This window comes from Diplotaxodon limnothrissa, linkage group LG1, assembly GCF_057381915.1.
Source record: "Diplotaxodon limnothrissa isolate DT_005_m linkage group LG1, D_limnothrissa_male_GT1.1, whole genome shotgun sequence".
In the NCBI taxonomy this organism is placed as follows: Eukaryota; Metazoa; Chordata; class Actinopteri; order Cichliformes; family Cichlidae; genus Diplotaxodon; species Diplotaxodon limnothrissa.
The window spans coordinates 2992124-3110897 of record NC_140596.1 but is presented as its reverse complement, the minus strand read 5'-3'; the positions used below and the strand labels follow the sequence as shown (position 1 = coordinate 3110897).

The 118774-nt window shown below is 44.3% G+C and overlaps 11 protein-coding genes and 1 long non-coding RNA gene across 15 annotated transcripts in view; 8 read left to right on the top strand and 4 right to left on the bottom strand.

The window, feature by feature from the left end:
* The first annotated feature begins 10875 nt into the window (after positions 1–10875).
* On the top strand, positions 10876–16033 carry LOC146639251 (uncharacterized). The gene is made up of 5 exons (XM_085351102.1): positions 10876–10928; positions 13045–13154; positions 14868–15259; positions 15721–15865; positions 15999–16033. The coding sequence occupies exons 1-5, from the start codon at positions 10876–10878 to the stop codon at positions 16031–16033; spliced, it is 735 nt and encodes a 244-aa protein (XP_085207228.1).
* A 927-nt stretch (positions 16034–16960) lies between these two features.
* LOC146639250 (uncharacterized) lies at positions 16961–19345 on the bottom strand. The gene has a single exon (XM_085351091.1). It carries the CDS (start codon positions 19343–19345, stop codon positions 16961–16963), a length of 2385 nt encoding a protein of 794 aa, XP_085207217.1.
* Positions 19346–22166: 2821 nt separating this feature from the next.
* LOC146639249 (WD repeat-containing protein 88-like) lies at positions 22167–28596 on the top strand. Its single transcript, XM_085351258.1, has 11 exons — positions 22167–22256; positions 23411–23521; positions 24535–24623; positions 25430–25493; positions 25669–25807; positions 25885–26014; positions 26221–26408; positions 26907–26989; positions 27082–27150; positions 28266–28364; positions 28471–28596. Exons 1-11 carry the CDS (start codon positions 22167–22169, stop codon positions 28594–28596), a joined length of 1188 nt encoding a protein of 395 aa, XP_085207384.1.
* Positions 28597–29581: 985 nt separating this feature from the next.
* Positions 29582–46133, bottom strand: wdr59 (WD repeat domain 59). 2 transcript variants are annotated; one of them, XM_085358021.1, is made up of 27 exons: positions 46071–46133; positions 45344–45393; positions 43460–43595; positions 43246–43331; positions 43088–43168; positions 42730–42767; positions 40923–41011; positions 40714–40830; positions 40261–40338; positions 39513–39669; positions 39338–39417; positions 39129–39258; positions 38773–38894; positions 38493–38657; positions 38237–38332; positions 37503–37607; positions 37253–37374; positions 36581–36734; positions 34954–35007; positions 32696–32829; positions 32163–32244; positions 31783–31895; positions 31520–31670; positions 31182–31263; positions 30984–31104; positions 30761–30903; positions 29582–30325 (listed from the first exon to the last, which is right to left on the bottom strand). In XM_085358021.1, exons 1-27 carry the CDS (start codon positions 46122–46124, stop codon positions 30090–30092), a joined length of 2976 nt encoding a protein of 991 aa, XP_085214147.1. In that variant the 5' UTR covers positions 46125–46133; the 3' UTR covers positions 29582–30089. The 2 variants fall into 2 exon arrangements, with proteins under 2 accessions (XP_085214147.1, XP_085214219.1); XM_085358093.1 differs by lacking the exon at positions 34954–35007.
* A 308-nt stretch (positions 46134–46441) lies between these two features.
* Positions 46442–52169, top strand: LOC146639247 (RNA-binding protein NOB1-like). Of its 2 annotated transcripts, XM_085357726.1 has the most exons (10): positions 46442–46510; positions 47022–47154; positions 47223–47356; positions 47600–47671; positions 47752–47892; positions 49170–49310; positions 49918–50157; positions 50300–50397; positions 51206–51350; positions 51490–52169. In XM_085357726.1, exons 1-10 carry the CDS (start codon positions 46442–46444, stop codon positions 51757–51759), a joined length of 1443 nt encoding a protein of 480 aa, XP_085213852.1. In that variant the 3' UTR covers positions 51760–52169. The 2 variants fall into 2 exon arrangements, with proteins under 2 accessions (XP_085213852.1, XP_085213926.1); XM_085357800.1 differs by lacking the exon at positions 49170–49310.
* Positions 52170–53232: 1063 nt separating this feature from the next.
* Positions 53233–57326, bottom strand: LOC146639246 (conserved oligomeric Golgi complex subunit 8-like). The gene is made up of 5 exons (XM_085357617.1): positions 56897–57326; positions 56235–56442; positions 54874–55698; positions 54619–54787; positions 53233–54085 (listed from the first exon to the last, which is right to left on the bottom strand). The coding sequence occupies exons 1-5, from the start codon at positions 57223–57225 to the stop codon at positions 53826–53828; spliced, it is 1791 nt and encodes a 596-aa protein (XP_085213743.1). The 5' UTR covers positions 57226–57326; the 3' UTR covers positions 53233–53825.
* Positions 57327–59412: 2086 nt separating this feature from the next.
* On the top strand, positions 59413–76932 carry LOC146639245 (katanin p80 WD40 repeat-containing subunit B1-like). Its single transcript, XM_085351080.1, has 20 exons — positions 59413–59961; positions 64882–64998; positions 65091–65221; positions 67350–67467; positions 68044–68144; positions 68225–68266; positions 68967–69050; positions 69778–69893; positions 70969–71040; positions 71111–71261; positions 71346–71539; positions 71858–72006; positions 72435–72485; positions 72688–72882; positions 72981–73117; positions 73199–73348; positions 73530–73606; positions 74825–74899; positions 75348–75464; positions 76224–76932. The coding sequence occupies exons 2-20, from the start codon at positions 64950–64952 to the stop codon at positions 76363–76365; spliced, it is 2151 nt and encodes a 716-aa protein (XP_085207206.1). The 5' UTR covers positions 59413–59961; positions 64882–64949; the 3' UTR covers positions 76366–76932.
* Positions 76933–81947: 5015 nt separating this feature from the next.
* On the top strand, positions 81948–85633 carry LOC146639244 (RNA-binding protein NOB1-like). The gene is made up of 5 exons (XM_085357911.1): positions 81948–82984; positions 83592–83831; positions 83974–84071; positions 84880–85024; positions 85164–85633. Exons 1-5 carry the CDS (start codon positions 82751–82753, stop codon positions 85431–85433), a joined length of 987 nt encoding a protein of 328 aa, XP_085214037.1. The 5' UTR covers positions 81948–82750; the 3' UTR covers positions 85434–85633.
* A 1270-nt stretch (positions 85634–86903) lies between these two features.
* LOC146639243 (conserved oligomeric Golgi complex subunit 8-like) lies at positions 86904–90277 on the bottom strand. The gene is made up of 4 exons (XM_085351071.1): positions 90272–90277; positions 88566–89390; positions 88311–88479; positions 86904–87777 (listed from the first exon to the last, which is right to left on the bottom strand). Exons 1-4 carry the CDS (start codon positions 90275–90277, stop codon positions 87518–87520), a joined length of 1260 nt encoding a protein of 419 aa, XP_085207197.1. The 3' UTR covers positions 86904–87517.
* On the top strand, positions 89924–97274 carry LOC146639242 (uncharacterized). 2 transcript variants are annotated; one of them, XM_085357506.1, is made up of 4 exons: positions 89924–93807; positions 95725–95873; positions 96302–96352; positions 96555–97274. In XM_085357506.1, exons 1-4 carry the CDS (start codon positions 90689–90691, stop codon positions 96716–96718), a joined length of 3483 nt encoding a protein of 1160 aa, XP_085213632.1. In that variant the 5' UTR covers positions 89924–90688; the 3' UTR covers positions 96719–97274. The 2 variants fall into 2 exon arrangements, with proteins under 2 accessions (XP_085213632.1, XP_085213555.1); XM_085357429.1 differs by lacking the exon at positions 96555–97274 and having other exon boundaries at positions 96302–96543.
* A 14099-nt stretch (positions 97275–111373) lies between these two features.
* On the top strand, positions 111374–112818 carry LOC146639241 (uncharacterized). The gene is made up of 3 exons (XR_014906133.1): positions 111374–111520; positions 111949–111999; positions 112202–112818. It is a non-coding gene; the product is annotated as an uncharacterized LOC146639241 (long non-coding RNA).
* Positions 112819–117067: 4249 nt separating this feature from the next.
* LOC146639240 (RNA-binding protein NOB1-like) overlaps positions 117068–118774 on the top strand; it is a 3087-nt gene continuing 1380 nt past the window's right edge. The window contains exons 1-3 of the mRNA XM_085351240.1: positions 117068–117301; positions 117906–118145; positions 118288–118385. Of these exons, the coding sequence (XP_085207366.1) occupies positions 117068–117301; positions 117906–118145; positions 118288–118385 (572 nt within the window). The remainder of the gene's footprint in view (positions 117302–117905; positions 118146–118287; positions 118386–118774) is intronic.

Below are 118774 nucleotides of genomic sequence, written 5' to 3'. Positions count from 1 at the left end.
ACTGAAATTGGATAAGATTAAGGAGTATGCTAGAAGAGAGAATAAAGCGATCAGCAAAGAAGGCACCCACAGCTGTGGCCAAACAGACTGCAACAGATCGGTCTCAGAAGGAGCACCCAACAAACTCCAATGCCACCTTCCTCCCACTATCTGTTAAACTGTTTAAATGGAGTGTGAGGCAGACATGCTAAAACAGTGACCTAAAAGCATTACCAATAAACAATGGGATCAATACATAAATGAAAGAAATGCAGCTGATAAAAAAGCCATAAACTACTTTCATTTGTTTAGTGGTGATTGCCAGTTTAGTTGGGTTTTTTTGAGACACAGAGAGTGAGAGATCCTGTCCTACATTACTTTAAAAAAGAAGATATTTTCAGAGCTGTTGATATATGAAGCTCTGAGCATTGAGTGTTGCATTGTGAGAGTTTCAGTAAAAAGCCTGCAAATTATTGCATTTATACTGGAGAGCAAAGAAAAATTAAATTCTACTTGTACTATGGAAAATCAGTTTCATAAAAGCTACATAAACAGAGCTGAAGAAGACTGCGTTTGTAAAACTAGCGGTAACGTGTGAGAATTATAAGTTATAAGACTGTTTCTGCTATCGATACAATTTGTGTTGTTAATCCTAAATGATTCACGGTGACAACATCATAAGAACAAGGTCATTTTACTCCACACACACACACATTTGGAAAATCACATAGTTTGACCATAAAAATTCCCAGAATAATTAGTATTTGAGATTGCTGAAGCAACATCACTAAAGAAAAATATCCTTGCATGTCACTTTCGTTTAAAAATATAAAAAATGTGAAGTTTTTTTTTTGTAAAACATAAAAACATAAAAACAACAAAACTTAAGACCTTAAGAAAGAGATAAAGGATTGAGAAAGTTTATTCATGCAGGTCCATATGACAGAGAATATGCATGTTCTTTTAGTTTTCATATTATTATAATTTATATTTAATTGTGTTGTGGTTTGCAGTGTTTTGTGTTCTTTTCACTTTAAATTTGTGAAAGGAAAAAGCTGAAATTTAAATAGTTAAAACTTGAAATGTGAATAGTTGATTTTTGTATTATATGATTTATTTATTACATTTTATGTGGAGTGAATAAATAAAAGTATATTTACGGTGGCCCCTAGAGACAAAGCACATACAAACTTCAAATCACGTACGAACTCTGAAGCATGTACAAACTCCAAAACACGTAAAAACACGTACAAACTCCAAAACACGTAAAAACACGTACAAACTCCGAAGCACGTAAAAACTCAGAAGCATATAAAAACTCAGAAGCATATAAAAACTCAAAACACGTACAAAAGACAACAGAAGTGCTCCAGGATGCTGGGCGCAGTGTTGAGCCTTTGTTATCTTGTGGCTACACAAGCCAGCAAGTACCAACGACCGGATTTGGTGTGTGGTAATAACAGGTAAATGAACTTTTTTTTAAATTATTTGAATATATATATGAGTGCCTGTGTATAAATACACAAACAATACACACATGCTTTCAATTGTGTAATTTAAGTGATCTAGTAGCTCTGCTTTGGAAGTTCAGTTCATGCTAGAAATGTGTTTTGGAGTTTGTACGTGTTTTGTCTCTAGGGGCCACCGCATATATTTATATATAAACATATATAAATAAAACCACTTGTTTTTATGTTAGTAATTCCTTTTGTGCATAATTTTATATTATTGTTAATAATAAATTAATTAAAGCAACAAAACAACCTGAAGAGCCGGTTCGGAGCCGAAAGAGCCGGCTCTTTTTAGTGAGCCGAACCGAAAGAGCCGGCTCTCTAAAAAGAGCCGGAAATCCCATCACTACACTACACCCATAAAATCGGCTAGTCTGACAGATAAGGAGAAGACGACGGTGGTATGTAAACTGTGTTTTTGTGCTGCGTATTGTTTGTTTGAACGCAGTTTGGATTCTGACCATAGAAGATGTTTTTGTGACACGCCCACCGCTACGTTTGCTATTCGGTTTGGTGTGTGTGTGTGCTGTGGCTCTGCAGGCGTTCACCTGAGTTTGAAGGAATTGCTGTTGCCTTTGTTTTGGATTTTGGCATGCTGCTTATGTTGAATGCTTAAAATGAGTGGATCACAGGCTGCATCTGTTGTTGGATAAACTGAAATTGGATAAGATTAAGGAGTATGCTAGAAGAGAGAATAAAGCGATCAGCAAAGAAGGCACCCACAGCTGTGGCCAAACAGACTGCAACAGATCGGTCTCAGAAGGAGCACCCAACAAACTCCAATGCCACCTTCCTCCCACTATCTGTTAAACTGTTTAAATGGAGTGCGAGGCAGACATGCTAAAACAGTGACCTAAAAGCATTACCAATAAACAATGGGATCAATACATAAATGAAAGAAATGCAGCTGATAAAAAAGCCATAAACTACTTTCATTTGTTTAGTGGTGATTGCCAGTTTAGTTGGGTTTTTTTTGAGACACAGAGAGTGAGAGATCCTGTCCTACATTACTTTAAAAAAGAAGATATTTTCAGAGCTGTTGATATATGAAGCTCTGAGCATTGAGTGTTGCATTGTGAGAGTTTCAGTAAAAAGCCTGCAAATTATTGCATTTATACTGGAGAGCAAAGAAAAATTAAATTCTACTTGTACTATGGAAAATCAGTTTCATAAAAGCTACATAAACAGAGCTGAAGAAGACTGCGTTTGTAAAACTAGCGGTAACGTGTGAGAATTATAAGTTATAAGACTGTTTCTGCTATCGATACAATTTGTGTTGTTAATCCTAAATGATTCACGGTGACAACATCATAAGAACAAGGTCATTTTACTCCACACACACACACATTTGGAAAATCACATAGTTTGACCATAAAAATTCCCAGAATAATTAGTATTTGAGATTGCTGAAGCAACATCACTAAAGAAAAATATCCTTGCATGTCACTTTCGTTTAAAAATATAAAAAATGTGAAGTTTTTTTTTTGTAAAACATAAAAACAACAAAACTTAAGACCTTAAGAATCTCCTTATGAATGTTGTGAATATCTAGATCATTGGTGTTTGGATTTGAGGGTCAACAGGGCGAACACTGAGGCTGGGTATTAGAAATACAACATGGCAACATGAGACATGTTAACTCTGAGAACACTAACATCTAGATTAAGGTGTGAGAGGTAAATACATAACAGAAGCTAAAAAGGAGTTGCTTGTCTCTAGTTAAAATAAATTGAAAATAAACTGATTTGAACACGTTTGATGCATTATACAAAAAAAGGTTCATGATATAGTTCACATGATCTAAGCAAGAGTGACTCGGAATCTCAAATGTTAAAGTACACTTACTGATTGTACTTTTACTACATGAGCTAATGTAGATGCTCTAAAAGCACGCTGGCTGAAAAAGAACCACACGTTTGGAGAAACTGTGCTGTAACTTCTCATACTGTGAAGTTTTCTGACAAAAGTGAATTGAAAACTTATGCTGTACAGTTTACTAAGGGGTCCTTTGCTGGGCCATGTGCAATTACACAAAAGAACAAGTTAAATTTCACCATAACACTGACTGGAGAAAAGCCAAATTGGGATTCTAATTGACATTACAACTGAAATCAGTGCTGTGATAGTTAGTTTAAGATCACAACCTGATTTAAAACACAGTCTAACATCAACATTCTTGCCCCTGAAAATAGGTCAGGATGGCCGAAAAATGTACTTTAAAAATGAGATTTTCTTTTTGTTTCATTGGAACAGTAAAGTACCATTACAAAGAAATGAGTACACCTTTGTAGTTAAACCGGGTTTGGAGTTTTTCATGTTTTACATACAGACTTTCTCATTTAAACCATGGTGACTTAAAAGTTTAGCAGCAAGACACTTGTTTCCTTTGTTCCATCAAACATTTCTTTCAGCCATCTGTGTTTATCAGAGCGATATGTGACTAATTTTTTATTGAATCACCAGAAAGTACACAAATACAAGATTAAATATTTTATTTATTTATCAAAGATACATAATTACACATTGATACAATGAATAAGGTGTCTATAAAAATTACACATGGTGTAAGAAAAACATTATAACATACAAATAAGTGTTTTAAGATAATCTGACATACTTTAAAAGCATAAGAATAAAAGTTGTTTTTTTTTAAAAAATCATGTTCTTTGATGATCACATTACATGTATCACATTTTTTAAAGCATAACGTAGGGTGTTCACAAAAACAGTTTTATGATTACTTTTTCCACAGTGCTTGTATGCCTCTTGCAAAACTATGTACTTATCACCATATGACATAATAACTCACGATTATGCAAGACCAGCCATGAAATGTCCGTCGCTTCATTACAATCATTTGTCCCCGCTGCTGCCCTCAGACCCAGTCTGTGGGGTAAAATTGCTTTTTTGGTGGTTCATAAAAAATATCTCAAAAAGCGATGTTAGTGAGGGGACCAGAAACACTGGGTTGCAGAGCAGTTGGTAAGGACTTGTATATTTCTGGAGAGTCTGCAAAAGCTGTCTTGCTCATGCTCCTGATTGGATATGTGGAGCCCGGCTCTGATATCTCACTGGTGGCAGCTAAAGGTAGGCATGCCTTGGAGGCGGAGTTGGTCTCGGGCGCAATCTTTCAAACGAGCCTCACGGCATTTCAGGCAACCTCAGGCCGGAAACAACATCCGGTCACTCGCGGTCAAAATCCACGCAGAGCTGGTGTTTCGCAGGGATCAGGTTAACACATCTGGGTCTAAAAATATAAAGAAAAACAAAAAGAGTTTTAAAACACGCAAACTAGCAAAATATCAAAGGAGCATAACATAACAATAACAAGATGATATGAGATACCCGATGAGGCCATGATAGGTGATGTAGACATGTAATGTATAAACTTTTACGGGAGTTAAAAGTGGAGCTTATATATATTTTAAAGTGTATTGTACGTGGGATAGGCTCCAGCGCACCGCGCGAGCCTGAGAAAAGGATAAGTGGAGGCGAATGGATGGATGGATGGTGTATTGTACCTGTTACAAACCATTGTGATATTTATTTATTTTTTTAAATGAAAGGATTGACAGAATGGTAAAAAGGAAAATGCAAAAATGTAGTTAGAGAGGAAGATTAACACTTACCGAATGATATGCGGATAAGGAAAGAGACGCAAGTTGCTGTTGAAATCGGCCGCTCCCTATGCGAACTCGCAAGCAGTCTGAGCGGCGCCAGTTGTTGATACGTCTGAAGTCAGATCTCTTCTGGGGTTCGAAGATAGTCTTAACATCAGCGGGAGATCGTAAAATCAGAGCTGGAGCGGATTGGCTAACCGGGGTGCGAAGGGAGCGGTGCAAGGGTTATGTGATTGGCAGCGGGGCGCAGTGAGGCGGAGTTGGTCTAAGGGGGGAATTTTCAAACGAGGTAAGCAGCGCATTCGGGACCAGAGCGGGGAGCGAACAAGCAGGAAAAAATTGTGCTCTGGAAGCTGTTGCGGGTCGGTGCGATTAAGAGCGAGGTAGAACTTAGACTCTGCGTAGAATTTTAGGTCAAGGTCAAGGTCAGATTTATTTATATAGCACATTTCCAACAGCCGATGCTGCACAAAGTGCTTAACAATAACAATAAAATTAAAAACTACAGTGTAATACAATAATAACAATAGAAACAATAGAATAGAAGAATTGAAACAATACTAACTAATTCAGTACAATAATAACAATAGAAACAATAGAATAGAAGAATTGAAACAATACTAACTAATTCAGATAAATCCAAAATGCTTGGGTCATAATGTGTTAAAAGCCAGAGCGTAAAAGTGTGTCTTTAGTAAAGATTTAAATTGCTCAAGAGTTTGAGCAGATCTAATATTAAAGGGGAGACTATTCCAAAGTCTGGGACCTGCCACAGAGAAGGATCTATCACCACGAGATTTGAGGTTAGAGGTAGCTAGCAAGAGGCAAGTTTTTGAAGAAAAAAGAGTAAGGAGCTTTCCCAATGTTTTTGGATTATAGCGCTTTTTTTTGGGGAATAGAGGGGTAGCTAACAAGTTATTCTAGGGGTTTTGGAGAAATCGCGGAGAAATTTTTAAAAGGAGTTTTGGCTTTGTTTGGCTGAGCATGAAGGGAGCCGCGGGGCGCTGAATTTGAGAAAAAAGACTAAGGATTTTTTCAGGATTTTCCCTGTTATCGAATATAAGGTTTTGGGAATAGAGGGGGTACCCTAACAAGTTATTGTAGGGTTTTGGAGAAATAGCGGAGGGTTTTTTAAGGAGTTTTCCCTGCTTATGTATCTAAGGAGGGTTAGGGGATCGCGAATTTTTTCTGAGTATGAGTTTTATTCTTAATCTACAAATGCATATAAATCTAAATAAAGTTTTCCCCCAAGGCATGCAGCATGTGTTTGTGGCCATACTGAACGTTACAAAAGCACAAGTTTAACTAAACAATTTTAATATGGGTTAATACATTTTTAAACACATGAGCACGGAGCCCGAGAGAGCACGGTCCGGAGACACGGGCGCGCCCCCGCGCGCCCAGACACACAGCCTCGGGCGCGCGCACACACACACACTGACCCGCCACCAGATGGCGTTTTTTGAGCATAAAAAAAAAATAAAAATAAAAATTTAATTGCTTAAAGAAATAAAAGAATGCTATTTTGATATATAAGAAACTTTCTAAATAATCAATTATATTTTTATGAATATCATATTTTTATGAATATCATATTTTTATGAATATCATATTTTTATTATTTAATTACTTCCTACTTCCGGAGCTCATGAATAATTTAATTAGGGGATAATTTAATTAGGGGTCATAAATCAATTAAGGGGGTCATAAATCACTGCGTTTGACGAAAGGGGTATAATATCACTCTCTTTTGACACCTAACTCTTTCTCAGTCAATTAGCATCAATATTATAGAGCCTAATTACTGTGTAGCTGTGCTTGCTTTCTTTTAGGTGTGACTGATGGTACTACTGTCAGTAAAATTATTGTCCTTGCGTGTCCTAAGGTTTCTGTTGTGGCAGAGATCAGAGGGAGCACTGTTGATGAAGCCACAAGAAGAATGATGGCCTTCATTATGGACAATGCTCTTTCCAGGCAATATAACTTCGTTGGGTGCCATGGAAAGCGGGAATTTCGAGGGCTTAAAGTTTTTGAAGTGCTATATGGTAAGTTCATTAGTTGTAAGATATTTTGTTGATGTTTGAATAACGGATGCTCACTACAGCTGCAGTCATTCAGAATCAACTTTTCTCTCCACCATTGTGAGCGGCTAGCTTCGCAATAACAGAAGTTTGACTTGATTGACGCGGGAATGTTCCCAGTTAGCCTAGCAGTCAGCAAGGAGGCTTCAGCGGTGCATTATGGGATCTGTAGTTTGTATATTATTAGCGCCTCATATCGCCGGGCCATGCATAACAATAATAGTACATCTATATAAAATGATCTTGCGGGCCGGATATAAATGTATGCCGGGCCGGATGTGGCCCGCAGGCCTTGACTTTGACACGTGGTTTAGATAGACTGTACAAATTGTGGAGATGAAACCATCAGCTCATGTTGTTCTGGAGGTTGGTGGCTGCTGGCAGGATTGACCACGTTTCTTTCTGGCTTGTAGCATACTTGAAGAAGTCTCTCACTAAACAGTTTTTTGGTTGCTCACAGAATGTGAATAAGCTCCAGGAACTCCAGAGCCAGCCTCTATTTTTTCCAGTGTAATTAGTAACACACTGATTTATCTGATGGCCCTATTTTTGATTTACATGAAAATTATTGGCGCCCGCCTGGCACACACCTCAAGAAGTGGAATCTGTTTTCTCCTTGGTAGATGTAGCCCTTGTTACATTTTACTATTTTGTTTTGTGTTCATTATGAGGTGCTGTACCATGCAAAAAACTGGTTAACCACTTGCCTGTTCTAAGCTCTGTGCCAATCACTGAGACAGCCCACAACACCAGTTATCATTGTAACTATGTAGACATCTTTTAAACATTTGTCTTAAATGTTTTAAGGTAAAATATTTCACATTAATTTAATTTTTGAGTGCCTACTTGGTAAATCATTTTGTAAATAGCTTTTCTGTTTCCATGAATACTCATGGTCTTCAAAGAGTTCAATGTAGGAGGTCAAACAACTTGAACAGCACAACCTCCAAAACAACTTCAGTACTATCGCAAATCTGATTTTGTTTGTGAAAATGCACTAATTTCTTTTTTTTTTTTTATTTCTTTCAGGACCAATGGATTGGTGAATGAGTGAGAAGCTGTGGTTTGCTGCATTTGTTTTTCCTTTAAACTGTATAACATTTATTTGTTATTGTTTTGTGTATACTGTGGACATTTTTGTCAACATGTTCTCCACACAAAAAATGTATTATATAAAAAAGCATACTGTTTTAAAATTTCATAGTAATCAGTATTAATAAAAAAGATAAACTGGCTTTGTTGTACAGGTGATTTAAATTATAGCTTACTTACATTATCCAAAATTCCATCTGGGCAAACACACTTGGGGCCACCATGGAAACTGAGGACAAAAGTAGCTGGGTGCCAGGTGGGTAACCCAAGTGGGCCCCAACCATCAGACCCGCTTCTACCCATCTGGGCCCCATACTCATTTGTTGGCTGGGCCTGATTTGGGGCCCATCCGGGTCCCATCAATAATCCATCTGGGCAAACACATTTGGGGCCACCATGGAAACTGAGGACAAAATTAGCTGGGTCCTAGGTGGGTACCCCAAGTGGGCCCCAAATATCAGATCTGCTTCTACCCATCTGGGCCCCACATATTTTTTTCAACTGGGCCTGATTTGGGGCTTATCTGGGACCCAGCATAAACCCATCTAGGAAAACACATTTGGGGCCACCATGGAAACTGAGGACAAAATTAGCTGGACCCCAGTTGGGTTTCCCAAGTGGGCCCCAAATATTAGCCCTGCTGCTCCCTATTTGGGCCCCACATATGTGTGTTGACTGGGCTTCGGCTAAGTTACGTGACGTTAGTGATATCGCCACTTAACGCGGCTCTTTGGTCGGTTAGTTAGTTTAGGTTTGTGCCGAAGCTGGGTCTGTTTGTCAGTGTGAAGCCAAACGTACTTTAACGTTTTAGGAAACACCGAGCAGACGGCTCATACTTGCCAACATTCAAAGGGCTGTTGGGGGGGGCAAATATATTTTACAGTGTTTATTTATTCGACAAAATACGTTAAATGTCACCGTTATTATTGGCTGGCCGGAAACAGCGGGGGTGTCCAAATTCAGAGGCTGCTTCCACCTGAGGACCCGCCTTCGCGGTCTAAAGAAAGCCGCGTAGTACGTCACGAGCTCCCTCGGTGGAGTGAAACTGCGTCTGCTCCTTGCTGTCTAAAATATAACCGGGCGCTGGCGTCAATTCTCCACCGTCTCACACTTTGTTTAATCAGTTTTCTGTTTGACGTTTATTCAGCTTTGTGAAAACCCCAGAGGACCCCTCCCGAGGGATTAATAAAGTTACATTTAATCAAATCGAATAACTTTAATCTCAGCCAAAACGATTTACTCACGAACAAGTAAAACACTGGAAAAGCCAAACAAGAACATTTTGAAGTTATCGAAGTGACTTATATATCCTGTTTAACCCGAGTAGCGAAAGACCGCGGGGGGTTGAAGACGATGTGCCGGGAGTCCGGTGTTCTCGCCGTCTCAGATATTTGAAGTTTACACAGCTACATTCTCGCCTGAAAATAGTTTAAAAGTTTATTTTGTGACCCAGAAAGAGAAATAAGAGTAATATTAAAACTACAAGCTGCCGCCATTGTTGGAAACTGGAATTGGCTGGGCCGCGCTATGAATTCTGCCATATGTTTTTTCAATTTTGTTGTCCGGGTTGAAATTCGGGAGAAATTCGGGAGAATGGTGGCTCCGGGAGGTTTTCAGGAGGGGCTCTGAAATGCGGGATTCTCCCGGAAAAGTCGGGAGGGTTGGCATGTATGAGACGGTTCACCAAATATGTGGCCCGCGAACTGTGGTGAGGACACAGACTCAACCATGCAGTGCTGAAGTTTGTCCTTAAAAGAGCTCTCACCCTGTTTAAACCACTAATGAGAGAGACAGTAGATGGAGAAGTCCTCGGACAACTTTGATAATGCTTTGATTTATCCACAGTACATTTAGTTCAAATATTGTTTTCATCACAGAGGGATTGTGCTGGTTTCAGTGGGGAAAGTATGCAGCTCATTTAAATGTTCAAAGAGCTGTGAAAAGTTGTCCGTTCATAAAGTGTGTCAGTATTTTATAAGGATGCCATGTTTCTGTATCATCTCTCTCCTGTCAGAGCCTCTTCCAAACATCAGCCTGTTTAATGCTCTCATATCTTCAACATCTCAAGTAAATTATACTGCACAGTTTTCTGTCCAATAAAAGAATATTTACTGCATGAGTCTGTTTTCCATTTTATCTGAAACATTCAAGGAGATCTTTTACTGTATTTTGGTGATATTGCCCTTAAATATGACTAAAGCTTTCATACAGTGGTGATCACGGACATAACTCTGACATCAGTCTGACTGAACTCTGAAAATCACTGAGTGTTATTTCACAGAACCATAATTAGATTAACTCAAACTGAAACACGCGGTGTTAAACAGTAGTATAATTATCATTAACTGTCAAAGTAAGTGCGTATTTTGCTTGTTTCCGTTTCCATCAAAAATCGAATTAATTAATAATTGTTTGATTTGTGTTGATGAAGGCCTGCCTCCTTCTCCTCACAGTCACTTTTTACGAGACCATGAGTGTGTTTCATTTTTTGTTCTGTCAGTCTTGGATGTGACTCCTGAAAAGAGATTCACCATGATTCTGGTTCTCCTTTCACAGTCAGTACTGCTGGTTTCTCTCTCAGACTGACTGAAGATGAGTGATCTGGAGTCTCCAGGATCCAGCCGTCTGTCTGTGACCGACACAAAGTAAGATACTGTCTCTAATGTACACGAAGGAAATAGAGAACATAGGTGAAATCAGTATGTAGAAACAATTACAAGTTTAAAAGGACAAGTAAGATTGAGTGGGAGAGGACTGGTTTAACAGGAAGAAGAGAAAATTCCACAGTATCCGTGCAAAAAGTTTCACTTTGAAATCTTTAAAAGAATGTGGACAAACAGGTGGACTTGGTGTCAGTGGAGTTTACTCCTGGAAGTTTGAGATTATGATGATTATTACTTCAAAAACACCTGTACAGACGTTTATCAGTCATTCCATACCAGCGCAGTGCCCAGTAACACTTTGAGGTGACTGGAGCTTTATATATAAAATGAATGCAGTCCGATCAGTTTATGAGAATAGTCAAAGTGACTTTGGTAATATTAGTTGCCAATTTTTAGTTGGTATTGGTTTGTAAGATTAGTTTAAAATGAAGACTTCATTTTAACTGAATTTTGTTACGTCTCAAGAATTTGGACTTTTAGCCTTAAGGACAAACCTAAGGAGGAGGTTGGACTTTAGAGTTGAGCCCAGAGATGTACGGCTGATTGAGGGGCTACTTTTTGTCATCAAACTAAAAAGAAATAAAATGTAGGCTTAGAAGACACGGTTGGTTGTTTGGTTCAGCATCTCTGAATATCTTCAGAGCTGTAGAGGCTTCAGAATGTAGAAGTTTGGATGGAAACTCTAAATACTTGAAGCCCACAAGATGCATCTTTAAAAAGTCAAAAAGAAGCGAAGAATTGCTGTCGCTAAAACCAAAATAACATTTATAACAACAACAAAAGTGTATGATTTGGTAATATGATTGGAATGGAACAAATGGATTCTGAAAATCAGAGATTGAGTTTCCAAGTGAATAATGCAGCTGAAAAACTTTCCTGTTATATGAAGACTTTTAACCTGTAGTTCAGTATTGATCTGCCACAGTCAGCGAACAAAACTGCCAAAAAGGAAAAAGACATTAAGATCCTCAAAAGCTTGGCATAATATAGTCATACATTTTCACCTGAATACATCTGCCCTGTGCAAATCCGTTTCAAAGGCCTTTGCAGCTAATAATGGTCAATATATTAATTTAAAGAACACAGAAAAACAGCTGGTTCTTTTTCAGGGTTTCATAGCTTTTTTGTGTAGAATGCCAAGCTTTAATATTATAGAGATTTGCAAGTATCTACAAAGCATGATATGATGTGAAGTTCAACATCTGGGACATGTGTCCCGCTATGCATTGCAGAAAATGACTCAATCTCATAGTACAGCAAACAAACAATGCAGGAGGGCGGGAAAATAATGGTCTCCTCTGCCGTGGCATCAGAAGTTGAGAATTGACGGGACAAAGTGTTGGGTTTCTCGTTTTGGGTTGCCGGGTCTATAGATCATAACACAGTTGAACCAAGCAAAGGAGAGGGCCCACCTGGTTTGTCTTGAGTGGCTGCTGTGAGATATGCAAGATGCTTGTGGTCAGTCAAACGATGAACAATGAGCAGGTGTTCTGCTCCCTCCCGCCAGCTAGCAGTTCCACTTCTCCCACGTCATAGTTTTGCTCAGTTCGAGAAAGACAGCAGAAGGGAAAAAGCTGCATTTTCCCTTCCTTGTTCTGGAACAAGATGAACTCCATCAACGATAAATTGTTGGGTGGTCACACACAGCTGACTGCAGCTTTCCAGTCTTATAAACAGTACATTTGTACAATGACTGAAACCAGCCCACTGGCTGTGACGTCAGTTCCTTGATCATGAATATGCAAATTGTCATGACCATTGATCAACAATCATTGATCAAAGACCATTGATCGTGGAATAATCTTCCACACTGCACCTAACGTGACAAACTGAAAGCAGTCATTGGGTGGGAAACCTTGAGGAGAACACTTTTGACCTTAGAGAAGAGCTCTGCATAGAAAAGGATCAGGTTTGAACTTAGTTTGTGCAGCTGTACCTTTAACTAAGGCAAGTTCCTGCATCAACTCGTCCTGTTGTCTTTTTGAACTGTGCTTCACTATTCACTACAGATGAATGCACTGTAAACACCTGCGTGTGAGTCACTTTGGTCACTTTGACAGTTGCACTGGTAATAATAATTTTCCCTTTGTGTCCTCAGAGAGAACAGTGATGTTGGTGTGGAGGAGGAGGAGCAGTTGTCCTGCTGTGCTTTGGGTCAAGATGTCTCAGAGGATTCAGTCGCTACCAGTTGTGGCGTCTCTGTCCAAAGTAAGAGTCGGTATCCGTGTGCTGATGAACACATTTTTGAAAACTTGACTTCTTGTTTTGTAGGTGCATGAAAAAGATTTCATTCGATTTTTTATGGTATAGGTTTTTTTCCTGTTTTACTTTGAATGTTGTTTCCTTTCATGTCTCACGTTAGTTTTACTTCCTGTCTTAATTATTTTTCACCTGGTTTGCTAAAGTTCAGCTGTCATGTTCCCCACCTGCTCACAATATCAGGCAATCCTCAATATATACTACTCAAAACAATCAGAGGAACACACTGAAAGCATAATGGCTCTCACGCGGAGAAAAACATGCTGGAGATCAATACTGATGCAAACTGGGTATTGTGTTGGAAACTAAAGGATTCAATTGTTTGTTGGAAATAAATGATCAAAATACTGGATACTGGCTGAATCCAAATACAAACAGAAAATCAGAGTGAAAAACGCTGCAGCAGGCTTTTCCATTTGGCTCTGATTTCATAGCAGCAGCTCAAAATGAAATAGTTTGTATGGCTGCGTGTGCTGCTGGGCCAAAAGTTTAGCTGGTCATTTGTAGATTTTTAGATGAAATAAAAAACAAAAAAAAACACTCAACAAAAGATCATCTAAAGAAGAGCAGAGTTCATGTACACACTTTATTAAGCAGCTACTGTACAACAAGAACAGAATCATGTAAATGGCCAAACAACAGCAACAGTAATCCCAGGGTGTAGCACAGCAGGCAAAGAGACGCAGTAGCACAGAGAGAGTAAAGGATCACATGGAGAACAAATGGAGCGCGCTCACGAGCCCTCTCTTCGTACAGAGCCAGAAACGTCTGACCCACAGAGCTCACTAAGACGACAATAACTCGTTTTTCCCACACAGATTACATATAACATCACACTGAATGAAATTACATGTAGCAGATTACATGAACTATATAAGATGAGGATTCGCGTATTAAGCATATTCAGAACTATTTCCTTCCATTATTTTCTTGGGTTAACAGTTTTTGTTGCTTTTCTGCTATCGCTTAAATTTTATTCATATAGCACCAAGTCACAACAGCCACCTTAAGGCACTTTATAGTGTTAGGTAAAGCCTCAGTAATAAAGCCTCAGACAACTCCCTACGAGCAACGACTTGGAGACATTAAGAAAGAAGAACTCTCTCTTTGTACAGTCGAAAACTGAGACGGAACCAGGTTCAGTGACGGGCCGCCATCCACCACGACTGGTTGGAATGAGGGGAGGAGGGCAGGATAAAACCTGCAGGCTGAGAGCAAAGTGCTCCATCTATCTGATATGATACTGTGAGGCCTCTCAGATAAGATGGGGCTGTTTTATTATGGCCCTTTTTATGTGAGAAGCATTTTGAATTCAGCTCTGGATTTAACAGGGAGCCAATGATGTGAAGCCAGTATGAGGGGGATTTTCCCTCCTCTTAAAATGTCTCATTAGGAACATTTTTAACAGTTGCTTCTTGTCTCTGCTGTGACAAAAAAAAGGTTCTGATTATGAATCAAAATGTTTTAAATAAGTCACACACTGGTTATAACTTAATGCCGAAAATGTCATGTTACACGATTTACTATTTTCTGAAGCTTATTTACAATTTACAATGCTTAACACCATTCCCATCCCTCCCGTCAAAAGATAAAAGTCTGTTTTTCATGCAGTTTCACACACTAAAGACATTTCATTCTTTTTGGTTTCTTGTTGTCAATCAGCAGATGCGAGTCTGGAAGAGGTTTTAGAAGAATATAAGACCAGTCTGAGGAGGAGGTTTGAAAGTGTGACTGAAGAAACTGATAATACAGGAAGTGGAACCCTCCCGAACAGGATCTACACTGAGCTCTACATCACAGAGGGACAGAATGAAGACGTTCATAACCAACATGAGGTGATGCAGCTGGAGACAGCTTCCAAGATGGAGGCTCTTGATGACATTACAGTCAGGTGTCACGACACCTTTAAAGCCTTACCTGACCAACAGAGACCCATCAGAGTGGTTCTGACCAACAGCGTCGCTGATCAGAGACGAGCAGTACAGTCTTCTGGAGCTGCTCCATGTTTTCCATTCCAACATTACAGAAGGTCACAGCAGAGAAGCTGGCTGTCTGTAAACTTTTGTTCATCTTTGACGGCCTGGATGAAAGCAGACTTGGATCATTGGATTTCACCAACGGGAAGCTGCTGTCTGATGTCACAGAGAAGTCATCAGTCAGCCAGCTGCTGACAAACCTCATCCAGGGGAATCTGCTTCCCTCGGCTCTCGTCTGGATAACTCCCCGACCTGCAGCAGCCAATCAGATCCCTCCTAGACGTGTTGACAGGGTAACAGAAGTACGAGGCTTCACTGATGCCCAGAAGGAGGAGTACTTCAGGAGGAGATTCAGTGATGAAGAGCTGTCCAGAATCATCTCCCACATGAAGACATCCAGGAGCCTCCACATCATGTGTAGAATCCCAGTCTTCTGCTGGATCACTGCTACAGTTCTGGAGCACATGTTGACTACAGAGCAGAGAGGAGAGCTGCCCAAGACCCTGACTGACATGTACTCACACTTCTTGTTGGTTCAGATGAAGAAGGGGAACAAACATGTGGGGGGACATGAAACAAGTGAGATGGCTGAAAGGAAATTTCTTCTGAATCTGGGGAGGCTGGCATTTAAACATCTGGAAAAAGGAAACACCTTCTTCTACCAAGAAGACCTAGATCAGTGTGGTCTGGATGCTACAGAGGCCTTGTTGCACACAGAAGTTTATACGGAGCTCTTTAAACAGTGTTTGTTAATCTTGAAGGTGGCTTTTATTTGTGATTCAGGTCTCAATGTCTCTTTGTGTATACTTATATGCAGAAGTAACACAAAAGAAGAAGTGGGAGCTGGCCTGACACCAGTAACTGACTTCCAGTGAAAGCTTTGGCTAATAATATTTTTAGCGAACATTTTTCTTGTAAAACAAAGGGGGGCCTAGCAAAAAAGGTTTGGGAACCACTGCTCTACAAGGTTGGCGAAATAAAAAAAAATGTATTAACATTTTTTTATTTGGACTAAAAAAAATGTTCGAAGTGGGCTAGGTGCTAATTTTCAGATGTCAGGTCTACATCTAGAATCAAAATGAGCACATACATAAACAACCAAAGTGAAGCATTAAGACAAAACATAGCAACGTCAAACAGCGTCCACACATTTTGCCACAAATACATGCAAAACAACTAAATTGGGCCACAAAAGTGATGCAAATTGACCAAACTAAGACACGAATCAGACAAAAACAGATGCAGGATGATCACAAACAGACACGTCGGCTACAAACTGATGCAAAATGACTAAAATCACACGTGTAACACTTTCTACATATTTGACAACAGAAGAAAAACACAAACAAACTTGGAATGCATTTTTAATTTGGATTTTTTTTTTATTTCATGCCGAATTAGATATTTTAAAAATCAAGCCAAAGTCTCCTCCCTGTTTGTACTGTAAGGTCAAAGCCCTACTGTACTACAGAGAACCCCAACAATCAAATGATCCCCCTCTGAGCAAGCACGAGGCGACTGTGGGGAAGAAAAACTCCCTTTAACAGGAAGAAACTTCCAACGGAACCGGGCTCAGAAGGGACGGCCATCCGCTGCGACCGGTTGGGGGGATGGAAATCAAAAGGAGACGAGATGGCGTGAACTACAGTTCTAAAATTTGGATTTGAGGGCTGATCCCAAAATTTTATGGTGATGTTTTTAAAAAAAGGATTTGGTGCTAAAAGTCTGCTTCAAGATTTTAAAAGAAGCAGGGCAGTGGGAAAAGCCAAAATGGTCATTTTAATGATCTCTGGCTTTAGTGAACCACCTGAAGGGTTTTAGCAATGTTTTTCCCACCGCAGAAAAAAACCTGGATATTTTGGACGTCTTTGGGGGACCCGGGATGACTCCGAGAGTGATTTTTAGATGTCTAATCAGAGCCTCATCAAAAGATGAATCATTTGCCATCGAAGCCTTTAAGACATTGTCTGGGGAGCCAAACTCCTTGATGAGGCGTTTGGCTATTTTCTTGATGAACTTTGTCTTGTCATTTGTCAGACTTGTGGCAGACGCTGTGCTGCTGAGTTCAGGCTGCATTAGATTGCTCAGACGATTGATGACCGTGTCTATTTCTTTTGTAGTAGTTGCGATCCGAGCAGCAAACTTTTGGGTCTCAGGTTTAGATTTATGGATGACTCTCATGATAAGGAGCAACGCAAGGTCATTGGAAATTTTCTCAACATCAGAAGATGAACCTGACACAGAATCCATCTCTGATATTTTGGAGGAATCTTTGAGAGAGTGTTTCAGGCTCAAGGCTCCAGATGATTTTTCTGGAGAAATGCTCCCAGTTTTTGGCATTTGAGGTGGTTTTTCAGATGCCACAGAGCATCTACCTGGAGAAATGCTCCCAGTTTTTGGCGTTCGAGGTGGTTTTTCAGATGCCACAGAGCATTTTTCTGGAGAAATGCTCCCAGGTTTTGGTGTTGGAAGTGATGCATCAGATTCTTTTCCTCTGCCATCTGAAGCAGGGCTTTTCTCCTGTGTTGTGGTCTGTGTTCTTTTAATAAAGTTGTGGATGTCTTCCAGGGCCCCAGAAATCTTGTCCATTTGAACAATTTGATCTTTCTCTTCATTCTCCACCCAGAGTAAAAGCTTCTGCAAAAACCTTTCTACTGTGTCATCTATGAGGACATAGAGGACTTCAGCAGAAATGGGACGCTTTGAGCCCTCTACTGATTGTGGCGTCCTGGAGATGACCGTGTCTGAGAGGGACCTACCCATTAGAGGTATGGGGATTTGATAGCCTCGATCCACCGTAAGTAGATCAAACAGGTTTGCCACTAAGTCCTCCGTAAAATTCCTGATATGCCCACTATTTTTAAAGTCCCCCAAGGTCTTATCGATGAGGAAGAGTTCTTCTTTCTTTGTTAATTTGTCAAATAACTGATTAACGTCTGATCTAATGACGTTAAAGTCGACTGAAGAAGAACGTTTAATTGCGGTTCCCAGGCTTGCCGTATGTCGAGAAGGGGAGCGATGAGCCTCTGTACTCTGGGGAGCAGCCGTTTCAGGTACTGACCCTGGGAGAATGAAAACTATACTTTCATTGGAGGGCGCAGTTTCCTTCTTGGGGTGGCTGCAAATGTTTTGTAGACAAACAAAATGTTTCCTGTTTGCCTTTATTCTTTTTTTCAGCTCTGTTTTCATTTTTTCAAATTGTTTTTTTGCAAACATGGAAAAGTTGTGTTTGCGTGCTTTGAGCCTGGCGTGTGAGGTGGATGGCACACATTTGGAGAAGAAGTGTCTCACCTTGTGGATAATTAAGCCTGCATTAAAGGCAGGTTTGGGTAAGTTACATTTCTCACAGAGCTCTTCACTGCTTGAATCCATGTTAGCAAGTATCTCACCTACGATGTCAGCTGCAACCATTTCTACTGGGGTTGGAGCCTGGATACTTTGTGTTTCTGCAGTGGGTTTTATATGGCTTTGTGATTCTTCTGGGAGCTCATCTTTATCTTTTCCTGTCATCTCTCCATCTGAGCTCCTTGTTGACAGAATAACAGAAATCTCTGCGATTGCTGATTGCACTGATATTTTTGAACCAGTACGTTCTGTACTGGAATGAGACCCATTTGTCCCACACTGGCAGCGCAGCTTACATGCTGCATACCTTTTCAGGCATGAGGCAGCGCAACAAACCATGCGGTGTAGTTTCTTAATACTACTAAATTTGCCGCTAACATAAACGGCGGGGTCTACTGGGAAATCGGGGCTTTTTTCAATCAGTGCAATGGTTGAGCTGACCTTTTCTGAGATCTCTTCCTCAACCATCAGCGTCAGCTTGTCAGCGCTCTTATCTTGCTGTTTTGAGACATTAAGAGCGCCGGCGATGGCAGCTGAGATCGAGTCTCCGAGGGACACCCTTATTTTCCCCTCATCCATAAGCTCTTCCCTTATCATGGGTTCCTGAATAACAGGAAGGGCTATTTCCAGGATGCTGGCAGAGGCGATCTGAATGATTTCAGAAATCATTTCAGCGAGCACGGCATGGATGCTGGAGTCGCATTTTCCATTTTCTATAATGCTCCACTGAACTTCAGAGAGCCTTTCAAAGCACCTGTTGATTGGCGGGATAATCTGGTCTGGTGTGACCACGATTGAATTTTCATTTAATGTTTCCATTGTTGTGTCACAAATTTGATTTTCTTCGTCTGAGCGTGTGAGAATTTTCTTGTATTACAGAGCGCCGACTGCTGAACGTTTTGCAAACAGATGAGCATCAGTTCTGATTTTTCTGTCTGAGAGCCGTTATTTATAGGCTCGGTTGTCTGTGACGTTACTGACAGGTCACAGCAAGCGCGAACGCCTTTGATCTGCCACTGACGTCACAAGAAACGCACGCGGAGAGGCGGCATTCCTTGCCCGCGCTCACAGATTTGAATGACGCTTTGGAGTTGACGGCACGCCGCAATGCATTGTGGGAGCCCGGCACCATTTTCGGGGTCTACGAATCAAAACAAACACGCTCTGTTGGAACGACGATGACAAGATGCTTAAAAGCAGTTCGTGACCCACCAGGATTCATTGGAATCATAGGTTGGAGGACGTTTTGGGGGGAAATGGCCGACGGTCGAAGCGGAGAAGAAATAAACTCTTAAAAGTTAGTTCTGGGTTTTTAATCTCACTTCATATATACACCAGGACACATGTTAGCATAATGAAAGAATTGTAGAATTAGGTGGAGTCAACAACAGCAGCATAGTGCAGTCATATCACAAATGTTAGCATAATGAAAAAGTCTTACAAAGTCAAATTTAGCTAACCTTCGGCTAAGTTACGTGACGTTAGTGATATCGCCACTTAACGCGGCTCTTTGGTCGGTTAGTTAGTTTAGGTTTGTGCCGAAGCTGGGTCTGTTTGTCAGTGTGAAGCCAAACGTGCTTTAACGTTTTAGGAAACACCGAGCATACGGCTCATACTTGCCAACATTCAAAGGGCTGTTGGGGGGGGGGCAAATATATTTTACAGTGTTTATTTATTCGACAAAATACGTTAAATGTCACCGTTATTATTGGCTGGCCGGAAACAGCGGGGGTGTCCAAATTCAGAGGCTGCTTCCACCTGAGGACCCGCCTTCGCGGTCTAAAGAAAGCCGCGTAGTACGTCACGAGCTCCCTCGGTGGAGTGAAACTGCGTCTGCTCCTTGCTGTCTAAAATATAACCGGGCGCTGGCGTCAATTCTCCACCGTCTCACACTTTGTTTAATCAGTTTTCTGTTTGACGTTTATTCAGCTTTGTGAAAACCCCAGAGGACCCCTCCCGAGGGATTAATAAAGTTACATTTAATCGAATCGAGTAACTTTAATCTCAGCCAAAACGATTTACTCACGAACAAGTAAAACACTGGAAAAGCCAAACAAGAACATTTTGAAGTTATCGAAGTGACTTATATATCCTGTTTAACCCGAGTAGCGAAAGACCGCGGGGGGTTGAAAACGATGTGCCGGGAGTCCGGTGTTCTCGCCGTCTCAGAGATTTGAAGTTTACACAGCTACATTCTCGCCTGAAAATAGTTTCAAAGTTTATTTTGTGACCCAGAAAGAGAAATAAGAGTAATATTAAAACTACAAGCTGCCGCCATTGTTGGAAACTGGAATTGGCTGGGCCGCGCTATGAATTCTGCCATATGTTTTTTCAATTTTGTTGTCCGGGTTGAAATTCGGGAGAAATTCGGGAGAATGGTGGCTCCGGGAGGTTTTCAGGAGGGGCTCTGAAATGCGGGATTCTCCCGGAAAAGTCGGGAGGGTTGGCATGTATGAGACGGTTCACCAAATATGTGGCCCGCGAACTGTGGTGAGGACACAGACTCAACCATGCAGTGCTGAAGTTTGTCCGTAAAAGAGCTCTCACCCTGTTTAAACCACTAATGAGAGAGACAGTAGATGGAGAAGTCCTCCTCCTGTTTCTCTGCTGTTTTTGTCAGGCTTATATCAAACAACCTGAGTTGTCACCTTTGTTATAAAGACCAATGTTCTGCAGGATCCTGTGTCCTGTTTTAGTTGTGCTGCTTTAGTTGCTAACTGCCATGGTTGATTTCCTTCTGCAAGTGTCCAGAGTCAGAATTGAGAAGGTGAGACGTGACAGAGGCTCTCCACCCCTGATGAGACACCAGGACAGTGTGTGAGGAAGAGGAGGAGAAAAAGGAGCCAGCATCAACTGAGAGATATAGAGGAGAACAGGGGGACAACAGACAGCTCTCTGTAGTCTGTAAAAATAAGGGAACCACGGACAACTTTGATAATGCTTTGATTTATCCACAGTACATTTAGTTCAAATATTGTTTTCATCACAGAGGGATTGTGCTGGTTTCAGTGGGGAAAGTATGCAGCTCATTTAAATGTTCAAAGAGCTGTGAAAAGTTGTCCGTTCATAAAGTGTGTCAGTATTTTATAAGGATGCCATGTTTCTGTATCATCTCTCTCCTGTCAGAGCCTCTTCCAAACATCAGCCTGTTTAATGCTCTCATATCTTCAACATCTCAAGTAAATTATACTGCACAGTTTTCTGTCCAATAAAAGAATATTTACTGCATGAGTCTATTTTCCATTTTATCTGAAACATTCAAGGAGATCTTTTACTGTATTTTGGTGATATTGCCCTTAAATGTGACTAAAGCTTTCATACAGTGGTGATCACGGACATAACTCTGACATCAGTCTGACTGAACTCTGAAAATCACTGAGTGTTATTTCACAGAACCATAATTAGATTAACTCAAACTGAAACACGCGGTGTTAAACAGTAGTATAATTATCATTAACTGTCAAAGTGCGTGCGCATTTTGCTTGTTTCCGTTTCCATCAAAAATCGAATTATCAACTAATTATCTTATCTCCCACCGCCCCCGAATGCACCAAATTTCGCTTGTGAGGCTGTTGCCACGGTAACTGTCATCAGCTAATGTGGCTTTTGGCTAAACGACAAGTTTTATTTGTACCGAAAAATGGCGTCAAGGAACATCGACCCTTTGTCAGCGGAGGAGCCTTCAGAAGGCGGAGAAGAGGAGAGAGGAGCGTGGAGCTGGGAGTCTCAGGTAAACCGAAACGGTTAGCTCGGTGGCTAACGTTAGCGTGATGCGTTCACTTGCATGTGAGGTTTGTGCAAAGTTAGAATCCTGCATCCTGTCTCTTGGTCTGAAGCGCTTCACGAGAACAAAGTTATTTTAGAGCGTCTGATCCCGACAGTCTGACTGAGATGGAGCAGGCATATTTATTCTGTAACTTCCAGTAATTCTGTAACAGTTATTATAAAGTTCAGGTAATAGTAAAGCACTATTACAATTCCTAGAGTCTAAGTACAGTGCAATACTGAGGTCGCTACTTTTATCTTTGATGTATTGACGTTTTATCGAGCTTAAGATTTCATTTACAAAACATAAGAAGAGCTCATAGAAACATGGGCAGATTAGTGAACGGCCTCAAGGCGCCACTGGATCAACCAAATGAACGTTTCAAAATTAGGATTCACCAGCGTGAGCGTCATAATAAAGGATCTGTAAATCATTTTTAAAAATCTGTGCTGTCAGTGTGGACTGTTATACGCAGATTAATGTTGTAAGATGAGTCTGAAAACTATTTGTAAAAGTGACACTGATGGGCAGAGTTGCATGTGTATTGCAAAACCAGGTAAAATGGCTTATCTTGCACTAGCCTGCCTTTATTTCATGTTTGACATTGATGGCTCTAAGCTGGTTAGGAAAGTTTCCCTTAAAAATCATCTGGGGACATAAGAAAGACCTTCACGGGACAGTAAGACCCAGAAACCCCAACCTAAAAGGCTTTTAGGTGGTAGGGCAGCCACGGGTCATTGAGTGAGTCAGAGGGGAGGGCCAAACATGCAAACTGGCTTTAAGCCATTCCGCCCTCATTTTAAAGTAGGGAAATGCACATCATCAACTCTATATTTTTATCCGCAGCACCAAATCTTACCTCTATTTCTCTGTCTGGGTTCTATGTGCGGTAAGATCCCACTTTCTCCTGTTCTCTCAGCTATTGCAAAACAAGCATTCATTTAAAACCAAAGCTTAGAATTTGAGCTCCAATAGCCCAAAATATATTGCTATCCGAAGCTGGTCCATAATTATACTGGGCAACCACTGCATGGATGTTCTTTGTACAGTAGATGTCAGTCTTCTGTCTTGCTCCTCAATGGTCTTCTGCTAGTTTGCTGTATAATCTGTGTCTGCAGGTCCCAGTGAAGGTGTTGCAAGCTCACAACGATGCTGTGACCACAGCTCGAGTCTGCTGCGACAATCGCTGCATCCTGAGCTGCTCCTCAGACTGCACCGCTGTCCTCTGGGTAAGCTGCTGTCATGGTCGGCAGTTTTTATGAGTTGATGTGCCTGTTTTGATTTTAGGGTTGGTTTACACTCGAGTTTCTAATGTCAGTTCAATTCAGTTTTATTTACACAGCGCCAAATCACAACAACAGTCGCCTCAAGGCACTTTATATTGTAAGATAGATCCTAGCCAACAATCATATGACCCCCTATGAGCAAGCACTTTGGTGACAGTGGGAAAGAAAAACTTCCTTTTAACAGGAAGAAACCTCCGACAGAACCAGGCTCAGGGAGGGGCGGCCATCTGCTGCGACCAGGAGATACTTTGTACTTTGAATCTCCTGTTCCACCACATCCCCAAAGTTCTGTGGAGGCTGTTGGAGTACAGTTAACTCATCGTCATGTTCAAGAAACCAGTGTGAGACGATTTGAGCTTTGTGGCTGGAAGGAGCCATCAGAAGATGGTACACTGTGGTCAAATAGGCATGGAAATAGTCAGCAACAACACTCGGGTATGCTGTGGAGTTTAAATGATGTTTAAATGTTGCTAAGTTGACACCAAAGTGTGCCAAAGTGAACGTAACTCTACACTCTTAAGCTACCAGCAGCCTGAAATCAGGACACAAGGCAGGATGGATCAATCCCACCGTCTCAATGTCCCAACTAGAAATACAGAAGATCAGACAGTTCCAGTTTTTTTTATCGTCTTATTTTGGTGAGCATGTGTAAACTGTAGCTTCAGCTTCTTGTTCTTAGCGGACAGGCGTGGCTCCCCGTGTGGTCTGCTACTTTAACCCATCTTCTTCAAGGTTGTGTGCTGAGAGATGCTCTTCTGCAAACCCTGAGAGAAAAGCCTCGTATTTGTGTTTTTGTGTGTCCACATCAGTCTGTAGAATCTCAGAATCTGTGTTTGACTGAACAGCCTCTCTGTAGATCAGTTTTCTGATGAATTCATTCCACAGAAAGTTTAGGAATAAATCATCAGAAGGTTGTTCCATATTCACTCTTCCTGGTTGACCTCTGACCTGTGTAGGATGTGGGGAGCTGTCAGCCTCTGAGGACGTTTGATGGAGTTCACAGTAAAGCCATCACTGAGTGTGCTCTGATCCCAAACAGCAACAGGTGGGTTCCACATTAGCTTTAAATTCAGCTAGGTTATGATCCTGCAGCTGAGAGCAGATGATTTCTCTTTTGAATTTTGCAAACATTATGCCCTGGAAGCCAAAATCTTTCCACCTGTATTCCTTTTGTCTTGGTCAAAGCTGAGCTGTCGGGTCTTTTCAAGTGAGGCAGAAGTGATTTGGTGTAAAAGAAAGGGTGAGATGAACTTCTGCCAACATTTACAGAAGTAGCGTTAGAAGGTGGCGGTGTACAGGCCAACATTAAAACATTTTTTCAGTTATTTGTGCAGCTGGCCTTGTAGTCGATTACTGCAATGTCTGAATATTTGGAAAAATGAGTTCCCGTGAGCTCCCCGTCACTGTCACTGGAACTGTAAGCTCCACCAGCTGGTGAAGAGTCGCTGTTACCAAGACTGTAAAGTCAAGTAGACTTGTAAAAGTTGACTTTCTGAGATTTGTAAAACAAACAGTAGCAATTTTTGCACCTTTATCTGATGATAAAGTTGTTCAAATAAAATAAAAACCCAGTCAACTATGGACCTGCTGGAACAGCACGCCACCAAGCAGAGCACCAGGAAAAGATTGTTGTTAGGAAAAGTTTTTCTTCATTTCTTTGAGGAAAAAACATCTTTGTGAATTAATCGATGACTTATTCATCGTCCATGGACCCGTAAGGCTTCATGTAATCTCTCACGCTGATGAAAAAAACATGAAAAAAACAGAGTTCACAAAAAACAACAATGCAGAAACGTCCATGTAGTAGCCTGAGTGCAGCTGTGAATGAAACGTTTGCTCTGTGTGTGTCAGGATGGTCACAGTGTCCTGGGATAAGAAGATGGTGGCCTGGGACCTGGAGACCGGACTCACTCTGGTAACGTCTGCCGTCACGCTCCTGGAGTTTCAAACCAGCAACCTTCCTGTGATTGGCTGCACACATTTCTCTGCGCTGGGTTCAGAGCACGTGTTTCTGCTCTTTCACACACATGGAATAAATTTGGTCTTTTTGCTTTTCTGAGCTTGACTCATTTTTATGATCTTTGTCGCAGTGGAAATCGAGGCAGCTCGGCCTGCTGACCTCCTGCAGCTCCTCGTCCGACGGCCGGCTGGTCGTTTGTGCTGTAAATCCTCAGAATGGCGTTTCCGTCTGCGACGCCGCCAGCGGACAGATGTTGCACCACGTCAGCGGTAGGACAGGTCACATGTTGCCCGGTCGGCAATAATACTCCTGTGAGCGTCAGTGAGCGTGTGTTTGCTTTGATCAGATCTTCACCGCTCCTGCATCACTCGATGTCGGTTCGACCCTCAGAGCCAGCGAGTGGCCACCGTCTCTGCAGACCGCAGCATCAAACTGTGGGACCTGCGGGCGCAGAAAACCACCGTGTCCATCGACAGGTGAAGCATTTCAGTGACCTGTAGATGCTCTGAGCTCCTCTCCCGCTGTGTGGCTTTTGTCTTCAGTGTGAGACGGTACAAAATGATTCATCCAAAACACTCTGAAGTCTCAGATATTTATCAGATTCACAAAAGTTTGATGACAATTTTCAGACCCTCAGACCAGCCCCCTGTGCACTTGTTCTTGTTTACATTCTCGCAATCAGTAACCATGGAAACGTCGTCTCAGCCTGCTGCTTCACCAGCAACGGGCACTTCCTGTGCACGGCGTCGTGGGACAAGACGCTGAAGCTGTGGGACCTGCAGGCGGGGGGGTTCCGATCTCACGGCGGGACGCCGCTGCAGGGAGGCCACGCAGGCAGCGTGAGTGCCTGCTGCCTCGCCGCTGCTGACGGTGAGACCTCTGAGCAAGGCACATTCCTGTTCAGGTGTCCTCAGCTGACGTCCTCAGATTCTCCAGTAACATTTGTGCTGAACTACGAGCAAGAGGCGGAGTTTGATTCGATGAACACTTTCTAAATCCACGTATGGACAAAAGAGTTCTTTTAATGTGTATTTTTAACTATTTAATTATTTATGCATTAGGATGTTAGCTAATAATGAAAATGAACAAAGCTCATCGTGTCGTGTGCTGTAAGCATGTTTTCTGCCCTCATTAAGAAGCAGACCTCTAAAGGATCAGAGGTCAGGTGGTTTAGACCTCTGGTGGTTGCACAGCTTAAGATTTGTAAGAAATGTCAGCACCTTAGAGTCCGTCATGCTGTTTACTATGTTTAGAAAGCAAGCACTGCTCACTGATGAGCTGATGTGTTTTTCTGCAGGTACTGGAACATGCTCAGTTCTTCCTCATAATGTTTGCCTAATAAAATCACTTCCTGTTGTGTTTCCTCAGCGAACCTCCTGGTGTCCGCCTCCTACGACAGGACTGTTGCTCTCTGGGATTTGTCGTCTCTCTCTCAGACTCTCGTGCTGAAGGTGATTAAACTCGGCTGTGTGAAGACATCCTGATGTTTCTGGTCGTGTTCTTTTAGACACTTAACTCCTGATTTTGCTTTTTCCCCCATCAGGGCCACAGTGATTGGGTGACAGATGTGTCAGTGAGTGCTGACGGGAAGTTGGTGGCTTCTTCCTCCAAGGTTCACAAGTATTTTCCCTCACAGTCCCGGCCAGAAGTTTTTGCTCCTTGAGCTTTTCTTTCTTTCTTTTTTTGTCCTGTCTTTCTCCCCTCACCCTCACCGTGCTCACCATCTCTGAGCCTGGGTCTGCTGGAGGTTTCTTCCTGTGAAAATGTAGTTTTTCCTTCCCACTGTCACCAAAGTGCTTGTTCACAGGGGGGTTTCTCTGTTTTATTGCAGGGTCTGGATGTTACAATATCATTGGTACCCTGGATGTTTAATCTGTTTTCTGATAATTCACCAGAGAAATGTTAAAAAACATTTTATGGAAATTTGGAAAGCAAACAGTGTTTAGTCTCCTGCATCTCACCTAAGACATCCTGTAACCAGGTACAGGACAAACAGACGTAGCCAGGATGCCAAGGCTGATGGTCTCAACATCAGTACTAAGAAAAGGCAGCAAATCAACATAACGCCACACAGGTCTGACTAATAGTGATGAACAGCTGGAACGTGCTGAAGGTTTCATGTATTTTGGCAGCCCAATCAGAGCAGAGTTTGACGTCCACGCGGATATTTAGCAGAGACGGACCAAAGCGCGTCATCTGAGAACAACACAGGTCATGCAGAAACTTTCTGATGCCGGCACATTTCACAGAAAGACGTCAGAGCAAGAAGTGGGTGAAGACACCAAAGGGTGTGTTTGTTTTGTATTCTGAGCTGGTCAGCTGTAAGCAGCATCATGGGCCCAGGACGGGTGGAGTCAAAGTTCCTTCCTATCTGTCACAATGAAGAAAACTAGCTGCAGGGTCACATCACCATGTGGGACTGATGGAAAGATCTCTCGTTCACCTGCATTTGGACTCCAGGACCATCTTCAAGCTGTGATTCCTTCAGTGTCAGTAATTATATAACAGAGTCACATTTGAAGCCTCGTGACTGCAGCTCATGGCTGTGAAGTTCAGTGCAATTCAACCCTCTGTCAGGATCAGAGGATGCTCTCCACTCAGTTTGTTGCTTCATTTCCTGATGAAGATGAAGGTGTTTTTGGGGCACATATCATTTTTAAATATTGAAGGTTGAATTTGAAACTCTGTTAGACGACGACAACAATTTCACCGCGTCTGTCTCTGCAGGACGGGACTGTTCGGCTGTGGGACATAGAGAACATGGAAGAAATCCCAGAGGTCATGAAGAAGAGGAACGCGGAGGGAGCGGGAATTCACATCCTCAAGGTCTGAGTCGTTCATGGATCCTGTGTCCTTTTTTCTCTGATTTAAATGTTTTAGACTCCCCACAGCTGCTGGTGGTCTGTGATGACGACACTGTGTGTGTTTGCAGTGTGAAGAGTGTGGAAAGCCATTCCCAGTGTCCAGACTGCTGACCTCAGAGCTGCTCACGCAGTGCGTCTTCTGTCGCCTCAAATCGCCACCCAGATACCGACCGCAGCCGCCACTGCTTACATGACTTCCTGCGCAGGAGGAAATGTTGTACTAAGTTTTGCAAGGTCTAGTTTTTAAACCGAAAATCGAATCTGATGTTAAAATGATTCCGAGTATGAAACTCTGTAATCCTGGTTCTGATAATGCTGCTGTATAAATAAATGTGTAAGTTCTTTGAGTCTGGAGTCACACATCTGTCTGCTTCCCAGGTGTTTGGTGGCTCATATAAGCTTTACATCACCTCCACCTCCACCCACGCTGCCAAGCTCATGAATCCAGTCTGAGGTGTTTCTGGATGGACTTCATATGTTCTGCTGTGTCTGTGGGTCCTTCCCAGACTAAAGACATGCGTGTGGTGATTCGAAGTTGCCCACCTGTGTAAGCTCTCCAGGATGTGTCCAGCTGACCCACGTAGGTGGTTACACAGCATATCAATAAAGAGAGGTCCAAGGAAGGAAGCGAATATGATTTATTGAAGTACAGAATTCATTTTGAGATATTTGTCTCTGATGGCATTGAATCCCAGCGGGATCGGGATTAGTGCAGGGACGCCGGTGGTGGAGATGAAGATGCTTGAATGGAGGTGGGTTGCACAAAGGCATCTGCAAGTGAAATGGCAGATGTGCACTGAGATTTAAAGTACGTGTAAAGGTTGATTGGCCTGAAAGATGATTGGACCAGACCAGTGATGTCACAATCAGCTGACAGCATGGGAAAGTGGAAGTGATGTGATGCGTAGATTAGCCACCAAACATCTGGGTGTGTTGAACTCAGCTGAAGTGACGCCTGAAATGCATCTTTGGATTTCAGTAACTTGTAGCTTTTTTAGATAAAGGTTAAGCGTAGTGGTTGATGATGTCATCGAGCTTTAGTTACACACACACACACACACACACACACACACACACACACACACACAACAGGCTGTTATGTGAACAGTGACCTTTGTATTGCGACGTCTGTTTTAAACTGGAGGCTGGAGAAAAGCACAACTGATTCAGATTTCATGCACAAACATACTTTATAACATTTGAAACTATTCAGTCTTTAATTTTCTACAGAAATCCGTCAGAGTCTGCGACGGCGTCTGCAGTGAGGCAGAGAGCTGCTGCGAGTCTTCGCCGCATCATTCGCTTCTGAGCGCGGCGACTCCGCTGTGTTACAAAGCACCAAAGGTGAGGTCACATCAGTGACTTGATTTGCCACAAAAATGCGATTTTAGTCGAGTCGTGTGTTTCATAATCTGCGTTCGATGAGTCTGTTTTCTTTGCACTTTTTTCCACGTACAAACTTTTCCAGCTTTGACAGACAGAAAAACGTCCGTGTTTTTTCACTTGTGCTAATAAATCATCTTTGCCATCTCTCCTGGACTGGATTCGATGCTGAGATCTCGCTCTGGAGCGAAGTGTCGGACGGACTGATGTCGCCTCCAGCAGAGCAGCTGCTGATCTCCCATCATGTGATCACAGAGGAGGTTTTAAACATGGCGACCCCATCACGCGGAGCGTCCGCGCCGCGTCAGAAGGTGCTCTGTAGCAGACAGTGGCAGCCGCAGCCGGCCGGACACTCGTCCTGCCGCCGAAACCAGTCCATCATGTGACTGGTGTGTCCTCCGTGGCCGCAGCTCAGGCAGAAGTTGGAGGAGCCGCGGACGGCGACGTGACAGATGGCGCACTGGAAGGTGAGGCGCTTGCAGACAGCGCACTGCGTCCCACGAGCCTGACTGCGGCAGTGACAGCAGTACACGCCAAACTCTGCAGAGAGACGACAGAAGAAGAGCGTCAGCAACACCTGCGGACACAGAGCGTCTTCACCTGTGTGAGGTTTGTCTTCCTCAGAGCTTTAAATACTTAGCTGTGCCTCTATTCTTTGTTTACTCTCTTCACATTCTTCTAACATTACAGTTTTCCTTTATAGAAAGAAACCTGAACACGTTTCTGATTGGTCAGATGCTGCAAACCCCGCCTCTTTCCTGTGTGTAGCTAGATAAACCCTGGGTTTACTCTTCGTGTGACTCCTTAGCTTGAATGATGATGTTAGGGTAACTGAAGCTGGATAACAGAGACATGCTGGATAGTGCACAAGTGAATCAGAGGTGCAGGTGAGGTCGCTGCAGTGTAAGTTAGTCTAGTCACGCGTGTTATTTCATTGTTCTAACACATCAGCGACTTCTTCCCCAGAAGACGCACCGATGCCTTTGTGAGGTTCGGGTGGGCAGGAGGCGAACTTGAGCACTTCGGCTCTCTTGTCTCGCAGACCCCAGCGGTACAAGATTTCACCGTAGCACTTCTTAAAGTCGTCAAACTGCAGTGTGTTGGCCGGGTCCAGAAGCCTGCACAGGGAGAGGAAGTGACATCAGACTGACAGCTGGGCAGATATGATTAGGCGCAGCTGGAGGCGGAGCTATGTCACCTCTTGTTCATCACGTGCTGCTCTCGCTCGCGTTCTCGCGGGTCTGTGTAGCCCTGGTTGACATAGCGGTAGTCGTCGGGAGAGGATTCGCCCCACGGGTTGGCGTGCTCAGAGTCTCGACCTGGAAGTTAAACAAAAACAGGAGATGAATCCAAACATTCCCAGAGGCGGCGTGTGTGAGGAGCTGAGGAGCCTCACCTGGGTTCCAGGTGGTCGTGGTGATGGAGTCAGAGGTGCTGGAGCAGGAGCCCGAGGTGACGGAGCTGGACGTGTAGCTGGGCTGAGATAGCCAAACACACACATTACATCACTTCCTGTAGCTGATTTTACTGTAATGACCTAAACAAACCCTGTGGAGTCAGCTGGTGTGGAAGTCAAAGAGCCGAGTGGGCGCTTAAAGTTTTTATTTAAAAAATAAACTCTCATCCAAAACTAAAGCTAAAATCAATTCTTCTAAACAGGATTTCCCAAACATCACGGTACCTCAGCTCAGCTGTTTCCATTTCTGTCAATAAGCAGCCTTTAATCTGACTCACATAACGAGCGTGGTGCGGGGGGAACGCGGAGGCCCGTGACGTATGGTGCCCGAATAGTGCGTAAGAGTCTGGAGGCGGAGCCTGAGCTTTGAACACGCTGCACAGCATGGCCAGAGTCTGAACGTCACTTATCTGACTGTAGTGATCCAGGCTGAAACACAGAGAATCAACATGTGAATCAGCTGCTCCGTCACCCAAACCGAGAGCTCAACGCGGCACAGGCGTGGCGATCAGGAGCCTCAGCTTTGCTCTCAGTAACTCACAGAGTCTCCAGCAGGTGGCGTCCGAATGGGTGTCTGGCCCAAGGAGTCTCCATGTCCGGGTCAGAGTCTGGGCTCAGGTCCTGATTGGTTGCTGCAGACGCCAGAGCCCAAACCTGCACAGAGAGGCGGGTTTAGAATAGGCGGACAGCACCTCTGGTTCAGTACTTTCTGCTCTCTTTATGTGGGGAACACTTCAGCCACAAACTAAACTCAGTTTTAACTAAACTCACTTTGCTTCCCTGTTCTGTGATTTTGTTACCTCGTCTCTAAAACCTTCCTGGCTCCACGTTTTGTATAGTTTCTACTTGTGTAGCATCAACAAAAGCATTCAAAATCTGATTCAAATGCAAGTTAAAAATAAAAAGGATGCAAGCACCAACCTTCGCCACGTCTCTGCGTCCGACAGCGAGCGCCGCTGCTGCGTTCTTCTGACACGTTTCCTGGATGTCGTTCATGTTCAGGCTGAAGAGAGAAAATAAACCTGTAACGATCAGCGCGAAACACGAACGTGAAGAATTTCTTTACATCACAACAGCCGTCATCTCGATGTTGTGAAGGCTTCTGGTGAGGGGGGGTAAATCCATCTTTTATATACAGTCTATGCTTTGGCTTTGACTGTCTGTGTGATAGTCGGGCGATCCAAACCTTCCTGCAAAGGCTCATTTCTCTTGTTCTCTCGATTGATTGTTGATTAGTTAATCTGACCTTTTCAATAAATAAAATAACAGAAATAAGTCAGAGACACAGTTTTCTTTCATAAGCAACTGAAAGGCATCAAATGCTCCTGTTTCAGAGGAACCAGAGGATTATTTTGGCCTTTACGCTCGGCTAAATCTGTTTAAATGAGTTTCTGTGAATCAGCTGTGATGTGACTCGAGTGGGTGAGTGTTTGTTTTACAGCCTCGTGTCTCACATGTAGTTCTCTCCCAGAGTTTTGTGGACGGGCAGCAGGCAGGAGATCTCTTGGATGATGACTTTTCCAGCCAGTTTGATCGGACGGTTGCCGTAGTCCGTCCCCTCTCGCTTCGTCTTAAAGCGGCGGGATTTCTAACAGACAGAGAGAGACAGACAGCGAGCCGAGAGGACACAACAGAGCACCACCTGATTAAAAGTGGGCCGGAGGACGGTGTTCTTCAAGAGCCTGTTCACACTGCGAGACGCTGACTGACCAAAGACTCCGAGCTTTGAGATTAAGTGATTGTTTGTTTTTAAGGGTACTTTTTGTAACTTTGTCCAGGGAGCTCTCCTCCCAGACCTGGATGACGGCATCAATAAGCTCCTGTCTGTAGCTGTTAGGCAGTGTCAGATGCACCGATACACAACGCCTACCAAAGGTCTCAGTGGGATTTATGCCTGAGGAACATGAGAGCCGGTCCATGGCATCACAGAGGATCTCTGGCCACGTGAGGTCAGGCACCAGGAGGAAATCAGCGTGCACGGGACCATCATGAGGTCTGACAGATACTGGTCCTACAGCCCCATGCAGCTCTCCTCCACCAGGCGACCCATCTCCTGGTAGCTCCTCCACACTCTTTGCTGGGAGACACAGCAAACCTGTGCTATCCTACCAGGTACCATCTCGTGCTACGAGCAGTGACGAGGATGGTTGTAAAAAGCTAAAGTAAAGAGAAATCGGTGAGGAGAGAGCGACGGTCTCATCGTGGTCTCGCCGGTGCACCTGTGGTCACTGTGATTTGAACCAAAGCAGGTCAAACGGATTCACAGTCCTATATTCTTCCTAACTGAAGTGTCCTCACTTTGTTATACTGCGATACTCGAGTCCTCCTTTGACTGTTTTGGACCACAGGAGACTTCAGAGGGGAATTCTTACACACCAGACTGTCGGGAGATCTTTTGGTGACCTCTAAAAAAGTCAGAAAACCAGAATCGAACTCGGGCCGCTGCACTCATCTTTCAGCACCTGTGTCACCTGTGACCTACGCCAGCGCCCTTTTTCCTCTCTTAAACCAGGAAGTGAAACTCTTGACATTAAAAATCTCACCTGGAAGGTCAAAGACAGGCCGGATTAACCCAACAACATTCTTCATGGGTCATAAACTTCACCTCAGCAGTTTCCGAGCCTTCCCGCAAAGATGTGTTTATGTGTTCACTCTGTTATTGATAAGAGGGCGATTAGTGCTGATTGATTGATCTCCATTTGATCGTCGTCCTCGGCAGCTCGCAGTGTGAACACGGTTAGCTTCCAGTTTAGTGACACACGATTATGCGGCCAAGTTATTTTCAATAATAAGTTGCAGCTCTGCGCTGAGACTTACCTGGACGTGTTAAATGTTAGTGAACATTCAAAGCTTCACACTTTGATGAGCAGACAGGAAGTCGGGCAGCAGGGTTATTGCAGCACCGTTACATGATTTAAGTTCAGTTATGTGCTCAGAATTATCGGTCATGCTAACGCTGCAAATTAACCTAAAATCACTGCGCTTTCATCCCACGCTACCTGAGGGAAGTTGCCTTTGCTGTGAACCTTTGGAGTTGCTGCAAGAAGCAAGAGGAAGTCTGTCTTTTATTTTGAAAAACAAAACAACTTAAATTCTTCGAGCACCAAAGCCCTGCAGCATCCAATCCAAGTGCAGCAAAGTAACCCCAGCTGCTCAAACGCCACCATCCTGATGTTAGCGTCTTTACATCAGCTTTGCCCCGAGAGCTTCTACCTCTGTGAGCCGCTGCTGAGGCCCGTGTCCAGAAACACGTCTGCGTCCACGCCACAGTTTCATGGATTCTTCCTTCACCCGCGCTCCACCTCTGCACCGCCTTTATCAAACCCTCGCTGACAGACGAACAGCACTCTGCTGTAAACTTACTAACTATGACAGACATGTTTTTTTAGCACTTTTAAAATGTACAAAACACTTTTTTCAAACCTTTGAGTTAAAACTTCTTCAGATTGTGACACTTGCAGTTTTTCACAGAGCGTAAATCAGCCCTGAGAGTTTCTCATGACACACTTAAATCCAGAACACATAATTTAATATTGTTATTAAATTAGCAGAATCAGGATGTGTTAGTCGAGGCGGCTGCAGCCAATCAGTGACATGCAAAAAAACCAAAGTTAACCCCGAACGCTGAGGAAAAGCCCAGAGCGAGGAGAGGAGAGGACGGAGGCGGAGATCAGGAAACGGGGATGGGTGCTCGGATGGAGGAGCTCAGTACCGGCCAATCGTGGAGGGTTTGGACAGACCAGCGGCGGGAGGCAGAGATTGGGAGCTTCGGATAGTAAGGAGGAGGAGTGGCCCACAGCGGCATGGGGGAAGGGGAGCGGGTGATTGGCCGGAGAGAAACAGGAACACAGGAATAAAAAAACAAAACAAACAGAAACTGATCAGAGAGGACGGGACAGGAAACAGCAGCAGCGTTCAGCTCGACAGGGGCGAGCGGCGAGGGTTCTACTTCCTGTCAGGGTCCAGACTCAGGAGTGTTTCTTCACACCTCACTTACACATGAGTTTGTTTGGCAGCACTTTATAACAGCCTGTGACTGAGGCAGAGATTGTTTTAAAAACTAATTCTTATAGAAATGACAACATCAGCGTTCCCTTCCATATCGAAGCCTGTCAGATGTCACGCCCTGATTCGTCACATGACCTTTTCCAAGAAGAAAACAAATACACAGGCTTTAACTGCCAGCAGTTAATTCAGCGCGGATACACAGCTGCCGCTAAGCTAGCCAGAGCTTCCAGCAGTTCACTGCGGCCCCCCGCTGGGCCCAAGCGCCAAGGATGTGTATGTTTATTTTAGCTCACGTAGCTTTTCAGCCATTTTTACACAAAGAAACAATTAAAAACACCAGGCAGATGTTATGGCTGTTCAGCTGATAGCCACCAGCTTACTTTCCACTGTTCTGATTTTAATGGCCAACAGGGGGCGCTACTCTGGATGCAAAAAGACTTCAAAGCCATACAGACAACAGGAAACAGCCTTCGACTCCGTGCTCTGATGATGATCTTATTGTCTGTAATACTGAGTAAAACATAAATTATTCATCAGGAGAGAGGATTACACAGCCGTCAGCCAATCAGTGTGCACGGTGCGATCAATCACAAGCTGTTACCCAATCAGTGTGCGGTGTTCTTGGGTTGTCACTCAGATCCACCCGTCTTCCGTCAAACGCTCAGCTCGAGCCATCCAGAACAGGCTTCACCAAACAACCGGTTTCCATCTTTTATACGATGAACAGTTTCACTTTTATAAGTGGTGCATATAAAAGGCTAAAGCAGCCACAGGTCTAACAGGTCCTCTGACACAAACGCTAGAAGCTGCTGCACAGTTCAACTCTGCAGGTCAAGTTCCAACCGCCTACAAACAACAACGCCCAGTGTACGGGAACGGTCATGTGATATTTGTTTCCATGCATGTCGGCTCACTCTTTATTCTGGGCTCATCTAAAAGGGAACTCCTTTCTGGATTATCTGCAACCTTAAAAATAAATCGGTGTTTGATTTGAGTGTCGCAGCCAGAACAAAAGCCCAGCTCAACCCAGAAGGCTCAACATTAGAGGACTGGTATGATATTTCTGTAATGCAAAGAATCCTCTATCTCACAACAAACAACACATGTTCTGTTTTCTGTAATCAGCCTGCAGACAGAGGAAAGCTGAGGTCACTGTAAACACATCAAAGCAGCGACAGCTGTGAAACTAACGGTGCTGAGACCGTTTTCAGAGTGGACGAATCTTAACACAGTGTTATGACTGAGACCCCGAGAGACTCCCGGGAAAACTAGAGGCTAAACTAAAGGGACCTGTGTGTGTGTGTGTGTGTGTGTGAGAGAGAGGGTCTCACCCGTTCTTTGTAGTAGAAGGAGGAGATGGAGACGGTGTCTTTATCCGAGCGAGTCGGGCTGCCGCTGTAAAGCCGCAGAGTGCTCTGAGACTCTGAACGCATCTTCATCGGAGTCAGGACCCCGCTGTGATAGGCCGACAGAGCCGACAGGGACCTGAACACGCACACACACACACGCAGGTTCGTGTACTTTATCCGAGCTCCATCAAACAGAACCACAACAGTTTATAACCACAGCTCGCATCCACAGACATGTTTGGATGTTTCATTATCAGACGGATACAACGAAACAAAAAACATCCATTTAAAAGGAAAATGTTTGGATTATGTTAATTTAATGCACTTTTCTTTAATATGTCATAAATACCTGGATAAAAACCAAACTGAGCACATCCATGTCGGCTAAAAATCAAAAGTCACTGCTCAAAGCCTTCAGGATTAGAGCTGCAGGGACACTTTAAAGTTTGTCTCCATCATGAGAACAAAACATGAACACATCGCCATGAAAACAGGCGCTGACACGGGAGGAGATCCGACGCCACTTTGCACAAAGAATTTTCAAGATAAGTTGTAAACTTTGCGTCATCTGTTTCCTACAAATCTGATGTTTGTTTATAAAAATGTAAAGAAATGTTGACATGATTGTTAAAAAAAAGAGGTGTGGTATCTTACCTGGGAGTGGGCTCTGTGGGCGGGGCAGAGCGGTGCATGGTTATCGGTCGGGTGAAGTAAACGAGACAGCCGGTGCCACAAAAGCGAGCTCCGGATGTCCGAGGGAACGGGATGTTGGCGTCCTGGAAGGAAGCAGAAATCTCCTGTGACACTTTGAGAGCGTCAGGCAGAAACGACCCTTCAGCTGTCACATGGAGAGGACAGAAGAAAACTATCCTGCACAGAGTAGGTTACCTGGTGCAGGTGTTACCTGGTAGGAGCCGTAGGTGTTGGTGACTCGAGGAAACGCCTGCAGGGACGGAGTGACGGGGTTGGACAGGACGAAGGGGCCGGAGGCCGGACTGTCCTCCTGCGTCTGAGACAGGAAACAGACAGAGCAGTGATTGGCTGAGATTTTGTTACAGTCACATGACTGTTTTCCTATACCAACATAAACTTATGTAAAAGATAAACAAAAACAAAAATAATTTGTACATGAAATTCAACAGAATATCCCTTATCCTTCTCGGGGTCACGAGGGGGAGCTGGGATATATCCCAGCTACCGTAGAGCGAGAGGCGGGTACAACCCGGACAGGTCGCCAGCCTGACGCAGGGCTAACACAGAGACAGACAACCATTCACATCACAGTCACACCTACAATCAATTCACCAATGAACCAACCCCACTAACTGCAAGTCTTTGGACGGTGGGAGGAAGCCGGAGTACCGGAGAGAACCCACGCACACGCAGGGAGAGCATGCAAACTCCACACAGGAAGACCCCGGAGTCAAACTAAGGACCTTCTTGCTGTGAGGCAACAGTGCTAACCACCACACCACCCTCACCAGAATACAGCAAACAAAGTTTCCCCACAAAACAGAGCCTACACCTGCGAGAGCGAGACAGGTGGTAGTGGAGCAGCGCCCCCAGGTGTGGTCCGTTTAAAGGTTCTGGTGTTGCTGGTGGAGGACTTCAGGGACAGACACGTGACGTTATTCTCACCATATCAGACTCCAAGCAGGACACGAGCTGTCGGACGCACGGCTCCAGGCAGTTCTGGTTCCTCTTCACCTTCTGCAGAGACGTGTCTCTGAGGATCTGAGCACAGGGAGACGCCTCAAACACAGACCTCACTGAACTACAGCTTCAATCACAGTCAGTTTGATTTAAAAAATACAGAAGAAATCAGAGCGTGAGCTGCATGCAGCCTCCAGCATACACAGGTCTGGTTTACTGACAGCGTGGTGCGTTCGGGTACCTTCTGGATCTTGGTCTTCATGGCAGAGGGGATGGTCGTCGGGGAGACAAACTGGAAGGTGGGCGCGGCGTTGTTTGGATACTGAGCCGGAAACTTTACCACCAGGTGAACCTGATGGCTCCCGAAATGAGCCGACACCACGCAGCTGTGGTTCAACGCGTCCATCTACACAAAACAAACATCACCAATCAGTCTGATTTCAATGATCGTCCATCAGTGAGCTCAGGACTGCTCGCCCTCCTTTGAAACGTTTCCTCACTACCATCAGGCACCAGCTCACCTCCACGTTGACGTTTCTAATCTGCAGGTTGACCAGAGAGAACTCCTGCTGCAGAGTCTGAGCGAGACCCGAACCTGCCGCCGAGTCCTGAAGACCTCCAGCAGTCAGAGACCCGTCCTGATCTGAGAGATGCATACAGAAAGGTCAGAGGTCAGACTCAGACTGGACCTGGATCAATGTTACATCTGCTTACAGTCAGAGTTTTCTAATATCCTCTGCTGCAGCCTCACGCGTTCCTGGAACACTTCTTTTCGCATGCTTTCATATAGTTTCACATTGAGACGGTAGTGACGTCTGTGTTAGCCGTCAGTTAGTGTGCAGTCAGTGAAACGTGTGAAGGCAGCTCGTCGTCTCACCCTGCAGGCTCTCCGAGGCGGGGCCCCCGCTCTGCTGGCCCTCCGACTCCTGAGACGACAGAGGCTTCTCCGACTCCGCGGTGAGGGACATCGCGTCCATCAGGTCCTCCTGCACGTCACTGACACACAGCTACACAACAAAAAAACAGCACAGATATCAGCCAATCAAGTCTCTGTGTGAGCTCGTCCCCGTGACGCCGCGTGCTGACCTTCTGCAGCTGAGGATCCACCCTCCATATCCTCAGAGTCTGATCTCTGGACCAGGTGACCAGCTGGTAGTCCTTGGAGCCTGCAGGGGAAACAGCGACAGGGCGTCACTGAAGAGGAGAGAAAACAGCCACAAACCTCCGCTCTGCTTTTCCCCATCTCTGCGGCGAGTTTCACCTTCTTTCTGCGGCCGCCACTGGAACTCCAGCACCACGTCGTCGTGTCCCACGAAGGCGTGGACGGGGCTGTTGAGGTCGAGCGTACTCCACAGTAAAAGGCTGTTCTCCCTCCTCAGCTGAGGAACCATCACCGTGACCAGACCATTGGAGAACGGCTGACGAGGCAAAAACACACTGAGCTGCTTTTTCCTCAGTTTTATAACCAAGCGCAAATCCAGCGAGTCTGCATGTGACTGGAGGATGCACAGCAAACTGCACAAATCCAGATTTGACCACGGTTATAACCCGCTCGGGGCAGTTACTGAGCCGCTGCGCTTGTTAGCAGGGTGCTAAAGGTTCGCTTGGATCCGAGTGATGTAAATTTCCTCAGCACGCGAAGGCGCCGTGCCCCCCAATTTGTTGTGATCTGATGCTAAGGCAGCAGAAACTGTGACCCCAGGCGAACCAGGAAATATAAGCTGTCTGTGTGCATTTCACCACGAGCAGCACCCTGCAGGAGGGTGGAGGCCGTGATGGAGGCCATGAAGTCATCATAAAAGTGGACACAGATCAAAGGATCTGAGGGTTTTTCCCCTCACACACTTCTACACAGCCTGCAGTATTTTTGGAACCAGAGTGGCGCCCCCTGCTGACCATTAACATGAATGCAGGGTTAAGGCACTTCCATGTTTGCTTCACCTGTCAGACCCTGAAGCTTCATCCTTTTTATCCCACTACAGAAGCACAAACACGAGGCCGACACTCACCGTGTACCTGGCCTTCCACACCGGCACCTGACACGACAAGATGTTCAGGTACTTCCTGGGCTGCCGGTAATCCCAAAACTGCACAAAACATGAAAAGTTTATTTTTCAGATGTTTTTCTGCTCGTGTGCATTTAAAGAATTATTTAAACATGTCTGCGGTGCTTTTGTGTCTCTTTTTGGTGATTTGGGTCTTTCTGTGGTGTTTTTTCATCCCTCTGTTTTGGTTTTAGGCGAATCAGCTGGTTGGTTTTGCTTTTTCTTCCTCGTGAGCCTGTTCAGTAACACAATACTCTGAGAGCTTTGAGTGCTCAGGTAGAGTAGAGGTCACACTGACAGACGCAGCTCTGAATTCTGTTTTTCCAGCTGGGACGTGCGTGCGACAGGATGTGAATCTGCTGTTTCTCGAGTGTTTCGCATGCTTATTTGTGGCCTCTGGGTTTTCTCTGCTCTCACCCTCACTGAGTTGTCCTGGCTGGACGTGGCGAAGATGAACTCGCTGTCCGGATGCCAGTCGAGGCCGTGGATCTTGGACAGGTGAGCGGCCACGTATTCTGCCGCCGTGTTCGGCTTCTGCTCAGAGGAAACACGCACCGTGAGACGATTGAGTGCGTTCACGTGCACACGTCAGCCCGAAGCCAGTGAGTCAGGACGGGAGCGCTCACCCTTTTGTCCCAGATCCGAACGTCACCGTCGTGACTGGACGCCAGCAGGTTCTGGTTCTTCTTGTTCCACTTCACCTGAGACGCCCCAGCTGGCAGGAGGGAGAACTAGTTTGTAATTAGAGCGTTAACCAAGCAAAGTTCATCCATCACTACAGCTGACTTTAACATTCAGTTGCTTTTTTTCCCACATAATATTGCATTTAAGAGCAGTTATGGTGCATTCAAAGACACTCAGCCATCTGGACGTCTCAGGTTTGCTGTCGTTTATCCAAAAGACAAAAAAAGAAAGAGAGAAACAAAACAAACCAAATGTAGTAAAAATGTGATTTCTGATTGGATTAAACTCAGTCTCCGCCTCTGCTCACAGCTGCATCAGCACATGACAATAATAACCAATGAAAGGCCGGAGATCAGTGATAACGATTACTTTTTTCAAGTAACGAGTAAAGTAAGGGACCAGTGTTACTTTCCTGTAAGCACGCTGCACTACTAAACCGTGATTTTGTTTGCGAGTGTCCCATGAAGATGACGTCCGAGCGTGCGACGTTCGTGGTAACAGACGTGTGCAGATCAACAACGGGTAATATGGAGTGCAGGGAGAGTACGACTGTGCAGCGTTTAAAGCGTGGAAGTACTCACATTACTTTGAGTTTGATTCCAGAAAAAGTGACAAAAACATTAGTGTCCGCTGTTCACTCTGCGTGGGAAGAAAACTTTTTACAGCGAAGAAAATCCCAAAACTTCTGAGCGAGCAGCGAGCTCGCTGCCACGGGAATGTGAAATTCACAGAGAAACCTCCGGATCCTCCCACTGACACGACCTCTACGGCACACCTGCACCAGGGCAAACCTCCACCCGCCCCACTCCTGCTAAACAGGTGACCACAGATTTAAGATCGACAGGACTCAGTCCTGTCCTGTAATGGATTAAAAGTCCTGAATGTTTGATTTTATTTCTTTCTGCTGTGTTTTACTTGCATCTATTTGAAGTGTAAACACAAAACATTATTTTATTTTCTGCGCTGGAATAAAGAGAAACAGTAGAATTGGGCTGAAAGGTCTGTCGCTTTATTACATATTCATGTGTGTCATGTTTTTAAAAAGTAACTGAGTAACTAATTACTTTTGAAAATAATCAGTAAAGTAATGAGAATACTTTTTTGGAGAAGTCATCAGTAATTAGTTACTAATTACTTTTTTCAAGTACCTTGACCAACACTGATCATTACAATGTAAAACCTCTAAAGTACTTCAGACGTTGTTACTGTTTGAAATCATTTATGGTTTCATTTCATGTAAAACTGTTGGGTGTGACTTCCTCGACCCGCTGGTTCTAAATTTTAGCAGTTATTAGGAACTGATATATACATTACGAAGTAATTACCAGCTTGAACACATTTGCCTAAATCTAAATGGAGACTTTTCAAGGATCCCCTTAGAAGTTGACATGAAATCGTTTATAAATGACAATAAAGCTGAGACGCTACGCTGATGCAAAACTGAAAGTGTTGGCGAGGCAGTGAGGACGGTAAAGAGAAAAACATATGAATGAATAAATGAGCAAAGAAAAAGCTTGTTTGGTGTTTACATCGGTAAAGTGCGCGCTCTCTGCTCTGCCCTCTCGTTTAATCCTGAGCCCGACTCCATCAGGACATCAGGCTTTCGTGGACGCGTCCCCTTATAGCACACAAACCAGCCTAACTCTGACTGACTGTGAGGAGGTCAGTTAGACTCAAACTGAATGTGTCAGCTGTGTGAGGTCATGTGGACACTGACGGAGGAAACAGTCCCGCCCTTTAAATACTCACCGACCGCGGACAGCGCCAGCGTGGGTTTCCGAGTGTCTCTGTGGGGTCAAAGAATCAAAAATCACTCAGAAGTATTGTCGGGATTCTTCAGACGATCACCACTTCCCTGTGACCTCTTAGTCTAACTGATGATGTCAGGCTAAGAGAAGCCAGATAACAGAGATATCCTGGGTTTGTTAAACCAGCTTCGTAGTCCAGGCCACGAATCAGGATAAAGATAATTTTACCAGCGAAGCTCGTCGTAAGCACACTTGTTATATCAGGTTACATGTTAATGCGGGAACGTGTGAATGTTTTGTCTTAGACAGATAATAATAAATAATAAACATGATACTGGAAGGTCTTCCTTTGCTCTGACCTGGTGTCCCAGATGTAGATGTAGGTGTCCACGGAGCTGGTGACCAGGAACTCGGGTTCAAACCAGGACCAGTCCAGATCGCTGCGGACACGAACACATCAGTGAGGCCGGACCGCGTTTACCCGCTGATGGGTGCGTTTGATTTGATCTGCTGTTACCTGATGACCCGGGTGTGCCCCTGCAGGGAGGTGTGCGTTTCGCCGCAGCCGTCCCTCCACGAGTACAGATCCACCCGCTGGTTACTCTGAGGACAACACGCACACACGTTCAATACACACTGGGAAACACACAAACCCTCCACCTTCTTTACCTACACGACATTATTTCTGTTGCGATGATTTTATGATGAATTATTCTGGAGGTCTCACTCACAGAGGCGGCGAAGACGTGGGCGTCTGATCTGTGCGGGTTCCACTGGACCGTCCCCACGTCCCACTTACTCTGTCGCCCGATTTTCCGCGACGGTTCAGACGGCAACTCCAGGTTCACCAGGTACAGGAAGCGACGCCTGCGGCACGATTACGGTGACAGAAGGTAAAATCGTGTGAATTTAAAATCTTCAATCATTAAAAATTACAAAAATATGCTGCAGGAGAAATGAAGCATTTGTCACTGGAGAACAGGAACAACACAAATGAAGCCACTAGCCACTCCAACATCATTGTGAAGTTTGCGGACGACACTACAGTGGTGAGACGGCCTACAGGGAGGAGGTCAGCGCCCTGACCCACTGGTGTCGAGACAACCATCTCACCCTCAACGTCGCAAAGACAAAGGAGTTGATAGTGGACTTCTGGAGGTGCAGAGAAGTACACACCCCCATCACCATCAACGGCGCTGCTGTGGAGAGTGAGCAGCTTCCGGTTCCTTGGCGTACACCTGGCTGAGGATCTTACGTGGTCAGTACACACAAACAAAACAGTGAAGAAGGCGCAGCAGCGCCTCTTCTTCCTCAGGAGACTGAAAAGATTCGGCATGAGCCCCCGCATCCTCAGGACCTTCTATCACTGTGCCATTGAGAGCATCCTCACTGGATGCATCACCACCTGGTATGGCAACAGCACCGCCTACAACTGCAAAGCTCAGCGAGTATTGCGGTGTTCTGAACGGATAATTGGAGGTGAGCTTCCCTCCCTCCAGGACATCTACAGGAAGCGCTGCCTGAGGAAAGCGGGGAGGATCATCAAGGACTCCAGTCACCCCAGCCATAAACTGTTCAGACTGCTTCCATCAGGAAGGAGGTTCTGCAGCATCCGGTCCCGTACCAGCAGACTGAGAGACAGCTTTTTCCATCAGGCCATCAGACTGCTGAACACGTCATAGACACCTCAGCTTCACTACTGGAACTTCAACATTATGCACTCCACACTGTATATAAATGCCACTTGTTTTGCACATATTCAACTGCCAACCTCTGTATATTTTATTTTATTGTTTATTCTATTTAATTTTTTAAATGTGTATATACACACACACACACACGTAGATATACATATTTAGTATACACATTCAGTAATGTGCATACACTCTTATATTGTACACATATTTATTCATATAACTCTCAGATTTAGCCGTTCTTATATTTTGCTTGTTTTATGTTATTGTATTTTGCACACCTGCTTGTGAAGCTCACACACAAGAATTTCACTCACATGTGCTGTACCCGTGCACCTGCACATGTGATGTGACAATAAAAGTGATTTGATTTGAAGTAAATATGAGAAAAAATATATTAATTATTATTACCTCAATATCTGTATCTCATTTGTATCTCTTAATCTTAGATCATTTAAAATTTTATTACAGCTGACTTTGTCTCAGTGTTAACTTCTTATTAATAATATTTTTTTAAATTAATATTTGACTTTTCTTAACCAAAGTTTGACTTTCTTGAAACTCTAAATAATGACATAAAAAATTTCATAGCTGCAAATTTCAAATGTTTTCATGTCATAAATCATAATGAAGTTGATTTTTTATATAAATATAGATCGTTTTCACTTTTTTATCTTTATTAACTTTTTAATAATTTAAGTATCCTGTCATTCTGATACTAACTTATTATTAATGTATTATTACTACACTTATGTTCCTTCTCGCAAACATTTATTGTAGCTCAGCGGACAGAGCTGCTCTGAAACTGAATAATTAACTGACTAATGAGTAATTACGAGCCTCTGATGTGACATTAAACACATTTCATTATTTGTTGTTTGAGAAAAAGGACTGTGGCGCGTTCAGGTGACCCAAACTTACCCGGACAGCACAGCGTGGGAGCCCAGGCAGTCCACGGACATGGCGGTGGCCTGAAAACACGAGACAAAAGCAGCAGTGACAGTTTTTAATTTTAGCTAACGCCGTGTAATTTTCACTGTGCCTATTTTAGTGACAATCAAAATTCAAACAGAATTAAAATCGTCGAACTTCAGTTCAGAGAGATTTCCTCTCATTCAGAGCAGATGTGCTTTTCCCTGAATTAAACGTGAGATTAAAGACGAAGTAACCTTTGCTGCTGACACAACGAAGCTTTCAGGTGATATTAAATTACCCGATATGATAATTTATTATCAACTTGTTTCTGTTTATTTTACTATTACATATACAGATATTCAAAAATTATCAAAAATGTTTGGAGTCTGCGCTTTTAAAAGTGACCAGAACAACTATTCAAGCACCTGAATTACTGATTAACTTCGGTGCCACATAAACAACTCCATCGATTAATCGATTAAAAACATTCAACTGGATCGATCTACAACAAACACTAAGAAGAAGTCCGGGTGATTAAAAAAAATAAAATAAAATAAGATAAATAAATAAATAACAAAAAAAAAAAAAGTCCGGGTGATTCAACTTGGACTGAGCAGTTTTCTCTTTTACGAGACTTTGAACGCTCCCTGACCTGCGCGCGCAGGCGCTTCGTACAAACATGAAATTAAAAATATAAAAATAAAAAGAAAGAAAGAAAGAAAGAAAAACTCACCTGGGCGTCTCTAAACTCCACCACAACATTCTCACTGCTCCAGCGAGCCGCCATCTTTCTCCCTCTCCTACCGTCAACAAACACCACGTGACGCTAAAGTGACGTGACGTTCAGGACAGTGGGAACAACACGCAATAACAGCCGCGATCTGTTCTATATAATTACTGTATATAAAATATGAGTTACATTAATACATCGATTAAAATAATACACGAATTAAATAAGAAAACAAACGTTTCACTTTTTTAAAAACAACTTTAATGGTTAAGTTCAACTTTCCCACATGAATGACGTGTTTTCGGCTTCTACGTGTCACGAGTGTTTCCCCTCTCTTCTGATTGGTCGCTCCCGCTGCTGTTCGCCAAACCAAGATGGCGACCACCCTGGTAGAGCATGTTGTCGCAGATGCAGGAGCGTTTTTAAGGAAAGCTCCTCTCCAGGTGAGTCTGTCCCTCCTGATACAGGTGGACCGGGTTGTGAGGGTGTGATTGACCCGGGAGAGGGGCTTCAGAGACCGGGGGGAGAGGACTCAGCGTGGAGCTGGAGGCCAACAGGTCCCCGACAACAAACCGAGAAACCGGATCGTCTTCTGCTTTCACAGGGACAATAAATGATCCAGGACCATAAAACTGAGTTAAATGTGTTCATCTGGTCCCGGATCTTTAATGTCGTCCAGAGAAAGGAGATCTGGATCAATGGTGTTCAAAGCATCACCGGATGCTGTAGTTCAGGTTTAAACGTAGATGGACAGGTTTTTGGTCCGGATCTGGTCTCTGTTCTCAGACTGTTAAAGGAGAAAAAAACCGTGTTTAGTAAAATAAATATTCACTGGAACTTTAATAAAGATTTTAGCTTGAAGCGCATTAAAAAAATGAATTCTGGCTGCTGCCACGATAAAGATGAGGCTGAAGCTTCCCGATGTTATCTCACTCTGTTGGTTTTATTTGGTAGGAAATCGGCAGGAATATCTACACCCTGAAAGATGTGGTGGAAGAGATCCGAGACAAGCCCACCAGGAGGAGCCTGGCCTTCCTGCCGTACCAGCTGCACTTTAAGGAACCTCATCCAGAGCACATCAGACACGGTGAGCGGGCGTCTGAATCCCAAACCTCTTGTAAAGGTGTGATTTAACATCCTGGTGTCTGTTTTCAGTGACAGAGTTCTCCAAGAAGACCGGGGACTATCCGAGTCTCTCAGCCACCGACATCAAAGTCCTGGCTCTGACCTACCAGCTGGAGCTGGAGAACGTGGGCTCGCAGCACCTGAGGAAGGAGCCAGAGGTTAAGGTACCTGCAGCACACAGACTGGCGCTCCTGTTTGCTGTTTATTCCTAATGTGTTTAATATTTATGTATATTTTTACTCCTGTGCAGTTAGCCTCGCGTGTTCATTGCACCCATACTTTGGTTGTACAATCCCAATAAAGGGTTGTTCTATTCTATTCTATTCTTGACTCTGTACAGCAGACACGTAGAAGTTTAACTCCACACTGTGATAAACTCAGACTCCTCTGGTTATTTTCTGATCCAGGTGAACATTCAGAGCACGCAGCGCCACCCCGAGACTCCGATGAACGTCGCCGGGTTCCACTTTCCTTCCAAGGTGAGAGTCGGACGCTCGTGTCAGCCGTCAGGCCGGCGTGCAGACAGGAACGTTTTCTCACTTTGTGTTTGCGTCTTCAGAAACCTGCGGACAGCACGATTGTCCAACAGACGGAGACGGAAAAGAAGACGCCGAACGAGACCAACGGCGACGAGTTCAACAGCTTCCAGTTCTGGAGGGAGCCGCTGCCGGCCATCGATGACGAGCTGCTGGGTTTACTGGTGAGGAAAGAAACACAGCTCTGTTTGGTTCGATCGTAGATGTTTTGAGACAGTAGCTTTAGAAGTTTCTGTCGTTTAATTTTTGCATCTTTTCCTCATAATGTGAAATTATTTTAATCAGGAAACCAAACTTGAGAGATTTAGGAGAATCTGAACGTCACAGGCAGAAATACTCGACTCCTTTCAAAGTGTTTAAAAAAGTTATTTCCTTTCTTGTAAATCTCTCGTTTCTTTACGCTGTCAGTTAAAATTGGGGAAAATCTGACGATGTACCTTCTGCTGACCTTCGTCTGTGCTTAGTTTTTAAAATACACAATTTTGAGCTTTGTTCTGATGTTGTTTCGGAGCTCGTCTTCATTTCCTCAGACTTTTTCTATTCTTTTGTATTTTTGATGCGACAAACGTTAAAAGCACGATAAGTGACGGTCTGAGACTTCATGCCGTGGCGAGAGGACGAGGAGCACCTGGACCTCACAGTCTCACCGACTCTCGCTGTAACGACTTCCTCAGAGGGTTTTAAATCCCTCTGCTGACACAGACGTCTGTGTTTGCACCGATAGTTTCAATGCTCAGAACCTTTCCTCTGTGAACGTGTCTTAAAGCGATCGTAGAAAACAGGCGAGAAGCTTCAGAAACCGAGCCGAGCTGCCTTTGTTACAAACACATACACAATCTCTCTGCCACTGATGAAACCAGCTCCATTATTCTGACTGTTCTAAGACCAAAGAAGCAGAGTTTAAAGTAACATCCACAGAATAAAATCATGGAGGACGGACTCTGTGAGCTGCATGTGTGAATGTCTGTCCCCTCCCACAGCCAGTGGCGTGGTTCCACCTCTGAGCACAGAGGTTTTGTGGTGCTGTGTCTTTACTGGGTTTTTTCCTGTGAAAACATGTGGAACTGGTTTGGAACATCGTGCAGTGGTTGTTAGTCCTCCACACTGAAGGGAGCCAGCTAGGGTGCTTTGGGGGTCCGACCAGAAAACCTGCAGCGCTGCAGGTTAACTGTTTCACCCAGGACAGAACCAGGACACACTGGAGAGGTTAAAGCTCGCAGCTGGGTGGAAATTCCCGAGAAAATGTCTGAAGAGAGGAACATCTGTTTTCCCCAGCCACTAAGGATGGATGGACAGACAGATGGATGGAGGCATGGGTGGATGGATGGACGGAGGCATGGGTGGATGAATGGAGTTGGGTGCCGTGTTGTTGGAAAAGAGATTGTGTCTCCAGGTTGTGCACGTAAACACAGCATGTGTGTTATCGCTGCTGCTCTGTCAGGGTCCAGCGGAGGGTTTAAAATCGAGCGGCGGACAGAAACAAGCGGACACACGGACGACTTCGGACGGAGACCAGTTCAGCAGCTTTCTGTTCTGGAGGGATCCGCTCCTGACCTTCAGCGATGAGCTGCTGGGTTTACTGGTGAGTTGAAAGGGAAGAATGTTTTCATGCTGGGAGTCTCGTAGAGCAGCTTTGCATGATTCACAGTTCAGAATAATCCTTTGTGTTCCTCTGAGCCTCGGTTCAGCCCCTCAGTGAGCGCTTGTGGCTGAGTGTGACCGGCTGCAGTTTGCAGGAGACCTCGTTCATATTTAAAGGAGCCTCCATGAGACTTTGAGGGCTGCAGGCGTCTTTGTGTTTGCATGGTTTCACACGCCAGTCAGACTCTAGTGCATCAGTGCATTACCCTTTTATTTCTGTTGTTGTGTTGCAGCCTCTGAACTTCATGTGCATGCCCACCACCTCCACCTCCTGCAGCACATTTCAAGAGAAAAAGTAGTTCAAGTGTGATCTGAGGTCTTATTCTTGTAATGTGTAAATAGTGAATCGTGTGGAAAACGTTCCTGACGTTGATGGCGTGGGATAAACAGGGTTTCCTCCTCAACATCTCCCCGTAGGAAAGGATGCATGTGAGAGGAAGCAAGGAGACAAAGGAGGAATTTTACATCTCTCACTGAGTCATAACTTCTGTCACCTGTCAGACTGCAGTGATGATGATGATGATGATGATGATGATGTTTGTTTACAGAAAGAGGGCAACGAATCACCACAGACAGAGGAGAGGGCGGAGCAAAGGGCGTCGGCGGGCCAATCGGACGACGAGGACAAAGAGAACGAGCCTGATGACGAAGATGACGAGGAGGACGATGACGATGGAGGAGGATGGATCACTCCCGGTAACATCAAAGAGGTGAAAATGGACTCCGCTGATTGGACGGCTCCAGCTGACATCAAAGTCGGCTGTCTCACCACCGACTTCGCCATGCAGGTAACGGATGCAGACGGTGCATTCGCTGTTTTTCACCTTCTGTCTAAAGGTTTGTGTGAATGGTTTCAGTAAACCGCTGCGTGAATAAATATTCTCCTGCTTTACGCCGGACTTCAAAAAGCTTTCGCTGTCTGTGTCCCAGAACGTTCTCATTCAGATCGGACTTCACGTTCTCTCTGTGAACGGGATGCTGATCAAGCAGGCGAGGAACTACATCCTGAGATGTCACGCCTGCTTCAAGTGAGTCCGAACAAAGTTAACAAAACCTCTTCAGGCTGAAAGGGAGGCAGCTCGAATCCGTTCCAGCGAAAAATACAAAACACGACATTTAAAACATTTAAATTTATATCAAGAGTAGAATAAAGGTGCTGAACAAGTGAAAATGTCAGGACTGCTTTATTAAAAGAATAAAGATAAATTAATACATAAATAAAATGGACAAAGTCAATGAAAGGAATAAAATAAATAAATAAATGTATTAAATTGCTGCTTGAGTAGGTTAAAATAAAAATAATAAAACACAGTAAAAATGATGCTTACATAGAAAAATATAATAAAGGTGCTCCAGAGATACAGATGTAAATAAGGTCAAAATAAAACATCATGTAAAAATCTGAATATAATCCATTAAAGTGGCTCTACACCAGGGGTGGGAGGGCCGGCGTCCTGCAGGTTTTAGATCTCACCCTGGGTCAACACACCTGAATCACATGATTAGTTCATTACCTGGTTTCTGGAGAACTTCAGGACATGTTGAGGAGGTCATTTAGACATTTAAATCAGCTGTGTTGGATCTAAAACCTGCAGGACTCCGGCCCTCGAGGCCTGGAGTTCGCCCACGCCTGCTTTAAGAAAAAGCACAGATGTTAAAGTGGATCAGAACGATGGAGCGTGGAGTGCAGGGTTGGAACAAACCTAACATGAGAGGACAGATGTTCCTCAGACGGACAGATGTTAGTGACCTGTCCTGTTCTTAGAGGCTGTAAGGAGAATAAAGCGAGGGGTTGCCCGTCCAGGAGCATTGACCTGTTAAATGTTTCGATTCCAGGACGACGAGCGACATGAACAAAGCTTTCTGTCCTCACTGCGGGAACAGAACCCTGAAGAAGCTGGCGGTGACGGTGAACGAGGATGGCAGCATGCAGATGCATTTCTCCAAAAACCCCAAAGTGTTGAACCCCAGAGGGCTCCGGGTGAGACGCGGCGTTTTATCACTTCTAAAATGACTCTGCGTTCGCATCTGCAGCGTAAATCGTTTTTTCAGACCGCTTCAGTTCTGCCTGAGTCGGGTCTAAACGTCCTAAACATGATCGCTGCCGTCTTGTGTTTCAGCACACGCTGCCTCTGCCTCAGGGGGGGAAACACTCCACCAACCCCCAGCTGGTGGAGGACCAGCGCTTCCCCCAGCAGAGGCTCTCCCGGAAGGCTCGCCAGAAGACCGATGTCTTCAACCCGGACTACGTGGCCGGAGCGTCGCCGTTCTGTGAGAACGACATCTACAGCCGAGCCGCCAACCTGCAGATCAGAGACGGCCAGTGTGGCGGCGGCAGGAGGCGGGCCAACCCCAACGCCACCCGCAGGAAGTTCATCAAGAAGAAGTAAAGATGGCGAGCATGCATCGTGTTTAAATTAAAGGACCGGACCGTCATTTCCCAAATCATCCATCGGCTCACGTGCGACAGATTAACTCACCAGGTCTTCTGGTGCGTTCATGGACAGTCAGACATCCAAGACATGAGGATTAACTACAGCTCTAAACACGGTGTTCAAAGCAGAAGAGACGCGCGTGACAGCCAGAGGAAGTCGATGACACTCGGCGACACACGGGCGAATTAACTGCTGGCAGCACGAGTGACTCTAACAATACCAGCTCCAGATTATTACAGATTACATAGCATCCCTTATGGAACGAGCCAGAATAATAAATACATTAAAAGTGTGTGAAATTTCACATCGGTGTCTGTTTCTGCTCATTACCTCCACCACAGAGGCAGGAGCGCGCTCGGTCTGCAGGGCGGCGACGTGATACAGAGATTCTGCTACATATCAGGATTTCTGTGAGTGAAGAAGGAAGAAATAAAGCTCTGCTCCTAAACACTCGCTGCTGGAGACGTTTCTCCTCCAGTCGATTAGATGAAGGATGGCAGAGGTGGATGAACATCTGTAAGAGCAAACGGCAGTACTGAACGGACCAATCACGGTCACTCTGGGTTACACGGCTACAGCGTGCAGGTGCACATCAGGTTCAGGGTTTAAACAACGACTAAGGTGTAAATCCTCCTTCCTTCAAATTTTGCCAGACGTAATATTCTTATTAAAATATTTGTTTTAGAGAGCAGTGAAACCTTTCACAGCGAGTCTGCTTGAACTACGTTATAGTTTCCAGCTCAGTGTTTATGGCTGATCTTCAGTATTTTACATCTTTATGATAAAAACATCATCATGAGAAACATTTCTAACTGTCCTGTAACGTCGGGGTCCTGCACTGAAAAACGCAAACCGACTTCTCTGCAGTTTTCACTTTGTAAAGCCGGACCAAACGTGACCCTTCAGTGGGCTGCCTCTGGGGCCGAGGGCCACATGTTCGACATAAATAAACTTTATTATTGATTACAATTTCATGCTTTGGCGTGTGGTTAAACGGTAACACCACTGTGTGCCGCATAGTGCTGGACCTTTTACGCCTTTATCTTCTCGTTGCACCTTGTGAGTCACTGAAGTTGTGCCAGAAATGCTGTGTTTCTATGGTAACACAGCATTACATCATTGAATTGTCCCGTCGCCGTCTGACAGTAAAATTACACAAAAACCAACGATTCAAACACGACGCAGAGGGAGAACATGATCACTGGAAGGTTTATATTTTTAAACAGGAAAATAAGACCTAACAGGCAGGTGTAGTAAGGCTGTTAGTTGGTGGAAGTAGCGTCCACGAGGTGCTCACCTGTAGATCTGTGAAGGTGGAGATCCTTGAGTTTATCTTCAGATATTCCAGACAGGTGGAGATCAGCTCAGACTGACCGTGACTGTGCAGAAACTGCAGTACGCTCCTTTAAACATGAGACTGACTCGTCAATATAATTGATCTTTATTGATTTCCAATGAATCTTTGAATCAAAGTGAAAGATTTAAGTGTCCAGACAGTTTAACAAACCCACCATGTAAATCAGACACAGCTGACGGACTACAACTCCCAGCTGACGGACTACAACTCCCAGCTGACGGACTACAACTCCCAGCTGACGGACTACAACTCCCAGCTGCCTCAGCAGAAAAAGCTCAAAGATGAGGCCGACGCTGGATGAAAATGCAGAGTCAGTTTCTGCCCTTCAGGACTTTCCTATAATAAACCAAACTTTTGGTTTTCTCACATTTCTGACACGTTACCAGGAAAACACAAACATTCAGTTTTTCCTTCTTAAAGGACGAGAACGAGCTGAAGATCTCCGGGAGCAGAGTTAAAATCAGGTGGACTCCATCATCGATGGAAAAAGAAGCAAACTAAACTATTTGCTTATTTTCCTTCTACGTTAGTGAGTAAACCTTTAAATAAGAGAAGAAATGTCACCATTAAAGCCTTTTTCTCACATATATAAAAATATTTTAATGCTTCAGTTTTGACAGATGTCCGTCACAGGATACAGTTTAGAGCCAGCGTTTCCTCGCCTTCACTCCTCGTCCTGCTTCGGCTCTTTAAACTCTGTCTTTGTCAGTTCAGCTCCGGGTTTGGAGTCTCTGACATCGGATGGGGTCAGCGCCGGTTCTTTGGGCTCCATGTCAAACGTCAGGCTGCTCAATTCTGCCGTAATGTCGACCTCTGGCACCGGCGGCTCCTTCTGAGGAAGCAGGAAGTCCAGAGGCTCGAGGACTGTGGCGAGGTCGATGGAGCCCAGATGGCCGTACTTGTGCAGCTGGGTGGGAGGAACACCTGCGGAGAGACAACAGATTTGATTCAGACCAAACTCTGCTGCTCAGCACTTCTTAAGCTATTTTAGCCATTACAAAGAATAACTTTGAGAAGAGAGTCCAGGGCAAAAAAAGAAAAAGAGGTTAAAGATTTTTTCTCTTTTAAACTAATTTTGTGAAGTTTTCTTCTCATTGACTGATTGGACCAAAAGTTTAACTTTACTACACAAAAAAAGCTTGTGTGGTGATTTTGTGGTTTTATTAGTGCCCCCTACAGGCTGAAGCGGTCATTACTCCAAATTCAGACCATGGTTTCACAAATGTCCCAGTGGCTACGCCCATCTTTTATGTACAGTCTACCATGTACGTTCATGCGGTTTCCAGCCCGAGACCGAAGGTGACCAACAAGAACAACAACGCAAGGACAACAGTTTAAACTGAGACCGCATTATTGGAATAACGGCTTCACTTCCAGGCCCGTCGTTAAATGTCTTCAGCATCACCGCGTCCGTTTTAAACGAAGAAACAAACTCAGACGTTGCTGCGAGTCCTCACCCAGGATGAGAGCGAGCTGAGCCGGTGGAAACAGGACCTGCAGGCAGCGGTTCAGGAAGGGCAGCAGGTCTTCAGCGTACGCACAGCAGAACTGAATAAACAGCTCCTTCTCCCGGCTGCTGAAGGCCGTCTCCTCCGCCCGGTGAAACACCAGAATCTGACGGGTCACCTGACAAAAAACGACACCGTCAGCAGCTGTTAATCCAGCATCAGTCTGACTTTAACCCAGATTACACCAAAGATCCAGCTGCTCACCATCTTCAGGGCTTCCTCCAGGCATTTGGTGACATTCTCCACCACTCCGATGGGGCAGCAGAGGCGGAGGTCGTTGAAGGCGGTCAGGATGTTGTTGAGAAAGCAGGCGAGCGGCTGGAAGTCCAGCAGGGACATTGGGGGCTGCAGGGTGCCGGGCTGCGGGGCGGGGGCTACGACGGGGATGGTCCCTGCCAGCACTGAGGGCAGGGCGATGAGGGTGTACAGGTTCATGTCCTCCTGGAACTTTTCCACCGCCTCCTTCACGGCTCCGCGGAACGTGTCCACCGCCACCCGCTGGAACATGGGCGCCAGCTGCCCGCGGAAGTCCGCCCCCACCCTGCTGAAGGACAAACCGAAGTACATGCACTGACCCAGCAGGGAGTCCAGGCGGCTGCCCACACCCCGCTGCAGGTCCCTCTCTAAGGTCTCCAGGAACTCTGCCACCTTGTGCACCACCCAGCCGTGGAAGATGGCGCCCTCGTTCACAGCCATGAGCCCACCGGCGGGGGGCACTAGCGGGTCCTCGTCAGAGAAGATGGCTCTGTACTGGGTGATGATGTCAAACATGTGCACCCTGCAGGCCTCGATGGTCTTGGTGATGTGAAAGTAAGCATCGTTTTCAGGGATGGCGGCGAGGATGGAGTGCAGCCAAGTGCTGCGAGCCTGCAGGAACTTCACCCGCAGCTCCGCCTCCGTGAACACGTCCATACGCCGCAGGTAACCGATGACGCGGAGGCACACGGGAAGCTGGGAGTTGCTGCGGAGCTGCTGCAACAGCTGGTTGAGCATCAGCTGAGCCGACTGACGCACTTCACGCACGATACCCTAAAGATGGAGAAGGTCAAAGGTTAGAGGAGCCGAAACATTAGATGTTCTCCACAGTGACCTTTTCTGTTTTATATCTCAGCAAAGAGAAAGTTTCTCAACTGTTTTTCTCCAGTTTTTGTCAATTTAGAGTTTAAACTAGCGATTTCCAGCCTGTACCTGAACCTGAGCCCCATCAACAACCTCCCGCAGTCACATTTTAGCTTTTTCACCTTCTCTGAAAGCCTGCTTTATTCCAGCTGGCCAACACCTGGAAGCCTGCTGAGGGGCAACACCCAGAGCTTGTTAGCTGTGCACGTAACAAAAGAAAACTGAGTATTCAGAGCGGTCTGGAGCCTGAGCTCTTTAATTCTCTTCACACGTGTAATTGTTTATTTGAACATTTTTTCTCCAACATCACACGACAGAAAATCAAAGAAAAGTAACGTTTATTTAGCCCTAACAGTTCATTTTCCTAAATAACATTTAGAGTTTCATTCAGGCAGTAAAAAAACCCCAAACACACCCGCTTTTTGGTCAGCCTGGTCTGGACTCACCTGGATGACGGGCAGCGACGAGTGTTTCTTCTCCAGCCTCTTCACGTATGCCGCCAGCTCCAGAGCCTCTTCGTAGTAGCCGTTGCGGACGCAGGTGTCCATGAGCTGAGGAATCTCCAGAATCTCCAGGATCTCCGTGTGGCGGTTCAGAGTGAGGCTGTTCATCCGGCGGCTTGCTCCGATCTCCTCCGCCTCTTTCATGAAGTGCCTGAAAACAAAATGAGCCCCCAAAGCTCAGAGAGACAGCACAACAGCAAAAACACAACTATGTGTAACACTTTATAGCTCTAAGAACCTTTTATTATCTTTCATTAATGTTCCCAGTCTGTAGTTTTGTTCTGGTTGTGGCTAAAGTCTGGCTGCCTGTTTTTTATTCTGAAAGGAGGCTGACGAGCCAGCTCAAGGGAAATTAATCTGCTGCTGTTTTATTCCCAGTCAATTCACCTTCTGTGGCATATTCCTAAGAAAATAACTAAGTTATTCACTTTGTGATCCTACAGTGAGCTACAATAATAATAATCTGCATCTCTCTCCTTGATCAGTTCATCCTGTGTGCTTTTTAAAAAATATCTAAAGTTTTTATTAACCTAACAGTAAATGATGACACTTTTATAGACCCCAGTTTCCTCCTGCTGACATCCCCTCCACAGGGAGCCACCGACCTGCAATTCTCTCCGAAGCGGGGCAGCTTGTCCAGCAGCCGGGACACGCTGCTCTCCACCCGCCCGAAGTCCCGGTAGATGTGCTCGGTGCAGTCGGCGGTGCGGATGAAGGTCTGGTAGTTGGAGAAGGCCAGCTCCCGGGTCTGCTGCAGGATCTGAGCCCGCTCCTCCGCCAGCCTCTCCGGCTCCCGACCCAGCTTCTCCACCCCGAAGGAGCTGAGCTCCGACAGGTAGGCCGCGAAGTCCGGGTTGTCCCTCCAGCTGTCCGGGAAGCTGTCCTTAAAGATGGACGCCAGGATGCTCTCATCCTCCACGTCCACCGCCGCCATGTTTACCGCTGCAGGTTCACGGAGTCCCGGTTCACAAACTGACAGATTTCCTGGTTGTAAACAACCGGAACATCCAGTGCTGACGAACACGTCCCGGTTCTTCTTCTTCTCCTTCTGACGCGTGTCAAAAAAGCTTAAAGGTGAAATACTGCCACCTGCCGGTGTTGTGCCAAAAAGTCATTTCCGAAGTTTCTTTGTTTTTGTTTTGTTTTGACTGTATACTATAATAATAGGTATATATGAAATACATAGAATATATTTGTGACTCTGATTTATTGAGTTATTATATCTATTTTGTCCTTTTTGGTCACTTAAATCATGTTTCTATAACTGTGACGTTACATTTGTTGGCCACGTCTCTCAGGAAAAAGACATTTCTGTTGCTAAAAACTGATAACTCAGCTATTATCAAGGCAGCTTCTGCCTTGAGATAGGATTTCTTTTTTTTTTGTGGAAAGTGAATGAATTATTCATGAGAGAGATGTCTAACACTTTTTTCACAGATTACAGGCCAACAATTAATTTATGACTGTTTAAATGTTTTTGCAAATATCACCAACACCAATATGAATAATTACTAGGATACTGATTTACCTGTATAATAATATGATAATAATATTCTAAGTACATTACAGTACAGTAAGTATATATGATACTGTAATAGAAAAATTACACACACTCGTTAACCTCTCAGTGAACCTCTGCACCAAAGCCTAGTGAGGCTAAAAATAGCCTAAATTAATTTAAACGAATTACGTTATTACAACTAATGCATAGACTGGCCATGGGCATACCGGGCATTTGGTGATTTTTCGTTTTTATGGGCCGATGGTTTTTTGTTTGTTTGTAACAGTATAAACAATGAAAGGTGGTGGATTGGCCAGATGCTGGCAGATGTGTAAGAAGTTGTTTGGTGGTGGCTATGGCGGAGCTCCCACTGAGGCCAGCAGGTGGATGAGGGAAAGGGGAGGCAGGAGGAGGAGGAGAGCCCCGAGGCGGCCGCCGGTCCGAGTGTCAGGTGAACTGAACTTCAGGTAAGAAGTTATGAGCTGCAGTCTATCTGGGTCAGATATGAACCAAGTTTAGGTGGAGTTTATTTTCATGTTGCTGACTTTTTACAGTCAGTTACAATAACTTGTACTGACAGAGTTCCTATACAGCTGGGTGGTGCTATGATGTTACTGATAGTGAACTTTACTTTATTCATAAGGTTAGTTAGTAGAGTTGCCAACCGTCCTGTAAAAACGGAATCATCAGAGAAAATATTACGCGTTTCGTGTTGAGCTGAGAAGAGACGCAGTTTGTCCCGGACTTCAGCTATAATGAAAAAGACACAAAGCTGGATTTATTCTGCGTCTTTACGCTGTTAGCTGCCTCTTCTTCGCTCATTCAATCATGAAACTGATCAATGATCAACTGATCGGCTTTTCTCTCTCGTTTGTTGATCGCCCACTTTGCGCCAGAAACAGGAAACCAGCAGATGTCGCGCTAAACAACAGCAGCACGTTTAAGCTGGATCAGCTGTTGTTAGAATTTATTTAATATTAATTTCTAGTATCAGCTGATGTTTGCTGGAGCCACAGCTGTAAAACTGCTGGTCATGATGTCGGTTTGGTTATGTGAGAGGGAAACATGAAGATGAAACCAGGAGATGTCCTTACTGGATCATCAGAGCTGAACAGGTGATGGAGAAACAGGTTTACCTTTTAGGTGACATGAATGAGTTGAAGTTATCAACTGTTTCTGAGAGACAAATAACACCAGGATCCTTTTTTATGTAGCTGACAGCTGGTAACTGTGCAGGGGCGGGTCTAGCAAAGTTTTGCCAGGGGGGCAGGTAGGGCATTAACAGGGAGAGGGGGGCACAAAGAAATACTTTTCTTTCTTATTCTCATTTAAAATGTCTCGCTTTTAATAAATAATTATCTGAATCTTACAACCAAAGTTTTCATCTGATGTACAATGTATAGAAATCCTACATATACCAACAAGACTGTACATCACTGTCACAACAGCGTTTGTTTTCATTCAAAGGCTTTATGGCTTTTCCTGTAATACCTGGTGGGCCGGTCACTAGTCAAAATGCCCGGACCGATTTTTTGTCCCAATCCAGCCCTGAACTAATGAATTAATTTCCTAATTAATTTAGTTTTATTTTAGTTTTGTAAATACACAATGTCATTTTAGATAGCTTTCATTTTCTTACAAAGCTGCTTTTCTTTCAGTGCAGCTTAAATCATTAGAGGCAAATTTAGAGGGGGCGGGTAACCAGGTTTATGAGAAACTAAAAACCAAATTTAGAAAAGGGACAGATATGTGAGGGGGAAAATACTTAATCACAAGAAAATAAAAGATGCATTTAGGAGAAATTATAAGGAAAAAAATCTAAATTTACCAGAAAAGATTTGAGAAAAAGGGAAAAGTTTGGCAAACGTAACAAAAATAAAAACAAAGAGAAACATGTCAAATCTGGAGAAATGGAAATTTAAGATAAATACCGCTAAGTTAACGGCGCTACTGAAAAGTTCAACCTAGTGATCGTTTTCTACAGTCATGACTTCGAAGCGTATTTGTTAATAAAGTTGTTTGGGGGAAAAGGGTAATGACGTCACCGGAAGTGAGGTGTGTGATTCAGTTGCTAAGCTGCAGCCGAGCAGTAAACGGACCGTCGACAAGTTGCTGTCGCCGCCTCACCGGATCAACTTTAAGCCGTCCGTCGGTGACCGACAGACCGAGGTAAGCTGCCCAACGCCAGACTGCGTCTGCTCGGTCCAAGTTCCGCCGGGGAGCCGCTGCTCCTGACGCCGATGCCCGGCCTCAGTGTTCGGCTAACGTTAGCCCGGAGCTCGGTACGGCGGGTGGTTAGGTCAGCACCGGTGTTCCAGATCAACTGGCGTTTAGATCAACTGGCGTTTAGATCAACTGGCGTTTAGATCAACTGGCGTTTAGATCGCGAAAACAGCAAACAAGTAACACCACGCCGATGTTGTTCACAGGACACAAAGAGTAAACGATCGTTTACTCTTTGTGTCCTGTGAACAACATACTTGTTTGCTGTTTTCGCGATCTAAACGCCAGTTGATCTAAACGCCAGTTGATCGCGTCGCGCATGAGGATATCACCAGGTAAACTCGCCACATTTTTAAACATTTTGTTGTTCAACAGCATCAAGACTGACGGAGTGTGTTTGAGACAACCTCACAAGTGTCACAGGTGACACATTTGGCGTTTTTTTGCTGGTTTGTCGGTAGGAGCTCCTGAAACGCAAGACTGCCACACATCTGTTCGACCAACGCCAGTTGATCTAAACGCCAGTTGATCTAAACGCCAGTTGATCTAAACGCCAGTTGATCTGGAACACCCGCCACAGAGTCAGAGTTAACGGGTTAAAGTGGGGAGCAGACGGACCTCCTCTGCTGTGTTAGTCTGAACATGAGCTCGTCTGTGGTTTAATGAGCTTAATGAAGAACCTTAATGAGATTACCTGAAGTTAGCTGAAGCTCCAGGAGAGCAGAGCAAACACTCCTGACCACAACAGCACTGCTCAGTTAGTTTACCGGTGTTTTCATACACGTTATGATCTGAGAAAAATGCGCCAGTTTCCATAAAGCGGAACAGAAATGTTCGCTTCAGTCTGCAGACAGTAACACATGAAGGTTCTTGCAGATTTTAAGTATTATTTTTGTGTTAGAAAAATAGATATTATCTAACAGTTTGGATGTAGATGAAGGTGCTGATGAGGATGAGAAATATCTTATTTATCCCATATTTGGGAGACTTTTGTTATAGCAGGAAATGAATATCAGACACCAACCGACATCACCTGATAACACCAAACAAGATTTATTCTGTTTGTTCATTTGTGAAATCTTGTGTTTGCAGGTGAAGAATTATGTTATTTAAGAAAAAAATTCAAGGAGTTTGAATTGTGCGGTTGCTTTGAGGTTGTTGATGATGTATCTGCACCGTGTCTTTATGGATCACGAGATGAACTGTGGTACTGCATGAGGAAGTCGGGAGTAGCAGAGAAGGATGTGAGGGTGGTGCAGGACATGTATGAGGACGGAGAGAGACAGTGGTGAGGTGTGTGGTAGGAATGACAGATGGGTTCAAGATGGGGGTGGGATTACATCAGGGATCTCCTCTGAGCCCCTTCTTGTTTGCTGTGGTGATGGGGACAGGCTGATAGACGAGGCCAGGCAGGAGTCTCTGTGGATCGTGATGTTTGCAGATGACACCGTGAGCTGCAGTGGGAGCAGGTCGAGGTATGCTCTGAACACAAGAGGAATGAAAGTCAGTAGGAGGAAAATAGCTGAACCGAAGAGGATAACGTGCCACTCGTCTCACTCTCATTCACACAATGAGAGAGACGAGTGGAAAGGTTAACATGCAAGCACCGGAGGTAGTGCCAAATGAATAATTGTTTCTGAGACGTGAGATGTGGGAATTTATGGATTTAAAATTTATCGCTCAAGCAGCCTCAGAAAGGCAGAAGTGTGACAGTTTTTTTATAAAGCTAGGTCTTTAACTGCTGTTGACTTTGACCCTGGCACGTTCTCCTCTTTGGCTCAGCTATTATAATGAAATCATTCTGGTAGGTGATTTTAATTGGGATCGGTTTTCTCCTGTGTCTGATTATTTTAAGGCACACTGTTTTTAATCTAACACAAATGACTAAAGCCCCACACACCTTATTCCCCAGATAAATCATCTTTGATTAATGTGCCACATCATTTCTCCACAGCAGTTTTTACCAGCGACTTGACTGATCGCTGCATGGTTGGTGCTGCGAGGAACAGTTTCATGCTCTGAGCATCATCACAAACAGAAATTTAAAGCTTTTACATGAGCAAGCCTTTTGTCACGACTTCATGAATTTACATTGGGTCAGTTTTACATTGATGGACGGTGTTAACTTAGCTTGTAAATATTACTCTGAGAGTTTTATCTGCCTTGTGGACAAACATGCTGCTTTTAGCCAGGTCAGAGTGAAAGGGCGGGACAGGAAGCAGCCCTGAGCAGCTTCAAGAAAGTCCGACACTGATGCCAATGGCTAAGGTTTGGCAGCTGCGTAATAGCTTCGCTGCTTCTATTAGGAAATCCAAATGTGATCACTTTCTGATCTTAACCACTGACAGTCTCAAAGTCCCTGGGACGCTTTGGCAGACTATAAATTCTCTCTCTGACAGCTTTGAAGAGCATTAACATTAAAAAGTCACCGGTCCAGACAGTCTGTCTCCGTTTTTCTTGCGTCTGCTTGCAAGCATCATAGATGAGCCAGCGTCTTATATTTTTAATCTTTCCATACAACTGAACACTTCAGCAGAGATCCCAGTGTGCCTTTGTACTGCCCTCCTGAAAGGTGATGATTCTTGGATGGTAATAATATGAACCAATCTGCAAACTCTGTATTTTAGCTGAGATTCTTTAATGGCTGAGGAATAATCAACCTTAGAGCTATCAGAATGAAAATGATATTTTATCTCTCCAGTACTGTAACTTAAAGGTTTAAAATTTAAAGTTCTCAATGATATCTACGAGGCCCTGGAAGCAAAGAAATACTGCACCCCTCTTTTTATTGATCGAAAGCCTCCGGCACTGTTGATCGTGGGGTTTTATGTCAGAGGTTATTGGAAAAGGGCCGTTCAGACCAAGCTAAGCACCTTTCTCACCATAAGCAGTGTGTGCAGTTTAATGGTCTCTCTTCCAGTTTTTTAAATGTGACTGATGGAGTGCCACAGGTTTCTGTCTTGGGACCTGCGTTATTTACTATTTATGTCAGTGCTGTGGGACAAAATCTAAGTGCAACTGCCTATTTTTACGCAGATGATTAATTGTGGTAATAATCTGGTACCCTGGTATCGACATGGTTTTCGAACATTTGCAGTTAGCTTTTGATCGTACACAGTCACAGCTGTTTCTGCTAAGGCTGTCTTTGAAATGCATCTATAAAAAAAACCACGGTTGTGTTCTTCTCAGAGGGTTCGGTTAACCCTAATCCTAACTTCCCTCTCTTGTATCTTCTCAAGGTACATGTATTAACAATGAAGCTGTGGAGTCTTACAAACATCGAGTTCCTGTTGAAGCTAGGCTGAAGCTGGAGTTTTGTTTTTCTTAGAAATGGATCGTTGGACTTTGTTTATCACGGCATTAAGATTTATCACCGGCTCAAAACCTTTAGCACACCACTGTACTTTATATTCACTGGTTGATTAGTCCTCATTAGCCTCATGCAGGATGGTTCATTGATAGCATTTTGTCTCTAAATTCATTTCTGGTTTACTCGTCTCCTATTTGTCAGATTACCTGTAATCTGACAAATAGTTTAGTCACAATCTGCGGTCTCAGGACTTCTTTGCACTCACTGTTCAGACCTCAGAGAGAAGGTATTCTCCTTTTCTGTCCCGTCCTCATGGATTACATGACAGAAGGATTTCAGGCTCTCAGCTGATTTTGCTCGTAGACTTTAAAAGACGCATAAATGGTTTTGTGAAATCATCACTGGGAATCTTGTTTTTAGTTTGACTGTGTAGACACTTGGTAAAATATTCAATATTTTATTGGTGTTATTTTATTATGCCTGTTTGAAACAGGTCTCTCTTGTAAATGAGGCATTGAGTCTCAGGACTATTTGTATAAATAAAGGTAAAATGAACAAGCACTTGGTGACAGTGGTGAGGAAAATCTTATTGTCACAGGAAGTAACCTCGAGAAGAACCACGCTCGGGGAGGGGCCGGTATGGGAGTGAGGGGAGGAAAAGAAAACACTCAGTGCATCATGGGAATCCTTCAGCAGCCTGAGACTATAGCAGGAGAAATCTGCTCTCTCTTTCTAGTCCCTGTCAGGACTCTTGCTGCAGCATTTTGGATCAGCTGAAGGCTTTTCAGGGAGTTTTTAGGACATCCTGATAATAATGAATTACAGTCGTCCAGCCTGGAAGTAATAAATGCATGAACTAGTTTTTCAGCGTCACTCTGAGACAGGATATTTCTAATTTTAGAGATGTTGCACAAATGGAAGAAAGCAGTCTTACATATTTGTTTAATATGTGCGTTGAAGGACATGTCCTGGTCAAAAATGACTCCAAGGTTCCTCACAGCGTTACTGGAGGCCAAGGTAATGCCATCCAGGGTAAGAATCTGGTTAGATACTATATTTGTAGGAAATTAACGGTCATCAAGGTTTTTATATCTTTAAGACATTCCTGCAGTTTAACTAACTTATATCATCTGGCTTCTGGCTTGTATACAGTGTTTTCCAATAATAGATGAGTTTAAATACTTGGGGTCAACCATCCAAAACAAGGGACAGCACACAAGAGACATGAAGAAGTGTGCAGGCTTGGTGGAGTTTCAGGGGTGATTTGTGACAGAAGGACGGCAGCCAGCATGAAAGGGAGGGTTTACAGGGTGGTAGTGACACCTGTGTGGTTTGGAGGCCGAGCTGAAGACGATGGTATCTTCACTGGGAGTAGAAATGAGAGCTCAGCGTCAGAGAGGCGAGACTGAGACGGTTTTATATGTCTTATCTCTTCTATCACTTATTTATCACTGTGTTGTGTTCCTGCAGGTGTTTGACGCTCAGTGCAAACACTAAATCAGAATCAGAATCAGAATACTTTATTGATCCCTGGGGGAAATTATTTTTTGTTACAGTGCTCCATTTTAAACCAGGAGAATTAACCTCAGCCGGGGTCGTCAAACACAGCAGCCAGTCTCCCAGTATGACCAGTATGGCTGCCTCCAGCACAACCAAGATCGCATGGCGCCTTCGTGAGTATTAAAGTTACTCAAACGATCATCACACCCTTCCTGTCCAGCAGCCCAGCCCGACCTGAATTTGTTCCTCCTTTGTTGCCGTACAGAGGAGTTCGAGGCTCAATCCAGCTCCATTTCCTGTCTGGCTCTGGGGAAAAGCTCGGGCCGCCTGCTGGCCACAGGAGGAGAGGACTGCAGGGTCAACATCTGGGCCGTCAGCAAGGCCAACTGCATCATGGTGAGTCCCCCGCAATGCAAAATGCGATGGGTTTCTAATTTTTAAGGTTTCCGTCGAGGTTTTTTAGGCCTGAAACATGAGCAGATTCAAAGGAACCCATCCTTTACCTACTGCTCTTCTGCAGTCTGCAGGTCATGATGCCCACACCTGCCTCTCTCCTGTCACCACCTCACGCTTTTATCTTTATTATTGATTCATTTCTGATTGTTAAATGATGAAAACAGAGTTCGCTCCATGGGAATTAAACAGACTCATGTTTCCCCTCCACTGCTCGCCATCTTCCTCCAACTAAACTAACCTGCCTGACCTCTTACGTTGTGTGTAGTGCACCACATCATGGCAGAGCGCAGACTGTATACAGGGAGTGCAGAATTATTAGGCAAATGAGTATTTTGTCCACATCATCCTCTTCATGCATGTTGTCTTACTCCAAGCTGTATAGGCTCGAAAGCCTACTACCAATTAAGCATATTAGGTGATGTGCATCTCTGTAATGAGAAGGGGTGTGGTCTAATGACATCAACACCCTATATCAGGTGTGCATAATTATTAGGCAACGTCCTTTCCTTTGGCAAAATGGGTCAAAAGAAGGACTTGACAGGCTCAGAAAAGTCAAAAATAGTGAGATATCTTGCAGAGGGATGCAGCAGTCTCAAAATTGCAAAGCTTCTGAAGCGTGATCATCGAACAATCAAGCGTTTCATTCAAAATAGTCAACAGGGTCGCAAGAAGCGTGTGGAAAAACCAAGGCGCAAAATAACTGCCCATGAACTGAGAAAAGTCAAGCGTGCAGCTGCCAAGATGCCACTTGCCACCAGTTTGGCCATATTTCAGAGCTGCAACATCACTGGAGTGCCCAAAAGCACAAGGTGTGCAATACTCAGAGACATGGCCAAGGTAAGAAAGGCTGAAAGACGACCACCACTGAACAAGACACACAAGCTGAAACGTCAAGACTGGGCCAAGAAATATCTCAAGACTGGTTTTTCTAAGGTTTTATGGACTGATGAAATGAGAGTGAGTCTTGATGGGCCAGATGGATGGGCACGTGGCTGGATTGGTAAAGGGCAGAGAGCTCCAGTCCGACTCAGACGCCAGCAAGGTGGAGGTGGAGTACTGGTTTGGGCTGGTATCATCAAAGATGAGCTTGTGGGGCCTTTTCGGGTTGAGGATGGAGTCAAGCTCAACTCCCAGTCCTACTGCCAGTTTCTGGAAGACACCTTCTTCAAGCAGTGGTACAGGAAGAAGTCTGCATCCTTCAAGAAAAACATGATTTTCATGCAGGACAATGCTCCATCACACGCGTCCAAGTACTCCACAGCGTGGCTGGCAAGAAAGGGTATAAAAGAAGAAAAACTAATGACATGGCCTCCTTGTTCACCTGATCTGAACCCCATTGAGAACCTGTGGTCCATCATCAAATGTGAGATTTACAAGGAGGGAAAACAGTACACCTCTCTGAACAGTGTCTGGGAGGCTGTGGTTGCTGCTGCACGCAATGTTGATGGTGAACAGATCAAAACACTGACAGAATCCATGGATGGCAGGCTTTTGAGTGTCCTTGCAAAGAAAGGTGGCTATATTGGTCGCTGATTTGTTTTTGTTTTGTTTTTGAATGTCAGAAATGTATATTTGTGAATGTGGAGATGTTATATTGGTTTCACTGGTAAAAATAAATCATTGAAATTCTGCACTCCCTGTATAAAGGATGGGTGTAGATTTGAATTCTGAAAAGTGAAGCTTAAACCTGTGTTTTTCATGGATGTCCAGCAGGGGGCGACTCCTCTGACTGTGAATAGAAGTCTGTGAGAAAACGAGCCGCCTCCTCACCTGATCTCTGAGCTCAGTAAACAGTTTCCTGACGGCTTTATGGTCTCAGTCGCTGTTTTCAGGTCTTATTGAATAAAAGATGAAGCTCATTTTGGAAATGATGGTTTCCATTAGTGTTCAGGGGACGATAAAGCAGGAGATGAAGGTGGGCTTATTTTGTGATTGACAGGTGACGTGGTGTCCCTCAGCAGCTTCACTAACACTAACATTTTGATATACAGTCTGTGTTTTGAGTTTTTGAGAAAGGAGCGAGGTGCAGTTTTAGGTGATGATGTCTGTTCTGACTGTTTCCTCTCAGAGTCTGACTGGTCACAAGAACCCAGTGGAGTCTATCCATTTCAACGTGTCGGAGGAGCAGGTCGCCGCCGGGTCGCAGTCAGGTTCAATACGAGTCTGGGACCTGGAGGCTGCCAAGAGTAAGACTCTGTCTGTTCTGTGGCTACGAGGCTTTTTAGTCAAAGCTTCACCGCCTCTAAACTGTCTGTGTGCGTAATTTATCTGCACAGGTGCTTTAGATCAGCGGTGGACAGCGTAAGGTTCACACTGACAAAGAGAAGTGAAGTGAGCGAACCAGTCGATTAGAAATATGACACACAAAGAGCTGAAACATGTTAAAATCAACTTGCTTTTTTTTATTAGTGTGGTGAGTTTTTTCTAAATTTCTGAGTGCAAAGTTTGAGCTATGAGCTCTTCCACCTCTGCTGCCTCGAGGACACAGGACATCCGTCATACCACATGATGTCAGCCTCTGTAATATAGTACATCAGTCTGATTGAGTATATGTTATTATTAGTAGTATTTTTCCATCTACTCTTATTTTGAAAATTGATACAGCTTCCTCAGTGTTCAGTCTCAGGCTGTAACGGAGGACGTTGTACCCCGCAGTCAGAATAATCGTCCGTCCCATCATGCGGAGGCGTTTTAATGCACCTAAGCTGGGTCTTAGTTAGAAAGAGATGCAAAGAGGTGACCCTGCTGCTTCCTGTGCTCAGTTTTAAGGACTCTGATGGGACACAAAGCCAACATCACCAGCCTGGGCTTCCATCCCTTTGGAGACTTCCTGGCCTCCAGCTCCATGGACACAAACATTAAGGTAGGCGTGCTTTCCTGTGTGAGAACATCCTTGAAGTCTTAATCCGCTCTAATGAAATGTCTCTTCTTTTCTGCTGTCAGCTGTGGGACTTGCGGAGGAAAGGATACGTGTTCAGATATAAGGTAAGTTTGTGCTCAGGATGACAGGCCGGCTCCTAATATCCTGCTCGAATCCAGGTGCACGTTTCTAACAGGTGGACAGTGGCTGCAGGTGGATTTGGTAAACACACCTGTGGTGACCTAACAAAGTGTGATGTGGACATTTGCTTCAGTGGAATCTGATCTTTTATGCAAATGAGTTGACCTCATCTGACCTGGAAACAGCACCGTGTGAAAAGCTAAATCCTGATTGTTTTCAGGTTTCTGACAGATTTTTGATGTTTTTCAGATGTTTAAGCCCCGCTCTACATTCTGATGCTTGTTTTCCACAGTTGTACCATCACATACAAAACAAACACACACAGACACGTGGTCACTGTGCGCCAAAGCCGAGGACGCTCAGAATGATTCGGATTAAACTGTGTCAGTCGGAGCTTTTATGGAGTCTTACAGTAAACGGATTATTGCATTTAAAAGAACTGAGAGACTTCAATTTAATTTTGTTTATGCAGCGCCAAATCACAACATCAGTCACCTCAATGCGCTTTATACTTTAAGATCTACATACAGAGAAAAACCAACAATCATATGACCTCCTATGAGCACTTTGGCGACAGTGGGAAGGAAAAACTCCAGAACCAGGCTCAGGGCTTCTACTTTCCTTCAAAATAAAAGCTTCACATGAGTCTCGATAGCAAAAATCTGACCAGTGTTGGTGTTGCAGGGTCACACTCAGGCTGTGAGGAGTTTGGCCTTCAGTCCTGATGGGAAGTGGTTAGCTTCAGCGAGCGACGACTGCACCGTCAAGGTACGACCTGATCTGACGTCTCACCTTTAATGTAAAAAATATATTTTAAGGATTGTTTTTCCCGGTACTTACATGTTGTGGTAACTCTGACTCTGTAACAGTAGATGCTGAGAAACCTTCAGAGTAACTATAACCTGCAGGAGTTACACGATGCTGTGAATGTAAACTGTGAAGCAGAACATCAGCAGCAGGAAACTGTGCAGAAAGGCTGGAAGACGTTAAAATGTTCCAGCTGGTCCTGGTTCATGTTTGGTAGTCACGTGTTCCCATAAAATAAAACGAGCGATTGAATCGCAACATTTTTAGATTCTTCTACATTTTAAAATGGTTTTAAAAGGTCCGTCTGTTGAATCACTTCAGTGTTTTAGGATTTTTAAGATCCATCTTTTCTATTAAAATAGTTTTCAGGACACTTCTTGACCCAGGTTCAGTTACATTTATTTAAATAAAGTAATAAGCTGGTGATGTGTAACGACTCGTTAGGCTAACATTTCATCGATGTTTAGAATTAAGTTTCATTTCATTTGCAGCGGTCGGATGTTCGGGTGTTTGAGAGCATCTTGGGAATTTAAAAGTGTGAACATGATGTGTTTATTCTGTAAATGCTGTGAAAGCATCAAACCGGCAGCATCCTGTAATAAAATCGCTCATTCTGATTGGCTGAAGGAGGTGAGCTCTGCTCTCTTCCTGTTCGATGACCTCAGCCCTGTCCTCTTGTCTCCATCAGCTGTGGGACCTGGCTCAGGGGAAAACCATCACGGAATTCAAATCTCACACCGCCGCCGTCAACATCGTCCAGTTCCACCCCAACGAGTACCTGCTGGCCTCCGGAAGCTCCGACAGGTACGTCGCCGCAGGCCGAGCGCCCGAGACGCAGCAGCTCGGAGCTGAAGGAGCGACTCATGAGTGGAATCAGTGTTTGTGACACTTTGTGGCTCGTTTAGTTTTTCTGTTTCATGAAGCTCAGAGGCTGCGCGAGGTTGTCCTCTCTCTGTGCCGCCAAGATTTTATTTTGGTGCTGAGTTTGATTGTTTGTGGCATTTTTTAAAATGTAACATTTCTTTTAGTCTGAAATTCTTTTACTTTTTTTCACATACATGTCCTGTGTCTTCTACATGTCCTCTGCATGTGCCACTAAATCATACATTTATAACTAAAAGTAAACAGGAAATATAATATAAATATAATAAAATGGAAATAATAACTCATCCTTTCTCCAACACAACCAGCAAATGCACTCAGTATTTAATCATTTCTTTATTTTTGCATATGAAGTATAAATAAGTATTCCAACATGAATCACTTAAATTGATTATTATGTTTAATTTGAGGACATCGACCTGGTGTTAGAGACAGTTTATAAGTTACACCAGCAAGCAAAGCTGTAGTTTGTGGCCTGATTTTCCGATTGTCATGTGATCGTGATGGAGCCGTTAAAGCTTTGAATGTGTCACTTCAAAGAAATGAGACATTTTGTAGGTTTTGGCCTGTTTTAGTGACAGAACAGGGAGCAGGGTCATTTTTATCTCAAACAGTTTATTGATGGAATAAATCTTACTCTCATTTATGAGAATAAGAAGTGACTCAAACACATACTTTCTTCAATTAATTATAAAAATGTCTTTAGCTTAGCTTGTAGTTAGAGCTGGGTTAGGCGACCCTAACCATCCCTCAGGTTCCTGGGGACTTCCCATGATGCACTGAGAGGTGCACTTTGCCCTCCACTCCCTCTTTTGTTCGTGTTTCGTTCCTCTTTTCTCTTTCTCCTCATTTACTGACTTGTCACTGCTGACCGTGGATCTGTTGGAGGTCTCTTCCTGTTCCTCAGCCGTGTTGTAGCGTCTTCACCTGACACTATAAAACACCTACAGGTGTCTCTAATGAGCTGCAGCTGTATGAACTCTGCATGTGCTTGCAGGACCATCAAGCTGTGGGATCTGGAGAAGTTTACGATGATCGGCTCGTTGGAGGGCGACACGACTCCGGTCAGGTGAGTTTTTCCCCGTTGCAGCAGGGTGTAACTGGAATGTGACCTCTGACCCCTGTCCCTGTGGTTTCAGGTGTATATGTTTTAGCCCAGATGGCTCCTGCCTGTACAGCGGCGCCACGGACTCGCTGCGGGTCTTCGGCTGGGAACCGGACCGCTGCTTTGACGCGGTGCCGGTGAGCTGGGGAAAGGTGTCTGACCTCGCCATCTGCAACCAGCAGCTGGTGTGTAGCTCCGCCCACCGCTCAGTAACAGTACTGTGCAGAAGTTTTAGGTAATCTTAATCTTCCACCTTCTCCACATGTCAGATCGGCGTGTCTCATCACCTGTCGAGTGTGTCGTCCTACGTGGTCGATCTGAAGAGGGTAAAGAAGAGCGGTGGCGCCGTGATCCAGGGGATCATCCAGGACGACCAGCCGCTCACAGAGCCGAAGAAGGACCCCAAAGGAGCGGCACTGCGAAAGCACTATGAGAGACCCACGACCACCTGCAGATCGCAGAGGTACGGCACACTGAGAGACAGGAGAAAATACTCCAGATACTGCAAGTACTGACTCCTGGATTTAAAGTTTTATACATGAGCCACTGGTTTCATTCATCAAATACTCAGATCACATGTCATATATATATATATATATATATATATATATATATATATATATATATATATATATATATATATATATATATATATATATAAATCTTATTTGACTTCAGTGGAAAAGTTTCGCTTCCAGATTCTTTAATAAAAGTAAATAAAGTAAAAAATTTGCAGTTTTTCTTCTAAAAACAAACAAACAAATGTTTGTGATGTCATCAGGTTGAAGCACCGTTCAGAGTCTGACAGGCGGAGCCCCGAAGGGGAGAGGCGGAGCCCTAGCGAGGACGAGGCGGACGAGAAGCTGTCGTCTGCTGAGATCCACAACGCCGAGGACTACAAGGCCATCTTCCAGCCAAAGAGCGCCATCTGTAGGTGGACCCGGAGCATCGCAGCTCAGATGTTGAATAACGAATACAGTTATACGTACATACAACGAGATCTGTGAAATATTGCTATTGAAAAGGACGCTGAGTTCATCTTTAATCAACACTGCACCAACAAAATCTGTGTTTAGTTTCCCCGAAAGCTTCTATTTCCTCACCTGTTGATCCACCTGCAGCATCGCCATCAGTTCTGCTCTGGCTGATTTTGAGAAGCAGGCCATATTTGAAAAGTGAGAGGAGTAAACATTACTCGCTGTAAGAGCCAAACAGGATGGGAGGATCTGATTGGTTCTTTGTGCCTTTTTAAAATATTCATCCTAATGAGGACAAAGACACTCTCGTCATTTCTTCTTTTGTTTTCATGTCGTCACATTTATTTTGCAGTCTGAGCTCCTCGTTCTCCTCTCTTCCAGCTCGCACTCCTCCTAAGATGTCGGAGCCTTTTCCCGCTCCTCCAGAGGACGGTGAGTCCAGCACAGCTTCACGTTTCTGTGAGACATCAGGAGACGACGCGCCTCCGACGTTTCAGTTTATAGATGAAACACGAACAATAAATCACGTGTTCGACAGTGAAAAACACACGACACAAAAACACACGACAGAGGTGTTTCAGCTCCTGTTTTGTGGTTACTGGGTCGTTTCCTGATGATTTCTTCTTCTGCTCAGAGTCCATTTTGGCGATCAGCCAGCAGCTGAAGGACAAGTCTCATTTTCCTGATAAACAGCAGGTCAGTGAACGCAGCAGCCGTGTGTCTGTGTGGAAACATGGACGCCTTAGGACAGCGGACTATAAATGCAACGAACCTATCAGAGCTCAAATACCTGCTGTTTACAACAAAGTAGTCCTCCAGCCGCTCGGTTTTCTCTTTCTTTAGTTAAAGATTTTTCTTTGTCTTCAGAAAATCGGTTTAATTCAAAACCATCTAAAACCTTTAACAGCTGTGTGACTTTGGTCTGAGTGCGGTTATATGAGAGGTTTTATGAGTCTAAATTAACAACTAAAATGATGTGTGAGAAATTATTTTGTAATAAGGCCCTGACCCAGATGAAGAAGGGTCACGAGACCATCGGGCTGAACGTGGCCGACTTCCTGCCCGTGAGTGCACGCGTCAGTGTTTTTAGATTCTCGCGACAGCTTTGATGATGAGAATAAAGCTGAACGTGTGTGGTCGGTCAGTCTTCACCCAACCACAGATCTGGAGCCCTGAGTGACGAGGAGGCCCTGACCCAGATGAAGAAGGGTCACGAGACCATGTGTGTGACGCTGAGCAGCCGACTGAAGAACCTGCAGACGGTCCGAGAGGTGTGGACCCGAGACGGCATCAAGGTGAGGCTGACACACCGGTACCAGCAGCTCGCACGTGTGTGAGAAGGTCATGACCGTTTGGCGGTCTTCTGCCCGGATACAGCCGGGCAGCTCATTCATGCAGCTCCTTCTTTTATTGTTTTGTTTTCAGTTCGTTTGTGTCAATCAAAATATTTTCAAACTGCTCTTTGTTTGTGTGCAGATCGCTCTTGACACCGCCGTCTCCATGAGTGATCCGTCCATAGTCGTGGACATCCTGAACATCATCAACCCCCAGCCGTGAGTCTCACACACACACACTCGTTTTCATATCTTAGTGAGGACATCTCATTGACATCATGAACCATGAAAAATGAACGCCTACTCGTAACCCTGAGGATTTGAGCCTCAATAATGCATTCAAGCTCGTGGGGACAGGCACTTTGTCCTCACAGGTGACTGTTGGTCCCCACAAGTATAGTAACATTTCAAGTTTCGGTCCTACAAAGCTGTCTAAACAGGTACACACTCACACACACAAACCCGTTTCTACATCTTTGTGAGAACCCTAAGTCACACCTTGGCTTGGCTGCTCCTCAGGGAGGAGAGTTTCACACATCTATCCAGTCAAGTTAAATGACTAATTACTGTAGAGCAGGGGTGTCAAACTCAGATACACAGTGGGCCAAAATTCAAAACTGGAACAAAGTCGCGGGCTAACGTTAATATTTATTGAAAAAAAAAAATCTTCCTCCAGATATAAGAATGAATCTTTTCTTATGGACTCAAACAAGTTTTGCTGAAAAACTGAATATGGAACAAGCAAAGCTTAATACTAAACAATATATATATTAGCTGTATAATACCAGTAGGCCAGCTCTGATAGTAATTTGGTATGGCTTCGCGGGCCAAATGTAATTAGTCTGTGGGCCAAATTTGGCCCACGGGCCAGAGTTTGACACCTATGCTGTAGAGCCTAAAGTTGTGCGCCGCTTGTTTAATTAAAGACACAAAGAAATCTGCTTATTCTGCAACAATAGGCCATTTTGTCCCCACAATTATAGTAGCATGCCAATTTCCTGTCCTGACAAAGATGTCACACACACGCGTGGAGACACACACACACACACACACACACACACACACACACACACACACACACACACACACACACACACACACACACACACACACACACACACACAATTCTGATTTTATACAAGTACAAACCTTTATTTACACTGGAGTTCAAAAACAAAACCTTTCTTTGTTAGTTTAACCCAAAAAATCTAAAAACAGTGACAGAAGCTGACGATTGATGACAGACGAATCGTTCTACGCAGCTTTATTATTATTATTATTTTCAGTCTGTTCTGTTTCCAATCACTGAAAAGTTTTTATTGTTTATTTGATTGCATCTGTCTTCTAAGTTTCATTTTGAAGAGTTTGACCTGCAGTTGTTTGCGGGTTGCTGACCTTTATGAACGTATAAAACCAGATGTTGCGCTGCTGTTCCAGATCTCTGTGGAAGCTGGACGTGTGCATGGTCGTCCTTCCTCAGCTCGACAAACTGCTGCAGAGCAAGTACGAGAGGTGAGCGGCTCAGAGGTAAAGTTTCTGTTGTCCAGAGATGGCGCGCGAGCGTTCAGCGGCAGAGGGTACGTTTTAAAACAACGTCAGCATCTTTGTGGGCGTTTTCATCAAGTGTGACGGATGACTTTGTGGGTTTCACCATTACAACGAGAGAAATGAGTTCTGATGATGCTTCAGACGAACTGCCGGGAGGCAGCTCGGGTTGCATCAGAGATGATTTCGTCTTCTCAAAGTGAATTTAAAACTCTAATTCGGATTTTACGTAAAAAGAAAGATCACTTCCTGTTTGGTAACCTGAGGTCACCCGGAGTACTTTGATTGTCAGGAGGTGGAGCAGATCTCCGCTTCCTCCCGTCCTGAACCTGAACCTGCCCCGATGCCGTCAGTGTGTCGGTATGTCGTGTAATTCGATCATCCAATCAGCTTCCTTCTCTGTGCGTTTCCTCAGCTACATACAGACCGGCTGCACGTCTCTGAAACTCGTCATGAAGCACTTCTGGACGCTGATCTCGGACACTCTAAAGGCCACGCCGTCCGTCGGGGTCGACATCACACGAGAGGAGCGGTGAGTCTCACATCTGTCCAACAGCTGCTTGACTGATTTAGCAGCACCGTCAATCAATCTGCTGATTACTCAGATTACTCTGAGGAGGAAATGCCCCAAACCTCGGCTGACTCCACCTCTCGTTCTGTGTGGGACGTTTTTAAAGATGTCTGACACGTGTTCGAACCCAGAGACTTGATTCCTGCTGTAATCGCTCCTCAGCCGGCTGCTTTTCCCTTCCAGGTCTCCTCTTTGCACTCTGCATCTGCAGGAGCCACAGCTGTATTTTAGTGACTGTAGTAGGTTTGTTTGTCCAGCAGGTGTCACCTTTGTGCTGTTGGCGAGGGCCTGCGTCCTCGCCAGCAGCAACACAGGCTGCTGAGGTTAACGGACGTTATTCCTGAGATGAGCTTCAGAGAGAGCAGCATGTTAGTGCGGTGGGGCAGCACTCATTCTGCGCCTCACTGCATTTGTTGTGAATGAAGGATGCTTCAGTGTCTCCTCCTCCAAGGGAGGTAAAAAAGGAAACATTAAACCACCTTTGGTGTAGTACTCAGACGACAGGAACCTTCATAATAAAATGAATTGAACTGTAACCAGCGACAGTCAGTTTCTCTTATAAAGGTTTGTGCAGAGATGATGTAAATCAGACGAGACACTGGAGCAAAGATGTCCCATAATTCATAGCAACACATCATCAGTGGCGGTTTGTTCAATCACTGAAGGAAAACCATTTTAATCGGACAGACTCGCCAACGTCTGATGTTTTTGTGCTTCCAGACACCAGAAGTGCCGAGTGTGCTGCGAGCAGCTGAAGAACCTGAGCAACATCGTGAAGAACAAGGCGACGCAGGTCGGTCGTCACGGCAGCACCTTCAAAGAGCTGCAGCTGCTCATGTCGCCGCTCGACGACTCGCCCTGAGGGCGGCGCCGTGGATCAGCTGACTCCCAAGACCCCGCACTTTGTGTGTCCTTCTTTTGTCACGACTCTCTCCTGAGGCCTCCGTCACAGAAGAAGAAATGTTTTATTATTTATTGTATTACACTGTAGTTTTATTGTTATTGTTAAGCACTTTGGAAATGTGCTATATAAATAAATATAAATAAATCTGACCTTGACCTTGACCTTGACCTTAATGTTGAAGACGTTAAGTGACACTCAGAGGAAGTCGAGAAATTAAACCGCCGCTGCTAAACGAGCGGGTCGGTACTCGAATCGGGGAGGAGTCTCGGTCTCGTATGGAGGCGCTGACGGGAATGTGCCTTCAGAGGTTTGGATGTTTAAAAAGTGCTCACAGGTTTGCACCACACGAGCGATTCATGAAAGGCGGAGTAAAGATCAGCGGACAGAGACAAACCGCTCTGATGCGAACGTTTGAATCTGCCATGTTTAATCCCGTAAACCAGCGACGCAGATTTAAAAACGCCAAAAACAAACTCCAGCTCGGACTCTGTGCACACGTTTTCACTTTTCTACTGTTCACTTTCTCCACTGTGTTCATGTACAGCTCTGTTTATTTAAATAAAGACAAAATGAAGTTAGTTACTGTACTCTTCAGAGTGACTCGTGAATGCACCAGAAGCTCTGTCTCAGATTTCCTGCAGACCTCAAATGCAACATGCATTTCTACATCAGTTTAGAGCCAAGCGTGTGAAAGTCATGTCGGGTGATCTGCTCACAGATTTAAGTCTGTAAAGAATTAGACATTTGCACAGGAAGCTTGTGGAAAGACATGATCGAGCATTATTTCTACAACATAAGACCACTTTGACTCATATTTGAAGATCTTTTCTTGAGTGTACGGTCAGGTCATGAGTGTTTGGGCAGTTTTTGTTCTTTTGCTTCTGTAAACGACTACAATTTATTTAAAATAGTAAAATATGTGACTGAAATACAGATAACAGCTTGGCACAGGTTTGAAAACTGCACACAGCCGAGTGTGACGTGTGGGCGGAGTCACCGGTGTTTATTACTGGGACAAACAGATTTCCAGCATCATTGACTGGACAACCAAAAACGTTCTGTGAAAGCAACCCAAGACCCAGAATATTCAACAGTCGAGTCGATCAGCTGACCCCAAATCAGCTGATCATGCTTTTCACTTCCTGAACACAAACTGAGGGTTGGTGATAGACCCAGTGCCAGCTAAAGCAAAGGAGGGAAGGTTAGCATGGTTGAGTTCAGTTCTCTCTGGCTCTCTTCCAATGAGAGGACTGCTGTGATTTGACGCTTTATAAATAAAATTGAATTGAATTATTAAAACAAGTCTGTAGGTTCCCGATCATTCAGGGTTTTCCCGTCTCACATCTAAAAAACTTTTTCAAATCTAGACGCTGAACGATGGCGTCTCTATAGATAGAGCAGCTGACACTAGAGATTAAACGCCTGGGTCTCTCCGTGTCCACCTGAAATTATTTCCAAGTGCCAGCTATCAGCTACCAGATTCCTCAAACCAACCAGACTCGCACCTTAACCACGTGTCTACAATGAGTCATATGAAAACTCCCAGGACCAGCTCCAAGGGGACAACCCCAGTAGGGGTCAAATACGTGGGACTCCCCGTTAGCGGTTAGGAGTAAAGTCTTTTGGGTGAGAGCTGAAACATCCTGAAGCACCTCAAAGTTAATTAATCCAGTCGAGCCAAACTCTGTGACAGCCCTGGCAAATCTACACATCCTAAACAAATCTCTGCACCTGCAAGCCGCTTTGCAGCCCACCTTCTCCTATTCCGCCAGCCTGAGGAACTGAGCAGGTGTCAACAGGTGACATCAAGTCGGAGCCAATTACTGCAGGTAGAAATGATCATTCACCTTTTGTCTAAAGCCTTCCTGACTGATGCGATCCTTAAATGTGATTTAAGCTGTGTGGGAACATTGGAAGCATAGACAGGAAATGAGGTTTAATCACAAACTCAGCTCAGTTTGTCCAGTTATTTGAGTCTGAAAGTGGTGCTAGGGGAAAAAAGTGGTTAATTCAGTCATTTTATTAACGCTCTTTAGATTAACTCAACTCACCTCTTGGTCATGTCATTTTCAAATCTACAGTGATGGTGTGTCAAACACTCCTTTTTACTGCTCTTTTAAATATTTGTGTCCACACGATGCCGACGTGTGCGTTTGTTCTGGAGCGTTTATTAAAAAGTAATTACAAAACAAAAACAGCAAGCAGAGTTTGATCATCAGGTCAACACACAGCAGCTCATCGCGTTTCTAAGCATTCCTGTTTACTACAGCTACAGCTAACAGTCCACTTCGCACCAAGTCAACAGCTACACGTGTTCTGTCTCAGGTCAAAGGTCACCAGTGACTTCCTGGAGGTTTTTGTTTTCTCCAAACAGGTGAAGAGACAACAGCAGAAGCACACAGAGAAGAAATGAGTTTAGATACGATTCGAGTCTTTTTGTTCTTCAAGCTGAAGGAAGTTTGAAATAAAAGGAACGTCCACCGGAGCAGAAGACTGAGACGCGACGTACAGATTTCCTCGTATTGCTCACGTCCTATTGGACAGCTTGGGATCAGTGGAGTACCCTGATTGGATAAAGGAGGAAAGCCTCCAGAAACTACAGATGGGAACACAACACACATGAAAAAAAACCTTAAAATTTATCTAAACTTTATGAAGAAAAAAGTACACTTTAAGGTTTCAGCCTGAAAATCCTCCATTGAACACGGTGCAGAGAAAAAAAGATTAAAAACAGATGGAGACAAAAAAAATTAAATTTGGATCACAAAAAAAACAAAAACGGAAAAATTCATGTGCCCGTATTCTCCAAAAGAAAAAAATTAAAGCATGTCAAACATAAATATACAAACACATTATGCATCTATGCACATCATCAGCCACGTTCGGGTTAGAAAATGATCTAAAAGTTTAAAGTGCAACAAAGAAACAATGAGAAATACTGATTGGAGAGCAGATACTGATTTCAGGGTTAATAAGGATTTTTTTGAGTCCCGACGGAGGAGCGCGAGTCCTGTCAGCTCATATCAGACGTCACAGCAGTCCAGACGTTTGGCCATCGTCTCATAACAGTCTGTCCAGATTTAAGACCGTCCTGTCCTGTAAAGTTTCCATCGGTCTTTGATCGCTTTTGCCGCTCCTGTCGTTGGCTAAGAAGGAAATAAATCCAGGAAGAGCAGCAGAGGCCTCAGGGTGCTGGCTGACACCCTGCAGCGACGGCGCGGCGTCCGTCAGGCCGTCAGCTTCAGTCGTCCTGCAGAGAAACGAGAGCGTCAGCCAGCAGTCATGTGACCCTTTAACTCACCATGTCCACACTACTGACAATAAATGTGAAAACATGTTGTTTCTCTTCATTTCGCTCTTTCTAGAGCTGATCACAAAGTTCTTACACTGTGAAGCGACTTCGTCAGCAGTTTACAAAGCATCCCGACAGCTCCTGCAGACTCTCCTCTAACGCCTCTGCACGGACCACAAATAAAACAGACACCTGTGCTGCCCTTACTAACCTCTGCTCAGAAGAAAACAAACTGGCTTTAAATATTTCTCTTGTGTACCGCTGACATTTTTTTAAACCACCTCCCAGTTTTTACCAGGAATTTAGTCTGGAAACTTTTTAGATGAGAATTATTACTGGTGCTCAGAGCAGAGTCTCCATCTACACCACAGAAATCTTCAAGTCAAAGAATCATTCAGGTGTGTTTTTAAAGATAAGTTGTGTGTCCTGAGCAAAGATCACGTCTGCGTTTGAACACCGACAGACGTGATCTTTGCTCAGCACACTGGCTTCCTCCAACTTCTACATGAAACGTACAATTAAAGTTAAAGAGTTAAATCTGGCCAATTTCATGCTTTTTACAGTCATGGTTCAAGAACCTCATGATAACACTTCCTGTTCTAACCAAAAACACAGAAACATGGAGGATTTTACTCCACAGTCATCGGGTCGCTGCTAATACAGGAAACAGCAGCACCTTTGCTAACGTTACCTGAAGATCGACTCTGAGGCCAAGTCTTCATGTCACATTTGTTCAATTAGCTTCTGGTAATCAATACGATCTCTCACCGAGCATTTCTGTCAAACGTGGTCCCAGAAAAACCAGCAGGAGTCAGTCGATCTACCGAGGCTGAAACCTCAGACTGAGCCTGACTGCAGTGTGAACGAGCAACAACCAGAAGTGTTCCTATCAAACTGACACAAACAGTGTTTTCAGATTTATCAGTGCAGACATGGAAGGAAGGAAGGAAGCAATCCCACAATCCTCTGCTCATCAGCGAGGACGCTCAGCCAGGCCACAGAGCAGCGAGGGGGAGGGACGGGATTTATCCGGACACCAGCGCACTCAAACACCCACCAACAGTCGGACGTCACGAGACCGTAACAGAGAGAGGCGGCTCGTTTGGTTTTAGCTGCTGCAGATTCAGAAATATGAGTAAATAAAAAAAGCTGCAGGTGTTTTTATCAGTTTCATCTGAGAGCAGCACAGAGAGGAGGAGGATTAGAGACGGGATCACACTGCTGGCCTCGCTCCATTAAGGACTAAATGCTTTATAAAAATAAAATAAAAAACCTTCCAGCTGCTTCCGAAGCCTCTGAGTGCTTTTACGTCTCCATAATGGCTTTTTGTAACCAGACCTGACTGAAACTGGAGATCGTCACGTGGGGTTTATCGTCCGTCCTTCTGAACACTAAAGACAACTTTATTTTAAAAATTAAACACCTGATAAGACCTGAAAGGAGCAACCGAGGCCATAAACTCACCAGGAAAGTATTTACCTGGGATACAAATCATATTTTCAAAGCACTTCTTTTTCAAACTGAGGAGTCGCCCCCTGCAGGTCATCAGAAAGGATGCAGGTTTAAGCTGCTTTTGCACTCAGTGCCTTCATCGTTTACCTTCTTTATTATTCCCAGATGTTAATGTAAGAATCATTTCTCATCTTTAATTTATCCAACTCGTCCTGCACCTCTCTGTCCTGGGATGAGATGAAACCTCAAACGTGTAAATTTCTGGTGACTTGAATTCCAAAAGAAGCTGATGAGTGATAATACAAGACTCCAGCAGCCGAACAGGCGACACACACACACACACACACACACACACACACACACACACACACACACACACACACACACACACACACACACACATTCTGTGGTTAGAGGTGAGGAGCATTAGATGGATGGTGGAGGAGACAGGGGGAGGGGGCACCATGCCATGCTGAGAGCTTCCATGCCAAGCTGTCCACCAATCAGAATACACCCCCACCTACCTGCCCACCGTCCCCCACCAATGGGCTGGCTCTGTCTACCTGTCTGTCTGCAAACCAACCAATCAGACCACAGAATGAGGACACAGAAGAAGAAGGAGGAGGACAGACTGACAGCGGGCGTTCCTGGAAAATTCCTCCTCCACTCTTACAGCTCAGACCTGCGATGTTCAGGAGTTATCATCATTATTATTATTTACGCTTTGTTTACGCTAAGCTTTGTTCTGATGTTGTTTCGGAGCTCGTCTTCATTTCCTCAGACTTTTTCTATTCTTTTGTATTTTTGATGCGACAAACATTAAAAGCACGATAAGTGACGGTCTGAGACTTCATGCCGTGGCGAGAGGACGAGGAGCACCTGGACCTCACAGTCTCACCGACTCTCGCTGTAACGACTTCCTCAGAGGGTTTTAAATCCCTCTGCTGACACAGACGTCTGTGTTTGCACAGATAGTTTCAATGCTCAGAACCTTTCCTCTGTGAACGTGTCTTAAAGCGATCGTAGAAAACAGGCGAGAAGCTTCAGAAACCGAGCCGAGCTGCCTTTGTTACAAACACATACACAATCTCTCTGCCACTGATGAAACCAGCTCCATTATTCTGACTGTTCTAAGACCAAAGAAGCAGAGTTTAAAGTAACATCCACAGAATAAAATCATGGAGGACGGACTCTGTGAGCTGCATGTGTGAATGTCTGTCCCCTCCCACAGCCAGTGGCGTGGTTCCACCTCTGAGCACAGAGGTTTTGTGGTGCTGTGTCTTTACTGGGTTTTTTCCTGTGAAAACATGTGGAACTGGTTTGGAACATCGTGCAGTGGTTGTTAGTCCTCCACACTGAAGGGAGCCAGCTAGGGTGCTTTGGGGGTCCGACCAGAAAACCTGCAGCGCTGCAGGTTAACTGTTTCACCCAGGACAGAACCAGGACACACTGGAGAGGTTAAAGCTCGCAGCTGGGTGGAAATTCCCGAGAAAATGTCTGAAGAGAGGAACATCTGTTTTCCCCGGCCACTAAGGATGGATGGACAGACAGATGGATGGAGGCATGGGTGGATGGATGGACGGAGGCATGGGTGGATGAATGGAGTTGGGTGCCGTGTTGTTGGAAAAGAGATTGTGTCTCCAGGTTGTGCACGTAAACACAGCGTGTGTGTTATCGCTGCTGCTCTGTCAGGGTCCAGCGGAGGGTTTAAAATCGAGCGGCGGACAGAAACAAGCGGACACACGGACGACTTCGGACGGAGACCAGTTCAGCAGCTTTCTGTTCTGGAGGGATCCGCTCCTGACCTTCAGCGATGAGCTGCTGGGTTTACTGGTGAGTTGAAAGGGAAGAATGTTTTCATGCTGGGAGTCTCGTAGAGCAGCTTTGCATGATTCACAGTTCAGAATAATCCTTTGTGTTCCTCTGAGCCTCGGTTCAGCCCCTCAGTGAGCGCTTGTGGCTGAGTGTGACCGGCTGCAGTTTGCAGGAGACCTCGTTCATATTTAAAGGAGCCTCCATGAGACTTTGAGGGCTGCAGGCGTCTTTGTGTTTGCATGGTTTCACACGCCAGTCAGACTCTAGTGCATCAGTGCATTACCCTTTTATTTCTGTTGTTGTGTTGCAGCCTCTGAACTTCATGTGCATGCCCACCACCTCCACCTCCTGCAGCACATTTCAAGAGAAAAAGTAGTTCAAGTGTGATCTGAGGTCTTATTCTTGTAATGTGTAAATAGTGAATCGTGTGGAAAACGTTCCTGACGTTGATGGCGTGGGATAAACAGGGTTTCCTCCTCAACATCTCCCCGTAGGAAAGGATGCATGTGAGAGGAAGCAAGGAGACAAAGGAGGAATTTTACATCTCTCACTGAGTCATAACTTCTGTCACCTGTCAGACTGCAGTGATGATGATGATGATGATGATGATGATGTTTGTTTACAGAAAGAGGGCAACGAATCACCACAGACAGAGGAGAGGGCGGAGCAAAGGGCGTCGGCGGGCCAATCGGACGACGAGGACAAAGAGAACGAGCCTGATGACGAAGATGACGAGGAGGACGATGACGATGGAGGAGGATGGATCACTCCCGGTAACATCAAAGAGGTGAAAATGGACTCCGCTGATTGGACGGCTCCAGCTGACATCAAAGTCGGCTGTCTCACCACCGACTTCGCCATGCAGGTAACGGATGCAGACGGTGCATTCGCTGTTTTTCACCTTCTGTCTAAAGGTTTGTGTGAATGGTTTCAGTAAACCGCTGCGTGAATAAATATTCTCCTGCTTTACGCCGGACTTCAAAAAGCTTTCGCTGTCTGTGTCCCAGAACGTTCTCATTCAGATCGGACTTCACGTTCTCTCTGTGAACGGGATGCTGATCAAGCAGGCGAGGAACTACATCCTGAGATGTCACGCCTGCTTCAAGTGAGTCCGAACAAAGTTAACAAAACCTCTTCAGGCTGAAAGGGAGGCAGCTCGAATCCGTTCCAGCGAAAAATACAAAACACGACATTTAAAACATTTAAATTTATATCAAGAGTAGAATAAAGGTGCTGAACAAGTGAAAATGTCAGGACTGCTTTATTAAAAGAATAAAGATAAATTAATACATAAATAAAATGGACAAAGTCAATGAAAGGAATAAAATAAATAAATAAATGTATTAAATTGCTGCTTGAGTAGGTTAAAATAAAAATAATAAAACACAGTAAAAATGATGCTTACATAGAAAAATATAATAAAGGTGCTCCAGAGATACAGATGTAAATAAGGTCAAAATAAAACATCATGTAAAAATCTGAATATAATCCATTAAAGTGGCTCTACACCAGGGGTGGGAGGGCCGGCGTCCTGCAGGTTTTAGATCTCACCCTGGGTCAACACACCTGAATCACATGATTAGTTCATTACCTGGTTTCTGGAGAACTTCAGGACATGTTGAGGAGGTCATTTAGACATTTAAATCAGCTGTGTTGGATCTAAAACCTGCAGGACTCCGGCCCTCGAGGCCTGGAGTTCGCCCACGCCTGCTTTAAGAAAAAGCACAGATGTTAAAGTGGATCAGAACGATGGAGCGTGGAGTGCAGGGTTGGAACAAACCTAACATGAGAGGACAGATGTTCCTCAGACGGACAGATGTTAGTGACCTGTCCTGTTCTTAGAGGCTGTAAGGAGAATAAAGCGAGGGGTTGCCCGTCCAGGAGCATTGACCTGTTAAATGTTTCGATTCCAGGACGACGAGCGACATGAACAAAGCTTTCTGTCCTCACTGCGGGAACAGAACCCTGAAGAAGCTGGCGGTGACGGTGAACGAGGATGGCAGCATGCAGATGCATTTCTCCAAAAACCCCAAAGTGTTGAACCCCAGAGGGCTCCGGGTGAGACGCGGCGTTTTATCACTTCTAAAATGACTCTGCGTTCGCATCTGCAGCGTAAATCGTTTTTTCAGACCGCTTCAGTTCTGCCTGAGTCGGGTCTAAACGTCCTAAACATGACCGCTGCCGTCTTGTGTTTCAGCACACGCTGCCTCTGCCTCAGGGGGGGAAACACTCCACCAACCCCCAGCTGGTGGAGGACCAGCGCTTCCCCCAGCAGAGGCTCTCCCGGAAGGCTCGCCAGAAGACCGATGTCTTCAACCCGGACTACGTGGCCGGAGCGTCGCCGTTCTGTGAGAACGACATCTACAGCCGAGCCGCCAACCTGCAGATCAGAGACGGCCAGTGTGGCGGCGGCAGGAGGCGGGCCAACCCCAACGCCACCCGCAGGAAGTTCATCAAGAAGAAGTAAAGATGGCGAGCATGCATCGTGTTTAAATTAAAGGACCGGACCGTCATTTCCCAAATCATCCATCGGCTCACGTGCGACAGATTAACTCACCAGGTCTTCTGGTGCGTTCATGGACAGTCAGACATCCAAGACATGAGGATTAACTACAGCTCTAAACACGGTGTTCAAAGCAGAAGAGACGCGCGTGACAGCCAGAGGAAGTCGACACTCGGCGACACACGGGCGAATTAACTGCTGGCAGCACGAGTGACTCCAACAATACCAGCTCCAGATTATTACAGATTACATAGCATCCCTTATGGAACGAGCCAGAATAATAAATACATTAAAAGTGTGTGAAATTTCACATCGGTGTCTGTTTCTGCTCATTACCTCCACCACAGAGGCAGGAGCGCGCTCGGTCTGCAGGGCGGCGACGTGATACAGAGATTCTGCTACATATCAGGATTTCTGTGAGTGAAGAAGGAAGAAATAAAGCTCTGCTCCTAAACACTCGCTGCTGGAGACGTTTCTCCTCCAGTCGATTAGATGAAGGATGGCAGAGGTGGATGAACATCTGTAAGAGCAAACGGCAGTACTGAACGGACCAATAACGGTCACTCTGGGTTACACGGCTACAGCGTGCAGGTGCACATCAGGTTCAGGGTTTAAACAACGACTAAGGTGTAAATCCTCCTTCCTTCAAATTTTGCCAGACGTAATATTCTTATTAAAATATTTGTTTTAGAGAGCAGTGAAACCTTTCACAGCGAGTCTGCTTGAACTACGTTATAGTTTCCAGCTCAGTGTTTATGGCTGATCTTCAGTATTTTACATCTTTATGATAAAAACATCATCATGAGAAACATTTCTAACTGTCCTGTAACGTCGGGGTCCTGCACTGAAAAACGCAAACCGACTTCTCTGCAGTTTTCACTTTGTAAAGCCGGACCAAACGTGACCCTTCAGTGGGCTGCCTCTGGGGCCGAGGGCCACATGTTCGACATAAATAAACTTTATTATTGATTACAATTTCATGCTTTGGCGTGTGGTTAAACGGTAACACCACTGTGTGCCGCATAGTGCTGGACCTTTTATGCCTTTATCTTCTCGTTGCACCTTGTGAGTCACTGAAGTTGTGCCAGAAATGCTGTGTTTCTATGGTAACACAGCATTACATCATTGAATTGTCCCGTCGCCGTCTGACAGTAAAATTACACAAAAACCAACGATTCAAACACGACGCAGAGGGAGAACATGATCACTGGAAGGTTTATATTTTTAAACAGGAAAATAAGACCTAACAGGCAGGTGTAGTAAGGCTGTTAGTTGGTGGAAGTAGCGTCCACGAGGTGCTCACCTGTAGATCTGTGAAGGTGGAGATCCTTGAGTTTATCTTCAGATATTCCAGACAGGTGGAGATCAGCTCAGACTGACCGTGACTGTGCAGAAACTGCAGTACGCTCCTTTAAACATGAGACTGACTCGTCAATATAATTGATCTTTATTGATTTCCAATGAATCTTTGAATCAAAGTGAAAGATTTAAGTGTCCAGACAGTTTAACAAACCCACCATGTAAATCAGACACAGCTGACGGACTACAACTCCCAGCTGACGGACTACAACTCCCAGCTGACGGACTACAACTCCCAGCTGACGGACTACAACTCCCAGCTGACGGACTACAACTCCCAGCTGCCTCAGCAGAAAAAGCTCAAAGATGAGGCCGACGCTGGATGAAAATGCAGAGTCAGTTTCTGCCCTTCAGGACTTTCCTATAATAAACCAAACTTTTGGTTTTCTCACATTTCTGACACGTTACCAGGAAAACACAAACATTCAGTTTTTCCTTCTTAAAGGACGAGAACGAGCTGAAGATCTCCGGGAGCAGAGTTAAAATCAGGTGGACTCCATCATCGATGGAAAAAGAAGCAAACTAAACTATTTGCTTATTTTCCTTCTACGTTAGTGAGTAAACCTTTAAATAAGAGAAGAAATGTCACCATTAAAGCCTTTTTCTCACATATATAAAAATATTTTAATGCTTCAGTTTTGACAGATGTCCGTCACAGGATACAGTTTAGAGCCAGCGTTTCCTCGCCTTCACTCCTCGTCCTGCTTCGGCTCTTTAAACTCTGTCTTTGTCAGTTCAGCTCCGGGTTTGGAGTCTCTGACATCGGATGGGGTCGGCGCCGGTTCTTTGGGCTCCATGTCAAACGTCAGGCTGCTCAATTCTGCCGTAATGTCGACCTCTGGCACCGGCGGCTCCTTCTGAGGAAGCAGGAAGTCCAGAGGCTCGAGGACTGTGGCGAGGTCGATGGAGCCCAGATGGCCGTACTTGTGCAGCTGGGTGGGAGGAACACCTGCGGAGAGACAACAGATTTGATTCAGACCAAACTCTGCTGCTCAGCACTTCTTAAGCTATTTTAGCCATTACAAAGAATAACTTTGAGAAGAGAGTCCAGGGCAAAAAAAGAAAAAGAGGTTAAAGATTTTTTCTCTTTTAAACTAATTTTGTGAAGTTTTCTTCTCATTGACTGATTGGACCAAAAGTTTAACTTTACTACACAAAAAAAGCTTGTGTGGTGATTTTGTGGTTTTATTAGTGCCCCCTACAGGCTGAAGCGGTCATTACTCCAAATTCAGACCATGGTTTCACAAATGTCCCAGTGGCTACGCCCATCTTTTATGTACAGTCTACCATGTACGTTCATGCGGTTTCCAGCCCGAGACCGAAGGTGACCAACAAGAACAACAACGCAAGGACAACAGTTTAAACTGAGACCGCATTATTGGAATAACGGCTTCACTTCCAGGCCCGTCGTTAAATGTCTTCAGCATCACCGCGTCCGTTTTAAACGAAGAAACAAACTCAGACGTTGCTGCGAGTCCTCACCCAGGATGAGAGCGAGCTGAGCCGGTGGAAACAGGACCTGCAGGCAGCGGTTCAGGAAGGGCAGCAGGTCTTCAGCGTACGCACAGCAGAACTGAATAAACAGCTCCTTCTCCCAGCTGCTGAAGGCCGTCTCCTCCGCCCGGTGAAACACCAGAATCTGACGGGTCACCTGACAAAAAACGACACCGTCAGCAGCTGTTAATCCAGCATCAGTCTGACTTTAACCCAGATTACACCAAAGATCCAGCTGCTCACCATCTTCAGGGCTTCCTCCAGGCATTTGGTGACATTCTCCACCACTCCGATGGGGCAGCAGAGGCGGAGGTCGTTGAAGGCGGTCAGGATGTTGTTGAGAAAGCAGGCGAGCGGCTGGAAGTCCAGCAGGGACATTGGGGGCTGCAGGGTGCCGGGCTGCGGGGCGGGGGCTACGACGGGGATGGTCCCTGCCAGCACTGAGGGCAGGGCGATGAGGGTGTACAGGTTCATGTCCTCCTGGAACTTTTCCACCGCCTCCTTCACGGCTCCGCGGAACGTGTCCACCGCCACCCGCTGGAACATGGGCGCCAGCTGCCCGCGGAAGTCCGCCCCCACCCTGCTGAAGGACAAACCGAAGTACATGCACTGACCCAGCAGGGAGTCCAGGCGGCTGCCCACACCCCGCTGCAGGTCCCTCTCTAAGGTCTCCAGGAACTCTGCCACCTTGTGCACCACCCAGCCGTGGAAGATGGCGCCCTCGTTCACAGCCATGAGCCCACCGGCGGGGGGCACTAGCGGGTCCTCGTCAGAGAAGATGGCTCTGTACTGGGTGATGATGTCAAACATGTGCACCCTGCAGGCCTCGATGGTCTTGGTGATGTGAAAGTAAGCATCGTTTTCAGGGATGGCGGCGAGGATGGAGTGCAGCCAAGTGCTGCGAGCCTGCAGGAACTTCACCCGCAGCTCCGCCTCCGTGAACACGTCCATGCGCCGCAGGTAACCGATGACGCGGAGGCACACGGGAAGCTGGGAGTTGCTGCGGAGCTGCTGCAACAGCTGGTTGAGCATCAGCTGAGCCGACTGACGCACTTCACGCACGATACCCTAAAGATGGAGAAGGTCAAAGGTTAGAGGAGCCGAAACATTAGATGTTCTCCACAGTGACCTTTTCTGTTTTATATCTCAGCAAAGAGAAAGTTTCTCAACTGTTTTTCTCCAGTTTTTGTCAATTTAGAGTTTAAACTAGCGATTTCCAGCCTGTACCTGAACCTGAGCCCCATCAACAACCTCCCGCAGTCACATTTTAGCTTTTTCACCTTCTCTGAAAGCCTGCTTTATTCCAGCTGGCCAACACCTGGAAGCCTGCTGAGGGGCAACACCCAGAGCTTGTTAGCTGTGCACGTAACAAAAGAAAACTGAGTATTCAGAGCGGTCTGGAGCCTGAGCTCTTTAATTCTCTTCACACGTGTAATTGTTTATTTGAACATTTTTTCTCCAACATCACACGACAGAAAATCAAAGAAAAGTAACGTTTATTTAGCCCTAACAGTTCATTTTCCTAAATAACATTTAGAGTTTCTGTAAGAGCCAATTAAAGGTTAATTTTATTGGTACTGGTAAAATGATTAGAGGAGAAATATATATGTTTGATGTTAAGAATATAATTCTAGTTGATTTTAAAATACTGTTTGTTAAATGTATAGAATAGAGAAGTGCAACATTCTAAAGCGCTTTTTAGTATTTTGAGCTTCCGGCGCACTGTAGTTACGTAGTTGAGGAGTTGGATAAGCTGGAAGCGACACAGTTTTTTGACCGAGTCTTGCCATGTAAACTAAAAGTGTCAATAAACATATTGTTTGCAAGAAGGATACTTGGACTTGCTCGCGTTTCAATGCATGTTGCCGGACTGACTCCTAACGGCGGTACAGAAGAGTGAAATAGGGACGGAGTGCCGCCGCTACATAAGTCAAAAAACTGAGCTTCACCGACATGTGGAGGATCGGCTGCACGGCGCTCGGACGGAAGGGAGCAACCTAACGGAAAGTAAGAGGCACTGCTTAAGGATGCTGGCACCGAACCGGATAATTCTTTGGATTATTCTGTAGAAGAAGGTAACAAACTCTCTTAGTACTTCGTGCAGTAAGAAGAAAAAGACGTTTTTTGGAGGCTTGTTAAGTCTGGTGGAAAACGAAAGTGAAACTTAACTGCGTGCTATCGTCAAACCCGATCTCTTTTTTCTTTCTTTGTCTGTGGGACTGCATGTTGTAAAACAAGATTTGATGCGGTCTATGCGGAGTTTTTGGCATGTTATGAAGATGGTTTACACTATGTCTATTAAAGATTCTAAGCAGAAGACAAATAGTGCATGCTAATTGAGCCAATAAACCCCTGCAACTTATAAGATGGCGGAGGAAAGAGAGGTGGGAAGAACATGCAAGTTAACAGAGAAAGCTTTGGAAGAAAAATTACACAGATGGATTGCCTTAAGAAGACGAACATTAGGAACAATCACAGGCAAAATAAAGGAGATAAAGATAATGATGAGTGATGCTCAGAACCTTCAAAATGTGAAAGAAATAATGGAAAGTGACTTTGCATTGGCTCTGAATGAGTTTCACAGTCACAATAACCAGGTTATGAGCCTTTTGTCTGAAGAAGAAAAAATATTTGACCAGGACAATTGGTTTGAGCCCAAAATGGCATCTATAAGAGAGTTTATGCAAACAACAAAGAAATGGATCGCAGAGGATCATAAGCATATGATTCCAAATGAAGCTGAGCAGCAGGAGCACATTACAGATGACTTGGAAGAAGCTGTTAACCCAGATGACAGCGCATCACAGGTTGGAGCTAGAAAGGATGCAGTTCATAGCTCGCGTGGGTCTCAAGTCAGCCGAGCATCTACAACATCTAGAGTTTCCTCCACTCGTGCTAAACAGGAGGCAGAACACGCAGCCTTGCTGGAACGAGCCGCAGCATTGAAGAAAAGGCAAGAACTTGAGTTGGAGTTGGCCAGGATTAGGCAACATCTTGAGCTGGAAACAGCAAGAGTCAAAGCGGAAAAGGAAGAGTTAGAGTTGGAGACTGCACTAGCGGAAAGTCAAGCAAAATTAAAGGTGCTCAAAGAATATGAAAGATCTGAAGATGGTCTGAGCAGTTATGTGTCAATACAAAGATCGCAAGGTCGAGAAGTTAAAAAGGAAAGAGTTGGCATAATGCTCCCACAACAAGCTGATGTGAGTAGTCACGCTAATTCACAAGTGCAAAACTCTCAGGTACCACAACTGTCTCATCCAGTCTCCACTCATGGGCTTAATGCTCACGTTGACAGAAGTGATGATCTATTGTCAGTCATGCAGAAACAGAATGTAATCACTGAGTTACTTGTGAAACAGCAGCAGTTGGCTCAGTTGCCATCAAAGGACATTCCGGTTTTTAAAGGTGATGCACTACAGTATAAGGCCTTCATAAGAGCCTTCGAACATGCAGTAGAGCAAAAGACTGATAACGAGCAAGATAAGCTGTATTTTTTGGAACAGTTCACTGCTGGCGAACCACAGGAGCTAATTCGCAGTTGTGTACACATGACTCCTAGCAAAGGTTACCGTGAGGCCAGACGGTTGCTACATAAGCACTATGGAGATGAGCTAAGGATCGCAAGCGCATTCATTGAGAAAGCACTCAAATGGCCGCAAGTGAAAAATGACGATGCAAAGGCATTAAATGCCTATGCTATGTTCCTGACTGGCTGTCGCAACACCATGGAGGATGTTGAATTTTTGGAAGAGATGGATAATCCAACCAATCTACGCACAGTGATATCCAAGCTGCCCTACAAAACCAGAGAACGTTGGCGCGTAGAAGCATTTGAACTCCAAGAAAAGAGGGGCAAAAGAGCAAGATTTGCAGATTTGGTGAACTTTATAGACCGCCAGGCTAAAATAGCTATGGATCCACTCTTTGGTAATATCCCAGACAACCGTGCAGCGACAAGTGGAAAGACTGACCAAAAGGAAAAATATCCAGCAAAGAAGGAGTTTCGAGGAAGCAGTTTTGCCACCAACATTTCCGCCGAGAACAAAAGACTGCAAAAAACAAACGTTAAAACTGAAAATTCAATCAAGACAGCAAGTGCCTTTGAGAAGCCATGTTTGTATTGTCAGCAGCCTCACACTCTTGCTTCTTGTGGAAAGATTAAGAATCAACCACACAAAGAACGTGTGGATTTCTTGAAGTCAAAGGGACTCTGTTTTGGATGTTTGGTTTCTGGGCATCTCAGCAAGTTCTGCAAGCGCAGAATGGAATGTAAAGAGTGTTCACTAAAGCACCCAGACATTCTGCACATGGGGAGAAAAGAAAGTTCTGTGGAAACAGAAAGGGAGGATGTTACTGATGGTAATGAGGCACCTTGTGCTCAAGTTCCTGTCAGTCAAGAGACTTGTGGGCTTACAGGGGCTGGAGAAGAGGAGTGTGTGCTCTCTATAGTACCAGTCAGGATCAAATCTAAAATGAGTGATAAATATATAGAGACATATGCCTTTTTGGACCCGGGAAGCACGGCAACATTCTGCACGGAAGATCTACAAAGGAAACTGAATGTTAAAGGAAAGCCTACACGGATACTTCTAAGTACCATGAGTCAAGAAAAACCAGGAGAACAGAAACTCATGAACAGTTTTGTTATATCAGACCTGGAAGTGTGTGGGTTGGAAGATTCCAAGTTCGTTGACTTACCCAAGGTGTTCACTCACACTAGTATACCTGTGAGTAGTGGAAACATACCCAAGCAGTCAGACATCCAGAAGTGGCCTTATCTACATGAAGTGAGGCTACCAGAGATAGAGGCTAATGTAGACCTGCTTATAGGAGCCAACTGTGCAAAAGCAATGGAGCCATGGCGTGTCATTAATGGACAAAATGGAGGTCCTTATGCAGTGAAGACCACCATTGGTTGGGTTGTGAATGGACCCATAAGAAAAGAACTAAATGACTCAGAAAACAAAGAACCGCATTTCTCAGTGAGCCGAATCTCCTTAGTGGAAGTTGAGAAGCTACTGGTCCAACAGTATAACATCGATTTTTCAGAACGTAATTATGATGACAAAGAGGAAATGTCACAAGAAGACAAACAGTTTCTACGAGCGGTAGAAAAGACAACGACCTTCGAAAATGGACACTATAACATTGGATTGCCACTTAAGAATGAGAATCTTCAAATGCCAAACAACCATTGTGTTGCGGAGCAGCGGATAGCATGTTTGTTCAGAAAGTTTAAGAAGAATCCTCAGTTTTTTGAAGATTATAAGTGCTTCATGGAAAACATCATCACCAAGGGCTATGCAGTTCCAGTGCCAGACCACCAGTTGAGCCGTGACGACAACAGAGTGTTCTATATACCACACCATGGGGTGTATCACCCGAAGAAGAGAAAGTTACGGCTCACAGAGCCGAAGAAGGACCCCAAAGGAGCGGCACTGCAAAAGAACTACGAGAGACCCACGACCACCTGCAGATCGCAGAGGTACGGCACACTGAGAGACAGGAGAAAATACTCCAGATACTGCAAGTACTGACTCCTGGATTTAAAGTTTTATACATGAGCCACTGGTTTCATTCATCAAACACTCAGATCACATGTCATATATATAATATATATATAATATATATATAATAAATATATAATAAATATATATATATATATATATATATATATATATATATATATATATATATATATATATATATATATATATATATAAAAAAATCTTATTTGACTTCAGTGGAAAAGTTTCGCTTCCAGATTCTTTAATAAAAGTAAATAAAGTAAAAAATTTGCAGTTTTTCTTCTAAAAACAAACAAACAAATGTTTGTGATGTCATCAGGTTTGTTACGTTTCGGTGTTGTCAGTGTGTTGTTTTTGGCGTGACTGTTATGTGTTTCCTGTTTACTTTGAAAGTCTGTGTTATCTTAGTGTTTTCAGTTTACGTTTCCCTGTCTCGTCAGGTCTAATTTGCCCCAGCTGTGTTTCCCTCCTGTGGTCCATTCCCTAATTGCTCCTTCTATGTATTTAAACCCTGTGTTTCAGTGTGTCATGGTCGCGATCTCCCCCGTGTTGTAAATAGTTTGGTGTTTTGTTGTAAATAAATAGTTTGTTGTAAATAGTTGTGACTGGGTTTGTTAATACTTTCGTCATGGGATATTTTCGTTTTGGGATTTTGGTGGAGAGCCTTCGTGGTTTTATTTTCCTTATCTTTGTTTTTCTACGTTGCACCCCGGTTGCCTAGGCCGGGGTGTAACATATGGGGGCTCGTCCAATCGCTGAGGGGTCCGAGGACCGCTTCAGCCGTCCGCCGTCGCTGGAGGGTCCGAGGGAGGGACCGCTTCAGCCGTCTGTCTTCGCTGGAGGGTCCGGGATCGCTGGAGGGTCCGAAGGAGGGACAGCTTCGGCCTTCTGTCTTCGCTGGAGGGTCCGAGGACCGCTTCAGCCTCCGTCTGTCTTCGCTGGAGGGCCCGGGGACCGCTCCAGCCTTCATCCGCCTTCGCTGGAGGATCCGAGGGACCGCTCCAGCCTTCTGCAGCTGGTGGGCTGCGTGTCCGTGTGTGCAGCTGGTGGGCTGCGTGTCCGTGTGTGCAGCTGGTGGGCTGCGTGTCTATGTGTGCAGCTAGTTAGCTGCTCGTCTGTCTTCGCTGGAGGATCCGTGGGACCGCTCCAGCCTTCATCCGCCTTCGCTGGAGGGTCGGTGGGACCGCTCCAGCATTCATCCGCCTTCGCTGGAGGGTCCGAGGGACCGCTCCAGCCTTCGTCGTCTGCTGGAGGGTCAGTGGGACCGCTCCAGCCTTCATCAGCTTCGTCTGCCTTCGCTGAGGGGAGGGTCCGTGGGACCGCCCCAGCCTTTGTTGTCGCTGGAGGGTCCGTGGGACCGCTCCAGCCTTCATCCGCCTTCGCTGGAGGGTCCGTGGGACCGCTCCAGCCTTCGTCGTCTGCTGGAGGGTCAGTGGGACCGCTTTTTGGGTGGGGGGAACTGTTACGTTTCGGTGTTGTCAGTGTGTTGTTTTTGGCGTGACTGTTATGTGTTTCCTGTTTACTTTGAAAGTCTGTGTTATCTTAGTGTTTTCAGTTTACGTTTCCCTGTCTCGTCAGGTCTAATTTGCCCCAGCTGTGTTTCCCTCCTGTGGTCCATTCCCTAATTGCTCCTTCTATGTATTTAAACCCTGTGTTTCAGTGTGTCATGGTCGCGATCTCCCCCGTGTTGTAAATAGTTTGGTGTTTTGTTGTAAATAAATAGTTTGTTGTAAATAGTTGTGACTGGGTTTGTTAATACTTTCGTCATGGGATATTTTCGTTTTGGGATTTTGGTGGAGAGCCTTCGTGGTTTTATTTTCCTTATCTTTGTTTTTCTACGTTGCACCCCGGTTGCCTAGGCCGGGGTGTAACAGGTTGAAGCACCGTTCAGAGTCTGACAGGCGGAGCCCCGAAGGGGAGAGGCGGAGCCCTAGCGAGGACGAGGCGGACGAGAAGCTGTCGTCTGCTGAGATCCACAACGCCGAGGACTACAAGGCCATCTTCCAGCCAAAGAGCGCCATCTGTAGGTGGACCCGGAGCATCGCAGCTCAGATGTTGAATAACGAATACAGTTATACGTACATACAACGAGATCTGTGAAATATTGCTATTGAAAAGGACGCTGAGTTCATCTTTAATCAACACTGCACCAACAAAATCTGTGTTTAGTTTCCCCGAAAGCTTCTATTTCCTCACCTGTTGATCCACCTGCAGCATCGCCATCAGTTCTGCTCTGGCTGATTTTGAGAAGCAGGCCATATTTGAAAAGTGAGAGGAGTAAACATTACTCGCTGTAAGAGCCAAACAGGATGGGAGGATCTGATTGGTTCTTTGTGCCTTTTTAAAATATTCATCCTAATGAGGACAAAGACACTCTCGTCATTTCTTCTTTTGTTTTCATGTCGTCACATTTATTTTGCAGTCTGAGCTCCTCGTTCTCCTCTCTTCCAGCTCGCACTCCTCCTAAGATGTCGGAGCCTTTTCCCGCTCCTCCAGAGGACGGTGAGTCCAGCACAGCTTCACGTTTCTGTGAGACATCAGGAGACGACGCGCCTCCGACGTTTCAGTTTATAGATGAAACACGAACAATAAATCACGTGTTCGACAGTGAAAAACACACGACACAAAAACACACGACAGAGGTGTTTCAGCTCCTGTTTTGTGGTTACTGGGTCATTTCCTGATGATTTCTTCTTCTGCTCAGAGTCCATTTTGGCGATCAGCCGGCAGCTGAAGGACATCAAGTCTAATTTTCCTGATAAACAGCAGGTCAGTGAACGCAGCAGCCGTGTGTCTGTGTGGAAACATGGACGCCTTAGGACAGCGGACTATAAATGCAACGAACCTATCAGAGCTTGGGTTGGGTGAGAGCTGAAACATCCTGAAGCACCTCAAAATTAAACTCTGTGACGGCCCTGGCAAATCTACACATCCTAAACAAATCTCTGCACCTGCAAGCCGCTTTGCAGCCCACCTTCTCCTATTCCGCCAGCCTGAGGAACTGAGCAGGTGTCAACAGGTGACATCAAGTCGGAGCCAATTACTGCAGGTAGAAATGATCATTCACCTTTTGTCTAAAGCCTTCCTGACTGATGCGATCCTTAAATGTGATTTAAGCTGTGTGGGAACATTGGAGGCATAGACAGGAAATGAGGTTTAATCACAAACTCAGCTCAGTTTGTCCAGTTATTTGAGTCTGAAAGTGGTGCTAGGGGAAAAAAGTGGTTAATTCAGTCATTTTATTAACGCCCTTTAGATTAACTCAACTCACCTCTTGGTCATGTCATTTTCAAATCTACAGTGATGGTGTGTCAAACACTCCTTTTTACTGCTCTTTTAAATATTTGTGTCCACACGATGCCGACGTAGGCTTCCAGCACTTGGCCAGTAAAGCTAGTTTCTCTTCTAGTAAGGACATATTCAGTTTCCACAAGTCTTTTTTTTCTAGCTTTTTGTAGAGCTTCTCATATAATCCTCTGTCTAAAACCAGAGATCGTCTACATTACACAGCATATAGAAAAAACACAGTAGCTCCATTTTAATTGTTGTAATTTCAACAGTTATTTAGCTGATTTTAGTTTTGTAGTCCCTTCAGTTTGTGTTTTAAGGGTATCAATCTGTTTTAAAGTGCTTTTATAACTTGTTAAAAGTGTTTTATATTAAATAAATTCGAGTTAAGTAAGTAAAAATTATATGAATCTTCATGATGTTCAAACAGTTGAAACTGAGGCTTGAGCTTCTCTAACATCTTTTTGTTGTTTCTGGGTTTTTGTTTCTCTGCATGCTGTCAATTAGAGGCCGAAGAGCTAATGAAGCTGGTCGGCTTTGATCTGATCGCCACACAGAGACGTTTACGGGATCGAAGCGTCTGAAATCCTCCTGAAAAGGATCGTGTTTTTACATTTTCCCTCATAAACATCTGTCTGACTGCAGCTTTCAATATTTGCCATGTCGTTGTCGTTAGAATGCAAACACCCTGTTGACACTTTACTCACGCAGGAAGCTGCATGAATATTTAATCGCCTGTAATATAAAGACTGCGAGCACTCGTGTGTCGCCTGTTTCCAGCCTGCGGAAAACAGAAAAACAACAGGGAGCATTAAAGCTAACCTCTGGGCCCTCAGTCAGTTCATTACAAGCAGACGAAGCGAGAGACAACAGAGCAAATAAACAGAACAACAGCGAGTCTTCCAACATGGCAGGTTCAAAGGTGATTTAAGGAAACAGCACTTTGTAACGCGCTGTTCACACAGTCGCCCTCGACTCTGTAAAGGCAGTGTGGTTATTATAATACAGAGGAAATGCTCAAATCTGCTGAATGTTTCATATGTTCTTCACTTTATTAAAGCCAGTCCTGTAGTGATGTGCAGCTGGCTGGTTTTTCAAGTGTTCAGGCTTTTTAATGCTTTTGTGATCAAAGTGTCCAAAGAGGTCACGCAGCACAGCCTCGGGTCTTTATTGCTAACTATAATCATTACTAAGACAGCAGCTTCACTTTAATTATGATATTTATCTTATGTAAAACCAACAAAAAAGTGAAGCCAACGATGAAGTGCCAAACTCTGCAGTTCCTCTAACGTCCACCGGAGGCTCCAGCACTGAGTCAGTCCCCATAGATAGGGATGGGTATCGTTGAAGTTTTATCCAATACCAGTACCAAACCGGTACTTTTGAAACGGTGCCGGTGCTTAAAGAATCAAGAACACAAACTTTGTCCCAAAACCTCTCATGTTTAGCTGTTTTTTTGTAAAAAGATAACAATGTTAGCCTTTTCTGCAGCTATGGGGGATTTATGGCATCACTCTTGGCTGGAAGCAGTGCTTAAACAATGGAAAAAACACAAACTTTGTCCAAAAACCTCATGTTTAACTGTTTCCCAATTTTTCTTTGGTCATTTTAGCCTTTTTGGCCAGCGTGCAGGGAGTATCTGCCATCAAACAAGAGGACAGCCGCATGTAGCTATGATGATGTTTGCTAGTTCACCTTACATGCATTAATGTAATAACGTGGTTAGCCTACTCAACGTAAATTACACACGAACAACATTAAGCTACTCACGCAGAGAAGAACGGCTGCTGCTGCATCATCATCCTCATCATTTCTGCTACACTGGCAGGGCTAGGGGCCAGGACTCTATTTTTCGGGTTTTTGGGGGATGTTGCAAACTCCGGGTCCGATAACAGGCACCACACCCGCAGTAGATGTGCTCGGTGTGAGGTCTCGCAGCAAGCTATCAAATACGGCGCATTTCTCGGCTTTTAAAAAAAACGCTATGCGTTGCCAGGTGTTTCATCAGATTTGAGGTGTTACCTCCTTTGACAGTATCACAGTATCAGCTTAAAGCACTTGTTGCAGGCTGCTGAGTTTGCATCTTTTGCTGTGAAATACAGCCAGACTTTGACCGCTTCGCCTTGGGCATTTTTAATCTGTAGCTCTGCTCTAAAAGAACGGACGTACCTGGGCCTGCCTACTACGCTCGCAAAGGTAAGTGTAGTGTGCAAGTGTATGACATCTCAGTAAAAAAAAAGGACCAAAATGAAGCCTGAACTTCGGCCTCTGTGATCGTTTTAATTATCCAGTTGTTCAGTGATGACGCGACGAATCCTACTTCCGGGTCTAAAGTAGTCTGCGTTTAATATGGCTTTTGTGTTGTTAACATGTTTAATGTTATGTATTTTCTTCTATTTGATCTCAAAAAGCTCCTAAAACAGTCAGCGACCACTGTTGACCTCCCTCGGCTTTTATTACCGCTAATCATTTATTTAAGCTCAGTTTTTAAAACCTTACGATGTAACTACAGCCCAGCCCATGCAGCAGTATATGAATGACTAACCTCGTATTGTGGATGGATTATCTCAGTTGTTCTCCTGGCTGAAGTTTGGTCCTTTTACAGCATCCTGCCATGCGATTACATTTGTTCCTGACCACCGAGAACACTCACATTAACTTTTATCGAGTGGAAAAAAAGTTAGCTTGTTTATATTATGCTAACATAGCTGTGTCGCTAGCGGTCACGTAGCACATCATTATATACCAGCTAGCCCAACTTCAGTAACCCTACAAACGTCACTGCTGTTTAGTTTTCTGTCTTCATTTATGCTGGAAGTGATAGCAGAGCTGTACATTTTAATTTGTTTCCAAAACCCCGCAGTCAGGACATGCTATATTGTATTTAGATAGAAGCTAGCGAGCTAACTCCCTGCTAACTTCTAACTCCGTTAAATGTCATAAATTCCGTTTTCATGGATGCCTGGATGTTAAACTCAATTGTTACACCTGGTAGAGCAGAACGCTGATCATTTTATTAAAGATGAAAGACTTTAGACAGTTTTTCAACTCTCAGTAATCCCATAGTGATCGTTTGATATATGGACCTGCAGCGGAGTTTAGACCCAGACACGGCTAGTGACGTCAGACTGAACAACCGGATAGCACGAAAAAATACTAGCATTTCTCAGAAACGTAGGTTAGATTACAGCTAATGCTAACCTGATGACTGGACAGACGTCAGGCTGTTAAACATAAAAACCTTTGTGTGTTGTTGCTGTTTGGGGATTTCCTCTATCTTTCAACTCGAGACTCGAGGTGGAGAGATTGAACCAAATATCGATAATATCGATACTGGCATGAACAGATGTAGCCCACTGAGTGGGTTAAATACGTTTTGTTTTTTTTTTTTAAATGAAACATTGCCATGGAAAGTGTCTGAACCTTTTTGTGTTGACTGTTACATCTGTTTTGTTTATAGCACATTTGACCCAGAGTGCTTCAGAGGCGGGCACAATTACGTTCCAGCTCTCCTAAAAAACTAAATATATAAAAAGCTGAAAGGCGTATTTTATTATATTAACTATAGGGCTGTGTATCATCACTGATTTCTTGAATCAATTCAATTCAAATGGATTTGAATCTGGGAAATTTTGCCTCAGACAGTCAGAAATATTATAATTCTGATCACTAGTATTAGTATTTATTTATTTATTGTCATTGTCAAGAACAATGAAATTGCGTTTGGGGCTTCCATACAACCCCCCAAAAAAAAAAAAAAAAAAAAAAAAAGAAGAAGAAAATAATAAATAAATACCCCTTAAAACCCAAGTGTACACTAATCAGTACATATACATATTTTACATATATAAAAAGAAAGCTGACATTTGTGAGACTTTATCAGAGCTGTGAGCATCACAGCAGATGCCTTTGTGTCAAAGTAACTGAAGACAAAACAGAAAAACATGAAGGAAATTTTCCTGGTCTGGCTTTTTCTAACAGATAACCTTAAAAATATTCTGCAGACGAACAGAAACGGAAGAAAACCATGAATCAACATCTGAACATTACCTGATGCTGCTGAAGTGAAGCAGAGCAAAGTTAAAGAAGTTTCTATTAGAGATACAGTTAAACATTTTGCATAATTTAAAAAGTTGAGCCTAGATAGCTAGCTAGCCTGGATAGATTTGAAAACGCGTCCACACTAGTGTTTTCAATCGTTTTCACAGAGTTGTGCGTCCACATTGAAACAGCCGAAAACGCTTACGGTTCCAGTCCTGCGCATGTGTAAAATGCAAGAAGATTCGACCTGCCTCATTTCTGTCTGCCGCTTATTTACTTTCCGGCTCTTTGAAACGTCGCAGCAAAATGTTGAGGAAAAGCAGCGAGTTTTTTAAATGGACTAACAATGAGGTGGAGTTGTTGCTCCGAGTAACACAAAAGTACAAAGTTGCCAAAGCGAGTGAGAATTACAGAATTTGAAAAAAAATAGTGATGGGATTTCCAGCTCTTTTTAGAGATCCGGCTCTTTCGGTTCGGCTCACTAAAAAGAGCCGGCTCTTTCGGCTCCGAACCGGCTCTTCAGGTTGTTTTGTTGCTTTAGTTAATTTATTATTAACAATAATATAAAATTATGCACAAAAGGAATTACTAACGTAAAAAAAAGTGGTTTTATTTATATATAAATATATGCGGTGGCCCCTAGAGACAAAACACGTACAAACTCCAAAACACATTTCTAGCATGAACTGAACTTCCAAAGCAGAGCTACTAGATCACTTAAATTACACAATTGAAAGCATGTGTGTATTTGTGTATTTATACACAGGCACTCATATATATTCAAATAATTTAAAAAAAAAAAAGTTCATTTACCTGTTACTACCACACACCAAATCCGGTCGTTGGTACTTGCTGGCTTGTGTAGCCAGTAGGTAACAAAAGCTCAACACTGCGCCCAGCATCCTGGAGCACTTCTGTTGATTTTGTACGTGTTTTGAGTTTTTATGTGCTCCTGAGTTTTTACGTGCTTCAGAGTTTGTACGTGTTTTGGAGTTTGTACGTGTTTGTACATGTTTTGGAGTTTGTACGTGTTTTTACGTGTTTTGGAGTTTGCACGTGCTTCAGGGTTTGTACGTGCTTCAGAGTTCGTACATGTTTTGGAGTTTTGTACGTGTTTGTACATGTTTTGGAGTTTGTACGTGTTTTTACGTGTTTTGGAGTTTGCACGTGCTTCAGGGTTTGTACGTGCTTCAGAGTTCGTACGTGTTTTGGAGTTTTGTACGTGTTTGTACGTGTTTTGGAGTTTGTACGTGTTTTTACGTGTTTTTGAGTTTGTACGTGCTTCAGGGTTTGTACGTGCTTCAGAGTTCATACGTGTTTTGGAGTTTTTACGTGCTTTGTCTCTAGGGGCCACCGTAAATATACTTTTATTTATTCACTCCACATAAAATGTAATAAATAAATCATAATACAAAAATCAACTATTCACATTTCAACTTTTAACTATTTAAATTTTCAGCTTTTTCCTTTTACAAATTTAAAGTGAAACAACACAAAACACCGCAAACCACAACACAATTAAATATAACTTATAATATGAAAACAAAAAGAACATGCATATTCTCTGTCATGCATGAACTTTCTGAATCCTTTATCATCTGCAACTGAGTATAGTTGTGGATGATTACTATCCGGTTGTTCAGTGATGACGCGACGAATCCTACTTCCGGGTCTAAAGTAGTCTGCGTTTAATATGGCTTTTGTGTTGTTAACATGTTTAATGTTATGTATTTTCTTCTATTTAATCTCAAAAAGCTCCTAAAACAGTCAGTGATCACTGTTGACCTCCCTCGGCTTTTATTACCACTAATCATTTATTTAAGCTCAGTTTTTAAAACCTTAGGATGTAACTACAGCCCAGCCCATGCAGCAGTATATGAATGACTAACCTCGTATTGTGGATGGATTATCTCAGTTGTTCTCCTGGCTGAAGTTTGGTCCTTTTACAGCATCCTGCCATGCGATTACATTTGTTCCTGACCACCGAGAACACTCACGTTAACTTTTATCGAGTGGGAAAAAAAGTTAGCTTGTTTATATTATGCTAACATAGCTGTGTCGCAATCACGTAGCACATCATTATATACCAGCTAGCCAAACTTCAGTAACCCTACAAACGTCACTGCTATTTAGTTTTCTGTCTTCATTTATGCTGGAAGTGATAACAGAGCTGTACGTTTTAATTTGTTTCCAAAACCCCGCATTCAGGACATGCTATATTGTATTTAGATAGAAGCTAGCGAGCTAACTTCCTGCTAACTTCTAACTCCGTTAAATGTCATAAATTCAGTTTTCATGGAGAGGAGGTGGAGGTAAGTGACGGAAGTGAGAGGTAAGTGACGGAAGTGATGTTGTAGGTGACGTCAGACGCCGGAGATTTTGGCGGAGAAAAAGCAAATGGTAGCATAGAGTTTAACAAAGGTTTTCCAAGCTTCAGTATTTCCAAATATACACTGTTAGACATTTTATTGTATTTTTACATTAACTTACTGGCAACACTATTGCCAGTAAGTTACTGTAATTACTAATCTACAGTATCTTTACTGTTGTGATGTTTTACAGTTCAACCACTTTACTGTAAACATATATTACAGTATAACAGCTTTACTGTAAACGTGGTTTACAGTTAGAAAGACTTACTGTGATTAAGTTTTATAGTATCACTGTACTGCAAATGTGGTTTATGGTATAACACTGTAATTGTGTTTTACAGCATATAAAATAATATTAACATTCATATTCAATATTAGAACATTTACAAAAAACAATATAATTCAATAAAGTAGTCTCAGAATAGTGAATTAAACCAACATTTATTGTTGATATTTTTTTAACAAGAAAAACATTTTTCAACTGAATAAAAACAATGCCAATAACCAAAATAAATAGAAGCGTACATGAAAACTACACAGTCCTTCACCTTTCTGTGTCTGATTTTTTTTAAGGAAAACAGTTTTTCATTCCACTAAAAACAGGACAAACCCACCAGCATGAACATTAAATAAACTATTACAATTGTAAAACAAAAATCATTTACAAAATGTAATAATTATCAGTGGGTCCCAGGAAATAGAATGTGACATGGGATTTAGATTTCCGTTACCAGGATGGTCGGGTTCAGCGTAGTCTTCATCACCACCTGTCAAAGACACATCATCAATATTCATGTTTGCTCAGGTTATTCACTTGTTCACATCTGTCTGAGATCATTCATACTGTTGTATGGATGTGTGTACAGTATGTATATAATTATCAGCTATGTAAAAGATATTATCATCTCTGTTCTTACCTAGTTGGAAGTCCTCCATTCAAACTCAGAGAGCCGCTGGAGGAAGGTGGTGATCCGAGGGCTGATGCTTGTAACCTTCCTCTTTACGACACGACCTGTCTTGCGGCTTGTACCAAGTTTTGCAGGGCATTTTGTTCCCATGTCTGGATTGATCCTCACAAAGAACCTTTTAACGGAAAAAAGGCTGCTTTAATTTCAAAATTAAAACATACGTTACAGCAATCACCTATATGTTTCTGCAACTGTAGTCAAGCTATCACATATATTTCATTCTTAAATGGTGTAAAGTATTTACCTCTGTATCATCTCCAGTGTGATGGACGCTGACTCCTGATACTCAAGGTTGAAAACGTAGTATGACGCAAAGAAGACAGCAAGGGTGCTGGCAAAGTCATGCATCTGCTCAGGCTCATAAAATACCTTGCCCCCCAAACTGATCATCCAGCGGCTTGCAGACATGAAATTATTCCCTAAAAACAGACAAGAGTCCAATAAGACAATGTGCTCACCCTTACAAATAAGGTTTCCACAAGAATGCTGGATAGCAGGCCTCACACTGTACAAAAATAGAATCCACACGGTTTGCTGCTATTTCTCTTATTATTTATTATCTAATGAAAATTATGATCAATTACAGGAAAAAACTGCCTTTATGTCTTTGCATTTTGGCCTGTGCTGAAATGTCATTAGAGACTACACCTTCAAATAAATCATGACCCAAACATGGGGGAAGCCCAGTACAGACATGAAAACATTTCAGAGAATTGAAAGGTGAGTCAAACTTTACCCCCTGTACCATGTCTTGGTCAGTGGTGGATAGCTGTTGTACACTCTCCTTGTGACCAGTGATGGTTCTTTTTGGACCAAGCTTTAGTGGTGTCTTTTCAAAGTCTGTCCTTTCAATCAAGCAGTATCTACAAAAATGCGTACTACAACTGAAGTTTTCAGTGAAACCACCTAAGCAGTGTGAACCAAGATTATCTCCACAAATGGAAATCAAGGCCGCTTTGAGGGTATTTCCATCATCTGTCTCAATCCCTGTATCTTCTAGATCTTTAAGGTCTGTGATAATACTTGAGAAAACTTTCTCCTGACCAAATGTCTTGAAGTCCCTTTCTCTGCACAGCATCACCAACTGCATGGGATCAACTGAAGAGCGATTGTGTGGCTGGACCTCACCTAGACTCATGTAAACCCCCAAAACTTTATGTTTTTTCTTCCCTGACCCAAGAGGATTCACAACCTCAAATCCATCCTGGTAAAGGATGATGGACAATGAAGAAGGATTGTCTTTTAACAGAGCATTTTCTTTTACATTTCTTCCATCTGCCACATCCTCTACAACCATGTTGGAAGAGGTATGATTTTTGGATTGGTGATATTGCTCTTTAACACTTGACTGTCTAAGGAGTGATTTTAATGTCTCTTTGATGGAAATGTACTGGCAAAAGCATTCCTTTCCAGCAGCATCACTTCCCAGATAAATCTGGGTGGGTTCAACATAGTCAAAATACTGCTTGTAAAATTTTCCCATTGTTTTGTCAGATCTGAGTATTCCTTTGTTGTATATTGTGAAGACATCCTCTTTAGAGAGATTTTGAATAATCATTTCTATCTCAGTTTGTGGTATGTCTAGCTCAGAAAGCTTGCCCTTCAACTTGTCAAAAACATCTGCCATAGAAGTGCTATGGACATGCAGAAATCCATCAAGAATACATTGTATTGTGCTCGCTGGCAACAGCATCTGGACTTGCATTTTCAGGTAGAAAAGAGCCAAATTATGTAAAAATGTCTCTTGTTGATTATCACACTCCTCTAGATGATCACATGGAGTTGGAGTCAGATTCTCCTCAGAAGGCTGAGTACAGTCTATATTTTCGGGGAGAGTTGACACCTGAGTTGTTATCACCGGCTTATGTTTCCTGGATAAATGTGTGGCAAAAGATGAGCGCACTCTGAAATGTTTGTGGCAGTCATCATAAGGACAGACAACTTTCTTGCCATCTTTAATATGAAATCTCAAATGAGTGCATAATGCTGAAAAATTCTCTGCCACATAGAAACATGCCTCAACTCCACAAGCAAGATTTCCTTTAAAATGGGTGTGTTTAGTCTGAGCCCTGCGATAGCGGTGGTTCCTGTGCATATGGGATCTGAATGCAGAAAATGTTCGATAGGAAGAAGGACATTGCTCTATTCCACATGTGAATCGATAATTAGCTGTGTGCTGATGTTTCTTCGTATGATAACAAAATTGTCTTAATTCTGAACAAAAAATACCACAAAATTTACACCTGTACATGGCTGCATGTGTCTGAATTTGAATTTCCAAAAAAATGTTGTCTACCTTTATTCTCACTAAATATGTCTTTTTACCTGCTGTTTTGTCTTGTCTGTCAAAGAACTGAGGCTACATCCCACTGTCAGCGCGGCCAGCAAGGGCAGGAGGACAGCAATGCACCACACTGGGCGGGAAAAGACAGAGAGAAAACTGTTAATTTAACGTTGCATTTATTTAACCCTTGAAAAATATATTTACATAAGTAAATAAAAGAAAAAAAACACACAACCCATCTTTTCCAGAATAATTCAACTAATTCCCTTTTGACCAACCTAACACAGACATTACATGGTTTTCATATGAAAAAGACCCTGGATGACGTTGTATTAAAGGAAAAAAAACATGCTCCCCTTCCCACTTAAAAAAATAATAAATATTAAACTTAGGTTGGAGTTCCTCGCGCCACCAACCTAACGTTATATTAACTTTTTGTTGTTGTGTACTGCAGCTCACACAAAATTAAATAAAGCAGGCTAACCTACATGAGCAAGCTCAAAACTGGATAAGATTGTTTTAGCAGTCTCTAAATTTCCAAAAAAAAAGTTGTCTTACTTTATTCTCATTAAATGTGTATTTTTACCTGCTGCTTTAGCTGAAGCTAAATGTCCCACTGTTAGCGTGGCCAGCTTCTCAATAGTCATAGAACAGAAGCGCAGGAGGACAATGCACCACACTCGGCGGGAAAAAGACAAAGACTGTCGTTGTGCCTGTGTTCTTCGCCCCTCCCCGTGGAAAATATATATCTAAATATTTATTTGAATAAGAAAAGAAAAAAACACAAACAACCTATTTTTTCCAGAATAATTCAGCTAATGTGCTATTTCGACCAAGCTAACACCGAATTTAAGCCCCCCCTCCCCCCACACACACACAAAATATATATGCTCTTAAAAATTAATAAACGAGTATGTTAGGTAGGAGAGTCCTTTGCATTACCTTATGACGTCCCGTTTGCAGTTTCCACACAGAGGTCCAACAATAACGAGGTGCAAAATCTTTTGTCCTCTCGAGCATATCATAAGGAAGAGTTAACAAAGTTGGCCTGTCTTTCCTCTCCTGTCAATCACTGGATCACAGGTCATGTCAGTCAGGATATGGAGTGGTGGTTGGTAGAGATAGGTTGGTGGGCGGGGCCAGCATGCATTCAGTGTGTGTTTCACTAAGTTGGGTTGACTAGTTCCCAGAAGAGTTCTGTACATGTAAATGAGCAATTCAGTTACTGCTCGACTGAGAAGCCTCCGCCAAATTATTACAATATTCTCCACTGACTGAAGTTCGCCTTTGGCAACGCAGTGGCAAGCACACATTTGCAGCAGCTGTGCATGTGCATACAACTGCATGCAGCAGATTAGATGATCAGAATTCTTGAACCTTACACACAGGCAAGTCCCCTAAAAAGTCAAAACCATAATACTTTCACTGGTATCATACTGACAAATGGCATAGGTTGGAGGAAAATCTGGAAATGGTTGGCAGTGAAAGAGTTAAAATGTAATGCACTATTGCAACCAACCACTGAAAGAGAAAAAATACACAAACAGTATGATGAACCATTCAAATCACATAATACAGTAGCACTACTGCTAATGTGTTAACGGTAGGTATAACTACTACCGCAATTTTAAAAAATACAGTAAGTAAATGTAAAAAACCTTAATATACCCATAATGCAAAGCAAATTACAGTAATTAACTGTAGAAATGTTTTCAGGTAAGTTACTGGGCATTTTGTGGTATTTTACTGTGAAAAATACAGCAAAGGTTAACAGTGTACTAATCAATTGTCATATAACTAACAACATCTGTTTTATCATCTCTAACACCCTGGAGGACAACGGGGAGAGTTTAGACGCTCTCCAAGATTACATCGACCGCTGTTTTCAAGATTTAGTAATGCATAAGGCCCAGAGTGCATCTTCCCCGGCCAAAATCGAGACGCCGTCATCGAAGAGAAGTCGCCAGGCAGACTCCCCCGGTACAACATCGCCTGCCGGCAAAGACATCGCAGAAATCCTGGAGTCCATCGACAAGCGATTGTCCAGTTTCGATGCGAGGCTGTCCCTGGTGGAGATCTTACACCGGGAATTTAAATCTCTGAGAGAATCCCTGGAATTCAGCCAGCGGCAGGTGGAAACGCTTGCCGCTGAAAATGCCACGCTACGGGAGTCGGTTAAATCTCTCACCGATAACGTGACCCAGCTAAACATTGAAAATAAAAAAATAAAAGAGTCCGTTATCGATTTACAAGCCCGTAGCATGAGAGATAATCTTGTGTTTTCTGGTATTCCAGAAACTGCCGGAGAGGACGCAGAGGCAACGGTGAAAAGCTTCATTAAAATCCACCTGAAGCTGCCGGAGGACACCGTAAAGAACATCGACTTCGATAGAGTACATCGCTTGGGGGGCGCGCGGTCGCGGACCGGGAGACCACGGCCTATTGTGGCCAAATTCAGCCAATTCAAACAAAAGGAACAGGTGAAGAGTCGCGGCAGAGAGCTGAAAGGAACGGACTTCAGCGTGAACGACCAGTTCCCCAAAGAGATCCTGGAACGACGCAAGGTCCTGTTCCCAGTTCGACGTAGCTTTATCCAGAAAGGCTCCCGGGAGCGGCACTGCGAAAGAACTACGAGAGACCCACGACCACCTGCAGATCGCAGAGGTACGGCACACTGAGAGACAGGAGAAAATACTCCAGATACTGCAAGTACTGACTCCTGGATTTAAAGTTTTATACATGAGCCACTGGTTTCATTCATCAAACACTCAGATCACATGTCATATATATATAATATATATATAATATATATATAATAAATATATATATATATATATATATATATATATATATATATATATATATATATATATATATATATATATATATATAAATCTTATTTGACTTCAGTGGAAAAGTTTCGCTTCCAGATTCTTTAATAAAAGTAAATAAAGTAAAAAATTTGCAGTTTTTCTTCTAAAAACAAACAAACAAATGTTTGTGATGTCATCAGGTTTGTTACGTTTCGGTGTTGTCAGTGTGTTGTTTTTGGCGTGACTGTTATGTGTTTCCTGTTTACTTTGAAAGTCTGTGTTATCTTAGTGTTTTCAGTTTACGTTTCCCTGTCTCGTCAGGTCTAATTTGCCCCAGCTGTGTTTCCCTCCTGTGGTCCATTCCCTAATTGCTCCTTCTATGTATTTAAACCCTGTGTTTCAGTGTGTCATGGTCGCGATCTCCCCCGTGTTGTAAATAGTTTGGTGTTTTGTTGTAAATAAATAGTTTGTTGTAAATAGTTGTGACTGGGTTTGTTAATACTTTCGTCATGGGATATTTTCGTTTTGGGATTTTGGTGGAGAGCCTTCGTGGTTTTATTTTCCTTATCTTTGTTTTTCTACGTTGCACCCCGGTTGCCTAGGCCGGGGTGTAACATATGGGGGCTCGTCCAATCGCTGAGGGGTCCGAGGACCGCTTCAGCCGTCCGCCGTCGCTGGAGGGTCCGAGGGAGGGACCGCTTCAGCCGTCTGTCTTCGCTGGAGGGTCCGGGATCGCTGGAGGGTCCGAAGGAGGGACAGCTTCGGCCTTCTGTCTTCGCTGGAGGGTCCGAGGACCGCTTCAGCCTCCGTCTGTCTTCGCTGGAGGGCCCGGGGACCGCTCCAGCCTTCATCCGCCTTCGCTGGAGGATCCGAGGGACCGCTCCAGCCTTCTGCAGCTGGTGGGCTGCGTGTCCGTGTGTGCAGCTGGTGGGCTGCGTGTCCGTGTGTGCAGCTGGTGGGCTGCGTGTCTATGTGTGCAGCTAGTTAGCTGCTCGTCTGTCTTCGCTGGAGGATCCGTGGGACCGCTCCAGCCTTCATCCGCCTTCGCTGGAGGGTCGGTGGGACCGCTCCAGCATTCATCCGCCTTCGCTGGAGGGTCCGAGGGACCGCTCCAGCCTTCGTCGTCTGCTGGAGGGTCAGTGGGACCGCTCCAGCCTTCATCAGCTTCGTCTGCCTTCGCTGAGGGGAGGGTCCGTGGGACCGCCCCAGCCTTTGTTGTCGCTGGAGGGTCCGTGGGACCGCTCCAGCCTTCATCCGCCTTCGCTGGAGGGTCCGTGGGACCGCTCCAGCCTTCGTCGTCTGCTGGAGGGTCAGTGGGACCGCTTTTTGGGTGGGGGGAACTGTTACGTTTCGGTGTTGTCAGTGTGTTGTTTTTGGCGTGACTGTTATGTGTTTCCTGTTTACTTTGAAAGTCTGTGTTATCTTAGTGTTTTCAGTTTACGTTTCCCTGTCTCGTCAGGTCTAATTTGCCCCAGCTGTGTTTCCCTCCTGTGGTCCATTCCCTAATTGCTCCTTCTATGTATTTAAACCCTGTGTTTCAGTGTGTCATGGTCGCGATCTCCCCCGTGTTGTAAATAGTTTGGTGTTTTGTTGTAAATAAATAGTTTGTTGTAAATAGTTGTGACTGGGTTTGTTAATACTTTCGTCATGGGATATTTTCGTTTTGGGATTTTGGTGGAGAGCCTTCGTGGTTTTATTTTCCTTATCTTTGTTTTTCTACGTTGCACCCCGGTTGCCTAGGCCGGGGTGTAACAGGTTGAAGCACCGTTCAGAGTCTGACAGGCGGAGCCCCGAAGGGGAGAGGCGGAGCCCTAGCGAGGACGAGGCGGACGAGAAGCTGTCGTCTGCTGAGATCCACAACGCCGAGGACTACAAGGCCATCTTCCAGCCAAAGAGCGCCATCTGTAGGTGGACCCGGAGCATCGCAGCTCAGATGTTGAATAACGAATACAGTTATACGTACATACAACGAGATCTGTGAAATATTGCTATTGAAAAGGACGCTGAGTTCATCTTTAATCAACACTGCACCAACAAAATCTGTGTTTAGTTTCCCCGAAAGCTTCTATTTCCTCACCTGTTGATCCACCTGCAGCATCGCCATCAGTTCTGCTCTGGCTGATTTTGAGAAGCAGGCCATATTTGAAAAGTGAGAGGAGTAAACATTACTCGCTGTAAGAGCCAAACAGGATGGGAGGATCTGATTGGTTCTTTGTGCCTTTTTAAAATATTCATCCTAATGAGGACAAAGACACTCTCGTCATTTCTTCTTTTGTTTTCATGTCGTCACATTTATTTTGCAGTCTGAGCTCCTCGTTCTCCTCTCTTCCAGCTCGCACTCCTCCTAAGATGTCGGAGCCTTTTCCCGCTCCTCCAGAGGACGGTGAGTCCAGCACAGCTTCACGTTTCTGTGAGACATCAGGAGACGACGCGCCTCCGACGTTTCAGTTTATAGATGAAACACGAACAATAAATCACGTGTTCGACAGTGAAAAACACACGACACAAAAACACACGACAGAGGTGTTTCAGCTCCTGTTTTGTGGTTACTGGGTCATTTCCTGATGATTTCTTCTTCTGCTCAGAGTCCATTTTGGCGATCAGCCGGCAGCTGAAGGACATCAAGTCTAATTTTCCTGATAAACAGCAGGTCAGTGAACGCAGCAGCCGTGTGTCTGTGTGGAAACATGGACGCCTTAGGACAGCGGACTATAAATGCAACGAACCTATCAGAGCTTGGGTTGGGTGAGAGCTGAAACATCCTGAAGCACCTCAAAATTAAACTCTGTGACGGCCCTGGCAAATCTACACATCCTAAACAAATCTCTGCACCTGCAAGCCGCTTTGCAGCCCACCTTCTCCTATTCCGCCAGCCTGAGGAACTGAGCAGGTGTCAACAGGTGACATCAAGTCGGAGCCAATTACTGCAGGTAGAAATGATCATTCACCTTTTGTCTAAAGCCTTCCTGACTGATGCGATCCTTAAATGTGATTTAAGCTGTGTGGGAACATTGGAGGCATAGACAGGAAATGAGGTTTAATCACAAACTCAGCTCAGTTTGTCCAGTTATTTGAGTCTGAAAGTGGTGCTAGGGGAAAAAAGTGGTTAATTCAGTCATTTTATTAACGCCCTTTAGATTAACTCAACTCACCTCTTGGTCATGTCATTTTCAAATCTACAGTGATGGTGTGTCAAACACTCCTTTTTACTGCTCTTTTAAATATTTGTGTCCACACGATGCCGACGTGTGCGTTTGTTCTGGAGCGTTTATTAAAAAGTAATTACAAAACAAAAACAGCAAGCAGAGTTTGATCATCAGGTCAACACACAGCAGCTCATCGCGTTTCTAAGCATTCCTGTTTACTACAGCTACAGCTAACAGTCCACTTCGCACCAAGTCAACAGCTACACGTGTTCTGTCTCAGGTCAAAGGTCACCAGTGGCTTCCTGGAGGTTTTTGTTTTCTCCAAACAGGTGAAGAGACGACAGCAGAAGCACACAGAGAAGAAATGAGTTTAGATACGATTCGAGTCTTTTTGTTCTTCAAGCTGAAGGAAGTTTGAAATAAAAGGAACGTCCACCGGAGCAGAAGACTGAGACGCGATGTACAGATTTCCTCGTATTGCTCACGTCCTATTGGACAGCTTGGGATCAGTGGAGTACCCTGATTGGATAAAGGAGGAAAGCCTCCAGAAACTACAGATGGGAACACAACACACATGAAAAAAAACCTTAAAATTTATCTAAACTTTATGAAGAAAAAAAGTACACTTTAAGGTTTCAGCCTGAAAATCCTCCATCGAACACGGTGCAGAGAAAAAAAGATTAAAAACAGATGGAGACAAAAAAAATTAAATTTGGATCACAAAAAAAACAAAAGCGGAAAAATTCATGTGCCCGTATTCTCCAAAAGAAAAAAATTAAAGCATGTCAAACATAAATATACAAACACATTATGCATCTATGCACATCATCAGCCACGTTCGGGTTAGAAAATGATCTAAAAGTTTAAAGTGCAACAAAGAAACAATGAGAAATACTGATTGGAGAGCAGATACTGATTTCAGGGTTAATAAGGATTTTTTTGAGTCCCGACGGAGGAGCGCGAGTCCTGTCAGCTCATATCAGACGTCACAGCAGTCCAGACGTTTGGCCATCGTCTCATAACAGTCTGTCCAGATTTAAGACCGTCCTGTCCTGTAAAGTTTCCATCGGTCTTTGATCGCTTTTGCCGCTCCTGTCGTTGGCTAAGAAGGAAATAAATCCAGGAAGAGCAGCAGAGGCCTCAGGGTGCTGGCTGACACCCTGCAGCGACGGCGCGGCGTCCGTCAGGCCGTCAGCTTCAGTCGTCCTGCAGAGAAACGAGAGCGTCAGCCAGCAGTCATGTGACCCTTTAACTCACCATGTCCACACTACTGACAATAAATGTGAAAACATGTTGTTTCTCTTCATTTCGCTCTTTCTAGAGCTGATCACAAAGTTCTTACACTGTGAAGCGACTTCGTCAGCAGTTTACAAAGCATCCCGACAGCTCCTGCAGACTCTCCTCTAACGCCTCTGCACGGACCACAAATAAAACAGACACCTGTGCTGCCCTTACTAACCTCTGCTCAGAAGAAAACAAACTGGCTTTAAATATTTCTCTTGTGTACCGCTGACATTTTTTTAAACCACCTCCCAGTTTTTACCAGGAATTTAGTCTGGAAACTTTTTAGATGAGAATTATTACTGGTGCTCAGAGCAGAGTCTCCATCTACACCACAGAAATCTTCAAGTCAAAGAATCATTCAGGTGTGTTTTTAAAGATAAGTTGTGTGTCCTGAGCAAAGATCACGTCTGCGTTTGAACACCGACAGACGTGATCTTTGCTCAGCACACTGGCTTCCTCCAACTTCTACATGAAACGTACAATTAAAGTTAAAGAGTTAAATCTGGCCAATTTCATGCTTTTTACAGTCATGGTTCAAGAACCTCATGATAACACTTCCTGTTCTAACCAAAAACACAGAAACATGGAGGATTTTACTCCACAGTCATCGGGTCGCTGCTAATACAGGAAACAGCAGCACCTTTGCTAACGTTACCTGAAGATCGACTCTGAGGCCAAGTCTTCATGTCACATTTGTTCAATTAGCTTCTGGTAATCAATACGATCTCTCACCGAGCATTTCTGTCAAACGTGGTCCCAGAAAAACCAGCAGGAGTCAGTCGATCTACCGAGGCTGAAACCTCAGACTGAGCCTGACTGCAGTGTGAACGAGCAACAACCAGAAGTGTTCCTATCAAACTGACACAAACAGTGTTTTCAGATTTATCAGTGCAGACATGGAAGGAAGGAAGCAATCCCACAATCCTCTGCTCATCAGCGAGGACGCTCAGCCAGGCCACAGAGCAGCGAGGGGGAGGGACGGGATTTATCCGGACACCAGCGCACTCAAACACCCACCAACAGTCGGACGTCACGAGACCGTAACAGAGAGAGGCGGCTCGTTTGGTTTTAGCTGCTGCAGATTCAGAAATATGAGTAAATAAAAAAAGCTGCAGGTGTTTTTATCAGTTTCATCTGAGAGCAGCACAGAGAGGAGGAGGATTAGAGACGGGATCACACTGCTGGCCTCGCTCCATTAAGGACTAAATGCTTTATAAAAATAAAATAAAAAACCTTCCAGCTGCTTCCGAAGCCTCTGAGTGCTTTTACGTCTCCATAATGGCTTTTTGTAACCAGACCTGACTGAAACTGGAGATCGTCACGTGGGGTTTATCGTCCGTCCTTCTGAACACTAAAGACAACTTTATTTTAAAAATTAAACACCTGATAAGACCTGAAAGGAGCAACCGAGGCCATAAACTCACCAGGAAAGTATTTACCTGGGATACAAATCATATTTTCAAAGCACTTCTTTTTCAAACTGAGGAGTCGCCCCCTGCAGGTCATCAGAAAGGATGCAGGTTTAAGCTGCTTTTGCACTCAGTGCCTTCATCGTTTACCTTCTTTATTATTCCCAGATGTTAATGTAAGAATCATTTCTCATCTTTAATTTATCCAACTCGTCCTGCACCTCTCTGTCCTGGGATGAGATGAAACCTCAAACGTGTAAATTTCTGGTGACTTGAATTCCAAAAGAAGCTGATGAGTGATAATACAAGACTCCAGCAGCCGAACAGGCGACACACACACACACACACACACACACACACACACACACACACACACACACACACACACACACACACACACACACACACACACACATTCTGTGGTTAGAGGTGAGGAGCATTAGATGGATGGTGGAGGAGACAGGGGGAGGGGGCACCATGCCATGCTGAGAGCTTCCATGCCAAGCTGTCCACCAATCAGAATACACCCCCACCTACCTGCCCACCGTCCCCCACCAATGGGCTGGCTCTGTCTACCTGTCTGTCTGCAAACCAACCAATCAGACCACAGAATGAGGACACAGAAGAAGAAGGAGGAGGACAGACTGACAGCGGGCGTTCCTGGAAAATTCCTCCTCCACTCTTACAGCTCAGACCTGCGATGTTCAGGAGTTATCATCATTATTATTATTTACGCTTTGTTTACGCTAAGCTTTGTTCTGATGTTGTTTCGGAGCTCGTCTTCATTTCCTCAGACTTTTTCTATTCTTTTGTATTTTTGATGCGACAAACATTAAAAGCACGATAAGTGACGGTCTGAGACTTCATGCCGTGGCGAGAGGACGAGGAGCACCTGGACCTCACAGTCTCACCGACTCTCGCTGTAACGACTTCCTCAGAGGGTTTTAAATCCCTCTGCTGACACAGACGTCTGTGTTTGCACAGATAGTTTCAATGCTCAGAACCTTTCCTCTGTGAACGTGTCTTAAAGCGATCGTAGAAAACAGGCGAGAAGCTTCAGAAACCGAGCCGAGCTGCCTTTGTTACAAACACATACACAATCTCTCTGCCACTGATGAAACCAGCTCCATTATTCTGACTGTTCTAAGACCAAAGAAGCAGAGTTTAAAGTAACATCCACAGAATAAAATCATGGAGGACGGACTCTGTGAGCTGCATGTGTGAATGTCTGTCCCCTCCCACAGCCAGTGGCGTGGTTCCACCTCTGAGCACAGAGGTTTTGTGGTGCTGTGTCTTTACTGGGTTTTTTCCTGTGAAAACATGTGGAACTGGTTTGGAACATCGTGCAGTGGTTGTTAGTCCTCCACACTGAAGGGAGCCAGCTAGGGTGCTTTGGGGGTCCGACCAGAAAACCTGCAGCGCTGCAGGTTAACTGTTTCACCCAGGACAGAACCAGGACACACTGGAGAGGTTAAAGCTCGCAGCTGGGTGGAAATTCCCGAGAAAATGTCTGAAGAGAGGAACATCTGTTTTCCCCAGCCACTAAGGATGGATGGACAGACAGATGGATGGAGGCATGGGTGGATGGATGGACGGAGGCATGGGTGGATGAATGGAGTTGGGTGCCGTGTTGTTGGAAAAGAGATTGTGTCTCCAGGTTGTGCACGTAAACACAGCGTGTGTGTTATCGCTGCTGCTCTGTCAGGGTCCAGCGGAGGGTTTAAAATCGAGCGGCGGACAGAAACAAGCGGACACACGGACGACTTCGGACGGAGACCAGTTCAGCAGCTTTCTGTTCTGGAGGGATCCGCTCCTGACCTTCAGCGATGAGCTGCTGGGTTTACTGGTGAGTTGAAAGGGAAGAATGTTTTCATGCTGGGAGTCTCGTAGAGCAGCTTTGCATGATTCACAGTTCAGAATAATCCTTTGTGTTCCTCTGAGCCTCGGTTCAGCCCCTCAGTGAGCGCTTGTGGCTGAGTGTGACCGGCTGCAGTTTGCAGGAGACCTCGTTCATATTTAAAGGAGCCTCCATGAGACTTTGAGGGCTGCAGGCGTCTTTGTGTTTGCATGGTTTCACACGCCAGTCAGACTCTAGTGCATCAGTGCATTACCCTTTTATTTCTGTTGTTGTGTTGCAGCCTCTGAACTTCATGTGCATGCCCACCACCTCCACCTCCTGCAGCACATTTCAAGAGAAAAAGTAGTTCAAGTGTGATCTGAGGTCTTATTCTTGTAATGTGTAAATAGTGAATCGTGTGGAAAACGTTCCTGACGTTGATGGCGTGGGATAAACAGGGTTTCCTCCTCAACATCTCCCCGTAGGAAAGGATGCATGTGAGAGGAAGCAAGGAGACAAAGGAGGAATTTTACATCTCTCACTGAGTCATAACTTCTGTCACCTGTCAGACTGCAGTGATGATGATGATGATGATGATGATGTTTGTTTACAGAAAGAGGGCAACGAATCACCACAGACAGAGGAGAGGGCGGAGCAAAGGGCGTCGGCGGGCCAATCGGACGACGAGGACAAAGAGAACGAGCCTGATGACGAAGATGACGAGGAGGACGATGACGATGGAGGAGGATGGATCACTCCCGGTAACATCAAAGAGGTGAAAATGGACTCCGCTGATTGGACGGCTCCAGCTGACATCAAAGTCGGCTGTCTCACCACCGACTTCGCCATGCAGGTAACGGATGCAGACGGTGCATTCGCTGTTTTTCACCTTCTGTCTAAAGGTTTGTGTGAATGGTTTCAGTAAACCGCTGCGTGAATAAATATTCTCCTGCTTTACGCCGGACTTCAAAAAGCTTTCGCTGTCTGTGTCCCAGAACGTTCTCATTCAGATCGGACTTCACGTTCTCTCTGTGAACGGGATGCTGATCAAGCAGGCGAGGAACTACATCCTGAGATGTCACGCCTGCTTCAAGTGAGTCCGAACAAAGTTAACAAAACCTCTTCAGGCTGAAAGGGAGGCAGCTCGAATCCGTTCCAGCGAAAAATACAAAACACGACATTTAAAACATTTAAATTTATATCAAGAGTAGAATAAAGGTGCTGAACAAGTGAAAATGTCAGGACTGCTTTATTAAAAGAATAAAGATAAATTAATACATAAATAAAATGGACAAAGTCAATGAAAGGAATAAAATAAATAAATAAATGTATTAAATTGCTGCTTGAGTAGGTTAAAATAAAAATAATAAAACACAGTAAAAATGATGCTTACATAGAAAAATATAATAAAGGTGCTCCAGAGATACAGATGTAAATAAGGTCAAAATAAAACATCATGTAAAAATCTGAATATAATCCATT

What these genes read in the sequence shown, in the direction of transcription:
- LOC146639247 (XM_085357726.1), top strand. Translation starts at nt 46,442, where the DNA reads ATGGCGACCACCCTGGTAGAGCATGTTGTCGCAGATGCAGGAGCGTTT. An exon ending in ACGAGCTGCTGGGTTTACTG is followed by an intron (nt 47,893 to 49,169) that starts GTGAGGAAAGAA and finishes CTGCTCTGTCAG; the next exon opens with GGTCCAGCGGAGGGTTTAAA. An exon ending in AGATGTCACGCCTGCTTCAA is followed by an intron (nt 50,398 to 51,205) that starts GTGAGTCCGAAC and finishes TTTCGATTCCAG; the next exon opens with GACGACGAGCGACATGAACA.
- LOC146639242 (XM_085357429.1), top strand. Translation starts at nt 90,689, where the DNA reads ATGGCGGAGGAAAGAGAGGTGGGAAGAACATGCAAGTTAACAGAGAAA. An exon ending in ACCACCTGCAGATCGCAGAG is followed by an intron (nt 93,808 to 95,724) that starts GTACGGCACACT and finishes GGGGTGTAACAG; the next exon opens with GTTGAAGCACCGTTCAGAGT. An exon ending in CCAGCCAAAGAGCGCCATCT is followed by an intron (nt 95,874 to 96,301) that starts GTAGGTGGACCC and finishes CCTCTCTTCCAG; the next exon opens with CTCGCACTCCTCCTAAGATG.
- wdr59 (XM_085358021.1), bottom strand. Translation starts at nt 46,124, where the DNA reads ATGGCGGCTCGCTGGAGCAGTGAGAATGTTGTGGTGGAGTTTAGAGAC. An exon ending in CCCACGTCTTCGCCGCCTCT is followed by an intron (nt 43,332 to 43,459) that starts GTGAGTGAGACC and finishes TGTTGTCCTCAG; the next exon opens with AGTAACCAGCGGGTGGATCT. An exon ending in TTAGAAACGTCAACGTGGAG is followed by an intron (nt 38,658 to 38,772) that starts GTGAGCTGGTGC and finishes TGTTTTGTGTAG; the next exon opens with ATGGACGCGTTGAACCACAG.
- LOC146639244 (XM_085357911.1), top strand. Translation starts at nt 82,751, where the DNA reads ATGGAGTTGGGTGCCGTGTTGTTGGAAAAGAGATTGTGTCTCCAGGTT. An exon ending in AGATGTCACGCCTGCTTCAA is followed by an intron (nt 84,072 to 84,879) that starts GTGAGTCCGAAC and finishes TTTCGATTCCAG; the next exon opens with GACGACGAGCGACATGAACA. An exon ending in TGAACCCCAGAGGGCTCCGG is followed by an intron (nt 85,025 to 85,163) that starts GTGAGACGCGGC and finishes CTTGTGTTTCAG; the next exon opens with CACACGCTGCCTCTGCCTCA.
- LOC146639250 (XM_085351091.1), bottom strand. Translation starts at nt 19,345, where the DNA reads ATGGAAACATTAAATGAAAATTCAATCGTGGTCACACCAGACCAGATT.
- LOC146639245 (XM_085351080.1), top strand. Translation starts at nt 64,950, where the DNA reads ATGACCAGTATGGCTGCCTCCAGCACAACCAAGATCGCATGGCGCCTT. An exon ending in CCATCTGCAACCAGCAGCTG is followed by an intron (nt 71,262 to 71,345) that starts GTGTGTAGCTCC and finishes TCCACATGTCAG; the next exon opens with ATCGGCGTGTCTCATCACCT. An exon ending in AACATCATCAACCCCCAGCC is followed by an intron (nt 73,607 to 74,824) that starts GTGAGTCTCACA and finishes CTGCTGTTCCAG; the next exon opens with ATCTCTGTGGAAGCTGGACG.
- LOC146639243 (XM_085351071.1), bottom strand. An exon ending in TGGAGGAAGCCCTGAAGATG is followed by an intron (nt 88,480 to 88,565) that starts GTGAGCAGCTGG and finishes GTTTTTTGTCAG; the next exon opens with GTGACCCGTCAGATTCTGGT. An exon ending in TCAGCTCGCTCTCATCCTGG is followed by an intron (nt 87,778 to 88,310) that starts GTGAGGACTCGC and finishes GTCTCTCCGCAG; the next exon opens with GTGTTCCTCCCACCCAGCTG.
- LOC146639246 (XM_085357617.1), bottom strand. Translation starts at nt 57,225, where the DNA reads ATGGCGGCGGTGGACGTGGAGGATGAGAGCATCCTGGCGTCCATCTTT. An exon ending in CGTCGCTGCCCGTCATCCAG is followed by an intron (nt 55,699 to 56,234) that starts GTGAGTCCAGAC and finishes CTCCATCTTTAG; the next exon opens with GGTATCGTGCGTGAAGTGCG. An exon ending in TCAGCTCGCTCTCATCCTGG is followed by an intron (nt 54,086 to 54,618) that starts GTGAGGACTCGC and finishes GTCTCTCCGCAG; the next exon opens with GTGTTCCTCCCACCCAGCTG.
- LOC146639249 (XM_085351258.1), top strand. Translation starts at nt 22,167, where the DNA reads ATGGCGTCAAGGAACATCGACCCTTTGTCAGCGGAGGAGCCTTCAGAA. An exon ending in ACCACCGTGTCCATCGACAG is followed by an intron (nt 26,015 to 26,220) that starts GTGAAGCATTTC and finishes TCTCGCAATCAG; the next exon opens with TAACCATGGAAACGTCGTCT. An exon ending in CTCAGACTCTCGTGCTGAAG is followed by an intron (nt 26,990 to 27,081) that starts GTGATTAAACTC and finishes TTCCCCCATCAG; the next exon opens with GGCCACAGTGATTGGGTGAC.
- LOC146639251 (XM_085351102.1), top strand. Translation starts at nt 10,876, where the DNA reads ATGAGTGATCTGGAGTCTCCAGGATCCAGCCGTCTGTCTGTGACCGAC. An exon ending in AGCAGAGAAGCTGGCTGTCT is followed by an intron (nt 15,260 to 15,720) that starts GTAAACTTTTGT and finishes TTGTTGGTTCAG; the next exon opens with ATGAAGAAGGGGAACAAACA. An exon ending in AGAAGACCTAGATCAGTGTG is followed by an intron (nt 15,866 to 15,998) that starts GTCTGGATGCTA and finishes ACTTATATGCAG; the next exon opens with AAGTAACACAAAAGAAGAAG.